Source organism: Pelecanus crispus, chromosome 11 (genome assembly GCF_030463565.1).
Source record: "Pelecanus crispus isolate bPelCri1 chromosome 11, bPelCri1.pri, whole genome shotgun sequence".
Lineage (NCBI taxonomy): Eukaryota > Metazoa > Chordata > Aves > Pelecaniformes > Pelecanidae > Pelecanus > Pelecanus crispus.
Genome location: NC_134653.1, coordinates 28,666,120 through 28,778,563, shown reverse-complemented (window position 1 = coordinate 28,778,563; position 112,444 = coordinate 28,666,120). Strand labels below are relative to the sequence as shown.

The 112,444-nt window shown below is 44.7% G+C and overlaps 3 protein-coding genes across 3 annotated transcripts; 1 reads left to right on the top strand and 2 right to left on the bottom strand.

Annotated features, from left to right (window-relative positions):
- Positions 1 to 60,039: 60,039 nt before the first annotated feature.
- SDF2L1 (stromal cell derived factor 2 like 1) lies at positions 60,040 to 63,568 on the bottom strand. Its single transcript, XM_075718833.1, has 3 exons — positions 63,400 to 63,568; positions 62,319 to 62,515; positions 60,040 to 60,345 (listed from the first exon to the last, which is right to left on the bottom strand). The coding sequence occupies exons 1-3, from the start codon at positions 63,566 to 63,568 to the stop codon at positions 60,067 to 60,069; spliced, it is 645 nt and encodes a 214-aa protein (XP_075574948.1). The 3' UTR covers positions 60,040 to 60,066.
- Positions 63,569 to 72,087: 8,519 nt separating this feature from the next.
- Positions 72,088 to 85,577, top strand: YDJC (YdjC chitooligosaccharide deacetylase homolog). Its single transcript, XM_009489513.2, has 5 exons — positions 72,088 to 72,245; positions 80,891 to 81,050; positions 81,810 to 81,909; positions 82,868 to 83,045; positions 85,247 to 85,577. The coding sequence occupies exons 1-5, from the start codon at positions 72,088 to 72,090 to the stop codon at positions 85,575 to 85,577; spliced, it is 927 nt and encodes a 308-aa protein (XP_009487788.2).
- Positions 85,578 to 89,901: 4,324 nt separating this feature from the next.
- On the bottom strand, positions 89,902 to 105,426 carry UBE2L3 (ubiquitin conjugating enzyme E2 L3). The gene is made up of 4 exons (XM_075718323.1): positions 105,371 to 105,426; positions 97,686 to 97,781; positions 94,204 to 94,390; positions 89,902 to 90,721 (listed from the first exon to the last, which is right to left on the bottom strand). Exons 1-4 carry the CDS (start codon positions 105,395 to 105,397, stop codon positions 90,567 to 90,569), a joined length of 465 nt encoding a protein of 154 aa, XP_075574438.1. The 5' UTR covers positions 105,398 to 105,426; the 3' UTR covers positions 89,902 to 90,566.
- Positions 105,427 to 112,444: the final 7,018 nt, after the last annotated feature.

The following is a 112,444-nucleotide window of genomic DNA, read 5'->3' as shown; positions in this document are numbered from 1 at the left end:
GGAAAAAAAAAGGGGGGGGGTGTCTAATTATTTTATTTTTAAAAAGTGGCAGCTCCCTGTACAAAGATCTCCAGAAGAAGAAAAAAACAGGTTGCAACTATGGGTGTCAAGAAAACAAAAATAAAGCAATATGCATGCGAGAATCTCATGATACATCACATAGACCTGAGAAAGCCCAAGGGAGCTTAACATTACTTTGACTGTCTGATATATAGAAGCAGGAGACACTAAATCCCATTTTAGCATATATCTGGAGAAATGTTTATAAGCCTAGGGAAATTATTCTCACCACACCCTATAAGAATGGTGAAAACAGGACCAGTTTTGTGACACAGTGGTCTGCAGTGGCACGTAGACACCTATTTTCTGTGCACTAGAGCCTACTTTATGGTCATATGCATATAAACATTATGGTACCTTCTCCCATGTCAAATCTGCCCTGACTGAAACTGTTCTGGGAATATTTCATTCAATGCAGTCCCCAAAGAACAACATTTACTTGGTCCAAACTTCTGCTTTTTCTTATGTGAATGAATTTTAAGAGGGTAACTTTTAATGATGTTTCCATTGAGTTCCGCCTTCTTTGCGTTACGTCACACAAAAATGCATTGCAGGAAGGTTCTTCATAATGCCATTATGCTATTAGTGATAGTGGGAGAAATTGCAATATTTGAGTATCAACAGAAATAGCTTCATTGCTTTTCAGAAGAAATGGGAAAGGAAAGAGAAGAAGGGACAATCAGCTGATATGTCAAACATCCATATACAAATGATGATTCAGAGAGGGGTTATAATGGTACCAAGGCTAATGAGACACTACAGATAATATAAGAGACACAAAATTGAGTTCACTTTACAATCTGAGTGTATTATAGAGCTAATTAAGAGGAAGGAGGAAAACAAATCATTGCTTGTAGAAGTGGAGGGCGGGGGGGAAATTCAGCAGATGACTCAGTGCTCCTGGGTCATTCCAGTTTCAACTACCCATCGACCTGCCTGGAGAAGTTTGAAGAGCACTTTTTAAAGTGTTTTAAGTGTGCACTATACTTTCTTGACTGAAAAGGCAAAACCAGGACAAGGAAGTGGGATATATTTCTAGATCTGCCATTTACAGCTAGGGAAGAAACAGAGCAGAAGAGGGAGTCTTGACAGTAGCTGATTAGAGAAACAGTTGTGCCTGCTGCAGGGAAGCATGCATTCACATCAGCTAATACTGCTCCGTTGATCAAACTTTTTTTTTTAATAAAAAAATGCTTTTCACGTACTATTCTTTTAATAACACAAGGTATTTGGGTTTAAGTTTTAGGTTTACATCTCTCTCATCACCCTGTATGGGAAGTAACATTTGATGCTTTTACACTCTCTAGAGCTCTCCCTGCTAGCTAACCCTATGAAAGCAGCAAGCACCCAGCAGTCAGTAAGTTGTAAGGGTTGAAAAACACCCATCCAGGATTCACATCTGCATACTGGAAATGAAAATGAGCCAGACTCAGGGTGCATCAAACAGACTGTACCTCTAGGAACAGAACTCAGTACAGTGAAAACCTGACATTTCTTATTACCCGCCTGGGTCCTGTGCTTCCCTGAAAACTTGTTCTTAAGTGCTGAAACTAATTTAGAAACTCCTCTCATGCTTTGCTTTCCAAATTTCATGGAAGCAAAGAGACCATTTTGCAACTTCTATAACAAAGTATCTGATGCTGTCTGATTACTTTGGGTATCAGCACTGGGACACTCTGGGTTTAGCTTCTTCAGAGAAAACTATTCAAAAGCTTCTGTAACTGGAACTGATTCATCCTCTATCAAGTTTAAAGGAAATTCACTAATATATACCCATTACCAGCCTTTTGTAGACAATGCATTATATTAGCTTGTGTGTCTTGTCATAATATATTCCAAGTGATATGTGATGACAGCAAATCTGTTATCCATTAAAAAGGTGCTGAAGACCAGCTTGTCGGAAGACTTGTTTTTCCCCAATTTTACTCCTCATTAGTTTTTGTAGCCTGGAAGTTACAGAACAAAGTTCATGTTAAAGGCTACCGCTAATATTATCATGCTGCTTTAATGCTGAAGTAATCAAATATGTGAAAACTATATTCCCAATCCCTAGCACCACATTTTTACTCTAAACATTCAAAGAGCACACACATCCTGGAGAGAAAAATGTTGGCATCTGACTAATATTTATCTGAAAAGTGTGATTTCCTCAAAAGCAGCTTGATGCAGCTTCCTGCCTGCATGTCTCGCACTGCTGGGGCTCTGATTCAATGCTTGCATACTCTGCAAGCGGACACTAAGGGGTGTAAATTCATCAACTTCTACTGAACTTCATATTCACATGCTGTTGCAAAGTGAGGTCAGAATAGGACTCCAGGCTTCGTTTAGCAGTATAATTCTCTTTTCATGAGCTCAGAAGGGGTTTTTTGTAATAAAAATGCAGGGAGGCAGAATTAGTTTTATTCTTAAAAAAATTTTAATGGATGTTACTTTTTTTCTTTTTAGAGGAGGAATTGATTTATATTTAGGTATTAGATATTTTCCTCTGATCAAACTGAGTCAGGTGCTTTCCACCCCAACCTTCACACACAAAAGTTTTGGAACTAATTTTTAGACCTTTGTCCTTACATCATCTAGCAAGACATCTTGGACATATCCACTTAGTCCTTCCTCAGGAATTTTGAGATTCATAACAAAAGATTCTGCACATCATTATTTGGAAAAAACACCTCCATGCTGAAGTTTTCCAATCATCTTCGCATGTTGCTTCTATGCCTTAACACATCTGACGAAAAGTCCATTATAGACTTTTGTAGGATCTATTTGGAGAGATAGTTGAAGGCTATATATCAGAATTTGTGATTATTTAGAACTATTTTATAAATCAGATGAAGACCAACAAAGAAATGAGTGTATCTCGGTATGATCTTGTTCCGAATGATGCTATTGAGAAATGTCACATTGGAGCTTAATAACGTGGAAGCAGAAACTTGTGGAATTCAGAGTTCCCTGGAAAAGCCACAGTCCCAGGCTACACAGAGGGCAGAATGAAGATACTGAATATCTGATAGAGAATATGATGAAACTCATCTGGTAGGACTCTGAGTGGTCTCTTCCAAGTACTTGGACAGTAAGTTTCTTAAGCTATACATGCAGTTTACAGGCTTTGCTTGGTGCAGGTAACATTTGCCCCTAAAAAATATATTCCAGAAAGTATGTTATTGAGCACTCAATAGTCAGCATTATTCAGATTTCTCACCAGCAGAGAAAGTCAACTGTCCTATAAAGGACTGAAGCCTGCCCGTGTAGCTGTGCAAAGTTATAACAGTAGGAGCAAGGTCTATCGTGATAACAGAGAAGTGGCTCTCAGAACTTTATCTGTTCCCATGAAAAACAGCAAGCCTTGGAAGATACCCTCAGAAAGCTTTCCTGGTCACACACAGTTATTCTTCATTCCTGAAAAGCAGCTATTCTAAGACATCTCTTTGTAAGGACAACCCTGTGAGAGCACACGGAAGCTTTCCAGTATTAACATTCTTTTACTAAAGGTAAAAGAACTTTATCAAGTAGTTGGGCTTTCCTGATCCCTTAAATGATCACTTGCAAATCCCCCCCATATATTTGTAAAGGTTTTTGAAGAGATCTCTTTAAAAGAGGGAAGCACAATGGTAGAAGGCATCTATGTGGCAGGGCTCCCAGAAAGATTTTACACTTCCATTCCCCAGTAGTCACCTTCAGCCTTGCTCTTGCCAACAAAGTGTTGGAGACCTTCGCTCACATATCTGAGTACAAGGAAGTTCCAGCATAATTTTAAAGGGTGGGAGCTGACAGCAGGCACCACCTGCAGATAGGACTGTTTATGCTGATGCAGGATAAATGGACGGAGATCTCCATTAATTGTGACCATTGGAGTAAACCTGGAAGTGTTTTCTTGTGCAGAGAGATAGCAGTGCAGGCAAGGAGTGCAATGGCAGCTGCGCTATAGCTGCAATTGGTTCTTTGCAAGGAAGGTTCCTGCTATTAATATCATTGCTATCATACCAGATAATACAGTAAAAGGCAGCAGCTTGCAGAAAGGCTTAGGCTAGAGTAAACTGAGGAGTACTCTTTCGATTACAGTGTGGGGTAAAGTCCGCAGGGTGTTCTCATATCTCTGCAAGCTAAACATTCATCGTACACCAGGACAGTCCTGCTATTTGTATTGCAGTAACACCTAACAGACTGACCAGGAGCAGGGCTAGATGCTGTGTGAAACAGTACGAGTCAGGCCTGCACCTGCCTCAAAGAACAGGGACAAGATAAATGTTGGGAAATATGAAAAAAACTGCTGTCCATCGCGGCGTGCTGGGACAGATCCTGATCCCTCCAGGGAAGGCAGGTGTCCTCTGATCTACCATGAAAAGCAGATGAGCCCCCCCTGAGAAGACAGTGACACTGCTTGGGGCCAGTCCCACTTGTCCCTGGCAGTGCTCATGGTGGCACAGGGATGTTGCTTGTCTCCACAAAGCTTTGAACCCTTGGCAGAAGTGCAGCTCTTCTCTTCATGCACCAGTCTTTCCTGATCTACTTTCAGTTCCTTACTGCAAAGCAGCTATGTGCAGCATGCAAGTCAGGGATGGAGAATTTCCCTTCCTGCTTGAGCCCTTTGGAAATGGCTAATTTACTACAACATAGGGAAAGAAAGAAAGAAGGATAGTGAAACACAGCCCAGCTTGGGCCTCAGAGCCATCTCAGGTTCAGGAGGGAAGGAAAGCACAAAGAGCTCAGAGACCCCTCAGTCTGGCTTTCTGCAGGACCTCAAGATATCAAATTGAAATGGGCCTCTTTTTGCCCCTGGCTGTTCCTATAGTTTAAATGCTTTAACCTTTAAAGGTAGCATTCAGGAACCATGGTACTTAAGTGTTAAAGCTAACTTGGAGTGTATTTTTGCAAAGGGGGAAGAGTTTTACAGGGGCTTTTACCTCCCATATTTGCATTTCATTTCAGCATAGGTCATGTGCGGAGCTGGCTCTGTGTACAACCTGCCCATGGTCCCTCATCTCACCAATTTCTTCAGTCTTGTCCTGAGAAGATCAACAGATTAGAACCAAAGAGGATTTAAGGCTTCTTTCACAGTGGTGCTGAGTCACTGCTGCTCCTAGTAGTTTTGATAGGAAGGGTGCTCAGCACTTCTGCAGGAGGGCAGTGATTCATCTCTATCAGTGCTGCTCTTTGCCCTGGTCTGTAAAGATTATTTGACACACTGGACAAGAAATTAAGAAAAGCCTTTCCCCATCAAAAACCATCAAAACTCTCCTCAATTTTGTTGATACCACTGTCCCTAACTATAGCCCCTGTTCATCCTCAGAGCAGGCCCTATACAGCCTTTCTTCCTCTTAAACTTTTTTCTTGTTCTGCCATTAAGTGAGTCTTACCCCCATGCCAGAAGTGTCACACTCTCTCTGCTCATGTAGTTGCTCATCCAATCCCCTAAATCCCATTTTTTATCTCCCTGTTCTTTTCTCCCATTTCATCTCCACTCTTATTTTCTATTTCCTTTGTTTGCTCCTGTACATACAGATCTTGGAAAAGGCTCCCTCTTGACATGATCAGCCTTCTGCCTCCTCCTTCCTGTTGTTTTCTAAACTTTGCTATTCTTCCACGTTGAGTCCCTTTTCCATTCCTCCCATGTGGCTTCAAATGTCTCCTTTTCACAAGCACTCTCAGGAGTACCAGTGGCGTCCTTACAGCCAAGCCAAAAGGGGACCTTTCTTTTCTTACACCTGAAGGTCACATCCTCCTTGGACACAGGTCAGTGTTCCTTCTTTCCAGACCTCCTCAACTACCAATTTCCCCTTTCCCTGTTTGATGCTCAGGCTTCAGTAATTTCTCTTCCATCCTGCCAGTATTTTTGCACTCCGTGGAGTTCTGTCTGTCTGCTATGCTCTATTATATGATTTTTTTCTGCATATTTTAACTACCAACAGCTATCTCTGCAGGTGACCCCCTGCTCATCCGGCAGCAAGAAAGGAGCTTGTTTTCGGGCACAATTCACCCATTAGAGTATGTTTGCTGAGATCACCCACAATAGCATTGAGAGGATACATTTTGTTGTAAGGATACCTCTACATTAAGAACAAGAAGCAATCAGCTCTTTTCATGCTCTGATTGCCATTAGAATAGTTACGTTTGGGGTTTGCAAGTGATTACCTGCATTTCCTTATATAACATGAATATAGCACAATTTCAGCAGCAATCTCCCTAGGACAGAGTAGTCACTGGACAATAAGCGGCTGCTTCTCAGCCTGCCTTGCATTTGAGAGCAGGGCAGAAAGGTGAACTTACAAAACTAGGCTTCCAGTATGGCGTAACAGCCAGCAGCTTTTCAATATTTCCATGACTGTATATCACAGTGTGTAACTGAGCATGTATACTATGCAACCAATCCCACCTGCCAGACACCCGATTTCAGTAAAGCCTCCAAGAGCAAATATATTTCAGGTTTCTAGCTAATTCTTCTCTAAAATTGGGAAAGAACATGTGATACCTCCACTTAACCAGGTATAACGAGTCAAACCTACTGCCACCAACACTTTAGCAAAGCCCTCCTACTCTTGTCATACCCCCATGATTTTACTGTTTTATTTCTCTCTCCTCTGGGCAGAGGAAGCCAAAACAAGCCATTAACTTTATTAGAAGCCAAAGCAACAATTATTTTGGGGGTTTAATGGCACGTGGACATAGTTTGCAGTCAGGTCCCCAAAAAAACACAAGACTTTTTCCCCATTAGTATGGTGGTGGAGCAGAAGCTACAGGTCCACCTCTTCCTCTGAGAAACACAACCATTAGATTCACAAGAAAAATACAGCAGGTAAGACATATGCAAATTGCTTCTGAAATAAAAACAAAGATACACAAAATATCCTTTTAAAAGAATAGCCCTAGCTTCAGCTGAGTTCCAGGTTAACCAACCCCCAGCGCTCACCAGGTGCCTCAAAACAGTCTTTAAGCAGCTGAGCTCTCAGAAAAGAGCAGAGGCTGTATGAACTCAGGACTGCTGAATGACTCCAGTGCTTGAGACAACAGCAAGCCCCACAGCCTTGAGATCCCAAGAAGATGCAGCAGTTGGCCAGAAAGCAAAGCAACTTTAAAAATGCATTTACTGCCTGTAGATCTGCATTAGGTCACGACTAACAAGCTTAAATAGGTTTTCAAATCAAAGGTGGTGGGTTGCATTCTTCCTTGGTTTTCCTTTTCCTCTTTTTTTTTCCCTTTAAGCGGCTTTTTACAAAATAAACTTCATCTTTCCTAAATTGTTGTTTCCCCTCTTTCTCTCTTGTTGGTTAAATCTGGGCTGAGGTTTGATTGCTGTAGGACAGAGGTATGTTAGGAAATTTGATGCAAAGGACAAGAAAACAAAAATCAGAGGTATTTGGTCTGAAAAGAGGCTTTGTCCAAGGCATAATTCTTGTGTGTTTAAGGACAGAGTAATAGATTTGGAAGGATAAGTCATATATCTTAGGATTTTCTTCCCTGCCCCCTTTGATTGATTAATTCCAGTCTCTTCAGATCTTTGCCTGTTCCCACAAACCTGGAATCTCAGGATTGTTTGATTAAGTCATGGTTACCATGACAATAAAAGTGCCTCTGGCCAGTTTGACCTTTGACTGGATTCAATTCACTGAGAGAAATGGACAGAGACTATAGAAAAAGCTTCAGCTTCATGTCCACTACTGCATAAAACGGGCTCTCCTGCACTTTCAGAGAGCAAACTGGTTGCCCTTTTTAAAATATAAATTGGGCTGGAATGCTCTGGAAAGCACTTCTAAGGTTTTGGTAACCAATTTCTTGGTGAATATCACTTCAGATATAAAATGCACACAATCATATGGTTGGAGTCTTATTTTAAGACATGGTGTTTAGCACAAGAAAAATAAAAGCTGAAATCAGGCTTCACATGTCTGACGTATACACACACAATTTAAAATCATGTCATCTACATATCCATCAGCTATTTTATTGGTATTTACAAATATCTAGCTCTTTGTAAATATGTAGACATGTCTAAAAGCAGATTTCAGACTTAAGACTTATTTCTTCTGATCGTGCCCGACCCCCACGCTGCAGGCTGCAGGCATTGTGTGCTGTTGCTCATATAGATAATTATTCCTTTTCAAATACTTTCATTGTAAATCCATTTCAGCAAAAATAAGGGGGGGGGGGGGGGGGGGGGAGATTTCAAAATTAAACCTGTTATGCGATTTGTAAATGGGCCTGACAGAATGACAGCCGAGTGGCCGTTGCAAGGCAATTCATGCATGCAAGATTGCCAGATCCCTGGTGGGAGAGTACGCGGTGCCCACACGCGTGTGGGGGCTCCACTTGTGCTCTTCTCCTGGCTGCTTTGCACTGTGCAGCCCCCTTTATTTTATTGCTTTTTCTTTGCAAAGTAGGGAAATCTTTTCTTTAGTCTAGCTCAGAACAATAATTAAAGACAGCTAAAAAAGGGACTTGCTTCTGAAGTCATTGGCTCCCCAAAATGCAGTGGGTCAACATGATGGCAGACAGAATCTATGGCATGAGCCCTTTGGGAAGAATGGGCTTCGCTGGGCACACCACAGATGGAGCAATGAACATCCCTTCCTCGGTATATCCAGCCAAGGTGAATGTTAGCCAATTAAATGGCACAGAGCCAAATAAAGGGAAGAAAAATAAACCCAGGCACTGTAAAAACAGAGCAAAAGAGGGTGTCTGGGCTGAGGTAATAGCTGCGCTGACTTTTCTTGGGTAATAGACGAGGCTAGTTTAAAAGACAGACCAGAGTGGGCAAGCTGGAACTTAGAAATCAATTTTCCCAGCTTAAGTCCATTTTTCTGTTTGATTTGTTTCTCATTTACTGTCAGGAAGCTCTTCCTTCTTCTCACCTAGTTACCTTGAATTCTGAAGTCATGGGAAATAACCAAAGGGAATTATTTGAGCCCTCCCACGTAGGCTCTTGGACGTAGAATCCTCCTACTTTCCATGCCTGCTGTCAGGACCGTATTCTGTCAAGTAGTACAATTTCAACAAGTTCAGTAGAAAGCTGCCATTGTTATAGGATTTTGGTTCCCAGAGCAAGAATTGGAAGAGATATTTGTTTGGGAGGGGATAGGGAATGGAGGATTTTGTTTGGCTTCCCCCCCTCCCCCCTTTTTTTTGGTGAATGAGAGTAGGGAAAACGTCAAGAAGTGTATACAGGAAAATTATTGTCCAGAAGAAAATCTCTCCCTACTGGAAAAGCATTCCTGTGTCCAAGAGAAGTCAAAGACAAAATTTTCAAAATCACATACCTGACTTTCATGGAAAATAAACTCCTACAGATCCTCTGACTTTGGAAAAACATATCTGAATCCTTCTACTTCCATAGTTCGTAAGTTAAACTCTTCAATTTGGATGATGGTGATTTTGCCGCTGAAGAAACAGCAGGCACCCACCTCACTGGCTCGTTCACCATCCCTCGCCGCAAGATGGGAGAATATTATTAATGTAGAATTTGCCTGTTCCATCTCAGCCTTTCCCTCCCCTCATTCTTTTGATGCTGAGTGCTTCCAGTTGTGCCAGTCTGTAAACTCCGGACAACATTTTGTATTTTCTTTCAGTCTCTCCCTCCCTCTCTGTAAGATTTCACCAGCCTATTCCTGTTAGAATGTGAGTGTTTATTAAATCCAGATATCTATTTATCTATTGGTCTATCTTTATGCAATTCATATACATGCATGTCTGCCGAAGCACGGTCCTGGGTATAATATTCCATTAGAGTGAAATGTTTACGTAAAGAAAACTGAGGAGTTTAGCTATTATAAACCTGGACACTGTCAGTTTACTTACAAGAATGTCATATACAGTCCATGGCCAGCCTTAAATTGAGACCCTATCATATCTCTCCTTTCATATCTGTCCCTTTTTGTCTTCACTTGTGGCCCGTCATAGACGTATCATGGATTAGCTCAGATGCAACAAGAATCTTAACATTAATGAGTAGTATGATTATTGGCAAGACATTGTGTCTGTGCAGCATGAATATCAGAGCATTTATTTTTGTCTGAGAGAATATCTATTCCTATAACCTCAGAAAATTATCACATGGACTGTTATATCTGTCTCTCCCTCAGAAATAAATCTACACACAGCTACTAATCTTTTTTTTTTCCCCTATTGAATAAAAGACTACATGACAAGCCCCTGGTCCCCATCCATCCAAGGTAAGTAGTGATTTGAGGCGGGCTAAGGAAGAAGCAAGGGTTGCTGGATGAACCAGGGATACCTACCACCAGGAAAGCAATGTGGAAATACCTGCCTTTTAGTACAGGTTAGATTCTTTGCTCTGGTAAAACACACTTTATTTTCAGATCCAGTAAATAACAGGATGTTAGGTGATCACCAAAGACAGGGACTGCTATGTTTAAAACCCTGCCAGCTAGCTGTACTCATCTCCAGAGTAACCCTTAGCATAATCACAAACAAGTGGTGTGATTTTAAACATAAGTGTCTGTCCGTGGCTAGCAATGACGTTAGCTGAGGAGAGTAAAAACCAGCCTCTTTCCCCTCTTGCCCCTGTTGCCAGAGCCTGCTGATCACACGGTGGCTCTCACTCCCGGCAGCATGAAGCTGCTGCCTGCCCGTTCTGCAGCCCAGCTCCCTCCTGCCTCACCCCCCGAAAGGCAGCAGAGCTCTAATGACCTCCCATGCACTTACATGTAGCAGATACATTTTTGAAAACAGAATCAGACCTCACACATCTACAACCACTTTAAAAGGCTTCTCACTGCACCTTCTGCTCTCTGTTCTCTACACTCAAGTGGAAGAATTGCACAAATCCCCCCCTCTCCCCACCCTTTTCACCTAGGTCTTCCTGACAGCAAGAAAAACTTAGAAGAGCCGAAGCAAAGCTAAAGAAACAACTCTGGGTCTTGTCTGCTCAGGGAACAATTTCCATATCTGGCTTTTGCTGCTGCTAAAGGGCTGGGCGCAGCTTTACTATCACTTCTCTCCTTCTGTGCCCTCTGCTTTCCATCGCACCATGTGGGGAAGGATTTCGTTTGCTGAGTCAAGCCAGTCAATGGGAGAATCTTTCTACCACTGTGTTCCAAAGACTGTCCCTCTTTCCCTCTGATGCTCACTCGCTCATGAAAAAGGGAAACAAACAAAAAAAATCCCAGCATCAGCCTTGGTTCACCTCTTCTCCCTTTCTTTATTACTCTGTTACTCCCACCCATCAGATTTATGGACTATCTTTTATTGACTGGTGTGGGCTGAGTCATGCGAGGAAAAAAATTAAAGGGGTGCATTAGCCTGCATGTGTCACAAAAGGTGTTTGATCAGAGGCATGCATCGCTGACATGTTACTGGGACTTGTTCACAATTGCATTGTGGATACTCAAAATCCTGCAAAGGCATAACAGGTTTTTTCTCCATATTAAAATAAACAAACAAAAACACTGTGGTAATGAGTCACTGTATCACACCTTAGCTGATACACCCTCATACCATCTCCATGACAGAGAACGATGAGACGATGTAATGTACCTCCAAACACATAAATTGATAGCAGAGCCAAAAGATCTACTCCATCCTTAGATAAGTCAGTAATATAGTGGAAACTCGTTAGGGTTTTTTTAGCATTGGTTCAGAAAAGCCGCAACCAGATAAAAATCATTGCTTTGATATAAACTCGATCTATGAATTCTTGGTTCATAACAGTTTGATAGGACAGATCAGGTATCATCTGTCTGTGCCATTTTCTTGGTGCTGTGTCAGATGTCGTACAGCAAAGCCAGCAAAAACTCTGCAAGTGCTCTGGGTAATTTGGCAGGACCACTACCACGTGGCCACACCTGGTTTGGATAAAACCTGGCCTGCCAGGAGGTCTGGCAGTGCACAATGCCACCTGAGCATTCCTTTGCTTGCTCTAATTGTGATTTCTTTAAATAAATAGTTGCAATAAGTTGTTTTGCAAAAGTAGACCAAAAAGACAGCTACAATCCATTTACATTCGACTAGGAGAGCACAATACAACCTTCCTCCATGAGCCTCTCTGCTTTGTTACAATCGCCTCCTTTCTGGCAACCACGTCTGGGGCTCTCGCCATTCACTTGAATCCAGATGGGTTCTTGGGAAATGGTCTACCTTCCCCAAATGAAAAGCTGAGATATCAGTTGCTCTTTACAGTACTCATCTCGTCCACTAATTATTCCCCTCCACTTTCACAGTCATGTTGCCTGCCCTTTGCTACTGTTCAGTCATCTCTTCCCTAATGTCTCTTTAGTGACTAGAAGAAAACAGAAGCAGAGGAGATGATTCATACAAACTAAAACAGGGTTTGAACTTCCTTCAGTTCTGCATTCCTTCTGAAACAGAGCTGGGGAAACTGCCAGTCCAAAGCAGAGCCTCCTCAACCAGTGCATTCCCTCACTGCCACCCCAGCGTTACCCCCATTCTTTTGGAAGCAAGGAGATTCACTGTTAGGAAACATCTGAGGTGATGATTTTTCTGTTGTTCTGAGGCCAAGGAAAGCCTCTGGCTTGGCTGGACGCAAGGTGGCAAATTTAATTCTCTTCTGTTAACTGCTTCTTCACTAAATCTACGCTGCCTGCTAATCTCTTGCATCCCTGTAGAAAAGTCACGACTGAAGACTCAGGTTGTCAAAACATCACTTGTCTTTTCCACCAACGCTGGTAGAAGCATGGCTGTGCTCAGCCGGAACAGAGTTGAGCTAGCTTTTAGAAGGTCCCTGTTTCCAATTTAGCACAGCTCCCAGGAGGTATTACATTTCCTGGTGCAGAGCAGAAAACGCTTTGAGATCCTCAAGCACAAAGCCTTGTTGTTTTATTCATTTGTGGTGCTGAGCAAATTCTCTCTTCAAAGCTTCCAGTGGGGAAATTTCCTTCAGTTTCTCCATAGCAGAGTCCAGACTAAAGCTATCTTTACACTTCTAATGTCTAGAAAGCACGATTCCTTCAAAGACTGGCTTTATTTCCTGTATTCCTGGAAGATCTTTTTAATTGCAAGAAACACTCTGTTCCTAATTACAAAAGCATTTGAGCTCATCCTCTTTTCTGTTGTGTTGTTGGCAAAGCCCCTGGAAGAGCTCTCCAACCTGAAACTTCCAAGGAATCTATTAGGAAACCCATTGCAGCTTCCAGATAACACGCTGCCAGCTTTATTAAAAGAGCAATGCACGAGCAGGCTCATACTCGCATTGCAGTCATTCTTGGCACTCCTGCAGTCTCCTCCATCCAAGTATTCTGCACCGCTCATTCCACGAGCCGCCTCTTCCTACCATCCCCACAACCAACGTACGCAAGGACCTTTCAGGATTACCTGAAGCACGTGTATTTTATAGCACTTCATGAACTGCACTTTATAAAGACTCTCCAATGTCATGCCTGCTTTTCCCAAGAGAGAAACCGAGGCAGGGAGCTGACCAGAGAAGCAGCAGTCTGAGAGGTCTTTGCACCAGCGGACAGGGGCAGGCTGGCTGTCTCGTGAACTCGGGACAGTCTCTCTGATGTTTAACATGTTTAACACAACTCGGTCCCCAAGCACTCTGCTGCCATTAACTGACCAGATCCCAGTGTTTTTCTCGAGTTTTCCCCAGATTACAACCAGGGCAAGTTTGCTGCTGCTTCAAAACAATGTTTCTCTGATTACAACCTAGGCTGACAATTATGGTGATTTAAAACCAAACTAATTGTGAAGTACTTTGATCATGCTTAGCACAACTTGTGGTTTGTAGGCTGCGAATAGTTGAAAGGAACCGTTGGGTTCACAATTTCCTTGAATATAAATTTTATTTTGATACATAAGGTATGATTTTAATATTAAAATTAACCTTGTGTTTGTTTTCCCCCTCATCCCATTTCTTCTTTGAATATTATTGCTGGTATAATTTTCTCTCCCTAAGCTTAATATTTACCACACAATTTGTTTTAATTTAAACCTAACTTTCCTTACTCATTTGCTTTTATTAAGAAGCATTTTCTAAAGTATTTTTTTTAATTTTGATCTCAGTTGTGAATGTTTTTGTTTGGTTGGTTTTTTTTTTTTTTTTCCCCAAAGAACATGGGTTGGCAATGCAAATCGCTTTCTTGCAGGGCAGAGAGAGAAGGCATCTGAGCAGCAGCTCAAGTGACTCCAGACCTGGGTTGCTTTGAGGATCTCTGCTGGTATTATAAAAGTCCTAGCAGCAATTTGCACTGCATTAATTCAGCCCATGCACAGTTTTTGTTAATGTAGTATGGGCAATAAATCCTTCAATTTCTCTCTCCTTTCTTTGCATTGTTAAAAGTATAGGACATCTGCTTTTGCAACAGTGACAAGCTGCATCAGCTGGTTGCAGCCAAAGCTCCTCTAAATGATGCTTGCCAAGCACCATACATGGATCTGTATTTCAGATCGCATTTGTTTGCGGTATTCCTTGAGTACAATTAACAAGGTAGCACAGATACTGGCCCACTTTAGTGAAATTTTACATTTCCTTTCATTAAATTCTGCTGCTTCTGCCCATTCCTGGAACAAGTCTCCATCATGGGCTGCTCTGGACTTTTCCTGTCTCCTGCCCAGTGCATGCTGGCTTTCAATGTGATTTCAGGTATGAGTGGCTGGTTCAAAGGGAGGTGCACATGTTGGCCCCATCCCCGAACTGGCGCCTCTCTGCCTGGGAAACCTGAGAGTTTCTGTCCTTGCTTATGAACCGTGACATCTGCGCATTCCTCGGGCGCTGACCCCCGGGGGCCAGAGGTCACCCCAAGGTCAAGCAGTTTCCTCTTTCACCACCAATAGAGACCTTGACTAGAGGTAAATTATGTTGCAGTTTAAGGAAATAATTTGAAACACTCTTGTAATTATAATAAATTTTGCTGTTTACATTTTAATCTTCAACCCTTTCACCCTCTGGTTCTCTTGTTTAAGGAAAGAAGTGGGGAATTATATATTTAACAGAGAAACTCCTGCCATGGTGGACAGTTGAATAAATAACTGGAGTTCCAATAACACAACAGCTCCAACGTCTTTGCATTCAGCATGAGCATGCACTCTCGTAAGTGCAAGATCTACTTAATCTTCTGATAAGCACATTCATGCAGCAAGAATGGAAACATAATATTGTGTTAGGAATGTCACGTGATTCCCAATTCTCCATCTTGAGTAACTGTAAATTTACTTGAAGAAAATCTCAAGCACCTTACTCAGGCAAAATTCCAGTTGACTCCAATGAAATTTTGCAGTAAAACAGACTTTGACTCATGGCTATAGAAAGAGCTGCTGTTTTACTGAGCACACATTGTCATCTGATCATTTTCTCTCACTGCTCAGAAGTGCTGATGGGCTTGGAAAATCTTTCATTCAAAGGAAAACACTCAAATAATCACAATAAAGTCCTGCTAATTTTCAGCTGGGTACCATTACGCCATCTGATATTTTAAAACAAGACCTTGCACGTGTACAGCCATTCCTCATTTACCCGACACATGCCGTCATCCAAAAACTGAATTTGGAGCAACACATGGAAGAAACACAGCTATTACAGCAGTAAGGGTCTATGGTGATGTTAAGAGCTGCAAGAATGAGCACTTGAAGAAAGCAGAGAAAACAACAAAAACTACTTGTCACAAAACATGAATTCTCAGGACTAAAACATAGGGCTTTCCTTGCAATGATACCTGAACTTTGTGCCTATCACCACTCTGAATGAGAATGAACTAGATCTCCCATCTGTAGGTGTCAGGGGTTCTGCAATCCTACCTCACTCCAAGGACCTTGGTTGTGTGCTGTGTAGCATAAGCACAACACAGTAAGGCCAAGGGAGCAAACAGAGCAAGTGCAATCGAGATCAGTGTGCTCTAATCTTTGTTATGTCACAGATGAGATGTGTATCCTAGGGCAGGCAACTTAACTTCTCTCTGCTTCAGCCATGACACCTGCAAAGCAGATACAACAATCACCTTCATAAAACACCTTGAGATTTACAATCGCAAGCTGGTACTCTTAGCAATATCATGTCTACATTAGGTATTATTACAGAGTGCCATGCGTTTTGAGAGCCTTGGATAACAACAGCTTATGAAGAGATAAACACTGCCTTCAAAAAAATAAAAAAGGAAATACAGAGAAATAACAGAGGCTGAAGGTACTCACTCACCAGCAAACAGAGAGGAACCTGCAGCAAGGAACAGTCACTCTCAGAGTAAGAGTGAAGCACCCTAGACCTGCCAAGCTTAAAACCTAACCCCCAGCGCAGCAGGGCTTGCTGGGGAGGCAGTACCTATAACAGGAGGCTCAGTGCAGCTGGACAAGTGCTAAGGGGCTTTGCCTGCTGTAACGAATAGCTCACTAACACCAGGTGATCCTAAAGCATGGGCAAGATAAGGCACAACACTGCTTACTGTAAAGAGAAAAGGCAATGTAAGGAATCACTGACCAGTTCATTTTTTTGACCTTTATGTACTTGCTCCTGGGCTGGCTTGTATGAATGATCTCTGTCCCAGGAAGCTCCTCCCTGCCTGCCGATGCAGCTCTCTGCAGGGGCAGAGCCAAGGGGCAACCTCAGTTCCTGCCTTCCCAGGGCACAGCCCTGTTTGGGGCAGCGGTGTAGCTCTGGCTACCCCACCCCACACTTAATTCTGTGAGTTATACATTTGATGGATGTACAGGCAGCTGCCTTGCTGTCCTCAACTGAAATGATCTTGTTCTGGTCTGAAGGGGTAGGTAACAGTAGCAGGGAGTAAGAGTGGACCTCTTCCTCTGTAGGAAAAAAGGGAGGAAGGTGTCTCTTCTCTGCTTGATAGCACAGGGAACAGCAAGACACTGCTCTGAAATGTGGCAAGAGTCTGTAGCTGGCGAGTGCTTTCTTCCTGTTGGCAGGGCATGATCTAAGCCTCTTTATCCTTTTTTTCCTTCCTGGGGAACCCTTCCCCAGCCAGCTGGAATAGGGTACCAATATCTTGGTCTCCTGTCTTGGCACAAAAAAGCATCCTCTTGTAGCAAGCACTGAAGACAATGTCCTGTGCCCTTGAATAGATGCTCTCCCTTGAGACACACATGCAGCCTCCAGCTGAGCCAATGAAAGCTGTATGCTTGTGTCCAGAAGCGGAGTTTCAATCCTCACACTGATCCACATCAATGATTTCAACAGAAGGTGCTGTTGGCTGGATAGGAACTGGAAGCTCTCCAGACCTCAGTCCTGGGATTTAGTGGAAAGTCTATTTCTTTAGCACTCTGGTGCACTTGTCGTACTGCACCAACACAGCCTAACAGTGTAATTCTACCTGCATTCAAACTCAGCAGCAAAAGTCCCACCGCTTTCAGATGGAAGCCGTTCCAAGCTTTTAATCTTAACTAAGTGTCCAAATTAGAAATTAATCGGCATTCCATGTTCAAAGAGTTGAAAACAGTGATTCTTTATGTCTTCCTAAAACCTGACAAATGAACCATTTCTAAACACAGTGTATAAAACAAGACTGTACAGAAATGCATTGAGCTGGTACACAGATAGTAAAATAGAAACTCCTTTACACTGGATGCTAGTGATAAATCTGGTCAGTTTGCAGATCTGACCTTACTGACAGTAAGGAGTATGGGAAATGAAACTTTGCTTCTGCAGTGCTGACTTTTTAGTCATAGTGCCCATCCATTGCTGAGAGATTTCTTAAAAGCAATCTCCATCTCTCAGTGCAGAGGACCTCCCGGCAATCACTGGAGTTTAACTAGAGGGACTAAAAGAGTTTTCCCCATCTCTAGTTTCTATGAGTACATCAAATTAGATCAGTATCTTGTTTCAGGACAAACCTAGGTAGATTACTCTTTTGATGTACTGTGGCCATGCCTATGTTCCTCTGATGACAGGATATCACAGAAATCATGTAGGAGTTTCTGTGGATCCTCCCAACAAGTAGCAAATATCTGTCATTCCAATCAGTAGTACTCAGAGACTCAGCAGCAGTGCTGATTCAGAGTCCCACTGCACAGATGTACATCAGTGGAGACAGTGTCAGACTCCACATTGCAATGAAATGTTTTATTGTTTAACTTCTATGAGGTTTTAGGAAACAATGTAAAGCAAGGGAAGGCAAGTGAAAACCTAATTAAATAGGCTAGACAACTTTTTTGTCCAGCCCTCGGCTGAACCCAGAATCCCTCAGTTACTTTCCCCAGAGTAGCCAGTGTCTCAGTCAAATTCTAGAGGCAGGTTTCTGTGGGAATTCAGCCACAGGACTCCTGTCCTGCATTAGCTGCAAACATGAGACAAAAGGATATAACTGAAATCCAAGAAGCCTGGACTAAGGACACGCTAGATTATGAAAGCATCGAGGTACTGTGATCATCAGCAATCTCAGTGCCATGTGCTAAGAATATGTATTTAAGCAGATAAATGAGGATCCTATCATTTATTTTCCTGTTGACCAAGAGGCAGTTTACAAGATTCATGCTCAAAACTTCAGCTCCCTCTCCCATTTTCTCTCCAGAGTGGAGAGCTGTATGCCCCCCTGCCCCAGCTAATCAGATCAAATAGATATGAGGAGTAGAGATGACGTTTGCTTTGCCCAGCAATAAGTAAGTACAGGACTGATCTGGGTAAGACTTGTCTGTGATTTTATCCTCCGAGAAGCAAGCAAATGTCCTAGTGACAAACTCACAGGAATCCAGTATAACTCAGAGCATTTTCTCTTTCGCATCCAAACATGGATGATCACGCACAACCAAGTTGTAGTCATCTCGCAAGAGGGATGTCCTACCATGGGGAGACGGATGGAGCGGCAAGGGAAGAGATGGGGAAACGTTCCCCTGCGGAACCTCTCTACCCAGCTGACCCAGATCCAAGCCAATGATGGCTGTCCAGCACAGGAAAAGGCAAACCAAGCTTCTCTCTGAGAAGTACCCAAGTTCTTGCCCTTTCTTAGGAGAACAGTTTCAGAAACCTGCTCCTTCCTTCTGTGGAAATAATTGAAGTCGTTATTCTCCATGTAATTGTGTGAAAGTTTTTAGGCGGGTCTGGAAGAAATGCTTCCATCCCTCCACCCTGAGCATTTGTTTTCTTCTTTTACCCACCCTTATTTGGATTATTTTCTTACAATTGATTACTATCTCTCTGATAGTAATTTTAATTTAGTGATTAGAAGTATAACAGAGAGAGTTGTGCACCATGGGGTTAAAGACTTAATCCAAGTTATTCTAGCTACTTTCTCTTTCTTGAAATAGCAAAGTTAGCTACAAAAATGTTTTGGTTGATATTCAAGCAAACCCAAAACTCAGCTGGTGCTTAGGTAATCCCATGGACCACAGGACAGCAATGTGGGGAAGCAAATGGAGAGGGCAACTGATTCATCTTTCTAACCTCCACATTTCTTTAACTGTCTGGTACTCAGATGAGAAGCAAAACATGCTGCCTGCATTGAATGTGCTGTCCTGGTTGCCTGTAAAGCAAAAACTGGTTGTGTTGGGATAAACTCCTTGCCTGAGTTTAAAGCAGTCCCAGCCAGCAGTTGGAGGAAAAGCAGAGTGCAGAGTATCCACCCTGGCACAGAGGAGCAGAGCTGACACACCTCATGCTGTCTTCTGTCTGACTCCAAATGGACACTTAGGGCTCTAACCCTATAAATAGTACAAACTTCGCTCACTCTCTCCTTTGTCGAAACAGCTATTCTTCTCCTGAATCAGTGCAAGCTATTCGGGTTCTGACATTTCTCTCACTTACTCTTCCTGCAAGCCACACAGTTCAGGAACCCAATTCTGCTTTCTGTTCAGGCAGTGCAGATTATTTGTGTCTCTGTTGCCCGACTTAACCCTTTTTAGCTCCTGTATCCCCAACAAATGTAGAACTTTTGTTCTGTTGTGTACGACAGTGCTGTCAGGAACCAATGTGTCCTGATGTACTTGACGTATAAAGAAGGAGGGAACAGCAAATTTTCATAGGAACGGAAGAAACCAGTAGAGAAAGGAAGGATTTCACTCGCATCTCATATACAAGGGTTGCCTTACAACAAGCATGTGCAGCACCTGGCACCAGAAGCCCCTGCCTCATCTGCTGCTGGGAGGCATGGTGGCAATGCAGAAATAGTGGAAATCTCACCAGGACAGATATTTATGCAAGTGACCTGTTTAGCCAGTGAAATCACTTTGAACAACAAGACAGCTTTTTTCAGTCTGAAGAAATAGGTACGTTCACCCCAGCCACTATTTATTTTATAAGTGTCCTGTATATAATGAAAGGAACAATCTTTCTTACCATCTGCCTTACTGAAAGGCACATTTTGTGTGTCGAACAGTTTTAGAGAGCTAATGGCAAAGTGCACATTACTAGTCCAGCAGTGAAAGCATTTGTAAACATCATCATCATCAAAGAGGCCTAGAGCTGCAAAGGCTGTTTTTTGCCTTGTGAGTTTATGTCTGTAAATGACTAATTGGTAAAGTTTTATCTGCAGAAGGTGGTTGGTGGTGGAAGATATTTACAAGAAAGAAAAGCAGGAAATAATTCATCTTGAGAAGCTGAATCTAATCTGAGATGTTCGTGAATTAAAATGGGCTTTAAAAATGGGTCTATTCTCTTTTAAAAATATATATAAAGATACAATTTTACTTTTCGTGAAATGAGAAATGGAAATGCACAGCCAGAGGGTGTAAAAAACTGGAAAACAGGTGAGAGTGAGACTGTATGTCTCTGGCTGTTAGAGCATGCAGAAGACACCACAAAGGAGTGTTTTGGGATGGAGGAGTTGAGCACTTGCACCCACTTGCTGCACTTGCCATTAATTTATTAAAAACAAAAAAGATACTAGATTTTTAATAAAACAATAGCTCCACTGTGGAAAATAACCACTTGCATTTTATTGCTTTATTTATTATAACCCTCCAAAAATTATTCTTCTTTGAAACAAAACCAAAAAGAAAAAAAAAAGGTCTTGTAGGCTGGAAAGCAGTATTTTCCTTTAGGCCATGAAGTTGTTAAAATCATTTCAAATGAGCTTGGTGTTTAGTCTTCACTGCAGGAAACATTGCTCCACCTGTCTGAAATAGCTCTTATCAGGAAAATAATGCTCACTACCTCTGCTGAAAAATCAAGGGGTGACTCTTTAAAACAGTTATATGACCTTTAAAAAGTACACAAAATAAAAGAACAACAAGGATGTTGGAATCCCCATTAGTTAAATGGCCTCCTAGGCTTTCATTGGGTTATGGATGTATTTAACTAATAGAAAACATCACCCAGTCTGATTCCTGTCTTAGAAGCAAAATAGGGATAATTTAGTATCAGGAGTGATTAATGTCATTTACTTACCCATTTCGTTATAGCTGTTACTGAATTTAAAATGCTACTCACAAATTAAATATTTTACAACCATTTTGCTCCTAATTGGTTGCAGATCACAGATTTCCTTTAAACATAATGGCTGTTTAGGTGGTGGGGTTTGCAATGCACATTGTTTTTTTACAATCACTTTTGACATTTTGAGAATTTGTTTAATTTTGATTAATCTCAGTTAAATGAGATGAGAGCATACAATCTCTTTGGAATGGTCTGTTGTTTCAAAATGTGGTTTAAGTGCACAACGTCCTTTAGCATATTAATTTGCACACTTTGCTATATACATGTTGGCCTTTAAGAGTCTGAATTAATGTAGCTTAAGGAGATGTTATCTTGATTGTTATTTGGATCAGGATACTTTAACGTACCTTTAATAAAAGCAAATAACCTGTCACATAATGAGCCTAAAGTTTTTAGGGATGTCTTTTGATGATATCTCTTAATGAAATGTTTAATTCAAATGAGAAATAGTGAAGTAGAGAGTACACGTCCTCTATATGAGCAGCAAAGAAAAGCTGGTTACTTTTTTCCAGCAGGCTAACGAATAGCAATTTTAGGATGCCAGGGACTTCTGAAAATTGTAGTGAAACCAAGATAGGTCTGCCAAGAGCCAGGTAAGAGCAGCAGACAAACTTTATACTGTATTTGAGTCTACGTCTACACCTGTTAGACAAAGCTTATAAGCCTACTTGGAAGAAACCTTAATAGTTTGTTTTAAATATTAGCAAGGTGTTCTTACTGTGTCTTTTTCTTTTTTTCAAATCACAGTTGATCTACGCCTTTCTTCTCTTACATTTTTACATGGGAAAGAGAAAGACTGTCTGAGCTGAAACATAACGATGCCTGAAGTTTCCATTGCCAGAGCAATTTTTCTCTTAAATTCTTGACTTTGTAAAGGATTTTGGTGGTGTTCACAGCACCAAAGTAGCTTCCTTCTAAGTTTAGGTCAAAAAAAAATGTGCTGTCTCTGGTTTCTGCCACAAAGTGCAAACCTTCCTCTTCATTGGTAATATTAAACCAAGTATTTGGAAGAATTGGTGAACTGATTCTGCCCTGCAGTCACTTGCACTTTTCTCTAGTTCCCTGTTAATATTGTCCACACAAAAACCAACCCTTCCTTGATGGCACTGTTAATTTCTCCCAATTTTTCTCTGCCTAGTGGAATTGCCTAGTCATGAAATCCCTCCAACATCCTCTGGCCATTGAATAGAGGTCCTTTTCTTGCCTTCCTACAACAGCTTTGCCATGTGACAACATTTGCCCACCTCAAAACGTGTGTGATGTGCTACAGCAACCATGCACCAGCTACGTCTGCCCCTTCCTTTCCAAATTCAAACATTTGCTCCCTGATCATCCAAATATTGATTTAAACAGTCTTTGATGTCATTTGGGGAAATGCATTTGAATGTTTTAAATGTGGACTCAGTCCACTGCAAGGACTACTCAGAGGATTGAGGCAAACAGGGACCCTTTGCACTCTGTTAGCTAATGTCATATTCCCTGCAGCATTTACTAAAATCATTTAGTCACAAAGATAACATTGTGGATAAGGAATATTTTTAAATGTTTTGAAAAGACACTGTTATCTGTTTGATCTTAACAGATGACTTCTACAATCTAAATTCCACCTTCACCGATAGAAAAAGCTCCTATTCTGTAAAAGAGTGTTTATAGTGAACCGTATCTGAATTTGTCCTGGGTTTGGTCACAGGCTCCTAACAGATTTGAGCTCTCGTTGAAAAATTAGTTCTTCTTGTGGGTTGTTATTTTCCAGGTACAGATTTCAATTAGCATGAAGAAGCTCTCGCTCTCCCATAAACGTTCCCAGCTAGATTGGTATATTTAACCAGGACTTCCCAGCTTCTAGGTGTATAAACACCAAAATTTCATTGCTATTTTTCCCCCATTGACATGAAAGGCATACATAAACATGCTCAAGAGCTAGCAGTGGTGACTGAAATATTTCTAAAGCGTCTTTTACACCTTAAGCACCCACCACTTTCCTGTGGTTAAATGCACAATGTGTGTGAGATATTAACCAAAGAAATACTGGAATTGCAAAGATTATTTTTCAGAGCTTGTTAATTAATTTATTTTCATTTTTCTCTTGTGCTAACAAAGTCTTGCTTAACTAGTTGAGTAGCTTTCATTATAAGCAATGAGGAATGTTAGATTATAATTAAAGGTAGGTGCTCTGCTCGGTTAACCAGAGGTGCCTGGAAACTGGATGTGAACTAACAAGTGATATTTTAAATATAATTGAACCACTAATCCTTGATGGACTTGAATAATTGGCATACAGCTTGAGAGAAAATAATTTAACAAAATGCCAATATTAATTGTTTTGCATTTGTGAGAAGAGCAAACCATGCAAGTTTTAAGGTAAGGAGAAATTAATCTTGAAACAAAGTTTTTAATAAGTGTTGTTTAAAATTAAGCCTTACTGGTGCTAGTGAGCAATACAAAGAATAAATTTAACTTTGGAAGCATTCACTAAGGCTGCAAGCTTAAAACAAAGTTATATTGGTTAACAGCTAAAAGCAATGGAAATGAGTTTTCAATTCATTTCTAGTATGCAATTCAGTAGCCATGCCAAGCAAAACTGTGAACAGTTCTTTCTGCAGTTTTCTATTTCGTTTTGAAAAGTCAGTTTATGAGATAGTCAAACTGAGAGCACAGCCACATGTTCACCCCTTTAAACCCCCCAAAATTAAGCTGAAGCTTCACAAGCCTTTTTAACTAAACCGTTTGTTTGATAATCAAACCATAATTTCATAATTCCATTTATATAGATCAGCTCCTTTAAAATATACCAACTGCATCGCGCCAGTGTTTACTGGTGGGATTTTAGAGTTAAAAAAGGAAAGGCTGTTTTCAACATTTAGCAGAGAAACAAATAGCTCTGCTAACCCTGCCCAGAGACTGCACTCACACCTCAACAAACACACAACTATCTTCAAGTTTAGCACAGATTTTACAGATACCGTCAGGAAGAGAAAACCTTTATAATGATTTATTCTCATATAAATTCTTAACTCAGAAGTGAGATGTGACCCTTAGATAAATCTCCCATAATACCCTGCTGATTCCTCCCGTTTGGTCAGGGCTAACAGAATCACATTAATTGGCAACTCTGCTGTGGGGGTAAAGAGGTGGGTTTTTTCTTCAGTTTCTTTTCTTGAACGTCAAACAGATTAGTGCACTAAAATGTCTGGGAGATAAATATGCTGCAGATTTCAAACAAATGAAATTCCAAAATTGTTTGTTAAGGTGAATGCAGTGAATGAAGGAAATAACTATCCTTTTTTCATGCTCTCTGAACTGCAGGTCGTATGCTTTATTTTGTTTTAGGTTGGGGTTTTTTTAACTATTTGGAAAAAAACTAAGAAACAGATTTGGAAAGAAGGAAAGAACTGAATCTCAGGTTTTGCTTCTGATTAAGTTTTGTGGATTGTCTTTATTTAAAAAAAAAAAACAAACCTGAATGTTCTTGACACTAAAACAAAGAGTGAGATCCTGAAATACTTTCAAGTGTAGGTTTTGTTGCTGCAGTGTACTCCTAAAAAAACGGTTCAGATCTTTCACAGAACAACTCTCTCCTCTCCCTGCCTATGTGAAAGCATATTTTAATTGTTTGCTACAGCAAAATGACTCTTTTACTTTTGTTCCAAAAAAGTTTAAAGCACAAATCCACAGAATTTTGGAGATGAGCACATACTAGGTCTTTTAGGAAGGTATTTTATTTCATAAATATTTTGTTTTAAAATGTACATACAAAAGCTTGTACAATGGTGGAAGGATGAACTTCCTGAATTAGCTAATCCTGAAAAAGATTTTTCCTATTTAAAAATTTGTTTGTTACTAAGAAACTCGGGGCTCTCTAAAAAGATAATGTCCTGGAAACCTTCCTATTGCATATTCTGGACAAGCTACAAATAAGTGTTGCATGTTAGTATGAATTAATACAAAATGTTTGGGCAGTTTGTTCTAAATAAAAATCATTAAATAAAATTAGGAAGCATTTGAACAATGGTTTAAATAAAATTTTACACTAAACTATCTATAAAGACATGCTCTTTAATTTTAATAGTGAGTATTAGATAGGAAAAAAATCATTTAAAACACTCTTTGTGGGTTTTTTTCCATGTACAGCTCCACTTAAATTATCTCATTCAAAGTAGTGCACTTTTGAACCAGTAAACTCATTCTTAAGTTAGTGTTACACTGATAAACTAATTTCAAACAAATGTAACTCAGTGCCAACACACAATTTCAACAAGAAGCAGAATTACAATAACAAATATCAAACAAACTATTTGAGTGTTTGAGCCTGTGTGAAATCTGAGAAAGGTGGATTTCTCAAACAATTATTATAGGAGCTTTGGGTTGTTTGTTGGTTTGGAGCTTTTTTCTGTTCAACACAGTGACGTTACATTTTACTGATGGAACACTTTCAAGTTGGGTTTTGTTTTTAAATTTCAGATTGAAACGAAGCTTCAAGACACAGCTATGAATTTTCTTTTAAATGATGACTAAGAATTACTTGCTTTCTAAGGAGAGAACATAGCTATTCGCTTTTATACCCATGCCAAACCTCCGCAGTATTTCTTTGAGCTAACCTTTATCCCCTTTCTGGACTTGTATTGGTCTCTGCTAGAAAGCAAGTCAGCTATAATTACTTACAGGTGAGTTATTCCATACTAATGAAATAGCTCTATGAAAACGATGTTATTGAATTGAAATGTAGATGGCAGAAACACATTGATTTATTTTGCATGGATTTTTAAACGTTTAACAATCGCTCCCTCTCCCCCCAGTGCTAAAGAAATTAAGATCCAGCAGAGAGAGAAGTGAACATGAAGTTCACTTGTAAGTTAGACCGGTATAATTTTTGCACGGTTTGAGGGCAGAATGAAAAATAAACTCGGTTTAATAGTTTCTTAGTAAAATGTCTCTTTTTTTTTTTTTTTTTTATTATTTTCAAAAGTCCGGTGCTGGACACAGCAAGGCACAGCACCCTTGCACTCTTACCTTCCTCCTGACACTAACTGAAAGATGAATTTGTTTACCCTGTTGTGCTTTTTTTAAAAGTGTGGGTAACTCCACCCATAACTCTGCAACTTCCCACTCACCCAGTCCTTTTTAACCTTTTAAGCACTGCTCCTGACCCTCCATCCTCCCTGCCACTGGAGCAGGCATTTTCAAGCCACATCCATTTTTATTGACCAGAACCAGACTGAAAACTCCAGCTCCCAACTGCAGCCCCCTCCAAAAGTGCCCCCAGCAGCTGTAAAAATAGGGGCTCTTTCCACACCCGCCCCAAACTGCCTTGGCCCTGGGTTGGCAAAAGGAGCCAACTGCCCCTTGCGTTCGGCTGCAGGGAGGGGGTTGCTCTTATGGGGCTCTTTTTTCCCCTCTCTATCCCTGTGTGTGTGTATATATATGTATGTATATTATTATTTTTTGCCAGGGAGGGACAGGATTTTGTTTTGTTTTTACAGCAGCCATCCAGAGCCCTGGGTATTGATTTTCGGGCACATGAAAGGGATTTTTTACAGGCCTTCCCTGTGGAAGGGAGCAGCAGTAAAAGGTGATACCACCCACTCCGAAGGAATGCTGTGCATGCAATTAGGAGCAAGCTCCCAGCTAGGGGGTTAGAATTCAAAGCAAGGCAAAAGCTCCCCACCTCCCACAAACAACAAATCCATTAAAACTACCAAAGCCATCAATACTAATCAATGCATCCAGGGGCCATTAACTATTTCGGTGCTCGGGTGTTTTAGGTTTGGGTTGGTTTTGTTGTTGTTTTTTTTTTTTCCCCCTCGCTCCTTCACACTCCTCCCTCCACTGCTCCGCAGCCGCGGGGGCTGCACCCCTCTGATGAACGCCCCCCCTCCCGGCTTGGGTCGGTGGCGTTTTGTTTTACCACTTCTCCCCACGCCCGGAGCCGGCCGGGCACTCCCGCCGCTGCAACCGGCCTCGTTAAATACCATTAAGTGCGGCTGACTTCAAAGGGCTGGCCAGGAGCGGCGGGAGCGCCGGGGCCGGCTCCGGGCGCTTGGGCAGCCTCCCCGGGGCAGCCCCGGCCGCGTCCTCCCCGCCGGCCCCGGGGCAGCCCCGGCCGCGTCCTCCCCGCCGGCCCCGGGGCAGCCCCGGCCGCCTCCGCCCCGCCGGCCCCGGGCAGGCTCGGTACGGGGCTGGGCTGGGGGAGGCAGCGGCTGCAGCGAGGCAGCGCGGAGGGGTAGCAGCGAAGTGGTTAATCAATACCAGGGCTGCAGGCAGGGGAGGGGCGGGGTGGAAGGGGGATAAAAAAATGCAGAAAGGAAGGAAATGGAGGGAGTGAGAATTAGACTCACTATAAAACCTCCTCATTCTGATTTACAAAAGAGGGAGGGGGGAGAGATGGGGGGACGAGAAGCGGGGGGGAAGAGAGAAAATGTGAGCCAGCAAGCACAATACCCCTCTTTCCTGTAGCGAGGATGTTTATTGGGGTTTGGGCTAGAGATCTTTTTAACTACGAGTCCGCAGACGCGGTGGGATCCGAGGGGAAAAATCACATCAATGTAAAACCTATGGAATTAAACTGATTTTTGCATTAGCTGTCTCTCTCCTCTTTTTTCTTTTTTTTTTCTCCTTTTTTTTTTTTTTCCCCTCCCATCCAATCCCTCATTCATAACTTGCATTTAGTGACTGTTTTTCTCATTCATGTTCCACTCCCTCTCGGACACTGTCAAACCGAGCACAAGAGCCTGCTTTGTAGGGGTTTGATCAGCAGAGATTTGAGCTCTTTGGGCTGCCTGCATTTTGGTTACATTCAATCACTTTTGAAGCTATCGATTCGATATGTTTATGGAAACACGTAAGGTATTTTTGGCCATCTGCTAGCTAGGAAATGATTATTTATTTTTAGCGAAAAGAACGAGGAGGTTTCTCTGCCTTTCTTATTTTCAATCCTGCAGATAGGAAAATGTCCTTAAGAAAATATTGCACTTCTATCACATTAAAACGATTGTTCCATCTAAATAAAGATGTGGCTGAGGGGGTGAGTTTGGGTGCATTTTAGACTTTTAGAAATCGTTTCTGACAGCTTTTAAATTACTAAAATGTTTCAGATTATACCTTTTTGTTGTGAATATTGCTTTTGTTTATATTTTTTCATTTAAAAAATCTTTCAACAAGCTGCATTTGTTGAAAAACTATAAAAATGTAGGAAAAAAGTAAAGAACCATTTGAATTTCAGTGATATGTGGACATATATGTGGATAGAGATACACATACATAGTGTAATTTTAAACTGTTTTATTCTCATGTGTCTGAATCAAAGCCCATTCAAATAAAACTTTTTTGTAAACTACTTGGGTAAAAGCATGGGGATGGTGAAATCTCACATATTTTAGGGGCAAGTTTTAGGTTAATTCAAATCAGTGTTTAAATAAAGGGTCCACTTAATTTTTCAAGTTTGTGTGTTAAAAAAGAAAATTCAAGGTAGCCGTGCTAAATGAGAAGGGAGTTACGATTTTAGATGAGCCAAGAGGTGACTTTGATTTCCAGCCTCTCTGAAGGAGTGGTAGTGATTTTTTTGAAGTTGAGGCAAACCAAAAGTCCAATCTGTTTAAGTTTAAACATTACTAGTCAATGCTGCCCTGTGAACATTTTATGAATCTATTTGTTCCTGTCTCCCATGGAGTTTTATCAATTCATTTTGAATCCAGCCTTACAGTTTTGTCCACAGGAGCAAATGTTTGCAGCTAGGGAGCTGGGAATAAAAGACAAAACACAAAAATCAAATCTATCCTTCCTAAATGTAGCAATCTTCCACAAGGATGGATTTTATAGTTAATTTATAACAGCCTCTGTAAATATCTTTGGAAACTTTTGTGAAATTTTTCTTGCCCTCCTCTCTTCTCTTTGTTTCTGTCACCCACATTAACAAAGCATATGTACGTTCAAAACCTAATTAAGAAGGTTTTATATGAGTTTGTACATGTGTTTTCACACAGACGGTAACGGGGAAGCGTGTTACTGTGCTGTTCGTGTGGGACTACGTTAACCTTGCAGATGGGGAGAGTGTTATTAAAGAAATCGTAATTAATAGCATTAAGAAGCTGATTAAAATAAAAAACGCGTTATTGCAGCAGGGGCCTCATTAAGGAATAGTCATGCCTGTCTGCCACAGATTTAAGAACTTTCAGCCACAAGGCCTTGAACTGAGGCAGCTCCAGTTTAAGCAAATGCAGCGGAGACTCCACCCCCAGTGACATCAGATTGAGTTACACTGCAAAAACACCCCAAGATCTGGAGGAAAAAAAAAACAAAAAAAACCCAAAAAAAACCAACCAGCTTTCTCCCTCCCCTCCTTGATCTTTAAAAATGATAAAAACGCCATTCTTCTCCAGCATTGGACGTTTGCAAGGAGCCCTTCTTTAAAGCAAACTAAGAGCAGAACAAATGTCTTTTCTCAGCCTTCCTTTCCAAAGGGAGGGGAGAGCACAACTGCACATTTGCAGCAAAACACCACCACCAAAAAAAAAAAAAAAAATCCAAAGAAATCCTTAATGTCCCCCAGCCCTGAAACACAAAAATTAAATCAATCAATCCGGCATTACAGCAGAGCAGCCCTCCCTTCGCAGAGCAGGAAGGAGCCCCGTGGAAAGGGCTGTGGTACGCAGCCACAGATCTGGGGCTGGGAACCAAGGGCTGGTGGTGGGGAACTTTCGTTAACTTCATTTGCAGTTTGGCCAAAATTAAACTGACAAACCCCTTCAGAGCTTGCTGTAAAGTTACCCATTTTTCACGTAAACATCCAAGGCAGTTGCCTTTCTCTAGGATGTGTCATTTCCTGTGTAGCTATAATAATATATTAAGTAAAGGGATAGCAATGAATTTACATATTCACATTTGTATAGACGCTGTGCATAGGAAAGATAGCAAGATGTTGTGTATACACAACAGCAGAAATCGGCAGAAAGCATTTTGTTAAAAAGTTTGGGAAATGACCACACTGAAATAAGAAACATGCTTCAAGTATTCTTGGCATTCAAGACAAGGCTGGCAAGGAAAGATTTACGGACAAGTCAGTGTGGGACAGGAAAGCTTCTATGTTTAAAGATTCGGGGAGGTGGATGTCATGCTCAGGACACAGGTCACCAAAAAGAGCTACAAAACCAACTTAGTTCTTACCTGCTCCCCACGGACTTTATTTTACTCTGAATCGTACAATGCTAAACATTTAGCAAGGCAGCCATAAGGAGACTCTCTGGCGACTGATAGCAAGCTGAAGGAATTAACTGCAGGGATGTAGGGGCTCACCTTTGCTCCAGGAAGGACATCTTTCTTTTTGCTGTAAGATATCTACTTTTTTCCCAGCAGTGAAGTGTCAAACCCACAAAGGAAGCGATATAATTAGTGCTGGTACCTACTACAAACTGGGATCTCTGAAGAGAGACCAGTGCAGCTTTTCAAATGTCTACCATTTTGAAATCAGAAAAACATTTTCTAACAGACAGAAGAATCCCTCTTGAATCCCCCCTGGCCCTTTTGAATTCACGCCCTGCCTTACATCAAACGCTTTTTTGCTGATTAACTGCACAATCAGGTCCCTGCAGATCAGGGGAAGAATGGAGAAGAGAAAAGCAACCTCTTTTCCAGAGAACAATACCATTATTTCAGCTCCATTGGACAGGAATGTGTGATTTCACAGCCCACTGCCCTTCTCTCCCATCTCCAAAAACACTGCCAGAGATCCACTGCTCCAAGTCCCCACCCATTAGTACCCAGATCCAGCATTTACAACTTGGGTTCAATATTGGGGGGGCGGGGGGGGGCTACGCACACATATGCATACATATATGGAGAAAATATCCAAATCAGAACCAACTCCCAAGCCCAAGAATAGATACAAAGGAAGTTTAGTTTATTTTTAAAAATAGCTAATATCCTTTTTCTTGTATAATGTAAAATTCTAGTTCACACGCACACAAGTTGTATTTTGGGGTTGGATTTGGTATGAGGGTAGTTACCAAATGAAAGGAAAAGAGATTTTAAAACTAAAATCATTCAACAGTTTAGAGAGAAATATACTTTTTCAAAGACAGATTACTTCATAAAATGCCAGTAAATACAGGTTTGGGTTTTTTGTTTGGTTTTTTTTCTTTTTTTTTTTTTTAAAAAAAAAGCCTTTTTAGCCACAAAAGTGTATTGCTTTCTCGCAGCTTACCCGGTTCCTTTGCTGTTAAGTTTGTCACATTGGAGCATGAAAACATTTTCATTTTACAAAAATCTGCTGAAATCAGTTGTTGAAGAGCTGATTCCACAGGAGGAACTCTGTATTTTAAAGGTGGGTGCAACTGCACAGTTGTGAGTTTGTTAGTTAACAATATGGCAGAAATCTTTTCAAAAAAGAAACTCACCAAGGCATTTCCCTGTGAGAGAGACTGTCAATGACTCTCTCGGTCTTTGTTTATTCACTTTTCAACGATTCCTGTGTTTTACAATTTGCAGGGCAAGAGAAATAGTAGAGAGCTTCCCTCCCTAGCCCTTAAACTTTGATAGCGCCTGATTCCAGCTCAGCCGCGCGTACCAAAGGAAAAGCCCTTGTCATGAGAGTGCACCGGAGTGACCTGGTGTGTTTTAGTCGGTCACAATTAAATCCCCTGCTTGGCTCAGCCCGCGGAGAGCGCGGCCGCGGGAGGAGCGGGAGGGAGCGCGGCCGAACGCGCCGCTGCGGAGGGAGAGGAGCAGCCTCCCGCGGGCGCGCACCCACCGAGCCCCCCCGCAAACGCTCCCCGCCTACAGCAATAATTACTATTCCCAATTCGACACATTTAGCCGTGCTTTTGCCCGGGCACGGCTTGCTTTCCTACTTGCGGGAAAGAGGGTCGAGCTTTGAAACCGAAATAGACGCAAAATAGCTGCAACCTCTGTGGGCAGAGCAGCCCCCCCTGACCACACCTCTCCGATCCGGGACCGCTGGGGATCAGTTTTGTTCCCCCAACACCAGCGCTGCCGAACAAAAGGCAGAAAGAGAGAGAAAATAATATTTGCTCAGGTCCCCCCTCCGTTCGCCTTTGATTTATTTGTTTACAACCGGGACCCCCTCAGTTGAAACAAAAAAATCAATGAAAATGTAGTTGGAGAAAAGGCGGGCAAACTACTGAAAAAAAAAAAAAAATTTGTGAATGGAAGAATGTGTTTGTGCATTCATTGTTAAAATAAAGAGCGTGCCGTGACGTAGGCGCCCGGCAGCCAATGGGCGAGGGGATAATATTTTTAAATATCCTCCCCGGCAGCCAATGGGGGAGGCGGTGGCAAAGACTAGCGCAGGGGCGAGCCAATGGCGGGGGAGGTATGCTAATGAGGAGTTGGTCAGGCAGGAGCTGAATGTCAACTAGTCAAAGATGGAGGCTGGAGCGGGGAGGCCATGAGGTTGGTACTGGAGGATTTGCCCACGTTCTGAGCGATCGGGGAGCGGCGCCCGGCGCGGCGGCGAGCGGCGGCGCGGGGCGGCGGGCGGTGGCGGGGGAGCGGGGGGGGGGAAGGCAGAGCCGCGCCGCTCCCGCCGCCTCTTTTGCGCCTCTTTTGGCAACTTTCCCCCCCGCGGCGCGGGGATCCGTCCCTCCCGCCGCCAGGTACGGCGCGGCGAGCGGGGCCCGCCGGCCCTGCCGCCGCCCCGGGGGCCGCATCCGCCCGCCCGGGCGGAAATGGCGGGAGCGGCGGGCCCCGGGGGGGTGCGGGGTGACGGCGGGGCGCGCCGCTGCCGCCGCGGCTCTGACAATGGCCCGCAGGGCGAGCGGCGGCGGGGCCGGGGGGCGGCCCCCACCCGGGGCGGCGGGGGGGCGCCCGGCGGAGAGAGCGGGGCGGGGCGGGGCGGGGGGGCCCCGCTGGCCGGCGGCGCCCCTCGGCCTCCTCCCGTGCGGGGGGCTCCCCGGCGGGGCCGCGCCGCCGGGCGCTGCCCGGAGAGGGCTCCCCGCGGAGCGGGCGGTGCGGGAGCCTCTCCCTCCCCCCCTTTGGAGCGGCAGCGATTTCCCCAGTGAAGTTCCCGCTGGTCGGTTTGCTTTCTGGCGTGCGATCGATGCGAGGTGTTGAAACGAGACGGCGGCCGGAGCCGCCTAGGACGGCGGCGGGGCTGGGAATAAAACTTGCGAGCGGCAGAAGTGGCCCAGAGCTGGCGGTGCCGGCCGAAAATGGAGGGGAGCAGCGGGGACGGGCGCGGGTGTGCATCGTCCGTGCGCGGAGTGCGGCACAAGTGTTGGGAGAGACGAGTGCTGGCAGGCTTGGCTGAAAATCTCTAGATAGTGGTGAGCTAATTTTTTTTTTTTTTTTTTTCCCCCCCTCCCTCCTCTCTCAAACATTTCACCGATGCAAACACTTCCGAGAAATCGAGCGTGATCCCACGAATCGAATTCTTTTCGCCGGAGCCGAGCCCGCTCCCTCCCCACCCCCAGCCCCGCGCCGAGGATTCTGTTTCACGAGAGGGTTTGCGTGTGCTGCCCGCTCCCATTGTGCCACCGAGCTCCTCTTGGAAAATACTATTCCCGTTTTTAAACGTAGCAAAACTCCTCTCTCTCTAGATACCATGTAGAATTGTTTTGCTAAAAAATCCTGGTTTAGAGGCCCCCCCTCTTTTTTTTTTTGCTTAAACCCCCCAAAGAGCGAGGCAATAAGTCACATGCTATCTCCAGCCAGTATTTATATTGGCTTAATATTTAAATCTCGTAAAACTAATGCTTTGCTTAAATAGTCCAGAGTTTTTGCAATAAACCAGGGTGCGCAGCCCAAAGTGTTTCTTTGGCATTCTTGCACTTTGCCCCAATTCCGCTCCATTTCCCTCCAGTGTGTGGTCTTCGAGTTGTGTAAGGAAATCTCGTACCCTCGAACACAAACCTGGGGCTCTGGAATTAAAAAAAAAACTTCCTAGAAGTTTAAAGAACAGTCTTTCTTCTAGTTTTCTTTTCCTTTTCTTTTTCTTTCCTTCCTTCTTTCGCTCTTTCTTTCTTTTTTTTCCCTTTTTTTTTAAAAAAAAAAAAAAAAAAAACACACACCAAACATTTCCAAACCAGCCTAGGTTTCTGGATTAGAGATAAATTTTTGTACAAAAAAAAAAAAAAAAAGGAGGAAAATTTAAAAATAAATCAGAAAATAAGAATGATACGGTTTAAGATTCTAATTGGGTTGGGACATTTCCAAATCAATTGGCATTTTGTTAATAGTACTCTGAAAAATTGACAACTAGAATTCATTTAGTGCATTTTCTCACTCAGCTCAAACTCCCCCAGACTTGAATCAGTTTAATTCATTTTAGCATTTGGTACGATTCTGACCTATCTATATAGTTTATGGAAAGTTGTTTTCAAGTTTGGATTTCTTTGCATAGAATTTCTTTGCATTGTTTGAAGTCTGAAATCAAAGTATTTTATAATTTCTCAAGTGATTCGTATTTCATAAGTAGTTACATTTTCCAGCTTTACGTTTGAAATTGTTTAAAGAAACAAATGGTAAACAGTTTGAAACCTAAAGACTAACAAGTTGACTTTTAAATGTTACTTATTGCTAAAATTATTTGGAATGTCTGATTTGTAATGATGACTGATGTTTTCTCCTTACCACCCATATATTCTTTTTGAAAAAGGAAAAAATTACAATAGTAATGTTTTGTGATGCAAGTAGATGATTTTTAAAGGTCTCTCACTCCTGGCTGGCAGTTGTTTTGAAAGCTTGTTTAGATGCTTGTGTAAAATGGCAAGACTTCCTTAGCAATTAAAAATAAATTAATTTAAGCTACCAGCAAGCATGTATGTAATAAGTACCAAATATTTTAGGAGACGATTCAGATGAAAGCAATAGAAAGGATATGAACTTCTCCTTCATTGTGTCTTTAAGATAATGTGTAATCTAATTCATTACACCTACTTTTGTAAAATACTGGGGTGCTGAAATGCAAGGAGGGCAATCCCAATTCTGGTCTTTGATTTCACGTGCTCTAATGCAATACATTTACCATTGAGAAGAAAAAAAAAGTCCCTAAAACAAGCTTATCTAAATTCTTGCTGAAGTTAATTCAAGATGCAGTTGTGAAATACTAAAATCTAATTTTAAAGAATGACATTGAATCAATGTGGTTGTTGAAGGAACTCCTTTTTTTTGAATGTAACAAATCTGTTTTAGAGTAAATCATGCACAGAAGGCCATCACTTGGAGAAGTTTCTAACTGATTTATCATTTATTTTGGAAAGTCTCTGAAGTATGCTGTTGTCCAGAGCCCTTTTTCTGTTGTACTACTGGCAATTATGATGAGCAGTGCAATATTAAAAGGGCATTGGCTGGCAGAAACATGACCCCCTTTAGCAGCCCACCCTCTTCAGAGTGGGCAAACAACCCTAAAATAGATGCCTCCTCCAGTGTATTTATGCACGTGTGTGAAATAAGGTTTTATACATGTGGGAGTGGTTTTAAGCAAGGCAAGAGATTCTGGGTTATGCATTTTTATATGTCTTTCTATAGAAATGGGCTGGAATAATTTCAATACAACCTATTTAAAACATAAGTTCCAAACATTTCTGGGAGCTTTCAAGGCATCACATTACCTGCTTTGTTTACCAATAACTTGTAATTCATTATTAATTTCTACACACTTCCATACATTATCTACATTGAAATTTCACCATGATTTCTTTATAGTTTTTCCCCTTACAGAAACTATCCCCTATATGTTTAAGGTGGTCCCTATCAATGTCTATAGGGATTTAATGCTGTTGATTTGTTTCTAAGAATCTGTGGTGTTTATACTGCGATTTTTGAGTGGTGACACACACAGATATGTGTGACATTGAAGCACAGACGCTAGGCAATTTTTGTACACCAGTCTCATCATTTCTGTAACATTTTCCATAGCAAATCAAAGCACCGTGTATTTATACCATTCTATACACACACACACAAACACACACGTATCAGCCTTTTTCATCTGTACTGGTCAACCACCATAAAATACAGAGCACAATTAAGAAAACTTCTGAAGGCACAGGAAAGGGCTGGCACTTTCTGTGATTTGTTTAAATTCTGTAGTTCAGATTCATTGACTGACTAATTTGTTTTTTATGGAAGCACATACGTTTGGGGATGCTGAATTATGTCCCTTGTTCTTTTATTCTCCGTTACTGTAGCAAAATATTTTATTGTATAAAACCTTTATAACGTACCGTGCCTAGATATACTGGGCATGTAGCAGAAGACTTGAATGGTTTGGTTAACAAGCCATACTAACAGTGGTCTCTCTCTCTCTCTTTTGTCCTCTCTCTGTCTTTTTTTTTTTTTTAAAACTAACTTTTTGTTGTTGTTGTTGTTTTACCTTGTCTAATTACGATTGCAAATAAACTTTGTCATGCAGAGTTTTATTGGGACTAAACATAAAAACGTTATTGTGGTTAACACTGTAATGTAACAGTCCTTACAAAAGGATGCAGGGACAGCTGTGCAGAACGTGACAGTGGCTGCTGGTATCGCTGGCTCTGACAATGTTGCACTACTGTCTGCACAAATAAAGCAGTGCAATAATATTGTCAAAGCATTTGGTTCCAGTCCTAATACATCCTTTATGATCAGTTACTGTTGCACACCCAGCCCCTGACATTATGGGATTCTGTAGTTATTTAATGCGTTTTAGTAGGGAACCAGCCCCCTACTCTTGATTTCTTCCCCCCACCGCAAAGGCTCGAGCGAGCGTTAAAATGGCAAGATCATGTAGAAATTGCCTAAAAATATCCCTACCCCTATGTTTGTTTGTTTGGTTTGTGTTTAGGTTGAGTGGTCTGTATGGAAATTCCTTAGGTTTTGTTCCCGTTTTGACTGCTTCAGTGTACAAAATGGATTGCCCTTTCTGCCACTAGCGTGGGTTTGTGTGTCCAAGTTGTAAAATAAAAAGCTGGCCTATTCACATTTTAAAGCCCTCTTGTCCTCCTTTAGAGCAATCACCACCTTTAAAAATATCCTGACCAGTTTTGAATATTTTCTTGCTACTGCTTTAAAAACTAGAGTTTTATGAACCTAAGGATGTTATTGTTGTATATAGAATTCAGTGGCTTTAATATATACACATGTATTCACAGGCAATTTAATTTTTGCTTCCTATTGATGTATTTTTTCAAGTTCCATCGTATTTCACTTTTAGAGGAATTACTGTTAAGATTAAAGCAATATTGATACCTCCATTTTCATTTAAAAAAAAAAAAAAAAAAAGAGTAGAAGGTACCTAAATAATAATCAATAGGTTTTGAAAGACAATCTTTCCCTGCACTTCCCAATAGCAACGTGGAGCGAGTCTGAGAGACGCAGGGATGATGAAGGCCTAGGAACAGGAATATCGCATTCAGAATTGATCTTTAAATAACAATATGTTGGTGACTGTCACTCGTCGTGTAGTTGGAGGCAGATGTGGTATTTTCACTTGCAGCTGCTAAGAAAGGGGTTTGGAGGGCTGGGGGATGGGACCTTCCTCTCTCTCTCTTTTTCTTTTTTTTCCTGAAGCCTTGAGCTGTTACCTTGGGAGCAAAGGGTGGGGGTGGGGAGAGCCGTCATATTGGAAATCAAATCTAGGTAAAGGAGCGTTTTCAGATTGCACTGCACATCCCAAGCCAGGCCGGGGTGTGCTAGTGAGCGAGCCATGGGGAGGCAGAAAATGGAGGACCACATCCTGAGGGGGGGGTTGCGTGTCCCATTTCAGAGGGATGAGGGGAAGCCGAATCCTCAATAATGCACTCCAGTTCTTCAATGAACAAGGGAGCAAACAAAAGACACCTTTTCAGACCCTCTGTTTCTGGTGAGGAGCTGAAGCCTGTCTCCCTTGCACGCCCAGAGGAGAAGGCTAAGCCTCCGTGCCCGAACCGGAGGCACGGTGCTGGCGGTGGATGCGGTTCGGCTCCCAGGCCTCAGTGGAGGTAACCTGAGCCGGCATGGCTCCCTTTCTCTAGAGCCTTTCTTTTCATCCATCCCTCTGCATTGTAGCACGGTTGCCATTTTTATGCGTGTAAAGGAACGGGGAGGCCTGTTTAGGTTTGGCACTTTCCCCTCCTCCTCCTCCTAATTTTTGGTTAATTAAAGGAAGAGAGAGTGAAATCGGTAAGGGCTCTGCTGGGGGGGGTGCGTTCCCCCCCCGCCATCGATAGCAGCGCAAGAGTGACCAGAGTGGAAGCACGAGGGGCCCTTCGCTGCGCCTGGCCAAGGAGGACGGGAGGGAGGGTGGACCAGCCAGGAGCTGGCAGCCGCCCTGGTGCGGGGCAGCGCTTTGCTCCCTGTGTGCCCGTGCTCGCGGAGCCGTTCAGCGAGTGGAAATAAGCGCCAGGGAAAGCCTTGGTGGGGCTGGTGCCGGGCTGTAAGATGGCCTCTCAGACGTGTGAGCCTGCCTTGTCTGGAGGTGGAGAAATCACGGGGGGAATAGATGCATACTTGTTTTCATGTATAAAGTTATGTCTTTTAAAAATAATATAGTCGCCACACTTGAAAACCTCCCCGGGGCGTGTGGGGGGTTGAGGCGCGTGATCCAGGGACAGGCCTGTGCGGTGGCAGGAGCGTTCCGCATTCGCAGAGGGCGAGGGGACACCTTCGGAGGCCTCCTGAAGGCAGGCCCCAGGGGTGCAGGGGGCGAGGACAGGGTTCCCTGCAGATTTGGGCCTGGGATGGAGGTTACACATTCCAAACCCTCCCTTCCCCACTCTCTCTTTCTCTCTCTCTCTCTCTTTTTTTTTTTTTAACCCTGCCTGGCTGAGGAATGTAACAGAAAAAAAAAAAAAAAAAAAGCAAGCACTGGAGGAAAGCAAAAAAAAAAAAAAAGAGGGGGGGGATTCGGAAGCAAAAGCCCCTTCAGGAGTCTGTATTTGTGCAAGGGAAACCATTTGCATGTGTGTGGAGATGCCAGAGTTTGTCTCCAGTTGGGTCGGAGGGGGAGGGCGCGGGAGGAATGCGGGGAATCAGGTCGGGCTGCGGGGGGAAGGGCTCCGGCAGAGCCTCCATCCTGTTGTTGCATAAACTTGTTAAAAGAACCCCTCCTCTGTGGAGGCAGCACACATAGGGTATTAGTGTGGTGGAGGAGGCCAGACCTGCGCCCTGGCTACACAACCAATTGGAGCGGAAAGTGAAATCAGATGGTTTAAGTTTTCAGAGGGATTTTTTTTTTTTTTTTTTTTTTTTTCAGGGGGACTTTTTGAGTCATTGCATTGAGTGCTAGATCTGTGTTAAGGTCGCTCCTGCTCTCGCCGCTCTTGGGTGGTTTGGGGAAGGGAGGCGGCTGGGCAGGGGCAGGAGGTGCCGCTTCCCCTCTTGTGGTGCCCCTGGCCCTGGCCGTGGAGACTTGGGGCCCCGTGGGGAAATCACACCCCCTACCCCTGCAGGCAAGGGGATGGGCAGTTTGTGGGCAGCGATGAGGGGAGCCTGTCCCCTGCCGTGGGGGAAGAGTTATTTGGGGGACCCCGAGATCAGCCCTACCACGTGCTCCTTCCCCAGCCAAGGCCACTACAAGACCTTTCACTTGCCCTGCTGTACACGCAGGGCCAGAAGTGGGATCGGCACTTCCAAGGTGATAGGATTTAGCCCTATTTTGCTCCTGCATTTAGTACCACAAGTCCTTTTTTTTTTTTTTCCATCAGACAGCAGAGCGCTGGTAAACACCATGCAGAAAAGCCGTATTGTGGGGTTACAAAGTCTAGGCTGTTTAAGGAGCTCTGTCATTCCTTTTAATGGAGCTCACTGACGCAGATCTGGCTTCTGCCAGCCGAGGAAATGTTGCTGCTGAGAAAAGGGTTATTGAAACCCACAAACTAAATATTATAAGCAAGAATCAAATGGCAGGACGTTCTGGAGTGTAATCCCTCCTGATTTCAGGAGATAGGGAATGTATTGATAAGTGGCTATGGGTGACAGAATCCCCAAGCTCAGTGGGTGAAACACGCTTGGGAAGGTGGTGTTTCCAGAGAGAAATATCAACCCTTACTCTCTGGAGTCTCTCACACCTGGACAGGTTGACTCTTGCATGGAAGCAAGAATCCCCTTTTTCTGTGGACAGATTTGTACAAACTTGCTAGATAGACTTAAGGAGCCAGGACTGGAATGCTAAGAATTTTCTCTCTCTTTTTTTTTTTTTTAAAAAGAATTAAAAAGGCAACACTTCCCAGTTTTAAAACAATGATAAAATTATTAAATAGGATGGAAAACTCTAAATCAACTCTCAGGCTACAGCTGTTTCCAAAGTGTTTGCTCTGACCTTTGGTAATAGTGTCAATTCCGCTGCAGAAAATATATTGTAGACTATATAATGTATTTAATTGCAAGATGGATTTTAAATGCTCTCCTTTCCTCAGGCTAGTGAAATGGCTGTGACCAGGGAAACGAGGCTGGACTGAAGCTTTGTTGCCCTGCTACATTCTGTGAGGTTGCAACAGAGATGAAAATTTAAAAAACCCGCTTGCCCAAAGTGGCGCTTTTAACCACAAGAGAAACAAACAAACAAACAGCAACAAAGGGAAGGGGAAATGGCTCCCTAAACTAAACCAGGGAAGAGAAGGTCTGATCTCACAAGGAGCAGAGGCCTCTGAGCTCCAGGGAGTCAGCTCACTCCTTTATTTATCCCAAAGCTTCATTGTAAGGACACTTCAGTCTATTTGTCTGCTAACATCAGAAAAGGGGGGCTTAAACATACAGCAATGACTCCACATTCCCCCACACACACACTGCCACCCCCCAAAAAAAAGCAGCTTCCATTATTGAGCAACATATAAAGTGTTATTTCCATACTAGTCTGGGTGACATTTCCATTTAGTTTCTATAACTGTGATTAAAGGCGAGAGAGGTTTCTAAACATATCTAGAGATGCTGAGCCTCCTGGTGTATAAATAGCATGCATTTCATAATCTCGTGTTTAAATGTTTATTTTAAAATAACCCCCATATACATTCCAGAGTCTCCCTGCTATAGGACATAGTACAACCCAGGCTTTGCATGTTGTTTGCAAACTGGGGAAATACTATTGGAGATTGATTCAGTCCTTATTTTTCTTGTCTTGTTAAAAAAAAGGGGGGGGGGGGGAAGACATGGGGAGTCCTGTGCCAGTGCACCACTTGGAGATAAGGAAATTTTTGAGACACATCTAGGCTCTCAGCACAGATCCAGAAACATAAAGTAACTTAATTGTCTTTGCTTAGAACTTAACTTGTGCCTGACATTTCTAATTACATCCCTCACCCTCTCCTGCCAGTTGTAGCTTCTGCAACTGCTGAAATTCTTAAGTTGTGTAGAAATTGTCACATCATGCTTCCCCCCGCCACTACTGATGCATTAGTAATGTCATTTGATGTGCGAATTGTACGTTTCCACTGTAAACTTGCCAGTGGGTTTGTCTCTTGCGCCATTGGAGAATTTCAATTGTGTGTGTTAAGTGTAAGTCTTGTTTGAGATAACATCGAGGCTGAAGAGTGGAAAAGACATGGTAAACAATAAACAAAATAGAGACTGGACAGGAATAGATGGAAAGGTAAGGCTGAGCCTAGTTGCGTCTTCTTCTATGTTCTCAGTCCAACTGGATGTCCAGCTTGCAGGAGTTGTTGAGGAGCAGAGTGGCAGGCTTAAACCTGAGATTTTGCCGAGGTAACAAGCATACAGAAGTTTGATAAAACTCATTCTGAGCCGCTTACAGCAATCTCTGTGAACATGGCCTTTTAAATAGTGTGAGCAAAGGTTAATACAAATAAATAATGTGGAAAAAAGATCCCTGTTTGTTTCCAACAAGCATCACAAAGGATGGGGAGAGGGAGGGGTTGGGGCAGATTGGAGATTTTGTTTATCAGTCCATTAAAAAAACAAACAATTAATGGAGCTTCCCCTGTTCCCTTTTCTTTGGCATATCCTTGGTTTTCAGCTGCTTTGGCAAGTCAGGCAACATCAAAGGGGATGCAGGGCTGCCTCACACCAGCGTGCCAAACGCCAGGGATCTCTAGTGGCAAAGACCAGATCAATGTGGCATGCATAAATTAGCCAGGAATCCATGAATTAGGGGATTGTCTCTCCATTACACTCCTATTTAATCCACTGGAAAGCAGGCTGAGGGAAGAGAAGCCTAAAGCGTCAAAACCATGACCCTGGTTGGGGATGGCCTGGGAATGAAGTTTCCTTCCTCTTCCTCCGGACTCTCAAGTGTTCCTACGTGACAAATGCGCTGGGGCAGGTTAACTGGGAGCCAGATTGCAGAGGAAGAGTCTAGTTGGCAAAGCAGCCCTGAAGCTGGAGGTGTCTCAGCCCCTCCCTGGGAATCATTTCTGAGGCGGTTGGTGTGTTCAACGCTAAGCCAGCCACAGCTGAAGATTGTGCCTTCCAGCCTAGGACAGAAAAGGTGCTGGGGAGTGGGGAGAGGAGAGGAAAAAGCCAAACAAAACGAGCTAGGGCAAAACACACGTGCGTCTCCAAACACTGTTTAATCTGTGTGCATTAATGTGAAGTCAGTGCTGGAGAGCCAGCCCTGGAGATCCTGTTTCGCTTTCTAATTTTTGGTGTGTACTTAATCCCGTGATTTCCAATGAAGGGAGGGATATTTTAAAACACTGGGCTCTCCAAGTAGGACAGCCCTAGAAAGGAAGTTCTCTGAGGGCTTGATGCCTGTTACTAAGAGGTTCAAAATACAACCATCAGTTAATCAAAGCAATAGCACTTCCCAGCCTCTAACAGCTAGGCAGCTAATTGACTGAGGTTACTAATAAAGGAGAGAAATTTACACAGAAGATGAAGGTGAGAACTGGGGACGGAGGTATAGAAACCTGGATAAAATCCACACTGGAGTTAAATATGTCCTGGGAGAAAGGGGTAGCGCCCATGCACAGATCCTGTGGGGTCAGAGGTTTACGCCATTCCTGCATCCCCACCTTCCCAGGAGCACACGGTGCTGTGATCCATAGGGCAGTGCACTGCTTTCTAACTTTTTACCCCTTCCCCATTTGCAGGCATGGAATGAAGCTCCCTCCAGTCACCTGCTGCAAGACACATTATCCAGCTTCCTAACCTTAAGGATGAGACCCTATCAATATTGCCTCTGCTTTTGTGATCAGGGTAGTAGTGCAATATTGCTTATAGGGTCTTTTCTTTTGAGGGTTATTCTTCACGGAGAGAAGAAAGCCACAGCAGGAAAAAAATAATCCTATGTGCCCATCGAGTTAAGGGAAAAGTTGTGAAATGCCGAGTGTTGTTAGATAGGCAAGTAATTGTGCAGAGATGTTATTTGTGACAAATAATCGTGCTATTGTGGTGACTCAGGTTGTGAGTAATGGACGTATTTTTGATGCTATCACACAGGATTCAAAACGGCCTTCGTGTTTAAAACGCGCAAGCAGTGATTGAAACCGGAGAAACCCATCACGGCTCCATTTTAAAATAGTATGAGTCCTGAGAGGTTCGAAGGGTGCCTGTTTTACATAACGATGTAAACACCCACCAAGGGATGGGAGGAGATACGTAGCCACACTTGCCGTTTCTGTGCCTGATCCCAGCCCGAAAACCAGCGCGGTGCGAAGCCGCGCACAGCACAAAGAGGCCGAGGCGCCGGTGCCGGCCACCTCCTCGACACAAAGCTCACGCCTCTGCCCGGCGAGCGCGGCCGCCAGCGACAGCGCCGGGCTCCGCGGCCGGGCCGGGCCCTTGCCCCGCCGGCCGGGGCTCTTCCAGGGCCGGGCGGCGCAGCGGGGCTGGGCGCTGCCTCCGGCCCTTCCCGAGAGCCGGTCTCTGAGGTACGTGGGAACGGAGCAGGGATGGGGGGGGGTCGGGCTCCTCTCCGCTTTGTGAGGGATCAGCTGGGGGCTGACAGCAGCCGGGAAGGCCGAGTGGGTGGCCCTGCCTTCCATTTCAGGTGGTCCCCGCGGTCCCTTGCGGGACCTCAGGGGCCCAGGGAAAGGGGTGGTGGGAGGGGACTGGGGGCCGGAGCAGGGCGCGGCGGAGCAGCCGCTGCCGCGGGGCTCTCCGAGCGGCTCCGCGGGCAGCGCGGGGCCTGTGCGGCGCGGCCGCTCACCGCGGCCGGCCCGGCCTCGCCGACCCGGGGGCGGGCCCGGAGCCCTGCGGCGGGGCCGTGCCCGCCGCCTCCCCGTTGTACGGCTGACCCTGCCGCGGTTGGATCCCCCCCTCCCCCGGCATCGTTCCGGCTGGGAGGCGAGCAGCTCGGGGACAAAGCCAGGAGCCCGCCCCCACCCCCGGGCTCTCCCTCCGTGCCCCCAGCCCGGCGGCCGGGCTGCAGGCCGAGGGGCGGCCGCGGCTGCTGGGCCAGCGCTGGGACCGCCGGGCGGGCTGCCCCTCTTTCCCTGTTGCACTACTGTCACGGTCGCAGCGAGCAGTGCAATAATGAAAGGGCGTCAGTGCGCCGGGGAGCGGCGAGAGCCGGGGACGAGCCGGTGACAGCGTGCGGGGACGGGACGTCCCGCCGCCCCCCCACCCCCCGAGAGCCACCTTAACGGGGGGGGGGGTGTGGGGGGCTCGGGTTGTGCAACTTTCTTTGTTTAAACGCGCAGCGGCGGAGAGCGTGCGCGCAGGGGCAGGGCAAGGTGAGCGGCTCCGCGCACCGCCCTGCCCCGGGCCCGCCGCTCCACGCCCCGCCGGCCCCGGCCGCGCTCCCCACGGCTGGCCGCGGGGCGGGGGGCAGGACGCCCCTCCGCCTGTAGCCGGCCGACACCAAATAAATAAAGTGACTGCCACGTCCCCTGTCGCTGCCTTTTCTTCCTGGTGGGTTTTCTTGCAGGTCACCAGCCCCTCCCGCCTCCCCAGCGGCCGTAGGCAGATAAAAAAAAAACGCCCTCGACGGGCTTTTGTCCGGCGATCCGGTGCGCTAATGGCCCTTTTGGTCTTTGTGGGGAGAGGTTGAAAACGCTAATAGGAAAACTAGCGTCTTCCTGCACTGTGGAGCCTGGAAAAGGGGCTCGAGTCGTGCCCCAGTGCTGGGTTCAGCAATGGGGTGCATGGGTAGGGATGCGAGTGTGTGGGGCGGGAGGGGAAGGGCTTGCAATAATGGAGATGAGAACGGCGCTCTGCATCTGGGAGCTGTGCTGGGAAGGCCAGGAAATAGCCCTTTGATTATTAGTGGCCATGGTGAAATGGATACTTCTATAAAAGAGGGTTGGGGAGGGGTATTTCCTTTAGCGAAGGACCTTTCCACTCTGGCCTTTTGAACCTGCGCTTCTCCCTGGCACTGTTTCTGCTTCATCATGACTTTTTGCAGAGGAAGGTGAGTGCAGAAAGCAGGCTGGCTGTAGGAGAGGGGTGCAATCTAATCCCGATGAAAAGGCTTTTACAGTCTATGCTTCATTTCCTATTTCTTTTGGATTCTCTCTTCCGTCTCTCACATGCACAAGCAGATATAAAAGCTGAATCCTTCCCTGCAGTCCTTCTCCCAGGGAAAAGTCAGCCCCCTCCCCAGCTTCACCTTCAGGCTTTGCGCACACAAAATGGCTGCAGCAGCCTGTGGGTGGGCATGGAGAGCTGAGGAAGCTGCTTTTCTTTTTCCCACCCTGCCTGCCCAGGAAGCCCTTCTGCTTTTATTTTCTGTGGCATTTTGCTCTTGCATAGCTCTGTGCAAATCCAAGGGGGTCTCCTATGTGTAAGCTATGCATGGAATGGGAGCTGGGGAGGGAAATGGCCAGTTTGCATGAGAAGGGGACCTGTCGGGCCCCAGTGTTTATTTTTTTGCTGACCTTCTGGGGATATGGTCAGTGAGAGCTGTGACAGCTGCTGGAAGCGGCAGGGGCTTTGAAGATTGTGAAGGTTGTGACCTCGAGGCCCCTTTCCTCTCTCTGTCCCAGGAGCTGCTGAGTCAATCAGGGAAAAGGGGAGGTGAAATGGGGGCTGCTCTTTAGCCATTTTTCAATCGGTGAATGAAACAGGAAAGGACAAATGCAAGAAGAAAAAAGAGCGATTACTTCCACTTTGGTGCATTACTGAGAAGGGGGAATCTCTCTTTGGCAGAAGATTATAACAATAATGGGAAACCACTGTGCCCCTAAGATCCAGCACCTTGAATAAAGGATTTAACTGGGCAAGGAGCTGATGGCAGATCAATAACAGTAAATTAGGGGGAAAGCCTACAAACTCCTCTTGGTTCAAAGCTAGAGGAAATCCACCTCTCATTTCCACCTGATACCAGCTCTAGATGTAGTAGCGGGAACACATTTGCAGTTGGCCCACTAGCTCCACCATCTCCTTGACCCTACACTAACACATCTTCATCTTTGCTGAGCTCAGCTGAACCCTATGGCTCAGGTGACAGAGGCCACCGAGAACGGCTGCACAACACATGCCAAAATAAAGGGACAAAGTACATTGTGCGGGGCTGTATCCTCGATGTGCATGCGCTTTCAAACGGCACAAGCTCCCTTGGCAATCCACGCCCCGGGCAGCCCACGAGAGGGGTCTCACTCAGCCCCAGAGCCCTCTCTAAGCCCAGTGAGTGGGGTTTAAGTCTTTTTCACTTTCTGGATAACATGATCCCATGGATCTTTCCTTTTAAAATAGTAATCAGAACAGCAAACAAAGCGCTCAGCTTTGGTTGACCAATACACAACAGAGGCAAAGAAGGCAAACAGCAGGCTTTTCAGTTAGTTTACACAGGGGGCACTTAAATACTGTATTGGTTACATAATACCATTTAGGGGTTGGGGGTTTACACATTCTTCTACTAAATATATCTGTGAGATTGGTTTTAAAGTGATCAACATAAATCCAGCCACAGCTTTGAGGGGGAAGCTCCTATGATTAAACCTAATGCCACTAGGTAGCTCATAGTATATTTACTGAAAACCAGGCACAATAGAGGGTTTTTTTTTCCCTACACCTGCTGGTCAGCACTGTGCTCGCTCCACGGCAGTGGAGGGTGTATGCTGCCTCTAGAAGGGCTGCAGCAGATAGCCACTTCCCTGCAGGAAGCACAAACTGCTGGTTTTTAGGGCCATATCCTGCCACTGCTCCACATCTAGTCCTCAGGATTTGTCCCAGCACAGACTGACCACAGGATATGTTCTGGCAATTATGACAAACAGTGCAAAGAAAGAGGGTGAGGCATATTTAAAAAAAAAAAAATCTAAATCCTGGCTGCAATTGAATAGGAAAAAGGTATTCACTGATAACTCCTCTCGAGAACCCCATTCACATGGGATACCTGAAAGTATGTTCCCTTCCTGATAAGCCTTCCAGTAAGCATCCTGTTCCCATCCAAAGGGAGTAGCAGGTGGCCAAACTGCTCCACTGGAGGCTTGACAATGGCATTATCCACCCAGCTTTTCAGCTGAAGCCTGACTCAATCTGTACACGACTTCTGAGACACCAGCTAAACCCTTCCTGGGAATGGCGAGCTTCCCTAGGCAAGGCCTGGATCTAGCAGCCTTGCATCCTTGCAAAGGACCCGTGCCTCTGCTCAGAAATGAACAGATGGGAAGAAGAGTCGCAAAGCATCAGAGCTTTAAAACCGTGCTCTTCTCTTTAGTGTGTTGTCACCAGAAGCTCCACAGGCAGAGATCTCTGCCATAAGGAGCTAGCAGAACAGCAGGTGGGCAGCTAATTGAGAATGGAAGTTCCTTGGGGCAAACCAAAATAGTCTTTGTGGCACTGCACAGAACTAGGTACGCTGCCTGGGCTCAGTATCAAACACCGACTCAGTAAAAATCCTGCAAACTCACTCACCTGGGAGGTGAGCGAGCCCTTGTCTTGTAAACCTCCTTAGGTCTTGTTAAACCTCCTTAGACACACAATCAGGTGACAACGCTAAGCTGTGGCATGCAGTGCAAACCTGAATGTACCATTTTGCATGGGTGTAATAAGTAAAATATTTTAAAGAGTCACCCTGCTACTACTACAAGAAACGGCAGACCCCTGCCTCCCTGAAACATTGATCTGCTGAGAAGCAACCCCTTTGCCAGGAGTCGCTACATTTTTGTGAGCAGTTTGCCCAATTAAAATCAATAGGGAGTTACACCGAGTACGAAAAGCCACCATCACATAGTGGTAGAAGACAAACTGGTTTGTTCCTCCACTGTGAATCCCCATCATATTTCAGAACAAGTTTAGGGTGACAGCAAGCTGGTTTTACACAGCCCACCGGCAGAAAATTCTGTTGCTTGGTTTTCTTCTTATAGCAGTTACACCTTTAACACACCTCTAAATTATTTTGAAAAATTCAAACAAAAGGGAGGCTCTGCTCCAAGAGAGGCAGAAAATGAAAGACTTCCTGATCTGAAGGAAAAGGGGATCTCTCAACAGCCCTGGAAAAGCATGGAGGACACCTTCACATGCAAGCTGTTACGGACACCAAGCACCAGCAAAGCTAAGGATTCCTCACTGCCTACCCCCAAACACCAAGTGATTCATTTAGGGCGTTTGGAGCAAGTCAAAGGGTAGTTTTGGTACCCTCCTGTTGAATCTGGCCAAATTCTCTGACCAGAATTGATTCCTTCTTCCCCTTCTTTCCCTCTTCATGCACAGACATCCCCTACTGAAAGGTAAATGTTTACAAGAAAAAAAAAAAAAAAAAAAACAACAACCAACCCAAACCACAAACGAACCAACAACACCCCAAAAAAACCAGCTCGCACCAAAAAAAAAAGAAAAAAAAAGCAGGAGATAATTTAAATTAAAGAGTGAAGCCGAACTGTTTTCCGTTTGTTCCCTGTATAAGGGAGCCAGTGGGGTAAAGGATCTTCTTTAAAGCCTCGACCGGCTGAACGGCTCTTGGCACTACCGCAGGAAAACCCTTCGCAGGTGGGTGAATGCCCACAGCCCGCCTCGCCGCTCCGGCACAAGAACTGAGACGGTGCCTGCCCGGGGCAGCCGTGCTCCCCGGGAGGGGTCTGCCCCCCGCCTCCGCTCCGCTCCCGGTGCCCCGACGGCACGGCGAGCCTCCGAGCGGCCGGCGAGCGGGACGGGCAGCGCCGAGCCGCGCTGCCGCCGGCACCGAGAACGGGTTTCGGCGGCGGGGGCTCATCCTCGGTGCCCGGCGAGGGACGGTGCTCCGCAGCCGGCCGAGCCCGACAGCTGCTGCCGAGCGAAACCGACCTCCGCAAAGGGATCGCGTGGGGATTTCGGAGGGTCTCCGGCTCGTGGCTCCTGAAAGGACCCCGCTGACAGTCAGCCCCGCCGCTCCGTTCGCACGGCTCTGTCCACGGGGAAGGCGTCCAAGCCCGAGGAGCTTTTCCCACCGGGCTAGAGGGATGGAGAGGGCGGCCCCCCTTCCGTCGGGGAAGGTGTGCTCGAAACCACCGCCTTCCCCTCCGCGGAAGGCTGACGCAGAAAATCACGTCCACCGGCCCTAGCAGAGACGGGGAGGGGAGGCTCGGGGCGGTGCAAAGGGGACATCGACTAGAGCCACTTCTCGACGTAGACGTCTCGAAATATTTTTACTAACTTGGGGGCACACAATAAAATAGATTTGGGGGGGGAGGGGAGACACGCAGAAGGAGAGACTGTTCAGTAAGTATTGCTCAGGCTACTCACTCACACATTTCCGATTATTTCTGCCTAAAATAGACCTGAAATCCAAGGGCATCCTTCCCTGGCTCTTCTCTATTCAATTGTAAACCCACGGATGCACATAAACGTCCCGAGAGACCAGCCTGGAGGGAGCCCGCTGCTGGGACATGGCCTGGGCTGTCCGGATGAACCCCTGCCCTCCCCAATGTCCTTCCCCCGCAGCTGCCCCGCCGGGGCACCCCGGGGGGCTCGGGGCGACCCCGCCGCCGCGCTCCCCGCAAAGAAGCGAGCGCCGCGAGTCTCCCACCCGCAGCCGGTCGGTGCTGGAGGCGGAGAAGGGCTGCGGGGAGTGGGGAACCCCCGTCACCCCAGAGCGGCGGCGGGAGGGGCGCCGGCTCCCCGCAGGGCACCCAGCCTCCCGCCGGCCCGGCTGCGGGGGCAGCGGCCGCGACCCCGGCTCCCACCCGCAGCCGGGCACCCCGGAGCCCCTGGGCGGCCGGGCAGGGCCACGCAGAAGCTGCTGCCTTCGAGGGACAGGGTGGCCGTCGCCATTTTAACCCGCTCCGAGCAGGCCCACAGGACAGAGGCAGCGGGTGATCTTCCGCCGCTCTGCGGAGCTGCGGGGGAAGGACTTTGGGGAGGGCAGGGGTTCATCCGGACAGCCCAGGCCATGCCACCCAGCCTTGCTGCTGGCTTCCCGGACACCAACCCCGGGTCCCAGTGCACCGCTCACAGACTAGGCAAAGAAAAGCTGGCATTTTTCTTCCAGGTGGGACGAAGAGGTACTGACGCGTTGCTTGGGATCACTCAGGTCTGCACCTAGGAACTGAGCCCTGGTCATCAGTCCCAGTCCAGTACCTTAAGCATAGCTCCACCTATTCCTACCAAAAGATCCCTCGACTTTAGCTAACGCTTTATTAGGATGGATCTTTTTTTAGGTTAAGTGTTAAGCTATTCTTTCAGTATGAACCACGGTGTCTCAGAGTGAACAAGAGAGAATCATTTTCCCTCCGTTTCTTAAGACACCGGATACAAGAAAATACGATCTAGTGTCAAGGTGCTTTTCTGGCAACAACGCTCTAGACTGGGCAGCTTTCCTATGGAGAAGAGCGCAGAAAACAGCCTGGAAGGAGAGGAGCCGTTCTGCGTTATTATTTTGCCTTCAAAAGCTCCTTTTAATGTAGCGTCCCACTCGGCACCAGCCTTCCCAGCGCCGCATCCCTTCCCCGGCGAGGCCGGTGCCGCCGCTCCGCGGCGGGGTCCCAGCCAGGGGCAGAGCAGGGGCTGCCCCGGCGGGCAGGGAAGGGCCGGGGATGCCGAGGCACCCTCCTCCTCCGGCCAGCTCTCATTGCACGTCCCCTCCACGCGTGCGCCCTGCCCCACGCAGCCCCCGCCCGCCCGGCCCCCTCCCACCGCCCCCCGCCCGCCCGCAGGTCCGCGCCCCTGCCCCGCTGGGGACCGCCGGCCCCGGAAACCCCCCTTCCCCGAGGGTGCATTAGAAACCCTCGTCCTCCGTCATTGACGCTTTGTCCTGATATTTTCCACATTCGGGATCCCCCTCCCCACTTTCCCGTCCCCGCAGAACACGAGCCGCCAGCCCCTAGTGCTGCGGGGAAACACCGCCCCGCCGGGGCTCGCTTTCGGGTGGCGCTGGGGAGGAAGCTATAAAAGCTGCATGGTGAAACTTCCAGTCCCGGGAGGGTTTTCAAGGCTTTTCTCCGCTACCCACCACAGCTCTCCCGGAGGAGGGTGTCCCTTCCACTCCAGCTGCCACTTAAAAAAAAAAAAAAAAAAAAAAAATCACAACTACCTCTTCCTTTTTGGGTAGGGAGGAAGGAAGTTGTGTTCTCCCAGCTGAGAATTTATACCCTAAGGAGCAAATGCATCTATTCTGGTCCAGTCACCGGCTCTTGCCGAGCAGCATCCCTCCTGCCCGCCAGCGCCCGGCTTTAGCCCCAGGAAAGGCAGCTTTCCTCAGGGACGACACGAAGCAATTTTATCCCCAGAGCAGAGCCCGGGGGGGCTCCGAGGCTGCTGCGGAGTCACTGCTGGGACTTTTTAGCAAGGTTTCAGTTAATCACTCACAGCAAACAGCCTCCCGTCTCATAAGGGGAAGCAGCGGCCGTGTAGGGAGGCAGACAAAGATTTTAACATTCTAAGCTATTTTGCCCCGGAGACTGAAGTCTCTAAGCTCGACTGAGAGCCACCCTCACCACTGTGCGTTTGTATTGCTGAGGAAACGGAGCACAACATAAACGTGTTTTGCTGTGCAGCTTTATAGAAAATTGCCTCCAGCTCGACAGTAATCGCCTCCACACCCGCACCCAGCGAAGGCAGAGGTAATGCATTCAAAAGTATAATATTTGCAAGAGACAGCAGATGGTGCTCCCTTGGGTGCAATTTCAGGAGAAGCCTCGCGTTCTGCACTTTCCGATGTCTGTTTTAGCCGCACAGGTTTAATGCTACAACAGCCTTTTTTTAGCGATGGAGTCACAAGCACGCACGACACAATCCCGGTATAAGATGTTGCTGGCACGAATCGTGAGCCTTCCCGTTTTGAACAAGCGGGGAGGACACAAGGGGAGCAGACCGGTGATTAAACAAGTGCCTACACAATTACTGTATCACCCCACACTCCCTGTGCCCATCGAAGCCAGTTTCCGAGCTAGATGGGTTTGCAGTAGGATGGGAACTGGTGGAGGTGCGCTAAGACACGTTTCCCTCACAGGGTCAGCAGCCGGACAGGGCTGGAGAGCCTCTCACAAGCCCTACAGCAACACAGCCAGAGTCTCCATAAGCACGGAGCCCTCCGGACACCCTGGGAGCGGGACAAGCGCTCAGGGCGGCCGGAGCGCCCGGGTGCCCCTCGGCTCCCTCTCCCGCGCAGGTAGGGACGCGCCGGGGTTTCCCCGGCGCAAGGAGGCACCGCTCGCCTGCGATTCCCCAGCCCAGCGCGCCTGCTGTAGCCTTCCAGGCTCTTGCGCTCCTGGGCTTTAAACTCGCCACCTGGCCAGAGGAAGCCGGTGGAACGGAGGAACCGGGAAGAGACCCCCGCTCTCCGCCGGCCCACCGAGCACAGGGCGGCGGCGCTGCCCGGCGCAGCCCCGTCCCCGGGGTCCAGCCCCGTCCCCGGGGTCCAGCCCCGCGGCAAAGCCCCGCCGCGCCCGGCCGGCGAGGAGCTCTCCCACGGGTGCCGCGCCGCGCAGCGCCCGACCTCCCCAGGGCTCCTGCCGGGAGCCGGGCTTTGCCCGCTGCCGGGGGCTCCGGCGGGGCCGGTGCAGGCGGGCGGCGGCGGCGGCACCCGGGGCCGCGCACACGAGGTGGGACCCCCCCCGCGCCCCCCGCCCCGCTGCGGCAGGCGAGCCTGGGTAAAGAGGCGACGGCGGTGCCCGGCGGAGCAGGCGGGAGCCGGGGGAGAGGAGAGGAGAGGGCTGGGGAGGGACGGGGGGCGGGGGCAGAGTGCGGCGTGAGGACGGTTTCGGCTGCGGGAAGGCGGGTTTGGGAGGAAGCCTCCTGCTATCGATCACCGCCGTTAGCAGATGCTGGCTCCCAAGTCCTGGTACCCGGGCTCGCAGAAGGCTCCCATTCAAGCTCATCTTTCCGCCAGACATGAGGAATAGCGGCAGGCGGCTGATGTCGAGAAACCAAAGGTGCACCGCCGGGCGGATTTGCAGAAAAAAAAAAAAAAAAATTCTACGTCCATCTGGCAAGTGAACGAAGCCCTCGGCAATAGCTGCGGCGGCAGGGAGGGGAGCTGGACCCGGCCAGCCCGCGGTCCCCACCGAGGGCAGCTGGCGGGGCGCGACGTGGGCCACCCACGCAGCCAGCGGGAGCTGCAGCCCCTCAGAACGGTGGGGAGAAGCCGGCGGGTGCACGCTTCCAGCGGCTCGCAGAGCGATACCGTCCCCGCAAGAGACGGCAGCTCGGCATCCTAACGCCGAAGGGAACGGAACCCACGGCGGTGGCGCAGCATCCGCCGCAGGGGAAGCCGGCCAGGCAGGAGCCGAGGAGAGCCGGCTCAGTTACACCAGGGACAGGATGCGTTCGTGTAAGTATTCCCACCGACGTGCACCGCATCCTACACTGCCTAGAAACGGGGCGGTCGATTTTAGCTTTTGCCTTCGAGATATCGCAAAATGGAACGGGATTGTTGCGGATGACGGGAGGAGAAGAGAGCTCCCTGATTAACGATCCTTTTGTGTCTTTCCTCCCCACGCTGAGCGGAAAGCGGTATTTGATTTTATGATGCAGCTAATTGCCTTACATGTCCTCTGTAAGCAAAGAGACTTCGGCCTTGGCGGCGCTTTATCGATCCTATAGGAAGATAACAGAAACGCCTAAAGCATCGCTTTACAGCCTAGGGTAATGTTTTAAACTTCCCTTCCAAATAACCGAGTGGTACGTGACTGGGCAGAGCGCACCTAACGCCAGCCGCGGCCGCACCGGCGGTCTTGCGGCAGTCGCCCGCCGTAGCAGCGGAACGCCGGGGAAGCGGATGTTATCCGTTTCCCCTCGGCGGAGCAGAAACGTGCAGGCGACCAAAGCTACGCTGCTGAAACGTTGCCGGGCTGCCAAAGGTGCCCGGTCCCCGGGGTTGGCAGCCCGGTCCCCGGGCGGGCGGCGCGCGGGGGCGGCGGAGCAGCGCTCACTAGCGGCCGCGCGCCCGCGCCGCGGGCTCTGAACCGGAGCCGGGGGGGGGTGGGGGTGGGGGGTGGGGGGGAGACGCGCCCGCCCCGCCGCCCTCAGAACGGCCCCGCTCGCATCTGCGCCACCCCCGCTCTTCGAGCACCCGAAGGGCCGGTTGCCAGGCAGGACGGAGCAGTGGTCCGCGCGGAGGCGGGTGGAGAAGAAGCCCTGGCGAGGAGGGCGCCCGGGGGGCACCTGCAGCCCCAGGGAGCAGGGGGTTGCAGCCGGCCCGGCCCTTCCAGCCTGCGGTGGCCGGGCAGGTGGAGATGGGGCCGAGAAGGCATCAGCAGAAAAAAACCCAACACCATCGGGCGCCTATTTTGGTTCGTGTTTAGCTGTGGTTCGAGTTACACGCGATTCACCCAGATACTGCCCTTCTCAGCACAGCACACGCCTCTACTGCTAGTCAGCACTCTCAGAAAATGAAGCTTAGGTGAATAAATGCACCACCATCACGAAGACCAAGCAAAGAGCCTTAGATCCGAGTCCAAGCTCGAGAGTCCTCCAGCCATGCAAAGCCAGCACCCACACATTATTTTTATAGTTAAAGCATATACAAACTAATTAGCCAGCTTTATAGCTTGCACACATTCTGATTAACTTGTAACGTGTTTCCATGAGGGTTTGGTACCCTTGAGATGTCACACAGCTTCTAACCCTAATGAAGCAGGACACCATTTTCCCAAAGGATCGAAGACAGCTGAATCCCTCACAAAACAGCAGCTTGAATCAGTATCAGAGCTGTCACAGGAGGATTCCACTGTGAACTTTATGCTAATTTAGAATTAGTACAATACCAAATATAGTAAAAGGTTTTTATAATCAATTTGCTGCAATTTAAAGAGAAAGAAGCGTTGAACTGCACGACTGCTGAAATCTACTTTCAAGGTGCTCACTGTATTCCCTCCTTGTCTCATACACACCCAAAGTAATTCTGTTCTGTCCTCAGAGGAATTGGTTGACCATCTCAGTCAATTCCCACACACCACTGAAATTATTGCAAGTTTGATTAAGGAAACAGATTAGAAGAAGCTAACACTGGTGTTCCATCTTTTGCATAGAGTAAAAATAAGTTGTTAGGTATAAATACTCAAGGTCCCGCTAAAGTATTTGTAAACATGGGAGCACTGAGATGCTTAGAATGTTGGTGGGAGGAGGGGAGAAAGCATAAAATATTTATTCCTCTAAGTATTTAAAATAACCTTAGGACCCTAAAGTTTATTACTCTTTGTGACTTGCATACATAATAAATGCTACATACCCTAAGGTAAGTTTGAATTGCCTTGTGTTTCCAATGCAACTCCAGGTTGGTAAGGTTGAACATTTTGTTCCTTCTTGAGGAAGCAAACCACCCCCTGCGCTTCCTACCACACAGAATAGAATCAAGGAGACTATAAGAAGAAAGCACTTCCTTAGGTCCAAGTATTCCTGTTTAAGGGTAACTTTTTTTTTAAAAAAAAAAACAAACCTGTTTCCTTAAAAAGCTTAATGACACAACCTGTCTTGTAAGCCCAAATACATGGGTTCCTGAAAAGCAGCTGATGAAACAGCCACATTATGAAGCAATTAATTATCAAAGATATTTGAATGGTGGCCCAGAGCTGGATTACAGGAAGATGTGTTTGAAGAGAGAACTGCAAAATCAAAAGGGCACAGATGAGAACTCAAAACTAGGAAAGAGGGGCAGGCAGCGTCATGGCACCCTGCATATACAAAACTCTCACATGCTTGTAGCCAGTTTCCCAGCTGCCAGCAGGGAACCTAACCAAAAAGCCAGCAGGCATACCAACCAGGGGGTCAGACACCTAGCAAGATGCTGCTTCTGGACAGATATTTCTAAGATTCGGCCTCTGTCTAGTACAGCTGTGAAACATGGCACGGCGACAGCTAGTGCCTCAGTGCTAGAGAAGTGAGGCAGAGGACAGGGAAGATTCAGCAAAACTAACAGGCTTAAAAATACTGCTCAGCAAGCATCACCATTACCAGGTTGTTTTGATTGTAGTGGTTTTCTTTTGATTTTTAAAAATATATGCTAATTTAACTTAATAAGAACACATGTACCCAATTAGTATTCCCAAACACAATAAATGAAATTAAAACATTGGTTTCTCTTTAACCTCAACATTCAGAATGAAGAATCAATGAGCAGCACATCTCTTCTAGCACTTTTAAAGAACTAAAACCAGTTCTCATGCATACTGACTGAGAAGTCAAAATGTGTGGCAAGTGTTCATATGCTGAGCAGTTATACAGAGCTTTAAAAAGCTTCGGGAAATAAACAGTAAAAGTGTTTGTAGACACACCCACTTGCCTCCAAAATTAACATGTCTAAGGATCTCTTTGTCATTTTACATTGAACTAGATGTATACAGATATGTAAAATGTGGTATTTGACAGATTTTTCACAGTAGAGACTTTGAAGTAGGTAGATTGTCTTTAGCAATTATTCCCACTGAGAACAACTATAAATAAGGATCCCTCTCACTCTTTTCCCAAAAGCCTTTCTAGTTTATTAAAGGAAGAATAACAACATTGGCACACCTTTTCAAAGAGTTCTTGTAATAATAGTGAGAAAGAAATTGGAAAGCACCTGTCAGTTATTTGAAAGAATTATTTTCTGCTAGCATCAGAAGCCAAAATAAACAGTTTTCACTTAACCGTGAAGTGTATAGGGAATTTTGACAAGAGGTATTATGGAATTAGTTTATCACCATGAAAGAAAAAGAAAGAGGCAAAATAGTGTTCCCAACTCTCGTATCTATATCTCTTGGTATTTCATGTTGTACCCAAGAGTCCCAAAATCTTTAGGCAGATTATAAAAGCCATACGGAAAAGAAACAACAACAAAACCCAACAATATAAAACCTGGGATTCTCCAAGTCTCTAGTCCTCAGCTGTGGGGAAGGACCGAAAAGTTGAATTGTAAGCAGCAAAAATAAATAAGAACACCTGAATCAGATTCTGATATCTTACTACTTCAGTTTAAAGCATAAAATATGACATTAAACAGATACTAATGCAAGTCTTATAAATCTAGAAGTTCTACAGAAAGTGCATTATCACTTGCACAAGCCATCATTTTTCACAGCTATAAGCTTCTGCACTTCCTACATTAACTTATGACTTTTGTAGTCTGCATTTAGCATGCTACGAGTGCCAATAGTTATTTTAGCACTGTACTAGACCTTTCCAAAGTAAGATGTACTTCAACTGGCCTTATTTAAGAGTCCTTCAGCACAACTTTTATAGTGATAAGAACTGGGGGGGAGGGGGGGGAATACCTATAGTGACACATGCACAAGTGAAATATTACGACCAAGTGACTTTTGCACTTTGGTCAGACGCAGAAGTGAAGGAAACTCAGTTCACAGGAATATCATTGAATATGTCTTTAAATAAGGCATTCGTGGATACATGTGAGTGGGGAAGCTTGGTTCTTTAGGAACAGAAGGTAACAATGTTTTCAAAACTGAAACAATATTAGAAAGTAAGCAGTAACAACTAAAAGTCAGCCTCACCAAACCAATTTGGCTCAAATCCAGAACAGAAGGAGGAAGGTCCAGTGAGATCCCACTCAAGCATAATAAATAAGACTGATAAATACCTTTACTAGGGACAGAAACATCCAGGCAGAGATAAGCATTGGGTAGGGATAGCACACAGACTGAGACGAGCCACACAGCTTTACCCCTTCTCAGCCAACCCGGTATTCCACAGGTGCACAAACACCAAGCCCATATGGTTTAGGCATAAAGCATTTAGCTCTTAGCAACAGAGAACTCATTGCCAAATTTATTTCTTCCTCCCACCAAATGCTACCACTCTTTTTGTGTTCACTCATATACCAACTTCAAAAGAAAAGCCCTCCCTTTTAATAAAGGAAAGGAACAGTCAGCTTGTTTATGCAGAAGGTTTGTTTTGTTTTGAAACAGTTACCCTTTATAGCTATGACCTCAATACCAATTAGTCAGGAATATCAGTGAACCCGAAACATTCATCACATAAAAGTTTACTTCTAATACAAACCAATAAAAGCAAGTCTACTTACTCTCCAAAATGCTCATAATCCTTAAATACCCACATGCAACTAAGATTCATAGAAAAGCAGTCTTACCTTTTTCTTCGAAGAAAAATAATCAGGTACACAAAACAACTGTTACAGAGGTTCCTTGTTCCATGGGGTACAGAGGATATTCACTAGTAACAAACCCTTAAATAAAACGTGAAGCTAGCCTGTACAGCACAACCACATGAGAGATCACAGAGTATGAAGCATGTGTCAGCAGGTATATTTATAAAGCTTAACTGCGATTGCCTGTTGCACCTTCTCAACACAACGCGCTCTCTAACACCACAGGACATGACTGGAGCTGTAAAAGCAGCAAATCAGTTTCCTGCTTCTTTAACTGATTGACTAATTAAGGCCATAATCAGTAAACTATTTACACATGGAGACAAGAACATCTGAATTTTCTGACTTTTCATGCTCATTTTGTGAGCTTTTCTGCTTAAAGCAAATAGAAAATATATGGTACTTTGAATTTTAATCAGTATTTCCAGTAACAACATGTAACAAACACATTCAAGAATTAGTTTCTTTCTCTTTTCACGGAGGGAGAGAAAGACAGAAATTCATAACTTGTTCAGTGAAGATTCCTTGCTAGCACTCCAGAGCATACCATTCTGTCAAAAATCCAGGACCAATCCAATCATTGTCCAAGATTCTTTTTTCCTCTTCTTCTGGATTCACACAAAGAAAACCCCACATGGGTATATGCCCCACTATTTATTCATCTGGATTCTCATAGTGATCTTGCAGAGTGACATGCAAGTACAACATAAGTCAAATTCAACTGTTCCTTTGCACCACATGGACTTTTATAAAATTCTAATATTAATTAAACAAACAGTAGTTTTCTGCACCAGTTCATAGAGCAGAGCAGTCTTACCATGTGACAATTAGCAGTATCACCATTACCAGAAAATCTGAACTTCTTGGAGAAAGTGAATAAATTAAAACTTTGTTTTCTTACTCCAACATACACAATATTTTCAACTCTTCCAATACAGTACACAATGAAACTACATTTTCTGGAAGGCTGAATGACTTCAAGCCATTCAAGAGACACCGTATTTGAGAACTATTTTTCCCTTTCTAGACTGACTCTGTCTCCTCATTAATAACATTCTCTCACTAAGAAGTAGAAATCAGTTTCCAAATATTTAATTATAATTGGAAAAAGATTACAAGATACAATGTTTTATTGTACTTGGGACTACAGAAATGTATTACTTCGGGTTTTCCATTTCCTTCGAATTCGAGAAAAAGTAACAAGCAAAACAAATGACAACAAAAACTAACAGATGTATGAACTAGTTTCATCAATTAAGCTTGAAAATTCAGAAGGGATTTTGCCAAATAAATTTCAAGGGCTGAACCTGGCAGATGCCATTCCCCATAGAAGTGCTGCATTCCTAGAATGAACTAATGCCCTTCAGTAATAAAGTCAGTCACTTAGGCAAGGCAGGACTTATAAGAGACCAAGGATTACATCTCCGAACACTGGAGTAAGCTGAAGCATTCTGGATCCTCTGTCGATTCAGAGCTCATCATGTTTTGCAGGGTCCATACTGGGTTTGATGAAGACACCTTCCATTGCTTTCCAATAGTTGTGATGATTAGCAGTAGGCATGCCATGAACTTCCCGTTGGCCTCTAATGGGATGGCCATACTGTTCCCCTGTTATTGAAAGGAACACCTCAGTTCCTACGTGCTTGAAGCGCACTGCATCCTCCCGCTCCCAGTAAGTCCCGCTGCATTGCACAATCCATATATCGAGGTCATCTCCTTCGCCATCATCACCAAAGGCACTTACTTCCTGTTAGAGACACAAACTTCCTGAAGTGAAAATGGAAGCAAATACCTCCAATACACACACAAAAACATCAACCACAAAGTCAGCAGAGTTTAAAGGCAAGGATGAAGAGGAAAGAAAAAGCATTGTTGCATTCCTTTGTCAAGTTACCAGATCCAGAAGCAGTAATTTTCTACCACCACAATCTGAACACAAAGTGCCAACAAACTCCAACATACATTACAAATGAAATGAAAGAGAACTTGAGCACAGATCTCAGAATAATCCTCTGAGAAAAAACTCAAAAGAAACAACACTAATGCTGATGCAAATTTTCCCCACTCAGAAAAGTTTGTAACTGCAGACAGTTAGTTTTGTAGTATGACCATCTTCATAGTTACCATTGCAACAGGTTTTTTCAGCATGTGTTTTTATCACAACATCCCAACAATTCAACTTATTAAGTAATCATATTCCTTTTTACTTAATTATACCAGGCTTAAAATTGGGTCAACAACTATTCTGGTTCACACTCTTTCTAAAGAAAGACCACTGAATACCTCTTTAAAAACATAAAGACACCCATTAATGCAAATTAATTCCTGCTAAAACAAAAGTTAGAGATTAGATTCCATTATGTACCAAAAAAGATTCCAAGCATTTGCAGAAACCGGATAGGCTAAGCTCCAGCTGTTTAGGACTCCAGACAGCCTTTAATTCTTAAAAATCTGTTAAATAGAAGTGATGAACAACTTGCAAATAGAACTGCAACAGTTTGTACCTAGCAACCTAAAATTTTAGGGTCATGTTAATTTAAGTTGATGTTATCCAAAAAGTCTGAAAGACAACATACTAATTGAAAATCCAACTGCTGTTAAGAATATGAAATAAAAGTTTGTGTTCATAACTACATCATCTTTCAATAATGTCATAAGTCACAGTCCTGTCAATCTCTGGGAAGTCATGCAAACTTTCCTTTCGCTTAGATACTGTGCAAACACATAGCAGAAACAAAGAAACACAGTGACAGTTGCTGAACATTTTTACATTAATTACAATGTTTTACAAAGTGCCTAAGCTGACAAATGAAAACTGGGGGAAGGTTTTAGAGTCAATCTGTTCTTGAAATAATTCTTCTGAAATGCTGTTTTTCCATCACTTCTTGTCTTTCAATAACCAGATCATCTAGATACCCTACACAAAACTGGACCTTACTGTTTCAACCACCCTACTCATGGTAAAAGACAAACCTTTTTCACAGAGTCAGGTCTTCCAACTTTGAATGTAATGACCTATCTACATAGCCTGAAGGAAGCCTAAAATGACTACTAATGACAAACTTCCAACAAGTTTGCATTATTAATTGTAGATTTTCAATCTTGGAGAGGCATTTCTTCAAGGACAAGACTGGGACCTAATTACAGTTAGAAATTACACTCTTCTAGACACAAAATGATAAATAATACAATTGTGAGAGCAGATTCATTTTTCCTGTGGAAGGAGGACAGATAAATAAGAATAGCAAACTGAAATAGGGATAGCGAGCAGACGATTTGAGTCTAGTAGTCTGGATCACCAAGGAACTTGGATATAGGAATGCCTGGTGCTGCAACACATGATTAGTTGCCTTGCTCTAGAGCAATCTTCACAATGTTGAGGGAGGTGCCCAGCCTCCTATGCCTTTAAAGTGCTAAATGTTTCAGAAGAGTCTTCCCAGTAGCAATGGAGCAGAATATAAAAAAAAAAAAAAAAAAAGCAGAATTTTTAAAACTACTGTGAAATACCGATACTGGTACATATTAAATTTTACCTCTGTCAAGAAATTAAATATGTTATTCCAAGATGCAAAAAAGCATATACTTGAACTCCGGATATAGATATACTGATCCTGGCAGCTGGTACCCAAGCCTGATTCTTCAAAAACATGAAAAACTGGAGAGAATATTGTCAATAGCATGCGCTATTTATACAAAAGCTTGAGATTTAAAACAACTCACTTGATTATTGGAGAGTGGTGATGGGAAGTGATGAGTGTGTAAATTTTTTCCTGTGTTAACATGGGTAAGTCGTATAGCTTGCCCACATTTCACTGGTGTTCCGCGTTGGCAACTGCCATCACTCTTCCCACGAATCCGCCAGTAACTGTTAGCATCATCTGAAGCTTCAACTCCTGTCACTGACTGTTGCCCGCTTCCTGTTTGAATAGAATTAAATGGCAGGAGACTTAACCCACTTCTCCAGTTCAAAAAGTCCTGAAGGAACTAAAGAAACCTGCCTTAATGCTCTCATGCCTTCATGCTTAAAAAGTTGTTTAATTCTCCCAGTCTGTTTACTGACTGCAATGGCAATGAAGGTACCAAATAATCTTTCAGACTGAAGTTAAACACAGCATGTGTTAGGAGGTGCAAACTGTCAAAGTTCATGGTGAACACGAGAAGAAAATCTGATCCATGATGGATACTATTCACACCATCCCGCCTTTCTCAAAAATACTACTATGTTCTTTGCATCCCCAAACAAACCAGCAGCGTTGCTGCCACAGTAGATTCTGGGAAGGTACTGCTGAGGCCCTAGACACAGAACAGGGCTCACCTCAGGGATGAAGGCAAAGCATCCCTGTGACATCCCCACTCCAGGACCTGCGGAGCCCAGCTGCATCTTCCTGTACCCCAGGCCTCAGCATCCTGCTCTCCCTGCCAGGCTGCCGGTCTCCAGTGCACCCCACAACCCCACCCCTGGCCTGCTGCTCCCTCTGCATCAGTGACACGAACCTCAGCAACCTCTAACCTCCTCCTCCTTCCCTGTCACCCCTCACTGCCCGCCCCGCCCCCGCCGTTTCTCTGCCATCCCGCCGACTCCCTGCTCCTCTCATCGCCTGTCCCCCCGCCACTTCCTTGCCCCCCTCACAGCCACTTCCCTGCCCCCCAGCCTGCCTCCCCGCCATTTTCCTGCCCCTCTCACCGCCTGTCTCCCCAACGCTTCCCAGCTCCCGCCATCTTCCAGCCCCCCCGGCTCCCCGCTGCCATTTCTCAGCCCCCGGCCCCTCAGCGCGGCGCCCCCCGGCCAGGCCCTGCTCACCGGAGCCGTACTTGACCTCGTGCGAGTGAAGCCGCACGCTGTGGCGGGTGTTGAGCAGCTTCAGCACCGAGCCGCAGGTAACAGCGCCCGGCGCCGGTTCCCTGCCGTGACACAGCCCGCGCAGCAGCGCCAGGAGCAGGAGCGGGAAGAGGCGGCAGCCGCCCCGCATCGCGCCGCAGCCCGGCCGGTACCGCCGCCCCCCGCCGCCCTCAGCGGAGCGCGCTTCCGCACCCCCTCCGCGGGTCCAGCCAATCGACCCGTGCCAGCACCGCCACCGGCCAATCCCCGCCCGCCTTTTGCCCGGCCTCGCTCCCGCATTGGGCCACGGCTTAGTGACCTCACCGCCGGCAGCCCTCCAGCAGGAGGAGCTCATTGGGCCAAGGCAAAAAGGTGACCAATCAGAGCGAGCGGCGTGGCACCTCCCAGGGAGGGACGCGGAGGAGGACCACGGCGCTTTTACCTCAGCGACGCCTCAGGAGGATCCCCGGTCTGGGTCTGGGTCGGGCCTGCGGCCCCCGGGACAGGCCCCATCGGTCGGGCCAGCGCCCAGCGGGGCCCGCAGTGCCTCCGCCGCCGGGTGCCTTTCACCCGAGCCCGGAGCACTGTCACCCCCGCCTGCCGGGCCCTCCAGCAGGCGGTGGCCCTGAGCGCCCCCGGGCCAGCGCTGACGGGAATCCTCGTGATTGTCTCACCGGGAGCTTGCTCTTGCTGAGAATTGGTTTATGTCGGAGGAGAGCAGGCCAGGTTTGTTGCGGCAGCCCCCTCATCTAACGTGTAGTCTGGGTGGTAAGAAAAATACTAGCTGAGCCAATCTGACTGACTGTTAAGGGCCTTGGGAGAAAAGTTGCTGCAGGTGGGACTGGTAAATCAGTTGTCATCAGAGCCTGGGATGAACAAATGTCTTCACAGCGAGAGCACTGTCAGACATAAACCAGCACTAAGGTTACTAGCCCAGCTATGGGTAATGGTCGAGGTACAGCCTCAGGGAGCCGGAACTGGCACAAATAGGTCAATCAGCCCCTGCTGTTGCGTTCAGGCCTCTTCTAGCTTGGAGCTGTCAGGTGGCATATTTAGGTCTGCTCCTCCCTACAGTTCTGGCTCCTACAGTTGTGTAAGTATGTCCCCATTTTGGAGATTTCGAGACAAATGTAACATAATGTTGAAAAACAAATGAAATTTATGGTAGTGAACTGTCTTCCGTGACAATATACCACCGGTCCAGTCATTTCTGGATTATGGTAGAGCTGATGATAGGGTATAAATACTATACAAAGAAGAACTAACAATGGTTACTGTATCATTAAGCTGTAGTGATCACATCTTTGCTTTGGATCTGGAACTTTACCTTCTGTGATTCAGTCTCTTGTGAAGTTCTTCTAACAAAAAGAGATTATTAAGCTCTAGTCTGTATAAAAGACAATTGCATAAATTAACATACACACTGCCCTTCATTGCATAATTTTGCAGACTTAATGTCGTGGGTTAGCCCCAGCCAGCAACTCAGCACCATGCAGCCGCTCGCTCACTCCCCCTACCCCGATGGGATGGGGGAGAGAATTGGAGGAGTAAGAGTGAGAAACACTCCTGGGTTGAGATAAGAATAGTTTAATAATTGAAATAAAGTAAAATAGTAATGATAATAATAACAATATAATAATGATAATAATAATAATATACAAAGCAAGTGATGCACAAGGCAATTGCTTACCACCCGCTGGCTGATACCCTGACAGTTCCCAAGCAGCGATCGCTGTCCCCCAGCCAACCCCCCCCCAGTTTATATACTGAGCATGATGTCATATGGTATGGAATAGCCCTTGGTCAGTTTGGGTCAGCTGTCCTGGCTGTGCCCCCTCCCAGTTTCTTGTGCACCTGGCAGAGCATGGGAAGCTGAAAAGTCCTTGACTAGCATAAGCAGCACTTAGCAACAACTAAAACATCAGTGTGTTATCAACATTCTTCTCCTACTAAATCCAAAACACAGCACTATGCCTACTACTAGGAAGAAAATTGACTCTATCCTAGCCAAAACCAGGACACTGAAGAAACACCCCCTCCCATCCCCCCCCCAGTCTCCTTTATCAATAGGAAGCAACCATGGACAAAGGACACAGGAACTCCTACATAGTCCATTAGCTTTTGCCTCTGAAACTGCTCATTGGATTGACCCATGTATCATGTCACAGTCACTCTGGTGTGAGTCTCGTGCAACACTCCCAGGAATACAAAGTAATTTAACAGAGCAAAATCTTTTGACCTTCTTAGCAGCAAGGAAACAGGTAGAAGGGCACCTGCCTTGGGACTTAAGTCTTTGTAACAATGGTATTCTGCGTGTGCAACAGCAAAGAACTGCAACACTGCACGTTCTATTATAAGATGATTTAGAAAGCACATTAGTGTTGCTGGCTAGCAGAAACATCATAAGATGCTCAGCTGACTCCCTATCTCTTCCACCAATCCTGGATCTGTGAGGCTTTTTCCTACCCATGTGATACCACTTAACTGAATTGCTTAGTTTTCTTTATGCTGGCTTTGGCCCATTTTATGTAGCTATACCTACATCCAAGAAAAATCTCTGACTTAAATGTCAGGCCTGCGTTAAAACAAGCCCGAGTCCTAAACTCAGTCACATATGCGCACATGTACACACACAGACTCAGTGTGTTTTTCTGAGGACTAAAAACTCATTTCCTAGTGTTGGAAGTATAAATGTTTGCTCACAGAAAACCAAAAAATCACCCATTGATAGTCAAATGCCATACTTCTATGTCATTCTAAGAAGCCTTGCTGTTCTAACTAAGACAACAGCTAACATTTGTTGCTGTTTTTATAAATGGGGCAAACCAGATGTCTGTGGTTGCCATTTTAGCCGTGGAAAATCAATCATATGGGGCTTTAGCTGGCACCTGTCTATCTTTCTGGGAGGTCGCTCAGTCTCAGTGCATTTAGTGCCATTTACATGGTGCTCCCTACAATGCTTTTCAGTCCTACTTTAGAAACGTAATTGGGTTAGAACGGTTGCCAACAAAGGACCCCATCAATGCCAAACACCCGTGGCAATTAACAGCCACCTCATTGCTACAGGGCCCACTATTGTTTCTAGTAGACTGCTGTAAGCGACAGGTAAACTTGCCTCAGAAATTATGTGACGGTGCGCATTGGTCATGGAAACATCAGTTTTTTTGATAGGAATCTCATTGTAATTCTTGTTTATGCACATGAACAAAATCATTCAATAGTTCTGTAAAAGGTGAGAATGTAAAATGTAACTAGAATGCCTTCTGCCTTCAATCACTTAACCCTGCAGTCCTAGTGCACTTGATTTTCAAGGATTTTGAAAATGCCTACCATTTCCACTCAGGTGCACCTGTATGTATAACCTGGCCCTCCCTGAAAAACAGGTTTTAGTGGATTTGGCAGTGCCAAATGCTTTTAGCAGACAGGAATGAGAAATCTGTGGCACAAGAAAATTTCAGAGGGTGTATGCTGGCCCAAAGCAACATATTATAGAAAAGGATTTTCCTTCTCTTTATATTGGCCTTTGTTAAAATGCTTTAAGTTTTCTGTTTGCTTTGCATGACAAAAGCAGTGACTGACAACCAAGGTAGCATAGTAGGCAAGGCAACTCCTGGGCTTGATCTACACCCAAAAAAGCACTGGTGCGTCTTTGGGTATAGAAAGCCCTTGATTTATGGAGAACACTGCAGTAACATCACCTGGATTCTTTCTCAGATTGTCACTAACCCTAGGCAACATATATAGAGCACAGTTCTGAAGATATTAGTACCTGATACAAAAGTAAGTCCACATGAGCTCTTCTATTGACTTTTCTCTGCATCTGGTCTTTTCTCTGATATCAATAAGGATGAACTGTACTGAAAGCCAGGGAGTAACAGTAGAGAATCAGGCCTGTAAACATTCTGTGGTCCTTTTTGTCTCTTTCTTTCACCCCACACTGATGGAATTGATGGTTATAAACCTCACTTCACATCAAACATTTGTATCCATTGGCATGCCTTACAACAGAGCTCTTCTAACTGTGACCCCTAAGCATAATACAAATAGCAAACAGTAGTAGTAACAATAAAATGCTGTCACTCAGGGAGAAATCAAAATGACAAAAAAGACGGCTTGCCAAAAAATTATAGAATTACAGAGTTTCTTATCACTCAGCCCATGTTGTTTAAGGACTAGAGACCCAAAATCAGCTATTCAGATTTTTGCATTCAGTAGATATAAACATAATGTAAGAATAAGCAGATTAAGTAAATAAGCAGAAGACATTTGACAAAAAAACTCAGATCATTTCAGAAAAATGGAGAGGGAAGGTGACCAGCTGGTCTTACATGGTGTGCAGGGAAACCTTTGCACTTAGCAGATGTACCCTAGAATTTGGGGATTTCAACCCTTTTTGATACAAGATGGAGGAAACTGTTATGTGGAGTAGATCACAAGTCACACATAAGGGGACTAACCACAGGATTTTGGTGTGTTTATCCAACATTATACAATTAGTTTTGAATCAATTTGCAGCAATACTCTTTGCTGCTTTCGTCTCAGGTAACAGCGCTTGTGCCCAGGGTTTAGAAGAGCTACCTCTGGGCAGAACCCATCTGCCACATCCTCTCCCTGGTTGGGATTTGGGCAGCCAATGCACCTGGCACGCCCTGCCATCGCGCACACCCAGATTTGCCCATGAACTGCTCTTCCCAGTCGCCTTGCAAGCTGGGTGCGGTAGGAAAGGACGGGAGCAGAGGTGCCCCCGTTTCCTCCTACAGCAGCACATCCTACCCGGGGCTCAGGCCCAGCCCTCCGGGGCAGACGCTCTCAGTTTCTGTCAAACGCAGCCGCGTCGGCGGGGAAGCCCGCACACGGTTAGAGCGCGGCTCAGCAGCCGGCTGGGAGGGGGAAGGGGACATGCTGCTCTTCTTCGGGCTTCTCTTCACCGTTACGGCCAACTACAGCAGAAGAGAAAACCTCTCCCTCGCCACAAAATGGCGCCCACGTGCCTGCCTGCCTCCTCCCCCGGCAGCACCGCGCCCGGCACCAGGGCGGGAGCAGGCGCTGCGCAAGCGCGCGGGCCGCCTCCGCCTCCGCCTCCGCCGCGCGGCGCGCCGGGGGCTGTAGTGCGGGCGGGCGCAGCACCGGGGCGGGCGGGCAGCACCCGGCGAGCTGTGCCCCGCAGCGGGGCTCGTACCCTCACCCTGGGTCTGGTGCCTTCAGAGCACTGGCCCACGCCCTCACCCCTGCCCTGGCCCCACACAGCGCAGGTTTCCTGAAAGACGGAGCAAACCTGCTTCTCTGTCTCACCCAAGACTGGTCCTGTCTGTGAATTTGAGGAAGTCTGGGCACCTGCAGTCCAGCTCTCCTCATAGTTACATTTCCTCACTTCTATTCAGGTTAACTCAGCTCAGATGCTGAAAATTACAGCTAACACATGCCCCTACAGCACTCTTGCATGTCGCCTACCTCAACCTCTGCAAAAGCCCGCTCATTTTCTTTTCCTTTCTGCGCTACACCTCACCACAGTGCCCTTCTACATCCCCTGCCCTGGCCGACTGACCAGCCAGTTTTGTACCTGGGCTATAGGTCATTTTGGGGAGTGCAGCCTCAGAGCTGCATGCTGCATTAGCTTCTTGCAGGAGCTCCATCTCTGCTGCAAAGGAGGTTGGAATTGGCTGAGGCATCCCACTGCTACTAAGAGGAGACCGAGATGGGCGCTGACAGCGTGAACACAAATGTCTTGTTTCCTCTGAAAACCAGCCATCAGTAGAGGGATGAAAAGGCTTTAATTTAAGCATTTCTACAGAAGCCACTGAACTTCCAAGAATTTTTAAATCTTTGAGGCTGGGGAAGAGAAGAAACTGTTAAAATCCTTTCATTTAAAAAATTTATTTTACTTTGTCTTATTCAAAGGTCTTTTACAATTCACATTTTCAACAAAATTTCATGCAAGGAAAAGACAAACCAAGTCCTACTGTGCTACCATTGTAATCCCAAATGAACTAACTCTCTGCAGCCAAGGGAAGAAGAAAAAGAAAATACATTTTTTATGTCAACATGTCAACAGACGGCTTGTTGGAAGCATTAATTGTTAGGAAATGCTTTTGTGAAATACAGGAAACCTCTAAATCTGCTACTGAATAACTCAAAGTTCAGGGAAAGAAATTCAAGCTCAAAACCAATGAAGCACTTGGGGATGGAGAGAGCTCCTGATGGCTTCTGCAACTAAGATAGGGTAGGGCTGTGTTTTGTTTCATTTAAGGTGGAAGATGCAGCCTGTGCTTAGTACATGTCTTGGCTTTTGCAGCTCCACCAGAAACGCTGGCCAATATTCTCATTCATGCCTTCACCGAAGAGGAGAGACTAGCCAGAGAAAGTCTGCCTTGCCTTTCAGCTCCAGGTTGAATTTGTAAGAGACTTTCCTCCAGACTATGTAGGGTTTGGCTGCAAGGGCTATTTCGGCAGCCAGCTGGGGTATGCAGGCTGCAGAGGAAACATCGTGCTGGGATCCAAGGGGGATGTGGCACAGTGGCAAGATTTGCTTGCTGGGGAGTGTTTGCTTCCAGTCACAGGAAAGAGAGCTGGATAAACAGGAATGAAATCGGAAAAGAAAGCTTCCAGGAACTACATTCAATATTTAAGAAGGATCTTACTGTTAATAGCGTTAAACACATACTAAGGCTAAGAAGGCTGAGAAGCCAAGCTTTGTCTAAGATTCTTATGTAGTGCCTCTCACCTGTGCAGAGGCAAGCAGCATTGACAGTACTAGAAAGAGGCCCCAGTCCCAGTGTGATCCCTGCTTCCTAGGACAGGTTAACAGCAACAACCAAGACAGCTACCCTGAATCCATGGACATGTTACCCCAGCACTTTCTGAACGATCACTCTCTCCCTGCCCCAAATATCAGTTTGTTGTTTCTTCTGCAATAGGAGGAGTGGGTGAATATTTTGGAGTAACGTTACAGACCAAGAAGGGGTGTGTTCTACATTGATAGAACTTCATCATCTTCTTCCACAGGTGAAAAATGCAGGCTGATAATATCTCCCATTCAACATTTCTAAGCCTCTCAGTGCTTTCACTTTCATTCTGGTAGATCAAGAGTAGCTTTTCTGCAGTAAGAAAAAGCAGCAGTTCAATGCCAGGACAAACAGGATTTTACATACAGCCTGATGGAGAACTGGCTTACATCCAGCACTGAACGACAGCACGTTAGAAGTTGCCCTTCCTGGAGCTGTCTTCTGTTCTCCCTGCCTTTCCCCAGCCCTGCATCGAGAGCTGCGGGGACTTCTGACGAGGCTGTGCTGAACAGCAGCTCCCAACTCGCACTTGAGTTGACACCGCCAGCAAACCGAGGCAGGGGAAAACCAAGCAAGTGGCTGCTGTGGAGGTCACGGATTGAGGGATTTTATATTCATGGCATTGTTGGGATGATCAATTTTGCACTGGAGCAACCGAAGAGCACGAACTGAATTGCTTATCCCACCTGCAGCTACAGGCGCAAGTCCCACCGCGGGAGCCTGGCGCAGAGGAGCCCCCTCCTTGCGCTGCTTGGGGCAGCGAACACCGAGAGCCGGCGGCACGGCGCAGCGCCTGCCGCCGCGGCAAGGCCACGGAGCCGCAGCCCAGGCCCTTCCCAGCGCTCCGGCCGGCCCCGGAGCTCCCCGGCCGCGCCCAGCCCCGCCGGCCCCGGAGCTCCCCGGCCGCGCTCAGCGCCGCCGGCCCCGGGACCCGCCGGCAGCGCGGCTGCAGCCGGCCGGCGCTGCGAGGCGCGGCCGCCAGGGGCCGCCGGCGGGGCGGGGCAGCGCGGCGCGGCCGCCCCGGTGCTCGCAGCACTGCGGAGGCGCCGGGCTCTGCGGCGGGGCCGCCGCTCGCCGCGGGTGAGCTCCCGGCTGGGGCTGCTCGGCAGCACCGGGGGAGGGGGGATGCGCGGCGGGGCGGTGCGGGCAGAGCTCCGCCGCCGGGGCCAGCATCCCCCCCGGGGCGGCGGCAGCCGCCCACACCTGGCGGCGGCCCTGGGCACGGGAGCGGGCAGGAGCGGAGGTACGCGCCGGCCCGGGGCGGGGGGCGGCTGGCGGGGCCCCTGCTGCAGCGGGAGGGCAGGGCCCGGGCCGCGCCGCCGGAGGCCGCTCCTTCCCGGTTCTCCCCGGGCAGACACGGGGCGGCCGCGCCACGGCCCGCGCCTCCCTCCGGCCGCGCCGGATGGGGCCGGGGATCGGTGACAGCCAGGCGTCGCGGCTGCGGGGCTGCCTCGCACCGGTGCTATTTCACCGGGGCACCGCGGGCGAGGGTGTGCAGCGGGGAACGGAATTTGAGCCCCTGACGCACCCTCAGTCGATTAAATCAGCCCACGAAGTCCCCGACCTTTTGCACGCTCCTCATCTACAGCAATACAAAGTGCAGGCAGGCCTTTGCTCCCGCAAAGAAAGGCAAAGGCAGGCTCTGGTGCTCTCGCTGCAGGAGCAGGCAGGTGCGGTGCGGCCCGGGGGCCACACGCAAATCCGGCTGCTGTGCCAGCTGGGAGGCAAGCGGCAGGCTGAGGTTGAGCAGGAGGAGTTAGGCAGGGGCAGAGTCACCACTGGGTTCGCCCCCGTCGAGCCTGTCTTTTCCTGTTTGCCTGTGATCTGCAGACTGCTGATTGTTCCGATTTTCCCTCCTTTACTTTTTTGCTAGGGATGACCTCTAAGGATGCTTCAGGTGAAGCTAATAGTAACTGGAGATGACTTTGGCTATTGTCCTCGGAGAAACCAAGGCATCGTGGACTGTTTCCTGGCTGGTGCGGTATCTAATGTGTCCCTTCTAGTCAACGGAAGTGCTGCAGCAGATGCAGCCAAGCTGGCAAGGAGGTAAGCTACTTTCTTTAGCTCCTTTGTGGACAGCCTCTACAGGCTATCCACGGAAACCCAAGCCTCTAAAATTTAGTATTTTGTAGCCCTAGTATAAACACTGTATCATAGCCCATGCTGGTATAAGAAAACTGGATTCCAGACGTATTTACTAAGACTCTTCATAGTAAAACCAGTATCCTGCCAAACATACCCATAATGGCTCTTTCTCTGGTATTAGCTGCTGCACTTTTTTTTTTTTTTTTTCCCTCGGGAGAGGAAGCCACTTACACTATTTGACTAGTGGAGTTTGGGTTTGTTGAACTTTCTTTTCCCACGCTTCTAAAAGATGCACCATCAGAATGGAAGTCCACACTATATACCCAGACCAAGCTGCTGCCCCTAAAACTATTAAAGCTTAACGGCACAAATCTTTAGATCTCATTTAATTTGATGCATTTTGGCTAGGCTGAACACAGGGTCAGCCAGGTTCATTGCAGAATCAGGGAAAGGTGTGACTGTGAGGGACAAGTTATGAATCTGGGCAGTGGAAAACTTGATTTTTCCACCCCCGAAACCTTTAAAGCACCTCAATATTTCTATTAATTCTAGGCTTGATAGATCCATTTGTAAAAACTGCATACGTGAAGAGAGGGACAATACCTTTTACCTGCCTTCTACCTACAACCTTTATTCCTTCACAAACTTTTCAGAGGTTGCTGGCACAGTTGGCTCTGTAGCAAATCAAATGCTATGTGTTGTTCTCATGGACTAGCCCAGCAAATCCTTTAATAGGAAGTATTACTTGCATTTAGAAGGTAAAACCCAGTTAATGCTTCAGCTCCAGTGTGGGCAGGCACTTGGAAGCAGGACTGTGTCCTGAAAAGAGAGAGCAGCAGGGTTGAGAAACAATTTAGGAAAGCAGCGATGCTGGTACTAGAAGAACTGAGACCTTATGCTTCAAATACAGCTGCTGCAGGGGACAGTTTCATGACAGTCATGCTGTCCTTGTTCTCCTTGAGCATATTCCCCCATTTTGGCTGTGATTTTAGGGGTATTTGGAAATTTTTTTCAGCCTGTAGCTTCTTTGGTGTTGGGTGGTTGGGAAAGCCAGGGTGTGGTGTCAGTGGCAAACTGGTCTTCTGTTAAAAAGGTTAGAGGTTACACACAAACACTGGGAGAGGAACTGCCTCTGGGGTGGTAAGGGGAGAGGCAGAAGGACACAACACTGTTGAGATGCCTAAAATCCTTATAGTAAATGAAAAAAATGAAATGTAAAACAAGGAGATAAAAGCCCGCAATTCTGTCAGACACAGAGGCACTGTGAAACCCTTTAAGCCCCAATGCTCTGGTAATGTTGTCAGCTATTTTAGCCATGGTCTTTAGTAGGCTTTTAAATATAGAATCCACCTGGCCTCATTTCCATAGCCAGAAAGTAGGCCGTGTAATCAGAGGTTTAAAAAGCATCTTTGAATCCAGGTCATGACACTTGTGCTGACAGCTGATACGGGTGTGAAGCCAGGTTGGAGGGCAGGTGACAGCAGAAGCTGCAACCTGCTGCTACAATTTCATTCTTTTGGGGGGTAGTTTTGAATTGTAAATTGAATGAAATTGATTAAAATCTATTTCTGAGAATATAAGCAGGTTCACTTTGGGAACATCCGTCAGCACTGAAGATCAGCAGCCCAGGTTCTGCAGTTTGTCATTTGTGTAACTCTGCAGCTGTATTCAGCCCTTTCCATGCATTGGGGAAACATTTGCAGGTTTGGGGAAAAGGGTTTGTCATCTTCTAATGCAAGCCCCACTTCAGGCGCTGCTAGTACACGTGCATTTAATTGCCACCTGTGCATGTAAACAAACCCTTGTGTCACCCCTAAGATATTTGTTCCTCCATTGCAAAGGTTCGCACAAACTCTTTTTAGACACAGATGTCTAATAGGTCAGGCTTACTAGAAGTGTCATTGAATCCTCCTTATCTTGTGGTGCAAAAATGTGAAAGTATCACTGTTGCTTGCCTGCCTTGCCACTCTTCCCCCTGCTTGGTGTTGTCTCCCATCCCACTGTGAATGTTGAGGCTTTGCAACATTTTGCATTTTATGGGATGAAAATCTGCCCTGTTTTTTCTCCCCATGTTTGCCTTGCCCCCCAGGCACCCAACTAAGCAAGTACTATGTATATACACAATATATATACACACATACATATATGCTTAACTCCACAGCAGACATTTCAGCCTTGACCAGTGGTGTAAGCAGGGAGGCTGGATCTATCACCAGCTGAGAGAAGAGGCTTGAAGCAAGTAGCTTATTCTTTCCTGTGGTGCATGCCAGTGGTGTGGGATTTGGTCTTTTGCACAGGTGGTGCCAGGATTGTCAGAGTGCTGGACTGTTTCTATGGCTTGTGGAGATTACCTGGGTGCTTCTTGATTAACTGTCTATGACATGGTTGCTCGTCACTGCAGGTCTTGAGCTCTCTCTCCTCACCTGGTCTTCAGTTAATTGGACACAGGCAAAGCTAATTAGTAACAAGACAACTTTTCTTGCAGGATAGTCCTCCTTAAGTACCTCATGCTGCTCTGCAATGTTAGGATTCAGCATCCTTCAGAAAGGAATGCAGTTTCTCTGGAATTTCATTCTTACCTTCATTTTCACGGTAATTCTGCAGGCTTCTGGGTATACCATCTGTTGCCCCGTGTTTTGATTAGAGGCCTTGGCAGAAATGTGATGGTAGTCAGCAGATCTTTGTACCAGCTCTAGCATAAACTAATTGCAAAACAGCAGAACCAAGCAGTAAATAATACACCTTCCCTAAATCTAGGTTCTGGATCTTGGGCTTTTCTCATTCACAGTCACAACTGGGCTAAATGAAGGCACCCACTCACTTCAGGCAGAAGAAGTTTCAGCAGAGGCCTGATTCATGACCAAACAACAAACCTATTGATAGCAACTGCTAGAGCAGTACATAACCAGAACAGCAGGCGGGAGAAAAGACTTCTGTTGTAGGTTTTCTTTCACTAAGTCAAAACTTTTCTCTTTATGGGACATAGACTGACTGCGACTTCCTGGCTATCTATATAAAATAATCTTGATTTTCTACTTACCAAGCCCCACCTTGAAGTCAGCCAGTCTTCCTAGTGCTTATTCCAGAGCCTTTCCCAGAGATTGGAAGGGTTATTTCGTTACCTGAAATTAATAGGTTCCTTAATTTTTCTTTAGAAATACGGAGATAGCAGAAATAGAGACACCTAAGATTGTTTGCCACCATATTTTCCCTCCCTTTTATCAACCAGCTCAGTTCTGACTGAGCATTAGGACCCTTTTCCAGATGATTATATCCAAATACTTGATGAAGAGTGATGTAATTTAGAACACAACCTCAGTCTTCCTGGGTTTTTTTTCAGTTTAAATGCTGAACATCAGCTACACAAAAGCTGAAGCCCCCTCAACATCTGGGTACATTTAACAGAAGAATCTAACAAAACCACATTTAATTGCTGTCTATGTTTTCACTTCCTTTCCCATCAACACTAATTGCAAAATGTGTGTGTAAATTGTGACTTAATTCTGACCCTCCCAGTCAACATCTGACTAATCTAGAAGTCTCTCATGCTTTCTCATCACCCTTTTATCTGACTGTTAATCACAAGGAAGACAGTTCCACTGCTGAACTGTGTTTGAATTAGGGGTGGGGCCCAATCTGAGGCCTTAAATGAGAATTGCAGATCATATTAACTTTACTGGCAGCAGCACTTTTTGCTGATGTAAGGTCATGGACACAGGAGCTTCAGTTGATACAAAGATGTAATTAAAAAGAAAGTCACATCCCTAAGCTATGTTACAGTACCAGTTCTTAACACTGCAGAGGCTTTGGAGTGTTTTGTCCAGCAGGAGTAAGTCCTTAGCAGTAATGGAGCAAGACAAGATGCTGTTTGATGAAAGACAGTTAGAACTTATAGTTCGCTGAAGGGTGAAAGGAGGCGGGGGGGGAAATGATGAAAATGCCAACATGGAGAAACTAAGAGGTGCACTTTTTCGCACAAAGCGCAGCCTTGCTTTGTCTGGCTTCAGACACTTGTTTACTGAAGCAGGATGTCTAGATACAGATATTTACATGAGGCTCTTATGTGCGTCACACTTGGGCTGAAACCTAATGAACCAGTAATTTCCTGGACACAAACAGGATGCTGAAGGTGGGATCTGTTTACCCATCAAGGAAAAGGGTAAGTGCCATGCTTATGCCAGAGCATGCAGCCTTCAGCAAGACAATTGGGACTGGGCTCGGGGAATCACATCATTCCCACAGCCACTGCAGCTGCTCCCAGGAGCACAGGGACTGCACAGAGTCCATGCCATGGCTGGGCGGGCCCCGGGGCACTTACTCATCCACCAACCTCAGAAATGTGCAAAGCTGGTGGGCACTTTAAAAGAGTGACTCAGTATAGTAACGGTCTCCGGGGACCCTTTACTGCTAAGGATATGAATGAACAGGGATTGCAACTGCACAAAAGCCCATTGCCTCAGCAGAGCCATTTGTTCAGAGCACTCGTGTGGCAAAACAAGCAACTACTTGAAGAGGAAGCAGTTTAGCTGATTGTATTTCCTCTCTCTATTTGATGACTGGGCTTTGCTTTTTTGACTCAGAAATCTTTCCAGACTGAATTCCTTGTTGCCCCTTGTAGCATTTGTTGTAAGGGTATCTCCTTCCCCCCCCCCCCCCGCCCATTTTCTCTTTTCTTTTCCACACCTCTACAGCAGATGCTGACCAGAGAACCACAGAGCCAGGCTGGCTTTAACAGCCAACTTTCTGAGTGGAAGCAGCTTGCTAATGGACTAACCTTAGTGGCTACAGAAGCTACTGGCCTGAACCTCTTCTCAACAAGCTCACAGACAGCCCAGTCTAATGCTCCTTATGCTATAGGAGCACCCATTTGGTAGACACTGTCCTTTGGCTTTATCAGGAGTGAGCTGAACCCTTCTGCTAAATCCTGCTTCACCTCTGTGCATTCTCCATGGCAGTAGGACAGACTTGCAAACACCTAGACATGGGCCTCTCCAAACAGATTGTGGAAGAGTCATTGCTGCTTAAAACAACCACCAAAATGAGCTTAGAGACACCAAGCAGATTCCTCAGCATCATTTTGTTTTGGCAACGGTAACTGTTTGCAGTGCTTCTATCGCAGAAACTAAACTGTTGCTTGAAGCTTGGTGCCAATTGTTTTATTTTGAATCTTGGGTGGAGCAATTAGCAGTTAGACTTGACTGGCAATGACCAGCAGGGCTCACCCTGTCCCGTCTGTAAAGGACTTAGGCAGAGGAGTGGGGATGAGGCCAAACCCACAAGAGCTGAGCTCTGTTCCCAGTGTGGCATCACATGCTATATAAGCTGCTTGAGCTGCTGGTCTGTGCTTCAGTATTTCAGCCAATAAAATAGCAGATACTTTATGGTCTTTGAAAAGATGTGGGCAACTATAAAGTATGTTTGTGTAGCAGAAACAAACATCTGCCCTCTGAAAAGGGGGCCCTTTCGGGATACTCCCATAATTTGACTTTTCTCCCTGCCTTTTTTACAATACAGCATGCCTTGGCATTGCTCTTTGGTTGCAGAAGCTGTATTTCAGTGGTGAGAGGCACTCAGGAGCAAGAGTTAGTCCAGTGTGTGTAGTAGTCAGTAGGAAGAAAGCCTGTTGGTTCAGTCTTAAAGCCCAAGCCTCCGGACAGGACAGAGCATGACTGAAGCCCTGTCTCCCAAGGTACAGCTCAGCTAATACTATAAAGCTTTAAGTTTTGCTCATGTTTTCATCTCATTGCACTTAGGACTTCAGATACTTATGTGCTGTTAGGACTGTTAGGAATGAACACCGGGCAGCAGGACATTTGGTGCTGAATAGGAGCATCATCTGGCTCATTGCATCCAGAGGACACACACGTATTTCGGTACAGGAAAATGCTAGCTAGCAGCAGAACCCTGCTGTGTCCACTGCATTGTCCTCCATCCCGTATCCTTACAGCTTTCCCAGCATGCCTGCTTCTGTGCATCTCCCACAAATGAATAGTTCTGAACAAGTTTCTCATGTGCTGCGTTTTGAGTTTTGGTTTCAGCCCCTGTATCCCAGAGTCATTAAACACAAGCAGTTCCTCTTTAGATGCCTCAGCATGGACAGTCTGTCAAACCAGCCAGGACTAACTCTAAGAGAAAACTATTAAGATATTCAGCTGGTGTTAGCCAAAGCTCCGAAACATGCTCTAATGTTACAGTCAGAGTCTCCCCTTACAGTGAGAACAAGGCCAGCTCTCTCTGCACTTCCACATTCTGCACATTCCCCAGCTCTGGGGCTGGTTTCGGCTCAGGCGGAGGAGCGGCTCTAATGTTACGTGGTGCAGTGCTTGGCTCCTTGGTGTCCCACACCTGTCGGAGGGGCTTGCCTTTTCCTGGAAATAGCTTCCCTCGCAGCATTTGAGGCATTGCACAATTGGAGGTAGTTCATTCGATGCTCCTGGGAGACAACACTGAGAGGCTCAGCTGTTCATTTCTTGCCCTCCCACAACACATGAGAAGGAGAGTGCTCAACAAAAAAAAGTCTTCCATCTGCTGATTCATGGTAACACATGAATCCTTTTTCTTGGAGACAGCAGTGGCTGTGGTACAAATAATGCTATCAGCTGATGCAGTCAGAGCTTCCCAGAGACATGATAAAGAATCTGGGGTGGACATTTGAAAAAAACCAAACCAAAACCACAGACTCCCCCTCTGCCTTTGGGCTCATGCAGGGTACACAGCAGGTCACAGGATGGAGGGGAAGCCCTCCTGCACTGTAGCAGCCTCCTGCCCTGCCATCAGCTGCCTGCTTAAGGGCCCCCACTCCAAATGACAGCATCTTCCAGTTCTTGTATTAGCAAGGAGTTAGTGTGCACGTCATGTGCTCAGGCCCCATGTATGAAAACCAGATGAACATTTATCATCAATTATATAATCGGGCCCTGCTGCAGAGAAATCACTGAATCAGAACAGCCAGAGAGGACCTTTCTCTCCACAAGCTGTTTTCCTCCACTAAGCAAACATTCTACCTTCCTTATCACACAGCGGACTGGAAAGACATGGACCCATTTTGTTTCACAGAGCTGTCCATACAACTTCACTTGTAACATTTATGTCTTTGAGAAGGAGCAGTAGCTAGCACCAGGCTATGCCATCCACCTGGAGCATGAGACATGGAAGCGCCAGGGAAAAAGACTTTCAGTCCTGCAAGGGCCAAAGCCTTAGGACCTGAAGGAGTTAAATGGCTCTGACTTGGCCCAATCCATCCACAATCGTTCTGTCTCCAGGAACTTGGTGCTTCACTAGTCAGCTTCAGGGCAGCAGGCAGAAGGGAAAGATCTGGTTTTTGCATGCTTTGCTTAAACGGAGATTGCTTTTGTTTTCCTCCTTGTGGTACAAGGGCTGTAATAGGGGCAGACCATGTCCAGTTTTAGCAGCTCCATGCAGAAGTTCCAGGAAGGATTTAAAGCACCACAGACTTGTTGCCTTGAAATTAACTCTGCACCATGACTCAGACTGGGAAGCACAGAAGGAACATTGCAGTTCTCTCATTTACTTGCTGGGTCAGCCAGAGGCCAGGGGTTGTCTTGGAAAAAGTTTCAAAGCATCATTTTGGCCACTGATTCTGAGGATCTCCAGAAATGCTAATGAAACTCAGCACAAATCTGAGCGCTCACAGGTCTTGTTTTTATCGTAGGGCAATCCACAGCACAGACCAAGAAGGAAACACCAGCACTCTGCAAAGCCCTGTGGCTGAGAGGAGCTCTGCAGCTACACTAGCTCCGTAGTTTGTTTCTTTTTTTTTTTTTTAATGTTGCAGAGTGCAACTAGTTAATAAATTGTACCATTGTGATTCCTTAGGAAGGCTCTAGATTTACACTGCTGACCTCCCTGCAGTAATCCTTCATCTGCGCCAGAGAGATGCTACTTTGTACAGCTTAGCCTTGTCACTCAGTGAGTGATCACCTGCACCAGGAGACAGAAACCCAGCCACTGCGGGCAATTTCAGCTGCAGCCGCTTGGACCAGGAAACCCTGAGACTCAAGACAGTATTTATACTTGTAGCCTATGCTGTTGCCATTAAACAGAGCCCAAGGCAGCTGTTTATATGACTGGATTCTACTTAAGGGCAGCTTTAGAAGTTGTCAAGTAAAACTCAAATGTCTCATAAATGTAGCATCTTTAATAGGGTAAACAACTCAAGGGAATATCTAGCAAAGGCTAATGAAGTGCTTTAGAAAAGGGTTGCAAGGTCCAGATTTCTCTGTTAGTCACTAGTGACTACAGGGCAGTAACTAGTAGCATGCAGTTACAGCATTTAGTGCAGTTACAGCATTTGGCCTGAGATACCTGGTGGCTGCTCTCTCCACAGGAGTTAAGGGTGAGAACGCAGCTGGGGGACTCCCACAGACTGGCCCTTGGCCGACTGCACAGGATTATTACCTGGAGATACTCTGCTCTGGTTACTGTTCTGCGTTACCTTATAGAAGAGCAGAGATATGAAGATGTACTCCAGTGAGTACACCACCACTTTTTAGATCAGACTAGATCTTTCACTGAAATCTCCCGCTTTGGCCATAGTAAGGTAGGCAGAGGTGCAAAGCTTAACAGACATTTCATTCCTTTTACAGATACAACATCCCAATAGGCCTGCATGCCAACCTCTCCGAGGGCTCTCCTGTATGTGAGGTGCTCAAGACAAACTCTTCTTTGCTCAACCAAGATGGATTCTTCCATGGGAAAATGGGATTCAGAACAGCTCTATCAAAAGGTCTCCTGAATATGTCAGAGGTAGGAGAAAACCACATACAACCATGCAACTTGCTTTCCTGATACAGATCAGCTTGCACTTACCCCAGCACATAACAGCTGAAGATCTTTCCCAGGTCCCAGCTGTGAGTAAGCTTAGAGACAAATCTTGAATGCATTGCCTGGGCAGCTGGAGCTGGCTTTCTGATTCCTGGGCCTAATTCTGCCAAAGGCTCTGCAGCTTTTGAGAACTCATTCCTCCCTGCTGCAGTGCCTGCATACACTAATGTCCTGTTAACTACTTATCCGAGGGGGCAGAAGAGGCATTGGAACAGATACTTACAAAGAACCTAGAGATCAGTAAAGGGAAAATGTTAGAGAAGTGCTAAGTAGGCAGTAGGCTTTTCATCACTTTGTGAGAGGCTTTTGTTCCCTAGGGAGATGGCTGGCTTTGCCTCATGAGCAAGGATGAATGTGTTCAAGTGATCAAAACTGCCTGTGGGATATGAGTACCCATTTCCCCATTCATTTTAAAGGGAAATGGGTATTCAAATATCCTATGTATTCTAGAAAATCCCAGTATCAGGACCATACACGTAACCAGTATCATAAGGAGACCCATGTATAGGGGAGGTTCTGGGCAACCCAGCAGCATTGCATGTCCATTCATATACCATAGCACTTTGTGCCTCCCAGGGCCAGGTCCCGAGCACTGGCCAGCAAGGTCTCCAGCAGCCCCCCCGCGCTCTCCTGATCTCAGCCTGCTGACAGGTCTTGCTCTGACCCTTCTCTGCTGCGCAGGTGAAGCAGGAGCTAAAGGCCCAGGTGGAGCTGTTCCATGAGCTGACGGGTCACCTACCTCCTCACATGGATGGGCACCAGCACATCCACGTCCTCCCAGGTAAGAAGGGAGCCCTCTTCTTCCCAGCGCTGAGCACGTGAGAGTCAGCTCACAGGGGACTGCCCTTGCCATGGCTCCCTGTTTGGGCAATAAACCTCACCATAAGACACTTGCTTTACAATTGCAGTTTGAATGTTCCCACCTGGGCCCCAGGGAGACAGTCGTGCCTGGGCCCAAATCAGCGGCTTGGTGACCTGGGTCTTCCTGTAGCAGCACAAGGGGAATAATGGCACAAATGGCCCAAATTACACCTTTTCCTCCAAGGACTGATAATTCATCTCAGCCTCCTAATTCCATGCCCCTGCCCACATTGAAGGAGGCAGGCCAGGGCCAGCAGCAGACTGGCCAGTTTAAACTGGAATGCTTGAGTCTGGGAAAGCTGGTAGCTCCTTCAGGTGCTAGGGGAACTCCATCCTGTCAGTTGTGTTTCCACGCCAATCTCTGCCTGCAGGTCTCAGCATGCTTTACAGAGGTGGGCAAGTATGTTTGTCCTTGTTTTGCAAATCAGGTCATTGTGGTACAGAGATGGGAAACTGAATGCGCAAAAAAATCCAGATTTCCCCACTCCAGCACTCAGCTGCCTCTGGATGACATCGCTCTTGGCAGTTTACCCTCACAACAAATCTGGCTGTGCAGGGACTTGATGAAGAACTTGTTTGTGACAGTGCAGTCACCTCTGGTGCACTCTAGGACCACAGTCACTAACTTAGAAGGGGTTGCTGGACTAACAGCACTGAAGGGGAGACAAGGCACCTATAGCAGATGTTGAGACAGTAATGTCCCCAATATAGAAGGGATGAAGATGAAGAAACTGTTTTGGCAGAATAGAACCAAATGGGATTATATTTTCTTAAACATGGAAAGACCTCTCTTTCTAAAAGAGAGGTAACAGCTTTCAGGGGACATGATGAGCTAGTTATCTAATTCCTGGCTTAAGTGTCTCTGTTTTTACTTACAGAGGTCAGGCATGTATTTGCAGAGGTGTTAGAAGAATATGGGATTAAGTACACACGTGTCCCAATAGAGCCAGGCCTTCATAACTGTGACTGGATTCCTCCATCCCTGATGGACTTTTACCTGGGAGTAGAAGAAGATTCTTTTAACACAGTGGATGTGTTTACAAGGCATGGAATAAGGTAAGACGGGCATTACTCATCCTTTTAGTAGTAAAGCTTTAAGATCTTACCAGTTCCTGATAGCATCTTTTCAGAATGGAACACCTTTCTCTTTCTGCTTTGGGGCTTACAAGAAGGTTCAGGAGTAGAAAAGTGCTGGGGGCACTACGGCTTAGTAAGCAGATTTGTTTGAACAGCGATGACTCACTTCCCACCTGAAAGGGGTTGTTCTTTTCAGGGTATTTCTCAGCCTTTCTAGTGAAGCAGCATTATCCTGGCATCAAGGACTATAGGAGGCTGAAGTGCTGTATCAACACTGAAATTTTAAAAGTATGATCTAGGGAAAGTTTTCAGGAAATAACTTTTCATCTCCCTGGAATAGTGGAGAAAGGGTTTTAGGCACCTGGAAAGAGACTGATGAGAAACAAGTGTTTGTTGTTAAGGGGAGGCAAGGAGCTGAGAGAGCTTGCAGTGCCACAGCAGGTGATCACTGCTCTAAGCAAACAGTCTTGGCAGTGTCCTGCATCTCAGGGGCCAAACCCAAAAAGCTCAGCCCTTCCCCCGATAACATGCATTTCTTAAAAGCTTAGACAGCGCTTCATGGCTTAAAGACATTTCATTTGAGACCCTTGCAGTCACATGTCCGTTGGGGCAGATTTCATTACTTTCTCAGTCTACTGAAAAAGTTCTTTTCTTGGATTTTTTTTTTTTAATTGTTCTGAACACTAGCAGCAGCCTGGCATTTCACCATGCTCTTTCCAGCCAGAGCACACAGACTGTACTTGAACAGCCCACTTTTGAGGGAGAGAAGGACACAGCAACTCACAGAGCAGTTCATCAGGAGAGAGTAATCTTTCTTTTAGGGCAGGTTCACGACAGGGACAGCTCAGGGGAGCTTAGTGGAAACCTGCAGACTCCTGTGCTACCGAAGGGGCAGGGGTGGTGTCGGTCTACCTCCCAGAAGCCGCTGCTCTGGCGATCTGCCTCTCCAGGGGTGCAGAGGAACTGGTGGGGCTGCCCCTGGGACCCGTGCGTCTGTACCCCAGCTGCAGGACAGTGCGGGGCCGCAGCTGCAGCCGCCCTGCTCGGGCATGCACTGCGCTCCACCTCGATGCCTGGCATCAGGGGAGGCGAGGAGGGACAGACTCTTACAAAAGAAATGTGTAGCATGAGGAAACCCAGGAAAATAAGAGCACGGTCAGCTGAAGTCACAGGGAACCCAAGTCTGCAACTCAATTTCAGCATCTGCGCAAAGAGGTACCACATGGAGCCCCCGGCGTTCAGTTTATGACACTGGAGAGCACAAGACTGCTTACTGCATAGCAATGAGGCATTAGCAAGTTCAGTCAGTTTACAGTTGAAAAAAGCTAAACTTTTGTTTTCCTACGTCCTGCAAACTCTTCTCAGAGCTGAGTGTTCAGCTGCGCTCTTCCTTGATCAAGCAGGTAAAGACCCCAGCTTTGGTTTCTTCCAAAAACTGTCTCATTCTGCCCCTGCATACACTTCCACGGCCCTCCTGGGCTTGTACGTGCCACACTAGAAGAACTGGTTCGTAGCTAGACTTGAACAAAGAATTGTGTCGACGCTACATAAGAAACTCTGCCTGGGGTCCTCTTAGCTGTGTGGTCTTTGGTAGTAACAATGTTTTGCCCAGTGTTTTGTCTTTTATTATGGATCTTTGATACATTCTAGCAGAATGATTTGTTAGCAGGGTGGTTTCCATTTTATTTCAGTCACTTCTTTGTTTCCACTTAGCTGAGGGTTATTATCGAGAGATGGTTATTATTCAGGTTTTAATTGGCCTGGTAATAGTAAGTTATTTTGGTAGCATGGTATTTCTCAGTTTAGCTCTGCTCTTCCCTTTTGTGCCAACAAAATGCACCTGTAAGCTCACAGATGCCAGACAACACTTGTGCTGTGACACAGTAGGCGTAAATACAGTAATAACAGCAGTACTGGTACTGCGGCTTTGCTGGGACTTTCTGTCAGACTGAAGAACTGCTGCTTTAAATACTATCCTGGTTTCAATAAGGAAAGAAAAAGCATTAGTGGCTTGTAGTTCTGGTTTTACTTTTGTTTATAGTTAAAAGTTTTAACACCCCCCCCCCCCCCTTTTCTATCAAGTTTTAGGTACATTTTGAATCCTAATCTACTGGATATAGCACACACTTTTCTAACTGCCTCGTGAGCATTAATATCAGTGTTCCCTCCTCTGGCTACAGGTGGCCAGACATTTACATAGGTTTGAGTACCATGGGCAAGAACATGTCTGTCAGTAACATCTGGAGCGCCATCGACACTGCCATCGTGGAGTTCACGTCCAAGGCGCCCTCGCCTGCGCACCCGGCGCCACAGAACAGGACAGTAACGATTGAACTGATGGTCCATCCAGGGTACCCGAGCGTCCCACCCGTCGGCGGCTGCGGGGAAGGACCGGATGATTTCTCACAGTCCTGGGAGCGCCTCCACGAACTCCAGACATTAATTAAGCCAGAGCTGCAGAGCCATTACAAAACCAGGAACGTTCAGCTTTGTTCATTCAAAGATCTTTAAGTAAACAAGCATACATACATACCTACCTACATTTATTCATGGTCTGAAGATAGGCAGTGGCTGATGTCCCAAGAAGCCAGATCCCTGTTATCAGTGTAACGCCTCCTGGTACAGCTGACAGGAGCTGGGAAAGGCATTAGGATGTTCATGGAAGAGCAACACCCTGTGAGCAGCTACAGGCAGTACCCCAGAGCCCTGACTGGCAGTCTTTAGGATGCAGCATCTGCTTTGAATGTGACAAACCTCTTCTGCGTCACCCACTGGCACACCATTCCAGTGCAGCGTGGCAGCCGAGGCCCAGCCCCTCCTCCCAGGGCTCCTGGTGAGCAGCACGAAGACAGGCTTTGCTGCGAGACCAAGGAGCACCTAGCACCCTGACGGTTCTGATAATTTCTCTTTTTGGACTTAACTGCAAAAAAAGAAAGATGCTGGGGAGCAAGTGCTGCTTTGGGGCAACCACTCGGTGTAGGTTGCCTGTGGGAGGCCCGGAAACCTTCAGCATTTGGTTTTCTTAAAGCACCCAGTCATGGTCCCTTCCCCTCCACTCGTGCCTGCCTACTGATGGCGAGGGCGCATTGCTTCAGAGCGTTTCTCTGGTCAGAGCAGTCGGATCACAGGTTCAGCACGGTGGTGCAGCCACAGTCCATGTACAGCCTCCACCAGCAATAATCATGGCTCTTCCTATTTTTCCTATTTACATTGCCTCTTGGCATTAAGCCACCGTAGGAAAGTAACATCAGCCACAGCCCTTTCAGAGAGGCTTTTTTTTTTGTTGTTTTTTTGGATGACTTTGCAAGAACAGCAACTGTTGACCCATCTGCTATTACAGTAACTGCTGCATACGAGAGCTCACCAGCAACTGTTCCTGCACTGCCCACCGCCTCTCGTGAAAAATGCGTGGGATGGCTGCGTACCAACTGCGAGCAAGTTTTCAAGTGGAGAAGGTCCTTGTATTTGTCCATTTTTATTCCTGTCATCAAAACATTTGAACTTCAACAAAGCTCCAGTAATACTGATATGTTTAACTGCATTCTTAACTGTAGCCCTGTCGCTCACGTAAACTTTCACATGGGAAAAAAAAATTACATTGTTTATGCTAATTGTCTGCACAAGTGATCTATTTAACATGATTATTTTTGGTTAACCATTTTTTTAATATTAAAAATGTCAATATGATCATAATTCTTTTAAGTGAAAAATAAACTCAGGCCTTTTTCTATTGTAACGCTTCAGGAGGCTTTTGGTTTTAGTTATAGCTGGAGAGCAAACTAAACCCACTCTCCTGTCTGCTCTTACTGCAACTGCCTGTGGAGTGCTGAAAGGACGTCTTTTTCTATCCTTAACAGAACAGTTGGACCTTCCCTATAAAACATCTGACGAAGTTTTTGTTCTGTACAAATAGGAAAAACAGCATCAAGGATGCTTTAGAAAATATTTTTCCAGGTTCTTTCCTAAATTATTGTCAAAGAATTAATTTGATAAATTACAAGTTTGTTTTCAAAAAAACCCCATCCACTGTACTGCGCAAGTGCTACACCAAACAGCCGAGTCAGAGGAGAGCAGTAGTTACCTTTTGGAATGACTCTATTTCCGAAGCTTGTTCCACCGGCGTTAGACGGCAGAGTTCCTGCTGTGTGATAACAGAGAATAAAAAACCCGAGAGATGCTAGACCTGCAGAAAGGGGCTGAAGTTTCACAGAGCAGTCAGACCCGTGAGTGCCGCCTAGCGACTGATGATATTTTATTCACATGCAGGGATAAGCCTGACAGCAACACCGGTTATTTAATACCAGATCTCAGCTTTTTATGTAATGCAACCGTATTTTGATGGGTGTTTTTGAACCTTATTTTTCATATTTAAATCGCTCCATATTCTAACCGATGAATTTGCTCTGATCACAATCCTCAGGACATTACACACCTGTTGACCGTCATACACATTTTCTGCTAACTGAACACTGCAAACTCGACTGCAGTCTTATCAAGTTAGTTCTGTGTTGCCAGCAAAAAAAAAAAAATTTTGCAAATTCCATATTTTTAAACAAACAGCACTAAAGCCCAAATTTTCTTTTAAATTCAAGGGAATTTTAAATGGAGAAGTAAATAAAGAACTACTAAAAGACTTCTAAATAAGGAACCTTTCAATTGCATAAAACATACAGAGATAAGGAAGTAAGTTTCTCAGTGGTTCTATGAAAGCTTTAAAGACAATGCTGAGTTCAAATTAAAAACACATTCAGACCACCACCTACAAATGTCATCGTACCAGGATACTTAAAAAAATAAGTCTAAACCCCAAATCTCTCTGAAAATAAAACCATGCCACAAAGCCTTTGAGAGCAATTTTTATTAGGGTAGCAGAATGGAATTGCAGAAAGCCTATACCAGTACTCCTGGGTGTAGTTTCACCAGTACGTTGTTTTTATTTTGGATTTGAAACTGCACGTTTAGAATTCAGCATGGCTTAGGGAACCAGAGAGAACAAGAGCTTGATTTCCTGAGTTAACATAGGACTTCATACTTTGATTCTTTTTCTCCTCCATGCAGTACAGTATTTGATCTCCACCTTTTTTCAGAGGGCTGCCTACAAACAAAAGCCATCACTTAGGTTACACATCTTGTAGTTTAGAAATAGAACTATGAAGAACACACAAAGAGAACTGATAGCAATATCTGTCTTCTATGTGACCTTTACAGATGAAATCGAATAGCCGGCATAGCGCTGCTGTAGGCCTGTGTGAATCGACTGGAGTTCCTTGAATTACAGAGCCCTTCCAGTTCCCTTTCAATGGCATCCAAGTCACACCGATTCAAATAAATGCAGTCTTTGACCTGAGAGGCTTACAACCAGAAAGTATACTATTTAGTAGTAATGAGGGCAGCAAACTAGTGCTACAGTTTTGTTTTAAATAAAAAGAAAATTTAGAGAATGGCAAGTTTCCATGCCAACAGACATGATCAAAAGGTACAGTGACTCACGTGATGCGGAAGTTATACACAATTCAGTTTGACAGATAATTTGGCATTATTTTATTATGAATCTGAGTGAGCGTGAATGAAACAAAATCAGTACCAACTTTCTGCAAATGAAGACACAAAAATGTGAAAATTTGGTAATAGACAGTGCTCTCACAAGCCTGAAAACACTTAGGAAATGCAAGTTTCCTAAAATAAGGTGAATGTGGTTTAACTTTATTTACCTGCCAAAGAATCTGTCTAAGAACACTTAAACATAAAATTTCTTAGCTCCCTAACTTATAAAAAAATTTACTTTCAACAGAGGTGAGGTACTGGGCTGTCATTGTTTACACTAAATCAGAAATGAAAGCTGGATAAGAGGGATGAATGAAGAAATAGCAAATATACAAGACATTAAAACCAAAAGAGACCTACCGCTTGACACACTAGTTCTGAAAGGTTGCAAAGGCAGAGGCTGTATTAAAACTGAATTTAGGAGCGCAGACAACCATCTGGGCGTGAGGGATTTTCTAATTCAAGTTCCTGCACATCAAAATGGTAAGTACTCCCAGATACCTAAGAATTTCTGGAGATAAATCTGCTTGCTCAATAACATACCCAAGTTCGACAGGTGGGGAAGAGACAGCAGTTTGATTGTATGGCAGTTTGACTGTGGAGCTATGATCACACTTTAGACTGGGGAAAAAAGACAGGCAGTCGGGAGAAAAGTGGAGACACAGGAAAGGATGCTCAATTCTCAGCAGAAAGGGCTTCCTTCAGCATGCGTAGGTGTGCCCTGGAGCAACGGGAAAACAGCTCTGCCTGATTAAGTTAGAATGATAGAATGATACTTGAAGTACTCATTAAATCATCTAACCCGTGTGTTTCTAGAACGCAGGAACAGTAGTAGTGAAGCGTACTCTGTTACAGGTTATTGCTTAATCCTCTCCTCATACCATTTTCGGTAAAAACTGTACAGCAGTTGGGCTGGGAAGCGGCATGAGTGCCGTCCCATAAAACACAGGTGTTTCTTACACATTCTGATGGAAAAAATGTTCTATGATGACTGGTAGTGCTGTCAGATTTAGGACTTGAATTCAAAATTAACATTTCCAAAATACTGATTTTTAACTCAAACAATTCATCACTTAGGCACCTCTTGGTCCCCAATTTCTGAAACTCTTCTAAACTGGCTGCAATGTTGTTCTGTGCACATTTCCCTAGCTACTCTGCATAGGTATTAAGAATAGAAGTGAAATAAGTTAGTAATCACATTCCACTACTCGTTTGCTACAGATTTTTTTTTCCACAGTTTTCCAAAAGCAGGACGTAAGCCATATTTTAATTCAATGACGCACACAAAAACTTGGGTTTCTTTGTTTAATAAACATTTTGTGGTAACATCAGCCAGATTTACATAAGACCTGGACATTATTTCTGATTGTTTCTGTGGGGTTTGTTTGTTTTTTTGTTTATTATGTTACAAACTGAAGTTAAGGGGAACTTGCAACAAGTCCCACAAAGCACAGTGCAACATTTAAAAAGAAAAGTAAACAAAACTGCCAAACACTCAATCATTTTCTGCCAGAACTGGGATATTTTTTCTAAGACATCAGTTTGGGGAGGGGGATAAAATTCAATGAAGAATTAAATGAACTCAAGATAGTGGGAACTGCAAGGAAAAAGAAGAAATGACAGCCACAACCTTTTCAATTTAAGGGCAGAATATAAGTCTAGGATATTTTTGATAAATTCTGACAAGAAAAAGAAAACAGCATACTTTAAAGTATATTGAAGCAGTGATTTTTAAACAAAGAAAGCAGAACTAGAACATCTTAAATTTTAATCCTTTCTTTACAGGTTACCTAGACCACTTTTGATTAAGAAAACTGTAGAAAGTTAGTAACAGCCACAAGTTAACACCGAAAGGTGGCACTTGTCAATTTTCCATAGAGTCCTGCTTTACAGGGTGTCTCAAATGCACTGCTCCGATCTTCTATCATACGTTGCTGACATCAATTGTGTCAGATTTTAGTCCACTGGTCGCTTTTCACCATATTTCTTTGTAAACTCTTCAGCGTTCTTACAGAATTTTTTACGGTCCTTAGAGTATTCTTCAGCTAGGTCAGCCCGAAGGGGATGCTCGGGCTGTGGATCATTCACCAGTGCTATGAGGGACTGGATTACTGTCAAAAGAAGTATAAATACCATCAGAGATGAAGATGGTTAATTTTTAAAAAAATCGAAATGTAAGCAAAATTCCCCAGTAAGAAAAGAGCTTTAACTGCATTTAAATACATACCCATAAACCCAGGGTCTTTTCAAAAGCAGAGCATGAACAAGCTATAACAATATGCCAAGACTTAGTTCAATGACCGTGAACGAACACCAGAAAATCATATTTGTAAACAAAATCAACTTGAATAGAAACCAAAATGCACTACAAATTATTTCCCATGTAACTGGCATCCTATCTGAAATACTCTCCTATGGCTAAGAAAGAAAGAAAGCTTCACAGACAAGTTAATCTAGAAGAGGTTGGGTAAAGATGGAATTCCCATCATGAAACATTTTTTCCTAACACCTGTCACAATGATGCAGTTGTAACTGGGCCTGCTTTTGGAAACTGTTTTTTTAGCTTTATTTTTCTATGACTCTTAACTTCCTCTATAAACAGCAGACAATTCTTCCCTTTCTTCTAAACTGCCAAATACATCCACTAGTAGAGATACACCAGGCAAACAAATGGATAAGAATGGCAAGATGCTTTTCACCCCACTGTTTACAGCCATTTCAGCACTGTTCCCCTATTGCTTTCAAAGGAAATGTCATTCTTAAAATAACTGAACTGTACTTGACATTTACACAGCGAACCTCGCATACTACAATGACATTTATTGCTACATTTTCCTCATATACATTGTCATGACCATTTAAAACTAGATAGCTCACAAGAATCAGTTCTCATATCCATCCACTAAAAGGTATATGCCTAACTGGGCAAGTCTTCAGAAAATGGGTACACAGAAAAAGCATTTTGCTGTGCAACAACATTAATAATATTCCATTTGAGGTAAGTTGGGGCTACCCAGAGTAATACAAGGCAGCATCCTAAGAGTTTTTAAAGCGAATGTAACAAAACTGTTAACTTCATGCATTGCACTCTAGAGCCAGCTGCCTCCTCCTGAACTCAAATAAAATACTGACACTTCCACACCCAGCAGCAGGGAGTTCCACAACTCAGCCACATGTTGCGCAAAAAGTCAGAGTCTATTGTTTGTTCTGAAACTGCTACTTAGCAGTTTAACTGGATTCTCCCTAGTTTTGCAATGTAAGTTCTTAAAAATACTTAGCACTCCAGCAGATGCTAGAATACCAGAGTGGCTTCTCTCAGAGCATCAGTCTTTCCATGCTCACACTCTTTTCCACCCTTACCTGACAGGAACGGGGAACATACCTCAAAAGAAGTATTCAAAATTCAGAGAAGTACACCTGTTGCTATATTGCTAAACAGGAACATTTCTTACCACAAATCAGAGTTTAAACTGCAACAAACTATCTAAGGAATGTAGAATTGATATTAGCTGACTTCGCAGTAACTCACCAGTCCTGGACTTAGGACAACTGCATATTAATGGCTACTTATGAAACTAGCATCAACACTGCACATGACAATCCCTTTTCACTCAGTAAAACACTACAGAGGAAGTGTTACTGTGTTTTTAAGGTTATTTAACACACAAGCCAGAAAAAATTAGGATTGTCATAACAGGAGTTGCCTCAATACAGCATTTTAAAACCATACTGTCACAACAGTCTGTTTTAATATTAAGCATAGATTAACAAAAAGTGCAGCAGTAAGATGCACGTTTAAGTACATGAAAGGTGAGTTGCTGATTTATGGTGAACCTAATCTCTCCGCTTTCTTGACACCTGACTGATCAAAACCAGTCACTTTGATGCTGTACTAATAATGTTGCATTATTTCCTTGAGAAAGGCCCAAGTAGCAAACAGACTGAAATTTATTTTTCAGTGCAGAAGAGTTGCAGAGAAAAAGGAGTAGAGACTTAAGCAGGGGCATAATAACATTCTTCCAGGTCATACAACAATGTAGTAACAACAGACATTGACACTAAAATGACTTCTTGAAGACAGAATTAAAGGACAGGCGACAGACCACAAAACAGGAGAAATCAAGAGATTTGCAACATTTTGGTCCTCAGGGTTTGTTCCAAATTCTGATTTTAGCGTAGTTTTTATTCACTCTCTCAGATAAAAAGGGAATTGCTATTTCTCAGGGAGACACTATTTCCTGCATGCAAACGATTGCTTCAATAGCTCCAACTAATGCCAACTTGCATTTCAAGCTAGGTACAGACATGTCGTTCCTTTACTTAACTAGAGAAGGCTCACAAGATTAAGGCAACTGCTAAGGTGTTAACAGAAGCCTTCTACACATTGTTTCTGTTCCATCTCTCCCAAGGATCTTTGTCCTGTATAATCTGGGATAAACTGACAACAAATCATAAGACCTTCACTGACCTATTTGAGTTTAACAGGTTCTTTTTGCTGCCACCTCTGCTTTCCCCAACATTGAACTACTTGATCTTTCCCAAAACAACTACAGGAATTTTCCTATTTTGTCTCTGGGGCAAGATCATGCAAACTCTAAGTAGTTTTATTAGCATACACGAAGTACACAGAGAAAAGAAGTCTTAAGTACAGCATTGTTTACTATCAGGAACACAGATCAAGTGAAAACAGCCTTGAAGAGGAGTCTGGAAGAAGGAAATACTTTCTCCCACAGAGCAAGGTACTTCAGTGTCACCAAAGCTCTTGCACTGGACTAAACTGCTACTCATTTGAATTGATACTATTAAAAAAAATACACAGTTTTGCAAGGATGTTTGCTCTTTCTATATGTACAATAGTAAATGCTTAATATCAAACTAATCATTACCTGCCAGAAAACATGAAATTCTCACCCCAACAAGTAATGGAAGCAACAACAACAGAAAAAGCCTACTCAGATCACACTCTCAGTCTGCCATAGAACCTGATGAAACTTTTTTCCTTAAAATATTTAAATTCTTATCCAAAGACACTCTACAGGCTAAGCCTCACAGCAGTGATCTTTTAAGAACTAAGAGTTAATTTGTGTTATGATTTCATGTTTTATGACTCCCTACATATTTCAAGCCATATGTTCAAATCACTGAACCACATGGCAGAGAGATTATAAAATATACAAAGCCTTGAGGTTTTAGACCCTTTCTTTCAAACATCCACATACTGAATGCCTCTGAATTATAAAGACACCGTTTAAAAAGAAACACAAAATAACCCCCACACAAACTACCACTGGAATTTTTAAGTATGCCGAGGACACTACCTTAATAAACTCTTCAGTCATTAAGAGTTTTGTGGTTTCCTGGAGGTGGATGTGCCACAGGTCAGCGTCATAATCTTACGTTCCAATAACAGAATGAGATTCCAAAACAGTTGCAACACTGTGCTCACAACACGTGATTCATGACACAAACCTTACGACAATGCATATACCCTAAGAGCAGTGACCATCTGACAAGCTGAAACGCTATTAGCTTTAAATTTAAACACAATACAAAGTTTCTTGATATCCAGTTCTTTATCCACATGGAGTCCTACCTTGGTCAGTTTTGGTTGCTGGCTTCCAGTTTTCAGCACTAATTACTGGCAGACAAACCTGCCCCTTTTCATCGATGTTAGGGTGATAGATCTTTGTTTTAAATGTAATCTTAGGAGGTTTGAATGGATATTCTGCTGGGAAGTTGATTTCGATTCTGAAGGCTCCTTTATCATACGGAGGATTGTCCTGCAACAAGAAGACAGAATGTCAAGAATCTGGCATATTCTAATGGATACAATTAAGAAAAAGCATGCTCCAGACTTCAGTCTATCAAATGACCTCTTTTAAAGGCACTTTCTTCCAACACATGCTGCCATGTCTGTGTGTCAGGAAACATCAAAACCTATTTGGTAAGGAAGAGGCAATACAACCTCTACAACATTTGCATTCACCCTGGAAAAAGCAGATTACCATTGTTCTGAAGTTGCCTGACATTTCTACTGGTAAGAAAGCATCTAATCCCATTTACTCCAAGCTCAAGGTCCTATCTAATAAGTAGTTTTATTCCCAACTTTGTATTTCAAAAAACATTGTAAACCCTTTCTGAGATACAAACAGACAGCCTGACAAGGAAAATTGGTTTATCTAAACCTGGTTATTTTATGTGTCTCACAACATGGTGGTGCGAACAGCAAACCAATTTGATTTGCCAGATTTCCCTATATGTTCCGACAATGTTTTTGTGCTGACTACACAAAAATCTGCTGAGCATTCATTGGTACTAAAGATAGATATTCACTGCGTCTGCTGATGAGAACATTCTGAATTTGTATGCTGTTTTAGCACCCACTCTTATCAGATCGTTTTTGAAGGAGCATGAAGAGAGAACCATGAAGTAAGCAAAGTAGTTCTTTATGCTGAAACAGAAAAAACAATACCCAGAATCTCATTTAGAAGACCTGTGAGACTATTGACACTGCTTCAAATACTAACTGCAGAAGAAATGCAGAAGCAAAAATAAACCATTGCTACATTTAACACTTATGAAAATACTATTCTGCACTGAAAACAGTAACTATGGCATGAAGCCTTTGCAAACACTCTAGGAACAAGAACCAAAGGATGAGAGTTTCCAGTTGGTGTAAAATATAATCACACACATTCTTCATTAGCAACCGGACCATTCCCTGCAATCAAACCCACTCCAGAAGTTGAAAAAGGTTTACCAATATTTGGGGGTCGGGAGTGTCCTATTAAAACATTATTCAACAGAAAACATTTCATTTTAGTTTCATCCATATGGAGAAGTCTGGGAGTCTGTTTCTAAGAAATACAGCACAATTTCTGCAGTCAAGGGAAGAGGCAACTAGAGTGGCTTTAAAATCACTTTTTATCCAAGAAATCCTAAAAGCTTTGGGAGTTTAACAAGTAACTTGTGGTGGTGGCGACAACCACCATTGGCAGTTAGTGCTCTCTCCCCCATGGCTCACTTGTTCTTACCTCCATCACATGCTATAATTTGTGAGGCTGATCTGTGAACTGACACAGGAACTGACCTGGCCTAAAAATGTCCATTTTCTGCTTGACTCTCATTCAGAACAGTTCTTCACTGTAACTCACCAAGAAATTGAACCAAAAATGTATGTGAAGGTTTGCTCATGTTTTAAATAGACAAAACGCAGAATATTCAAGCAATTAATTTCCAATTATTTGTCATATTTATTTTGTTACTGACAGGGGAGAGAAGCAGAATTATAAATACTGAAACACAAGCGACAAACATGACTCTCATTCATCTGGAGTATTTTTGCTCTGCAAAAGTTTGTCCATAGCCAGGAGTTTTGATTAAGCAAAATGAAACTCATGGTACACCAACAGTAGCTATTACAAGAACAAGGAGCCCTGGGGTAGATAAGTCTTGTTTTGATGTTGAAATCAAACAAATAGTGTACCTTTTCAACACACAGTACATAAACTACCTTATTCTACAATTCAGAACAGGAAAAGAAGTTGACAAGCTATCTTCAGTTTGCTTCTCAATTGAGCAGACACCCTTAAAAACTAACAGTTGTTCCAAAGAACAAAATACGTTGCATACAACAAAAACTTTTAAATCAGTATCTTTCACAGTAATTCTGTATGAACACTGTTAAAAATATTAAGCTTTGTATCACACCTTCATTAAGAAGCTGACCAAAATAATGCCTTGTATAGAGTTAATCAGTAACAGGTTAGTCCTACTGAAGTAGGAGTAATATGTCTCTAAACCCTAAGCAAGAACATTTTCTAAAATGGAAACAGCATGTAAAACTTCAAAAGCAAAAACTGAGCAGAAAACTTAAACTTGCAATTAGCTTGTATCTTACATTTTTAAGCCAATCAACTCCAGCATTACAATAGCTAAAAAAAATTATGCTAAGACTAAAGCATCTCCTATAGCATATCCTCAAAGTAATCAACTATAACTATTCTTTGAACACGTAAAACACTTTATTAATTACTACAGTAATTAATAATTTCATGACAAAATCCCCTCATAACTATACCAGTAGTGAATTTCAGGCTATTTTGCTTGTAACAGGGCCATTATAAACCAAAAGGCAGGTATGAAGCACAGTTCACTGCAACAACTGTTCAAACACTTGTGATGTTGCAAACCTTTGCAAAACAAACACTAAGCTCATACTCCAGTGAGCAGAAACTGTTAAAAATAGATGCTGTACACCACATATTGCTAATTTTGACAGGAATAAACAAGTGCTTTGCTTTATTAGTCATCTTCACCAACCTTATATTGCTTCAAAGTATTATCAAAGCAGTAAACTATTACACATGAACCACAAATATCAGAGTGGCTTATTAAAGCGTATTGTTTCTCAGCTCTGTCCAATTCTCATGCCAAATCCTGCTTGCTTTATTTGCAAGAGTAGCCTCAACCACTCAAAAGAATTACTTGCAGGAACATAAGTAAACAGTAAACTAAACGTATTCTACAGTATTTAAGTGCCATCACTGAGTCTACAGCCCTCACCAGCTGCAGACATGTGTTGGACCAGGCCTACAATTATGTAGCATCCAGGCAGGTATCGATCACAGAAGTCTAGAACACCTTTCAATTACGTATGGACTCTTCTTCACACTAGTTATAAAAAACACCTACTAACGTTATCAGACTTTGATAAAACAAAACACAGCAGACACTCAAATAAAATGAGACAGGAAGATTATACTATTTGCCCAAGATTACACAACATGTCTGAAGACAGACAAGAATTAAATCCAGGACCACACTTCACCACCCAGAGTATATTTAAGATGCTGCAGTATGATCTATATAAACTTATGTTGTATAAGTTAACCAGCTTCTGCACAAACCCACAACTCTGAAAGCCAGGTTTTATAACAGTAAAAGAGATTCTTGTCAGGGTGCAAATATTATCCAATGGTCACCAGCAGCACTACTAAACTGTGGATTTATGAGATACAAATGATCCTCATTTTACTTTAAAGCTCATTAGAGTAAGGAGTAGTCTATACTCACAGGAACAATAAGCCCTTGCCAGGTCAATAAATTAGCTTCATCAACCTGGATATTACGGAAGTTTTTCATTCCACATTTGCGGATTTCTTCAAGCTCCTGAAAAGCAAGCAAAGTGTAAGTGTAAGTTAATAATAGTATTAAGCAAGATGGTCATATTTATTTTTCAAAATGCTCAGAGGTCAGTGTGGGTTTCTTTAATGTTAAAGAAGCCTGAGGTTTTAGTGGTGGCAATACACACAAATAAGAAAGAAAATTTTGCTCCTGTGAGAAGTAAAATTCTCTGAGACAAGGTATTAAAAAAAGGTTGGGTTTTGATATGTCAGGAAAATATAAAAATGCCTTATTACTAACATAATTACAGACACAATGAAGTAGAAGTAATAAAAACCTTTTTAAATGCACTTTTTAAAGTCTCAAATGCAAATCAGTGCCTTCGGTAACAGACTATTGATAACTCCGCAAAGCACAGAAATAAAGTGCATCTTACGACTTTTCCAAAGGAAAATAGTGATTTAGAAGAATTATTTTGTACAGATTTAAACACAGATAAAGTCACTGAACAGGCCAATTATTTCAGGTGAAAACTGACAAATTCCTGCATTACCAACTTAAATTGATATAAACCCAGAAAAATACCAGACTAGCCTTATTCAGACCACTAACTTGAGAAGGTACAGCTTTATCTCCGTTTTGTACCTCAAAGTTAACAGTATATAACAGGATACCTCTCCTTCTAGCTGCATCACTCTTGAACAAGGTATCTTTCTGCACCAGTCAATCACCAGTCAAATTATTTCTGATCAGCTAGTGATCCAGATATCACCAAAACACGTATTTAGGCATTTTTATATTTAAAATGATGTATAAGCCCTAGTGTAGCAACCGCTTCCTGGAACAGAACAGCGTTTTGAGCGGCTCACTCTCTACATGTACAGAACTGTGAAGTCCTGGCAAACCACTACTCCACAGCATGTAAAAGGGATAAATCTCATTCTACACTAGATGCAATGCATCAAACATTGGGAACAAAATAAGCTAATTAACCAGTACATATGTAAGCATGAATAAACATGCATCACGAGCATCTTCACTCTAAAACAAGGAAAGGAAAATGGGTTTAGACAATTTTCTAGTTACTATATTAAAAACATTATACATACGACAGAAATCTCCCCCATAATGTCCCAGTGGGAGTGCAGCTTCCCTGCAGAAGCTTTTAACCCAGGTTCAGATGGTAGCATTATACTGCTTCTGGCCCAGAGAACAATTGCCCAGACACAGAAAAAGGGAGGACTATGACCCTATAATTCAGGTATGTTATTAAGCTAATAAAACAAATTAGAAAAGCATGGCTTCACATTTCTGGAAAATTAAACACCTACATTTTATAATTAGATTCAGGTTAAAAAATTGGATGCTGAATTAAGAAATGCAAGAATCCAGTACAGAGATCATTATAAAATTGTAGAACTTTGTATGAAAGCAAAGAAAAGTTTAAAACAAATATGCAAATTGCTCCCCATTTTCCCTCAAGTCCACCACATGAGAGAGGGAATTAAACAGCCTAGAAGACACTAAAGAACTAGCAGAAATGATTCAGAACATCTTCCTCTTTAAACTGACACATGAAGACTTTGCAGGAATTCACTTTCAAAATAACAAATTCACTTTCACTTTTCAAATCAAAGTGGTAAATTACTGCAGTGTATCAGGCCTACCTCCTGTGCTCCTCTTTCTGCTGTCTTGGGTCCTGCAGCAGTAACTGACAACCCAAAAAGGGAATAGATGGGCATAAAAACCAGGCAATTTTTTTCCTCACACACAGGCATGACTGCAAAGGTCATGGAGAATGAAGCCTACCTTAGCAGAGGACTTGTCTGAACTACGTGCTTAAGACAGGTTCCAATTTATATGAAATATACTAGAAGTGTTTCAGATTTCATACTCCACTCCAAATTAATCAAACCCATGTTAAGACTCATTTACAAATAGCTTTTTTTTTTTCTTCATACTATTATCCCCACAAATACAATGTAATACTATACTTGCAAGTCAGGCTTTTAGTGTCTAGTGCACCAGGAGTGGTAAGAGTTTCAGCACTCACAATGTAAGGGTTGGGGAGGGGTGTTGTGGGTTTGTTGTTTGTTTGTTTGTTGGGTTTTTTTTTATCCCTGGCAACTGCAAAACCTATAATAAAGATCTAACTGCCTCAGAGACACAGAGGCAGACACAACTACAGTATAAATATACTGTTAAAAAAGTGAATGAGCTACTAAATACTTTCAAACAGCACAGATTAAAAGTTAATATTGCATTTAACATTGGCTTGAGCAACTCCAAAGGGACAAAAATTACTTTATGAGGTAAAAGGATATAGTCCAGATATTTATTTCAAAATAATACTTAAGAGTCTAGGCAGAGAGTAAATAGATTAATTCCTTTTCTTGTCCTCCACCCCTTAATTTTGTCAAGTAACATAATTAAAGGGGCACAGGAGGAGTGTAACTAAAGGTTAGAAGACTGCAGTAAGAATTTCAATCAGCCTTTCATTCCCCACACTGCTATCAACATTGCACATGACCTTGCTGCATTGGCTTCCCCACTTATAAAACAGAAATGTCTTCTTGTTTCACGGGGCTCTCTTGAGACATGATGTTTGTAGTTTGGATATGTTCAGAGAAAGGAAAACATTGTTTCAGAGGTGGTATCTGATCTTCAAGTATAATGCTGAAGGTAGTCATAAAAGTACACACTACCTCAATAAGGAGTTAAATTTTTGATTTTCAATATTGTGTAATCATTTGTGCTGTTCAAAGCAAAAATTAAATGTTTGAAATTAAAAAGTGGCATCAGCTTAAAATGTAGCAAGTATTTTAAAAACCCTGCAACTGTTTTGCCCATGCATCTTTCAAGTCTTGGGACTTCTCTAAAAAAAACCAAGCCAGATAGGAAAATGCAGTGAAGACAAACACTTGTAACATTGTAATCCAAGAATATGGGAGTAAGTTTAAGAGCTCATACCAACTTCAGTAACTTCTGCATCAAGCCCAAAATGCTACTAAATGCCCAAAGAAAAAGAAAATTCTACTGAAATAACTCTAAACCATCCTTTTCTACTGTTCACAATTCATGTTTACCTGGTTATAAATACTTTCCCCAAGAGAAGTGTGACAAAGTTAAACAGGCTGCAAGATACTGATAAGGAACTGTCCAGTTTACTTTCTGAATCTCATACAGTACAGAGAATTGTTAAAAACACTTAAAATAAAACTTATTTAAAAAAAAAAAACCACCAAACACAAAACCAACCAAACCCACCCAAACAGATTCTAGCTCTTATAAGAACTATTAAGTTTCCACTGCAACATTACAACCCTGTATACTTGCATGCCTTTTCTTTACTGAGTAATGCTACTTATAGGCAAACTGTTTTCATTTGATTAAAAATCCTTTTGTCAATTCTCAGTTTCAAAAAGGGAAAATGAATTGGTATTCTCACTTCTGCATAAGGACAATCATACATTGCTCAAAAGCACATTTCCCTTGTTACTGAGAACCAGTGTTTGGATCAATTTAGAACTATTTTTCAAATATTGAAGTTGTTTAAAACCCCTTTATTTGGAAGGGCTGTGGTCTTTACAGGACCACAGCATACTGGAGATTGCAGGCTATCTACAGCAGGTACCTGGGTGTGGCCTTGTGTTTGCATTTTATCATGGAGTTCAACAGTGGCACAAATGTCTGAGTATGCAATTATGGAAGCAGAGTAAAACCAACAAGATTAAAATAATTGTCTATGTACCTCACTTCATACATGAAGTGTTATTTGCTCTTTAAATCTATTTTCAATTTTTAATACTAAAGATACTTTTGAATATCTGAAACCCAGGAAACAAAAGCACAGATCTTACAGGTGTCTTAGCTCGACCATATGAACACAGAAGGGAGTAGCTCCACACATGGGACAGGACAGCCTTCTCAAACACTACCTAAAAACGCCTGTTGAAGGCGCATCTCAGTACCACATGTTACTACACCACCAAGTAAGTACTATGACTATCCAGCACCGAAATAGCCTTCCCTTTGCAGCTACCCACTACCTCTCCACATAGCATTTTGCTATGGATCTCGCATGGAAAATGGCTTGTTTTACATTAGTGGGTGGCAACTGTGAAAAGCATTTCATTGAAATCTCTGGTATGTCTCTTGGAGATCGATGTTCCCAATCATATGTGTTTGGAGACAATTTGCTTTTTACGAGAAAGGGTCGTGAAGCAAAGTAGCTCCTTTAAAAGGGAAGCCTTAGATCCTTTCCTAAACATAAATATTCCATATTTGCCTGTTTTTACCCTGAGACATTGTCCATAACAACATATCCTTGACAAAGACTGCTTTATTCCCACCTCTCACATTTCATGAGGAGTCAAGATCTGACAACTGTGGCTCTTTGAAGAGGTGTAATGGCAGCTCATAGATCAAAACTTGACCTCAGATGTTGCTGGAATATGATTCATTAGCTACGTTCATTTCACATTTTTGCTAACCTACGTGTGCTCCTGGAAAGGGCACACCTCCACTGATTTTTTTGTAAATCAGTAGAGAAAACTTCAGTTAGACTATTTGATGGTATAAAGCTCTGCAAAAACAGGCCATAAATAAGGTCTTTGGCCTAGGAAGTGTAATTGGCTCAAACAGAGCCTGAGACAAGACAATCTTATTCTTGTAACTTGACTTAATGTTTAAAATTGAACTGTACAGATACAATGGCAAGATTTGTAATACTTCTTTCACAAAGAGGTTTGCAAATTGAAGGATACAAATGGCTTCCACAATCTGAAAATGACACCCATTTCCACCTGGAAGGTGGAAACTATACTCATACTCCCAGTTTCCTACAGGCAGACAGTGCATTATTATGAACTTACTACATCCAGCCTCTTTGAGCCACTGTGATTAATATGAATAACCATGATGCATGACACGAGTCCAGAAAAAAATTCAGTACTTCAAAATATTGGCAAGACCTTAAAGAAATGGGAATTGCTTTATTTTATGTGACCTATAAAAGGTTCAAAGTCTATTCTCAATTACCAAAGATGAACTTGATATTTAGCTCAAAGAAAATACAGTTAATGCTTATCCTAAATTATTTTAAATGTAATTGAGCGACACACTGAAAAAACTCTATTTCCTTTAGTTATAATCACTCATCATTCTACGACCCCGAGAAAGGCACACCACAGACTCTCCTACATTGCAAAACTTCAACAGTGAAAGACTTTTTAAAGTGGATCTGTGAATTTGGAACTTAAATTATGATATTAGGTTGTTACACATGCGGGTTTGGACCCGCATCAGGGTGCAGCAACCCAGATTACATCATCTGTACAAGAGCTCTACTTTGCTCCTACCAAGATGAATGGCAAAACTCAAAGCCATCCAGGCTGACACGACTCTCCAAAAGGCACAAAGGTAGCTGCTTATTTATAGTCTTTACAAGTCATGTGATACAGCATCTCACAGCTCCTGAACCGGCATAAAACACGCACACAACATGCACAACCCACAAACATCAGGCAATAAAAACGAAAGTAAAAATGTAAGAGGGAAGTTATCAATGTCTCCTTCCTTCCTACACCACTCCCTCTGAAAAGCAACTGCCACACCATTTTTCTAGAAAAGGAGGAGGTCACATTGTAAAAAAACCCCATTTTTTTGGCATTTTAGTCAAAGATTGAAGTACTAACTAACATGTTAGATGTATAGTGGAACTGGTGGGGGGGCTGAAAAGCAAGAGGCACTGCAGATATTAAGAACATTTTTCTTGCCTTTCAGATTTTTATGTTCTCTTTTAAATTTAAAAAGAAAAAAATAATTGGAAATATATATTTTTTCCTACCAGAGTAGTAGTGATGTGCTCTTGAACAATTAATGGATTTTTTCAGAACAGGAAGAAAAGCTGCCTCATGCAAAGATAAAATTAAATGGTTGTTTACTATCTGAAACTAAGGGAAACCTTATTCAAGTATAAAGCAATAGACATATTGATTATGACACTAAAGCTGTGACAAAACATAACAGCTATCACAAATGAAATAAGAAAACGAATGCCATCTCATCAGGATCCTTAAGGACAATTAAAGGTTTACGTCTACTGATTTAATATACATGAATGACTCTGCACACAATGTATGTAGTATTTAATTTTTAATCACTCCATAGCACATTTAAAACAACAAAACTAGCCTTATGAGAGCACTGTTGAGCTACTGGTTTCTTCAAAAAATGACCGAGTTATAATGGTTAATGTTATATCTGCACAATTAAGGAAATGCAACTTCAAAACCTGCCATCTACATGTCCTAGTGAAATCCCAGCCCTATTAGGGGTCCACATCCTTGAAGCCAGTTGCAAATCCAATATTAAAATACTAAGTTTAACAGAATCACGCATGTATCTGTCAAATCCTAGTGCATGGTTATGTTGCACCCCACAGGGACAGTTTTTTTTAATAAGGCTAAAACATCACCTGACAGTTACAGGGTCTTTCCCCTACGCTTCACAGGACTAGCCTGTAAAGTTAATTGATTTACGCTACAGGCACTTTGCATGCGGATACTGTAGGGTATTGCCACAGCATTTTACAGATGACTAAATTTTACGCCACTACGTATGCGTATCCCAGGCAAACCCTACTGCATGCAGTTTGTAATGTTAATTGGCAATTATATGCAACACATAAAATAAACCTGTATGCTTTGGGGGCGACGGTTATAGTTTTCTTTTTAAGGAGTACCTTACTCCTCAAGCAAAATGATGAGAAACGTAATACCAAACAGTATTTTACAATAAACTGTACATGCTCTCGGTTAAAACCCAACTGAGGCTGAGTTTATGTTTACAAGTGTCACACACGCTTCAGAACAAACAGAGTGAAGACAAAAACACTACCACGTCTGCAGTGAATGAGGAAACTTCTGAACCCAGGTCCATATTTCAGTGATAAACCTCTTACTCATACAAGGAAGAGCTTACCCTCCGAAACAACGAAAACGAAATTATTTCATCCCTGGGCGTTTGGGGAAGGTTCCATACCCAGGAAAGAGCGGGGGGAGCGGAGAACCCCCACCCGCAGGGAGGGAGGGGACGGCGCTTCCCCGCCGCCCGGCCGAGCCCTCCCCGCGGGCAGAGCCGGGGACCGCGCCGCGGCTGCGGCACCGCCGGCGGCGGGGCGACCCCTCACGCCGCCCCGGGGATTGCCCCGGCCCCGGGCGGGGGCCGAGGCGCCCCGGCAGCGGCGTTTCCTTCCCCCCCGGCCCTTCCTCTTTGCTTAGTCACCGCAGGAGCCCCCCGAGGGAGGGGGACGGGGCGGCCCGCGGCGGCCCGAGGCGCCCGCCGAGCGCCCCCGCCCAGCCCCGGGCGGCGGCCGGGAGCCGCGGAGCGCTGCCGGAGCCCAGGGCGGCGGCGGGGGAGACGGCGAGGCCCCTCACGGCCGCGGCCTAGGTGCCGGCTGCTCCCGTTCCGGCCGCTCCAGCCCGGGGTGCCCCAGAGCGGAGGGGAGCAGGCCGCCCCGCCGGGCCGCGGCCGGGGAGGCGACCCCCCGCACCCGGAGGGCCGCCGGGACGGAGAGGGGTGCCCGCCGCCGCCCGCCCACCGGCCATTCCCGGCGCGGCGCTGGCTGTTACCTTCATCAGCCTCCTGCTGGCCGCCATCTTGGCTCTGCTGCTGCCGCCCCACAATGCATGGCGGCGGCGGGCAGGGCGCTACAGCCCTGCGCTTCCTGGGGCGGCGGGCGGGGCGGGCTCGGCTCGGCTCGGCTCGGCTCCCGCCGGCCCGCCCCGAGCCCCGCCGTGGGGCTGCGGCCTTCCGCGGCGCTCCCCCCACCCGGAGCCGGGCCGGCGCCGCAGCCCCCCGGGCGCAGGCTCTCCTCTCCTCGCCGCGGGGCCGCGCTCCTCTCGGCCGCTCGGGCAGCGCCTGTGCGGGGCGCAGGGCTTCGTCCCGCGGGGAGAGAAGGCAGGAAGTGCTCCGTGCCGGCCCGGAGCCCGCCGTGCAGCCCCGGGAGCGCACACGCCGGCCTGGGGGCTGAGAGCTCCCGGAGCATCCTCGGTGCCGGCCCGGAGCCCGCCGTGCAGCCCACGCGCTGGCCTGGGGGCTGAGGGCTCCCGGAGCATCCTCTCTCTGAAGGCTGGTTCCTGCCCTCCTCCCGTACTCGGTGATGGCTTTTGTCAGAGTGTGGTTTTAAATCATCCATCAACGCTTTAAAATGCTGCCGTGGCTTGTTTTATTTACTGTGCATCACCCCAAATTGAGTATCAACCTCCTTGTGGGGAAAGAGGCAACAACCTGTAATTACAGGTTTTATCAAATAAGCCCACATTATCTTCAGAGACCTTCACAACCTTTATTTCTTAAAAATACGCTGAAAAGAGAGGGGAGGGAGTTTGCAGAGGAGCTACCTGACCCCCTGAGACCACCCCCAGACCTGCTGGTCTCTGGCGAAGCCCACCTCTCCAGCGCCTCGCTGGCCTTACCCCGACCAGTTCAACCCAGCCTTGCCCCAAGCTTCCGGCCTGCCGTGCCCTGCCGCAATCTCCTGGAGAAAAGACAGCTGTGGAAGAGGAGATAATGTCACTGTCAGTATTAATCAAGACTGTAATTTGCCATGTGCTTTTTAGCTCTTCAATGGAGCGCTAATTGTAACTGCTCTCCAGCTCTGATCCTCCCCAGTTGGCCTCCACGGTAGGAGCAGTTCAGATGTCTAACCATAGGCATCCAGTTTTATTTCAGGTGCCCTGGGGTATCCACAACACAGGGCTAGCAGCTATGGCATGGGACATAAGTTACTATACTATGACATCTAAAATGCCACCAGACATCTGTGTCCAGGCACCTGACTTGCTCCCTAAAACATTCTCTGTTGACCCAGTGTACTCAGGAATTACTCCAAGATCTGCTCTGCCAATGCATAGCCTTATTTCCCCTTTCCCCCTCCCTCATGTAGGTTGATGTCCTCACTTGATCTAACACTTGTTCTATGGAAAAGCTACTTTTGCCACCTGAAAAAGTTCTAAACTCTAAAATAGGCTTTACACACTCAGACAACCTGAAAAAGGAAATGTTGTGGTGATTAGTCTAGAGTGGGCTTGGTAGTGTAGGTTAATGGTTGGACTAGATGATCTTAAAGGTCTTTTCCAACCTAGATGATTCTATGATTCTATGATTACAAGAGGCTTTCAAAAACTTGTAAAAATGCAACAAAATTTGTTAGTTATGAAGCACAGGATTCTAATACGCTTTCTTAAAATTATTCCCTGAACAGCTATTCGATAATCAATATTTTGCATTAATATAGTGCTTATTGCTCCAAAACTCAATTAACATTTGTTAATAAGGTAAGCTATACAGCACCTACAGGAACCTTCTTAATACTCACCTACTGCATATGGCTATTATTAAATAGTTTGTAAATAATTATATTACGATCTTCAAAGATGTTTAATAGTATGATAGCTTTATTCTATTAGCTATTTAAAGATTATTGCACCCATTATTGCATCAAGGAAAATGGAGGCAGAGGAAACTGAAAATGAAAGGCAGACCATCCTGGTGAAGTAGCAGAGAGATGTAAAGCAAACGCGTGCTGACTGACAGAAGTTACACACGTGCCAGGCAGGTACATGTTATGTGAAAACAGAAGCTGCAGAGACTCTCTGAGGATTCACGATGGTGGGACTGATGATCTTAGAGGTCCTTTCCACCCTTAATGATTTCTAGTTTTTACGTTCTTTAAAAAAATAATCCAGCCACCAAGTCAGGAAACAGAAAATTATTACTCTACTCTTAACTGGTTTAGTGGTGGACTTGGTAGTGTTAGGTTAATGGTTGGACTGGATGATCTCACAGGTCTTTTTCAACCTAAACGATTCTATGATTCTATGATGTGCTGCTGAAATGGGATGCTGGTGGTGAAGATTTAAAAATGCTGACATCTGATAAAAGGGCTAGTTCAGATTATATGCTTCTGAAATTTAGAAATACCTAAATCTGATACCATGGTAACTTGGAAGAACAGTTCTTACAACTTATTTTCCAGATGTCTACAAATATGAAAAACAAGCTGCTTCAGATATTAGCTTGATTGATTTATTTGCCAAAACCCTATTCATATCTTCCTTTCCTCTTTATTTGACTGCATAATTTTCCAAGACCATGATATGTCTTTGAGTATTCTCTAAACATTTTTTCCCCTCAAAATACAGTTATTCAGGCCCTCACCTATACCTGCACTGAGACACAGCCACCACACAAAAAAGATAATACTAGAAGCACCACAGGGAATTCTTAATTTACTATCTATAGTTTTAGTCCATGAATTTATAGCTTGTAAGAGAGTGTCAAAAATATCTGGGATAATTATAAGATAATCCGCATTTCCTTTGACAAGAAAAAATACCACCCACACTATAACTAACAATAGCCAAGCCAGTTCTTAAGAAATCATTGTTGAGTGTAGCTGTCCTCACAAATTGCCACTTAATGTTGAAATCCTTTATTACAGCAGGGTGTTTGGGAAGTTTACACAGAACTAAGCACATTTCACTACCTGCCACTGGTATCCTGGATCCTTTCAGTGTCTTGTTTCAGATGGGATCCAGAGCAAACACTGATGCATATCTTGTTTATGAACAAGGGCTGTAGAACCACACTCATTGCTGGATCTCACCTGGATGCCGGTTACTGGCAGTCATGACATGCTGTTGCACAGTCTTGAAGCAGCAGCAGGAATTTCCTTTCAGACAGAATTTCATCAACTATTCTGCTTGCTTTTCTGTTACCAACAAGACCCAGGCCATTAGTTATACTGAGTTTTGCAGATGGTTCTGCATTTTTTAACCTGTTTTTTTGGTGTCGTTTCCAGGTTGTATTAGTTATTTTACTTGACAATTAGGAGTGTCCACAATACAGGTTTTAGTGCTTATCCTGCGATATCTTCAAGGAAATGGACACTACATTTATGCCTGCCCACTCCCAAACATAACTTTCTATCACATTTCCACTGCTTTAAGGAATGTAACTGTTCAACTTCAAAAAAATAAATTGTGTAAACAGACTTTCTGAACAGGTGAGCCACAACACAGCCCAGCCCTTGAAAACTTTAGAAAAAAATTCTCTTTGCTTATTTACTGTTATGAAATGGCCATCTGAAGGAAAATAAAAAGACTCATGAAAACTGAAGGGGAGGATGAAAAAGTAAGAATAATTTTGTTGCTGTATGAAACCTTAGTGCTCCCACATCTTGCTTACAAGAGGGACAGGTCTATACACCTCAAGAAGAATACAACCGGATTAGGGAAGGTAAAGAGAAGGGCAGATGCAATGATCAAGAGGGTGGAATAGTGCCATATTAAGAGAGACTAAAATGGCTGGGGCTCTTCCACCTGCAGAGGAGAAGGCTGAGAAAAGATATGATCAAGGCTTACAAAATCATAAAGGCAGTGGCTAAGGTGAATACAAAGTTGTTATTTATCAGATCTTACAATACTAGAACGAAGGTGCACACAGTGAGACTAATCGGGCATTACTAATAGCCAAAAGACAGTAGCTTTTTTCACAGCAGGTAATTAATGTCTGGAACTCCCTACCACAGGCTGTAGTAAAGGCAAGAGTCAGCAGGTTCAAAAAGAAACTAGTCAAACTGGGTAACAGGTCTATACACAGATAAAAGAAGAGAACAGGCATGGAGTCATCATCTAACATCTCTAATTGATGCCCACTCATAATTATGGATGCTTAGGAGTATGAGATGAACAGACTGTGGGCTTGCATGCTGGTCCCTAAACTGAGAATCCCCTGCTGCCGAGGACGGGCAGAGAGTAGTGGGCTAGAGGGATCTCTGTTCTGGTCCAACAGGACACTCCTTACGTTCAGGTTTCCTTGGATATGCTGGTTTGCAGAATCTAGACAGAATTATTATGACACCAAGTTGGGTGGGAGTGTCGATCTGCTGGAGGGTAGGATGGCCCTGCAGAGGGACCTGGACAGGCTGGAACGATGGGCCGAGGCCAACTGTATGAGGTTTAACAAGGCCAAGTGCTGGGTCCTGCACTTCGGTCACAACAACCCCATGCAACGCTACAGGCTTGGGGAAGAGTGGCTGGAAAGCTGCCTGGCTGGAAAGGACCTGGGGGTGCTGGTTGACAGCCGGCTGAACATGAGCCAGCAGTGTGCCCAGGTAGCCAAGAAGGCCAACAGCATCCTGGCTTGTATCAGGAAGAGTCTGGCCAGCAGGAGCAGGGAAGTGATTGTCCCCCTGTACTCGGCGCTGGTGAGGCTGCACCTGGAATACTGTGTCCAGTTTTGGGCCCCTCAATACAAGACAGACACTGAGGTGCTGGAGCGTGTTCAGAGAAGGGCAACAAGGCTGGTGAAGGGTCTGGAGCACAGGCCTTATGAGGAGCGGCTGAGGGAACTGGGGTTGTTTAGCCTGGAGAAGAGGAGGCTGAGGGGAGACCTTATCGCTCTCTACAACTACCTGAAAGGAGGTTGTAGTGAGGTGGGTGTTGGTCTCTTCCCCCAAGTAGTTAGTGATAGGACGAGAGGAAATGGCCTCAAGCTGTGCCAGGGGAGGTTTAGATTGGATATTAGGAAAAATTTCTTCACAGAAAGGGTAGTCAAGCATTGGACCAGGCTTCCCAGAGAGGTGGTGGAGTCACCATCCCTGGAGGTGTTCAAAAAACGGGTAGATGTGGCACTTGGGGACATGGTTTACTGGGCATGGTGGCTTTGGGTTGATGATTGGACTGATGATCTTAGAGGTCCTTTCCAATGTTAATGATTCCTAGTTTTTACTTTCATTATAAATAATCCAGCCACCAAGCCAGGAAACATGAAATCATTACTCTACCCTTAATTGGTTTAGTGGTGGACTTGGTAATGTTAGGTTAATGGTTGGACTGGATGATCTTAAAGGTCTTTTCCAACCTAAACGATTCTATGATTCTATAATTCAGATTTCAAACTGACTAATTCATTCAAAACACATTAAAGAGATCTACCTGTAATCCACAAGGGCAAAGCTCATCTCCAGGAGCAACTAAGATAAAAAGTTATAAAAATAATTAATGCTTTAAGTCATTATATGCCTCTCCATTGGAACTGTTAAAGGTAAAAGGGATAAAAAAAAAAATGAAGACATGCTTAATTTATTTTTTGTTGACAATCCTCCATCTTATATTCCTGTAAGATTGCCAACAAATTAGTTTTTATATAGGTTTTCTTGTCCCTTCAGTTTCTTAGCTCTCTAATGACAAACATTTTAAAGCAATTAATTATGTATGATGATTGTTATCTGAGATTTGTTCTATCACGTATGTTACCTAGTACAGAATTGTAAACTCATTTTCTTCTTCCTGCATTTTGTATGTCATGTACTTCATTAAGTAATTTTGTCCTACACAGACCCCTTTCCCCTTGAATACAGTATTTTGTAACTGTTTATGAAAAACTAAATACATTAAGTTCCCTTCACCTCCAAGAAAAAAAGAAAGGAAAAAAAAAGGAAGAAAAGGGAGTTCTGTTTATTCCTTCATACTAACAGTAAACATATAACAGACCCCACCTCAAGTCCCCACTGCACAAACCCTAGTAGATTCTCAAGCTTTTTTTAGTACTATGGATATACCAGCTCATGACCCATCTCTTTCATTCCTAACTTTGCAAACTGCTTCCCCTTCCATCCATGATCACGTAATGCCTAATGGAATATGTAGGAATTTGCTTATGTAGAAAAGTCATGTGTATCACTATGTTTTTAGCTGCCTTGTAATGAAACACAGTGGCATGAAATAAAGGGTGAGCCCACACCCGGGCCCTGGCCAACACTGCATAAACAGGCACAAAGCAGAGAAAATACAGAGAATTGCTCAGCAGGCGAGAGCTCGGCTCAGACCTCACCTGGGCGCAGCATCTTCACAGTTCCTCAGTGCTACAATTTGAAAAACATTCTCTCATAATTGCATAACTGTGCTAACAAGATTTTGGTAGAAAACCATTTAAAAATAGCTTTAATAAAAACATTGCCAAATTACACTGTGTTTCAACAGCAACTGTTTAAGTGTGCTGCTGGAAACTGATGTACAGATGGTGAGGGGAAAGTACAAAGTATTACAGCAACTATACTATGAACTTTATGCTGCAAGTATGTGAGTTTTCTATTCTTGCTGCATTAGCTTCTATCAGCCTGAACCAGAGATAGGGTCCCACGGTGCTAGAAGCTCTGAATATCACCTTGAAAAAGACCATCTCACTGACAAACCTGAGAAGCCAGTGGTGCATCCCTCTCGGAATAACCCAGGAGATAGGACAGCTGATAAATGTGTGCCATTTCTTGGAAGACCACTTAATTGCACATTATGGCAGATATGTTGGGGCCTTCTCTGAATGCTGGGGCCAGGCAGGTCCTGGTGCCTGAGGCATTGCTCCCCTGCCCTAGTTTGGGGGGGGGGGGGGGGGGGTGGGGTGGGGTGGGTGGGAGGACTGTCCTGATGTAAAGGTTTTAGGTGGCCCTGCTGAATTACAGTTCAGGATACAGTAACGAACAGCAGACCAACAGCTTTACAGATAAATTGTTTATCTCTAAATAACAGTACAGTAACAAATACTAATCTGTAGTACAATTATCTGGGTTGAGGCAACAGCAAATCCAGTAGCTCACCAATACTGGGCTAAACTTAATATCCAGGCACACACAGCCTCCCATA

What these genes read in the sequence shown, in the direction of transcription:
- SDF2L1 (XM_075718833.1), bottom strand. Translation starts at nt 63,568, where the DNA reads ATGCGGGGCGGCTGCCGCCTCTTCCCGCTCCTGCTCCTGGCGCTGCTG. An exon ending in CGAGGTCAAGTACGGCTCCG is followed by an intron (nt 62,516 to 63,399) that starts GTGAGCAGGGCC and finishes CTATTCAAACAG; the next exon opens with GAAGCGGGCAACAGTCAGTG. An exon ending in CACCACTCTCCAATAATCAA is followed by an intron (nt 60,346 to 62,318) that starts GTGAGTTGTTTT and finishes TGTCTCTAACAG; the next exon opens with GAAGTAAGTGCCTTTGGTGA.
- UBE2L3 (XM_075718323.1), bottom strand. Translation starts at nt 105,397, where the DNA reads ATGGCGGCCAGCAGGAGGCTGATGAAG. An exon ending in GGCAAGGGCTTATTGTTCCT is followed by an intron (nt 94,391 to 97,685) that starts GTGAGTATAGAC and finishes TTCTTGTTGCAG; the next exon opens with GACAATCCTCCGTATGATAA. An exon ending in AGCAACCAAAACTGACCAAG is followed by an intron (nt 90,722 to 94,203) that starts GTAGGACTCCAT and finishes TTCTTTTGACAG; the next exon opens with TAATCCAGTCCCTCATAGCA.
- YDJC (XM_009489513.2), top strand. Translation starts at nt 72,088, where the DNA reads ATGCTTCAGGTGAAGCTAATAGTAACTGGAGATGACTTTGGCTATTGT. An exon ending in GCAGCCAAGCTGGCAAGGAG is followed by an intron (nt 72,246 to 80,890) that starts GTAAGCTACTTT and finishes TTCCTTTTACAG; the next exon opens with ATACAACATCCCAATAGGCC. An exon ending in GCACATCCACGTCCTCCCAG is followed by an intron (nt 81,910 to 82,867) that starts GTAAGAAGGGAG and finishes TTTTACTTACAG; the next exon opens with AGGTCAGGCATGTATTTGCA.